Below are 136,757 nucleotides of genomic sequence, written 5' to 3' on the forward strand. Positions count from 1 at the left end.
ACAATGTCTTGAATTACTGTTTTTCATTGACTGAACTACAACACAGTTTTAAGGTAGGCAACCAAACATACACCAAACTTTAACTATAAATTTTATTTGATTATAATTGAATTATTTACTGTATAAAACTTTATATTCATAATTACAGTATAAATTATTGAAATCTCTAACATTTTAAACTGTTCTCTGATAAAAAAAAACAGTTTGCCTTGAATGTAAGCATGTAAAAACATTAAAACCAAATATTTATTTAGTTTAAATTATGTGTACCGGATTTGGTCCGTGATTTGCATGATTTTTAGGATCCATCAAAAAACACTTAAATGTGTAATTTTCCTAAGAATTAAAATAACGGCTCACAAAGCTAGCGGCTTTATAATTTGTTCATTTTAATTTTTCTCCTTGAGATATTTACAGACTCGCGTATTTTTCCTCTGAGTTTGTTCTTCCCTGATCACACTTTAATATCAAATGTAGTTTGTTTGTTGCGTGTCTATTTACATGGTTTCCTTGCTCTGTGTGTGTGTCGCCAGTAAGTTATACTCCAAGCGTAATTACACGTTGCTTCGTTCACTTTGATCTACTTTTTCTAACGGGAATCAATAACACACACTGGCCAAATGTAACGAATGTAACGAATGTAGATAGAAACGCATGATCAAGCTGCGCTATCGCAACAAATGTGTTGTGAAATTTGAGATGAACATAAACAACGTCATTTAAATGTTTTTTTTTTTAATAACAGACGTGCTTTTTTAATATCAACGGTAGTTTTTGTTTTATTTACAAACAAAAAATGTTTCCACACTCAAGTTTCGATTAAAAGTTAAATAAATGACTGAATTAATTAAAACGGTTGATACTGCAACGGTAGTTTGAAATTGCACGTTGAATTAGTCCTGATATGAAGTTTCAAAGTGAAAATACATGCTAGTTTGACATTTACCACATTAGAAATTTATTTGAGATTGAAACATGCTCTAATGTGTGTATATAAGTTGATTCTTTGTTGGGAAATAACCGACTGCGAGGATAAAAACGCAAATCGATCGCGATGCAAGTCGATTGTCGATGTCGCCTGTCGCTAACGCGAAAGCGAAAGGAATCTATGCTGTACTAGCTACTAGCACATCTGTGACTTTGCCACGTAATGATTGTATGAATAACGAATATTATTGAGTGAAATGCCTGGAATGTAAGGTGCAAGAGTTAGGTGCAACCAAACATTTCGTTTTGCACAATAAAAGATAGTTTTGTAAGATGAAAAGAGGGCATACTTCATTTCAAGATGGTAGATTTGTGCCTACTGAATTGAAATGCACTCAAATTATGTATTTATTGAATTAAATGCATTTATGAGATGCTAGACAAGGTAATTTCAATTGCATTTAGTTTAGAATATAATTTTGATAAATAAATCTTGACTTCATCAGATGTTTTGGCGCGAGTTTAAAAATTACAATCAAAAATGTACTTTTTTACTGTCTAAACCAAACATTTATGCAGAAACAACTTATTCATTCAATTAAATAATAAATATTTCTATGCATTATAATCTATCTTGTCAATTTGCCCCGTTTTTGACGTTTGTTTGACATGGAAATGTCAAAATACATAACCTACAAATATTTTATTGCAGACACAATTAAGTATCTACTATAGAATTTAATATAATAACATTTTATCGGATTAATTTGTCTAGCACGTGTAAAAAATTGTAATCCAGTAACAAATATATTATAGATTAATAAAAGTACGGAATATTTTGGCATTTATTGGATTAAACCTTCAAAAACCTACCTTCAAAAAAACAGTTTTATCAAAATTTTATTAATCCTGTGTCTTAACCTAAAAAAACAAAGAAAGCTTAGATAAATTTATAAGCTTAAATTGTCAGTTACTTAAATTGTCGCCTCTGAATATTATTTAATAAAGTCATACGACCTTATTAAATATTAAAAAGCAAATCATGAAATCTAGAGTCATAAACTATATCTAAAATTAGTTTAAACTAATTGGACAGGTGTAAATCAGCCAATAACATTAATTTATAAACACTGTTTTTATCCTCACAAAGTTAATACTAAAAACAGAAATTTCTAGAAACAAATATAATTATTTATGATACAAAAAACTTCCTCATAGATTAACAACAATAAATTATTTGCGATTTAATAACTAGATTTGAAATTCAATTGTAGGCTATTCAATTTATTATGTTAACAATTTAATCCATTGCGTTTTTTATAATCACACATAATTTGAAATAATTCAGGAATTCATGATTGAATGCCACAATAAAACCGTTGATAACCTCGCTGTACTGTTAATAACATGAAAGAATTGTATAAAATAAAAATTCAATTTACTAATGTTCCTGTTCGCTATGTAATAAACAAAAAACAAATTAACGATAGAGTACATGTACCAGCCGTGTACTATAACCGTACTGTTCGTAACCACATAATCAACATTTTTAATCCATAAATTTTTAATAGATACTTTAAAAACTATGCATGCTTTGACGCAAACAAAAACACTCTGTTGTACATGCCTACAACAAACCATTTTTTATTTTAAAAGAAACACTACTTAAATTTGTTTGCCAAAAAACATTTGTAACGGAAGTTAATAAAATAACTGTAAAGGAAGTAGTAGTTTTTCACAAATCCTTATTTCAGACATTTTACCAATAGAATATAACCACTTTACCTGCAAATTATCATCTAATATTGTTATCAATAGATTTAAAACCCTTCTAATCACCAATTTGAAGCGCGCATGACGGACAACGTGCATGTCAAGCGCGAGTTTGCTACCAGACACCATAATCCGCTTGCTGCCCACCACGGCTACCAGCGCTGTTCTCTACACTATTCGTATTCGCGCAGTAGTTCTCGTGATGTCGTTTAGTGTGTACGGCACAGCGGAGCACGACAACACTCGTTGACGGCACCTCTTCCACTCAACTCAATTCCCAACGAAGTGAAAGACACTCGCAGCTGCATTCGTCCGGACATTCGACCCACGGAGGCCTAGATTACAATTAGACACCGATGCGCAACCGGAGACATCGCCTTGCCGAGTTTCATCCCGTCTCGCGATGTGAAGTCATCACCAACGCAACTCGGCGTGTTTTTATTTCGAATGTTAAATCGAAAACCGTCCCGTTAATTTCTGCAATCATTATGCTATCAAGGTGAGTAGCTAAACTATACAGTGATTCACTGATGAATATTAAACCTTGTGTAAATAATCGCGCATCTGGTTGTAGATTATGAACATATTATAGCAAATATACCCGCTGATGGCATCATCAAGCACCACATCGCAATGATAAAGCGAGTCAACCTCATCGGCTTCGCCTGCATCACAGTCTTCTGCGTGCTGCTCATATTCTCCTATAATCAGAAAGCAATCATCCCGAATGTGCCTCTGTATGGTGAGCAGCATGTGGTGGAGGACTATCTCTATAACCTGTCCACCACCCCTTTCATAAGAGAAGTACTCTACAGGCAAAAGTTTGCGCTTGATCAGGAAGCCAGAGACTATGCCTTCCCGCATGGTGAAAGTCTCAAAGACTATGCGATGGTGTCAGGCGGCAAGCCGCTGCGGAGTATTATTCTCACTACCTGGCGATCTGGATCCACCTTTCTCGGTGATATTCTCAACGCTGTGCCGGCAACGTATTACCACTATGAACCACTGCTCGACTATGGCATCGTGCAGATTCGTGGCGCGCCACTGGCGGAAACTGCGCTGACCGCGCTCAAGAATCTCCTCAACTGTGATTATGATGAGATGCAAGCGTATCTGGAGTATGGCAAGACGCATACGTATCTGTTCACGCATAACACGCGTCTGTGGAATCGCTGCGAGCCTAGTCACCTCTGTTGGGACGCCAGCTTTCTGAACGAGTTTTGTAAACTTTTTCCGTTTCAAATGATGAAAATCGTTCGGCTGCGGCTGAAATTAGCCGAGGAATTATTAAGGGACGAATCGTAAGTAATGCATGTGTTGAATGCTTGTTTTTTCTACATTAACGGACACAATACAAATGAGAAATCAATTCTTAATGTGCTGCCATGTTGGGAGCATTATAACTTCATCGATTGTTACTGTGTCACACGCCAATATATCGTCACACAATGGAACTGTATAATATATCGCGTGTGTGTGCGTTTTGTTGTCCAGTCGTGACGCAGATAGTCTAATTTCAATTCTTGCATCCAACATTCCTAACGGGTTTTTTTTCATTATTAATTTTGTATAGCGTGCATCCATTTTAAACTTTTAAGTCACGTTACTTCCAAAATGCTTTAATATTTAGTTTATGCTACGGGTTTATTGATTATTTGTCTCCTTTTGTTGAAATACGCGTGTACGTGAAACAAGTTGAGTTGTTTTTCTAAGTGAAATGATGAAAAATATAACATAACATAAATAACTCTTATGTTAGTTGTAAATCAGTCTATTTTGTTTTGCAGGCTGAATGTGAAAGTCGTGCTCCTCGTGCGTGATCCTCGTGGCACGTTACAATCTCGCAAACACCGTGATTGGTGTCCCGGCAACGCCGACTGTGATAAACCTGATCTTTTGTGCGCCGACATGGTCTCTGATTACAATGCTGCCGTGCAACTTGCGGAAAAGTACCCAAATACATTTAAGTAAGTTTATAAGTCAAAACATTCTTCTAAAAATCTACTCGATATTCTTGAAGGCCTTGACTAGTAATTATTTCGCCGGTTAATTCAAGGTTTCACTTATGATGCTTACATTAATGTAAATTTAATCGCGATTGTCATGCTATTTAACTAATAATTTGATTTGTTTGTTTGTAATTTACAGAGCGGTGAGGTACGAAGACCTCTCCTTGAACCCGCGTACGATGACCAAAGATATTTTCGATTTCTACGGCCTCAAGTTCCATGCGAACGTCAATGACTTCCTGGAGTCGCACACCAAGTCCAATATCGGTGGTGTGAGCAGCACGTTTCGCGATTCGCGTTCAGCTCCGTTTCATTGGCGCTCTGATTTGAACGCCAGCGAGGTGCAGTACATCGAGGAGAGCTGCGAGAAGGCGATGCGTCTTTGGGGCTATGTCAAACACAAGCCATACGCGCGTGATACCGACACATTGACATCATTCTCGATCGTTTAACATCGAAGCAAATTTGATTGGATTATGAATAGATACTTGCACGATTGATTGCTGGCCATATTGTTTTGGCAAACGTAATGCGCACCCGTGGAATTGCCGTTTTGGATTATTTATTTATTTATCAGCCTATTATCATGCTCAATACAGATCGCATTTATTAAACGATAGGAGAACACACACGCACACCCGGTTTGGTTTAGATTTAAATATTAGCATATGGGCAGCTATGATGACGACTTCTCCCTATTATAGTCAATTTATTGTTATTTAAGCGTGTGATATCAACGAGCAAATCGAACTGGATGCATTTTTATACGCCGGATGTCATTACTGAATCATTCTGAAGCATATCGATACCAATGTTAATTTTAAGTTGTAAATGTGTAATCAAAGATATGAAATCAAACGCCGTGCTGCAGTTACAACAATTACGCTGAAGTGTTTCTACAATGTGTGCCTTTTTGAAGGAATTTAAACGAAATCACACGAATAATGCTCATCACAATTTTCTTTACCGATAAGTGTTTTTTAGTCGCGGTTTAATGTGTGTATTAGATGTCGGGATAGAAAAATGAACAAATGTCGAACAAGTGAATATGAACACAATATTTGTGCAAATAAAGCAGAATTAAGTACATTCTAGACATTTCTAGACGAATATTTCAACATTTTGAAAATGTATTTGAAGTTGTTATTTTTAGCTTCAACTGCTCAACTTTAAAACTCACGCAACATCTGATCAAAATAACATCGGTGTTAAAAATAGTACTACGCCATGTATAAAATCAAATTGCAGCGTGGAAACGCCTCATAAACCTGCCTCAACTACATCCTAAAGACAAAAAATGCCTATCGAAGTTAAAGCTAAAAGTTCCCCCGAAGAAAAACACGATTATGACGTGAATGCCGTCATATTCCATAAGGGATTCATTTACAGTGGTGCTGATGACGGAAAAATAATTGTAAGTCTTGATTATAACAAATTTTCCTCATTAAAACCTTATTTGATTAGAAATGGGATGAGAATATCAAGAAAATCGCCGATTGTCAAGCGCATCCATGCTCCATTTATTCTCTAGCTGCTATTGAAGAAACAATTTACTCTTGTTCCAATGACGGAACAGTAAAAGCCTGGACGTTGGATTTGAAAGAGAAATCAACTATAGTTGAAAACACTGCGGTAGAATTTTGGAAGTTGGCTGTTTCCGATGGTATCTTATTCGCGGGAGACGACAAAGGTGGTGTAAGTTTAACTAAATAAAACGTCAATAAAGTGCGTTTCAAAACAATGAATACCACTACAGATTATGTCTATCATAAATGACAAACCGCACGCAATGTACGAAATTCTTGAGGGCATCAAGGACATGCAAGCGGATGGTAAAACACTTTTCACTGGCAAAGACATCGATATTACAGTGACTACAATCGGAGATGGTATAATTCTCAAACTTAGCATTAATAAAAACTAATAAATCATGATTGTAAGGTCCTAAACCACAATTTTCTACAAGAAAAGTAATGCAGGGTCGTGCTCCAATCACCTTGGCAAAAGATAAATTAATATTTGTGGATATTCCAGCAACTGGCCTATTAATACATGAGAATAATAGCGATGGCCAGTTTAAACCAGTTACAATGAAGCCAGTAAAACTGAATTGAATTAAAAGCAGTAATCTACAGAAATAATAAAAAACATGTTTTCAGGCTGCGCATTCAATGATTATCAACGCTGTAGCAGGGCAAAGAGAGCAATCAACCGCCGAGACGGTTTTCTACAGCGGCAGTTGGGATAAATATGAACACAATATTTGTGCAAATAAAGCAGAATTAAGTACATTCTAGACATTTCTGGACGAATATTTCAACATTTTGAAAATGTATTTGAAGTTGTTATTTTTAGCTTCAACTGCTCAATTTTAAAACTCGCGCAACATCTGATCAAAATAACATCGCTGTTAAAAATAGTACTACGCCATGTATAAAATGAAATTGCAGCGCGGAAACGCCTCATAAACCTGCCTCAACTACATCCTAAAGACAAAAAATGCCTATTGAAGTTAAAGCTAAAAGTTCCCCCGAAGAAAAACACGATTTTGACGTGAATGCCGTCATATTCCATAAGGGATTCATTTACAGTGGTGCTGATGACGGAAAAATAATTGTAAGTCTTGATTATAACAAATTTTCCTCATTAAAATCTTATTTGATTAGAAATGGGATGAGAATATTAAGAAAATTACCGAATGTCAAGCGCATCCGTGCTCCATTTATTCTCTAGCTGCTATTGAAGAAACAATTTACTCTTGTTCCAATGACGGAACAGTAAAGGCCTGGACATTGGATTTGAAAGAGAAATCAACTATAGTTGAAAACACTGCGGTAGAATTTTGGAAGTTAGCTGTTTCCGATGGCATCTTATTCGCGGGAGACGACAAAGGTGGTGTAAGTTTAACCAAATAAAACGTCAACAAAGTGCGTTTCAAAACAATGAATACCACTACAGATTATGTCTATCATAAATGACAAACCGCACGCCATGTATGAAATTCTTGAAGGCATCAAGGACATGCAAGCGGATGGTAAAACACTTTTCACTGGCAAAGACATCGATATTACAGTGACTACAATTGGAGATGGTATAATTCTTAAATTGAGCAGTTCTGGTATTAATAAAAACTAATAAATAATGATTTTAAGGTCCTAAACCCCAATTTGCAACTAAAAAAGTAATGCAGGGTCGCGCTCCAATCACCTTGGCAAAAGATAAATTAATATTTGTGGATATTCCAGCAACTGGCCTATTGATACATGAGAATAATAGCGATGGCCAGTTTAAACCAGTTACAATGAAGCCAGTAAAACTGAATTGAATTGAATGCAGTAATCTACAGAAATAATAAAAAACATGTTTTCAGGCTGCGCATTCAATGATTATCAACGCTGTAGCCGGCCAAAGAGAGCAATCAACCGCCGAGACGGTTTTCTACAGCGGTAGTTGGGATAAAACCATTAAAAAGTGGAAAATCGCCGACGGAAAATGCGATATTCTAGAAACAATTGATGTCGGATTGGTTGTCAATGCATTGATGGTGGATCCAAATGGCCGATTATTTGGAGGTTTAGCTGATGGCTTTGTTATTAGAGTTCAATAAGAATAATAAATAAACTGTCAGTCCCTATCGTGGCAAAAACCACATGATAATCTTTGATCTGTAATTAATTTATAATATACGTATTTCCCCTACTATTACTATTTAATACCAGTTTTGGCGGATGTTATGAATGCGCGTCGTAGTGGCAATTCCCAAATAAGAATAATACCAGTCAGTCATCAGTCTCTCCTCATTCAGAGTATATGTTTCGGTAGTTAAACACCAATGTAAAATGGACATAAACCTATGGATTACGATCATTCTGTGTAATTGTAAGAATTAACCTTTAATTTAAGTTAGTGAAAACTTAAAACTCTTGTACTTATGCAAATTTCAAATGTTCATGTGTGCCAGTTTTAGCAATTATAGACTGTTATCGTTTAAAACATCCCAGAACCCAAATAACGCCAAAGATATCAATATCCTCTTGCAGGTAAGCAATTTCAAATTTATATTACTCATATTCAGTTAATTAATTAATCATAAACTGCAGGAATGACCAACATGAATGTGGGCCTTCCTCATGTATATCAGAAAATCAAATTTGTGATGGTAAACGTGATTGTGCAGATGGTTCAGATGAAGTTGGATGTGCGTATTTTCCGTAAGTTTACGTTAAGCAACTTATTTAAATTTAAATTCACCATTTTGTTTTGAATGCAGATGTCCAACATTTGCATTCGTATGTACATACGGTGCTTGTATAAGTCCAGATTTGGTCTGTGACGGATTTCAAGACTGTTCAGACAATTCAGATGAGATTGATCAGCGTTGTGGAGTATCTCCACCTACAAACTGCAGGTTAACTAATTTTTCTAAAGTTAAATATTGCTTGAAAACTATTTAATTGTTTTTTTAGTCGATTGCAGTTTAGTTGCAAGTCGGGCGAATGCATCGATGATGCGAATCTCTGCGATGGCAAGTTGGATTGCCCAGATGGTTCAGACGAAACCGTCCAGGTTTGTTCACTACTAAGATGTCCAGAATATGCATTCCGGTGCGATTATGGCGCATGCATAAACAAAGACTTGGTGTGCAACGGCAAAAGTGAATGTACGGACGGTTCGGATGAAATTTTCTGTGCTCCACGAATGAAACCGAAGGTATCAAAATGCAGGTACTTATATCAACAACATGGCGACAGGTTTTACAAACCAATTTGAACTTACATTGTAGTTTTAAGCAATTCCACTGCGAATCTGGTGAGTGCATCGATGATTTTGACTTGTGTGACGGTAAACCTGATTGCAAGGATGCTTCTGATGAAAACAGCAGGACTTGTTCCATTATAAACTGCCCGAAATATGCATTTCAGTGTGCATATGGTGGTTGCATAAACACAAATTTAGTATGTAATGGACATAGTGACTGTAACGACGGATCAGACGAAGCCAATTGTTCCAATGAACAGCCCGTCGTTCCGACGACAATTGCACCTTCAGCAAACTTGCCAATCAACCCAACTTCGCCAGAATTAAAGTATGAGATTTAAAAAATACTTCACAAAATATTTTAAACCGATCTAAAATTTAGAGACACATGTATAATTCCATTTGATTTCCCCAATGGACGAATAATTCACGACAGCATGGATGTGCTCAGCTATCCGTACGAACATTTTGCGAAAAAATACAGCAAAATTAAATTCCAGTGCAAATCTGGGTATTATTTGCACCCGCCTGACGCCACTTCAATTTGTATGAATGGCTGGTCTTCTTTTCCTGCTTGTTTAAGTAAGAAATACAAGAAATAATACTCTTTACCTACAAATCTACCAATTATTTCAGGTACGTGCATGTCAGTAATTCGAACACAATCAATGCTCGTGAGATGCACTCTGGATAATACGGTTGTGTCTTGCGCAAATCCAAGGCAGGGAACCATTGCAACAATGACCTGCGCTCCAGGCTACACGAAACACCCTTCCAGCGAAAGTCACACTCGTGTTTGTCATGATGGGTCTTGGGATAATCCACTCTTATATTGCGTTCCGGTTGTAGCCATCAATTAGTATCAATTGTTCTTTATAATCTAATCATCAGTAACACAGAGTATGTACACACACATTATAAATGCAGTCGGCCGGCACGTGGCAGATAGAAATCGTGGAAATCCGATGCAAAATTACATATACCTTTATTATCCTCGCCTTTGCCTGTATCATCATTTCGCAATCGGTGCGCTCCGTCCATAATAACAAAAAGAATAAGAGAATTACTGAAAATAAAATTACCTATGAACTACACCATGGTCAGTTTGCATTTTGAAATAGAGGGCGCGCCGCGTCGATTATCCCTCATTTGGTTCACGTGGATAAAAATTATTGCAATGCGCTGGTCGACGTCGACGGGAGTGTGCGTCCTCAAGATTGCGCTTGTTAACGTGTTAGTTTAGCGTTTTTCCGGATTATTGAATCACTATGATGTCATCATATCACTAACCGACGTGTTTACGTTGGGTCCTTTCAACGAATCGTTTATATCTCGACGGAACATTGATAGATTTTGTGTAAACCTGGAAAAATAAATCATGTAATCACGATAAAGTAAAAATAAAACCGCGGAATTTACATACCGATCTCGGTTCTTTGTTAATAAATTTCGCTCAATGCCTTCCATCAAATTCTCAAACCACTGAGCCATGGCCGCTTGTTTATCCGGTGGTTGACTGCGAATAATATTCTCGCGCATCTGATTAAAATACTCCTCATTTAGTAAGATGAGTCCGAGCAGCGGCCGTGACATTGACCACTGATTTCGGCAGTCCTCAAACATGATCACATTCAGTACGGTGCTGAGGATCTGCTGCAATATCTCAGGATGCACCTCCAATACTTGGAGAAACATATCGCTGGACGGCGCCATGCCGACACGGTTCTTTTTGCCAGGGAACGCTGTGATAAACTCACATTAAAAATTGATGTGTGAAGATTAATAACAAACAGACTTACGTTTTTGTGTTAATTGTTTAAATAAATACGTTACTATATGATCCAATGAGGTACAGCATCCAGTGCACACCGTCGTATCTGCAACGCCAAGTACCAAACCAAAATAAACATATTAATAAGTGTCGAGTGTAATGAAGCAGTAATGATGCGCATGCATTGCAGTAACTTTTCAGTCACGACTAGTATGTACAGTCAGAGACAGCAGCATGGAAACACAAAACCCCGGAATACGGATGTTGGGCCAGAACAAAAAAGAAAACAATAAGCAAAGCGTTGTGGTTGACGACGGAAATTTAGTCCCTTCGGTTGCTTTGTGTTTTGAACGCATTCCGATTATACACAGTTCTCTACATCTAAAACGTCGGCAACACTCTCTAAGTATGTCTGGGCAAAACTGAATGCAGAGATGACAATGCTGTGTGTCCCTGTACCGCACAAACCTGTGTAGTTGTTCAGTTGCGCACCTAAGGCAGTCAAACCCTCCGATATCGAGGAGAGAATGTAGAGGAAAACGTGCGGCTCCAACGTCGAGAGGAAACTCATGTGATCCTGCGTGAGGCACTCGAGCAGCAGATAATATGTTTGTGATAATTTGGGAAAATCCTACATAAAGAAACACACAGAATAATATTTCAAATTCAACAACGCAAAAACTAATAATTTAATACTTACCAATAAATCTGACTGTGGTATCGATAGAAGTAGCTTGACAAAAATATTTAACGCGTTGTCCAGTGCCTCGTCACCATACAGACGAAACACACCAAAATTGACGTAGCTGCCGCACAGCGCTGCTTTCAGCATTGAGAAACAGATCGAGATACCCTTCAACTTCAGCGGATACGTTTGTTCCTTGGGAACCTCCACATTTAATATTCTACTACCATAACTACAAATAATTTTACTAGCTTCTCGGAATAGAAGAATGCCATTCGGCGATGAGACGTCGAACTGCAATCGCTGACTACGATTCTGCAGCAGCTCAGCGAAGAGCTTTAACACAGGCGTCGTCACCTGCGGGTCGTGGTACCACATCTCAATGGAGCTCAGCAATATAGGTGTGTAGGATGGATATACCCAGTCAAAGAGCATCATGTACGACGTTTTCGTATTGAACGCATAGGCCAAACCGCGCAGGTCTCTCGCCAAGCCAATAAGGGCTTTCTTTGCTTCGTCTTCGACAAATATTGGCGAATCCACAGTGGCGAATAGATTACCAAGGCGTTCAAATGATGCTACAATAAAATATCCACGTTTTAAACCATAGTATGATGTTTATAATTATAAATATAAAAAAGTGAACATACTTGTGAGTGGAATCATAAAAGTGTGAAACCGATCTTCGTCTTCGCCCAAATCCACCATCAAAAGCCTCCCCAATGAAGTGTAGAACATGGAACGGCATCGCATCTCCGTGATGGCCACAGCATTACCCAGGAAGGGAAAGTGTTCACTCGTGTGATTGTTTAACATGAATTGTACTTCGTCTAATTTTACCAGTTTACGCACACAACTATATCCCACTGATAGGTCGTTCAATAACTGCAGCGTTCTACTAATTATCTGTTCACTTCGGCCCCAGTATTTCAAATTTGTGATTCTAAAAACCCAACCAAATCATGTATACTTTTGTAAAAAAAAGTGAATATTTTACACTTACATTTTTCTAATAAAAACACTCAGTACAGTCGCCTCGTCATTGAGCCCAAGAACCTCTGAAAGTCGGCGATATACCTTCGAGTTCTTCTGCACCTGATCGCCCACATAAATTTTTCGGAATTGTTCGAAGAAGCTGAGCATTGCAAGCTCGAGTTTCTCACAACCACCTTGCCCCAGCCGCGAATCGGTCAGATTCATTAGCTGCAATACACGGCAGACTAATTCACCATCCATCGCGTCATGTTCTTCGTTGCTATTGAAAGATACCCGCCCTCCAATCGCCGAGCCAATAATATAAACCAACCAAGTCAACCGGCCTTAAAACAAGATTAAATAAAACCACTTAATTAACAACTGAAACTTAAAACTTATAGAAGAAAAGAAGCAGGCGTACCTTCCTGAATGTTGATTTCAATTTGTTGTGTTTGACTCGCTAATAATTCCTGATAGGTGCGTGCAGATTGGTCAAAAAGTTGCACAAGCAGTGTGCATGTTTTCTCATACTCGCATCGGCCAATAACAGAAAGTTGTTCTAGTTGCTGTTGCACCATGCCGAGATCCTCGATGGGATCTTCCAAACCATCACGTACGACTACAGCGACAGACTCCAGTCGGGATGTGATGTAAGCATTTGTCACTTCGGGTGTGTACGTCTCAAGTAAATGCGGTTCGGTTGCCTTCACGTATGGTACAGAAGCAACCATTCTCTGCCATAAACTGAGCAGGTAATGCACACTATTTGGTGCAAACTGCCACATCTTTAAACAAAATTAAATAAATAATGAAATATAATAAACTATTGCTGTTTTTCCTACCTGTAAACTTTGTACGGTGAATTTGGCAATCAATTGTATTGCTTCCGGATAATTATCAACCATAACAAGCTCACCAAGTTGATAATTCGACTTCAGCCTCGCTAATAATCTGCAAAACTCATGATAGTTGGCCGAATCACTCAAACCTTGCGGATTCTGCAAAATATGCTTAACCCCATTGACGAGATGCGTAAGAAACTTGGCGCGTTCTGTGTTGCTAAAAAGTGACCGGCGCACAGACGCGATTTGAACAAGGCATGACAACGCCAATGAAGACAACGTATTAGGTAACGAGTGGTACATGTCAAAGAAAAGTTTCAAAGTCGTGAAATCCAGGAACGCGGGCCGCCAACTAGTCGGAATCTGTACGGTACATAAATCATCCGACGATTCATCAGACGACGTGCCAATAAAATCAAACGTGAGGCAATTCTGCGCTAGTTTCAACAACTGCGTCATCAGCCCATGTTGTGCTTCATCATTAAAGTTGAGATTCTTGCAATTCTCTCTCGCTGTCCCTAGCAGTGAGCATGAAAGCCGAAATATCTCAAACAATTGCGTGTCGCGAAACGACGACGCTATTTTGCGATGTTTCGTGAGTGAGCGGTTGGCTTCCACTTCGCTGATTTGATTCATCTCACATGTGAGTTGTGAGAGCAATTGCACTCCGATCATGCAATATTCCACTGACCCCTAAAATCACATTTTTAGTGATAATTTAATGGATATTTTATTAGTTTTACCTGTAAAAACTTGGATATATCTGCCACAACATTCCGAAAGACATAATCTTCCTTATGTGTGTCAAACCATCCAAGCTTTGTGATTCTAGCAAACAATGACACCAGAGCTTGGACCACAAACGGAGGAAGTTTTGGCCGCGTCGCCAGGTAGTTGAGGACATAGTTACGAATGTCAACACGCTGCTGCAGGCTCAGCCCCTGCGCGCTGCGAGACACCAGCTTGGTGAGTGTGGTTGCAGCCAACAACTGCGCATAGCAAGAATCACCTCTGTCCAAAAGCACCTGGCACTTGGTGAGCGCATCAGGACCCTCCTGAAAGACCACCAGGCCGTTCTCGGCCTTCGCGCGCACCGCCGAGTCCTGCGACTCGTACAGCTGCTTGCATAATAGCTCCAACTGCCTGATTTCCTGCGCAAACAAAAGCGAGAGTTAGTGATAGCGCCGATGGCGGTTCGTACGGCAAAGGTTAAAAGACAATGGCATTGTGTTTTTTCGAGTGGTTTACGCAAGATGTTCGTATGTAAGTTAATTGCAGCGAGCGGTACCTGTTCATCAGCCATTTTCGCAGGAGTTCATTTGTGTGCACTTCTTGCTGGTTGCGTTGCGGATGCCGGGCGACGAGGAAACGGCGCGCGTGCGGCGATTTGGACTCGGACACTATTCGCTCGTCGGTAGCGTCGGCTGCACACAGCAGAGACCGCGACGCGCGGACAATTTATTGATGGGACCCCGGTCGGCGCTTGCAACGGAATCGCGGAACTCGCCGCTCGCCGTATTTGTTGCCACTGCGAGGCGGCAAAGATGCAAAACACGAGTGCGCCGTGTGCGTGACGAGCGTGTTCGCACGGGATAAGCGATCGGTGTGTGAGTGCGGCGGCTGTCAATTGGAAGCTCCGCGGCTGCGCCATGTAAACCATTCTATGCAACTTCAAAATTAAAACACGATTTATTTGCTTTTGCTTACCTGCAGTCACATTCAGTGAAGCAAAACAATACATTACAAATAGTAAAACTGCGTTATATTATTTAATATCTGAGTTTCATATAAAATTGTTTGTGACACAAGAGAAACATTCTAATGGAGCAAAGTTCAGCCATTTTAAATTTCAAAGAAATGTGTTGCTTATCTATTCATATCAAAAAAAGTTGTATGAGTGTCCGATTTCATTCCACGTAAGTAATTTACACGAGATAAAATTGTGAAACAAGCTAAAATATATTTTGACAGATGTATGTGTCCATTTTTAAGTTTTATGAATGAAGGATTTTATTTGTTTCAACAAATATGAATATTTTATGGTACAGTTGTACTTCATTCAGTTTTATTTTCTCGTTTTTATCACAAAAAGCTCATGTTTCTCAATAAATTTTAGGCTATAATCCATACATATTACTTTGTCACTATTGTTGCAGATGAATCGTAATAGTTTCGTTTATTTCTCAGTTTTTCAATTAAAATGCAGTGTCTTCCATCCATGTTTTTTTTAGTACATACAAATCGATATCAATAGTTGAATGTTTTTAATATTCGTTTTTTTTTTTCAAGTTTTTTTTGTTATACTTTATAACACTATCAGTGCATCATTTGTTTATAAATATTTATACATACATAAATGCAACTGCTGCACAACAAATACGGCCGAAAACAAAGAGATTACATGTAGATTTTCGTAAATGTCGCAATAATCGCACCATATGCTCACAAATTCCTCAATAAAAATATAACGCAATCTCACACGGCGCTGAAACGGCACCGAACGCATCATATGATGTTCCGAGGGGGGGCGAGAAAATAAAAATACGACGCCTATTTAAAAATTCTAACGACGTAAAGCAATAACAATGCGATAAACTTTCTTAAAATGACTACATATCTCAAATTGCTAAACATATAAATGAAATTGTCTAAGAAAAAGGAGAAAAAAACCAGCAGCTAATCCAAGTTTCTACCGGCGCGGCGGCATCGTTGATTGAAATTAAAATATTCTATACATAATACAATTCCTTAACGTATAAAAACAAACGAATGTCAAATTGAAATATGAGTTTTACGTCGAGCGATACATATTTCCAAAAAATGATAATAATAATAACTATACATCTACCGTCCAGAGGCTTACAGCTAAACAAATTTACTCGTCTTACTGTCACTGCCCATTTGAATGTTTTTTTTTTTTCATCTTCGACTTGCTAATGTGATGTCAGCGCATTATAATAAACTAAATAAAAGGTCACAATTTTTTTGACGCCATCCACATCCACGGGATGCATTCCAAGCAACAAATGTCCAGCTTATGTCTTGTCCTGCACTCGCATGAATATACAATTTACCAGAAATCGACCAGCTGAGAGCGGAAATCAAACACTCGATTTAAATCACTGACTTTGAATATGAACGTTTGTATTTGTTGCGATCGACGTGACCACCTTGCGTTGGCTTCCATTGGGTTCGGCGTCCACTCGTACTATCACTCGAAAGCTGCAACAAGACAATCAACGCGACAATCCCACAGTGAAACGACGACGGCGTCGCTGGGCGCCAAGCCAAATGAAAGTGTAAATTAAATCAAAAGTCTTCGAATGTTGCTAAAAAAAGAATCAAAACAAAAACCAACAAAATTAAATAAAAAATGATAAAATTTTAAAAATTATAAAGTAAAAGTTATTGCATTGACTTACGTGAAGGACTACGCGTTGATGACATCTGCGTGGAGCTGCTCGTGTTGTTTTTCGGCGTGTTGTTCTCAGAAGAGTTGAGGAAGTCCCAGATGAGAATGGTGTCGTCGTGTGAACTACTAACGATTTGGAACTCGTCGAACTGCAGCCGAAACACGCGCCCGGTGTGTTCCTAAACAACAAAAACACAAATCATTATAGATCGCTTCGTGGACAGAACGTCAAAAATTGGATTGCTCACCACCAGTGTGCGCAGGCAGAGCGCGTTCGCCGGCTTGCGGGGGTCCAGCGCCGCAATGAGATCCCAGACCTTGATTTTGCCGTCGTAGGCGCCGCTCACGATGCGTTTCGAGTCGAAACGTATACACCGAACAAGCTCCTCGTGACCTTCCAATATTCGTATGCAGGTACCACATTCGATATCCCATAATCTACACAACCGAAACACAGTCAAGGTGAGTAAATAATTAGTGTGGTTTCACCAAATAACAAAAAATATAATTACCTAATCGTGTTATCCGAGCTGCCGCTGACGACCAGACGATCGCGATATTGCAGACATGCGATGCCGCGCTTGTGGCCGTTGAGCGTCCGCACAAACTCACAATTCGATGTGTTCCACACCTTGATGGTGCGATCCCCCGACGCCGAGACGATGTACTTCTCGTCAAAGTCCACCACATTCACAGCCGCTCGATGCCCGACGAGCACGCGACGCAGAGTTATCTCGGATTCGGACGTCATGTCCCACACGGCAATTGATCGATCCTATAATATATTTAATCAGTATTTAAAGTAATAATATTGTATTTTTTTTATTATTTTCTAAGTAATCCATGGTAGTAATTTATAAAATATATTTATTAAAATAATTTGTGATTCTTCTTGGATTTTACAATTTGTTTGAGAGTTTAACATGTTTCGACCTGTGGGCATCATCAGAAACTGTTACACAGGGCGAAACATGTTAAATTCTCAAACAAATTGTAAAATTCAAGAAAAATCACAAATTATTTTAATAAATATATTTTATAAATTAATATTGTATTGTATTACCTTTGAACACGTAACCATCATGCCATTATTAAATCTTAGATGCAGCACAGCCTCGCAGTGGTGAATCAGTGTATTGACCATCTCACCAGATTGGACGTTCCACACGCGTACAGTTGAATCGCTGGACCCGCTTATAATCACCTTATCATCATACTGTAAACACAGCACAGACCCAGTGTGTCCGGTGAGTATCTTCGTACACATCAGCGTGCTACGGTCCCAAATCTTGATCGTATTATCGCGCAGACCACTGACAATCTTCTGATCGTCATATTGTAGACAATAAACACCTTTGCTGTTCTCACTGCGACAATTTATACGTTGTAGAATATGTCGACCATTACGCCAATTGCTCTCGATGCTATCGATGTCTTGAATGATCTTCGGATATAACGAACGGTAGAACGTGTGTGGACGATGATTCTCGCCTGGACGCGGGATGAACAGATACTGAATCCATTGTCGGCGCTCTGCTAATCCACGCCAGAGGGAATCCGTGCGTACCTTACGCTCGATAAGTTTCTTCCAGAGCATACCCTCGGAAATAACACGCAGCCATTCTTTACAGACCAATTCCGCCGCGCATAGACTCTCGGCATCCAGATACGAAAGGACGTTTTCTGCCACGTGGTCCAGACCTTTTTCTATGCGTAAAAAATAAAATATTTAGTTAAATAAAATTAATTTGTGATTTGCTAAACTTACTGGGCAGTAATGAGATAAAGTCTCTTTGTAGCATGGGCTTGAGATAGGAGTTGATGTGTCCGTGCTGATAGTGGCACATCCGAGCGAGTAGATTCTCGACAAACTCCACCTGATCCGTCTCGCTCCATTTTTCGAAGCATTTGAGGCACGCCTCGCGCTCGGCGTTGAACGTTGCCGAGAGCTCTTTCTTGCGCGCGGGATCGTACAGCATCGTCATGCCGAACTGAAATCAAACAACAATCTTATACATTTGACACAATCTTCATCATCTGGCAAAGCACAGAAGTTAAATACCTAGACGCACGCAAACAAATTGACAGACATTCTTTGAAGCAATTAAAATTACATTAGAAGATAAATTGATGAATTGATGGTCTGAAGAAACAACAAATATGAGTTTTATTTCGATGAAATCTCAATTAAAATTTGTTTATTCATGTTCCGGTAATAAATTCGAATTCAAAAATCATATCCGGATTCGTTCTGATTTGCAGCCGTCAAAAACAAGATGATGATGAAAAAAACGGTTGGCGTGCTGTGTTCAATGCCCTCCTCGAGATATTTCGAAAGGCGACGCGCGATGTGTAATAAATGAACCATGGCTGATTTTGCAATGGCGCGCGCACGAGCGAAACCTTGAATGGTTTTTATTTCCTCGGTGAAACACCTGAAGCAAAACGCGGCGCCGACGTGTGTGTGCGCTTATGTGTTGCAAATTGCTATACAGCCAAACTGGTAAACACAACAATGAACGCGCAATCGCAAAAAATGCAATTACAGAAATGTACACATCTGAACTAAACGATGATTCACCAAGAGAAGAAACAAAAGTTGGTGATTTTGCGAGATTCATAAATCTTGTTGTTGGTTACAGTTGAATCTCATATCATTATACATTGTATTACATTGTGTTTCATTGTTCGATTTGTGAGTCTTTTACAACTTTTGCAAGTTCATATGTGTATACATAGGCAACCAACGTTACAATATGCAGTTTCTTCGTCTGCTCGCTCTCCTGATGTTCACTATTGTCATGCAGAATGTACAATAAAACGAGCAAATGCTCAAACATTAGAAAGTGTTTAGTGTATAATCCAAGAAGTTGCTTGCTGTCAGGTGCTACTGTCCGCAACACAACAGAAACACTGGATACAACAAGTGATATTCCGCCAAATTTTTACTTCCTTTCGTTTCTGCATACGAATTGGGCGTTAATTTCGTTTCGCGTGCGTGTCTAGTGTGTGAATCATTTCACAAGTTAATCCTACTCAAGTTACAATTCACTTTCATTCGTTGTTGTAATTCTATACGATTTAAATGTAATATTGTGTAATATACAAAATATTTACAAATTTCAAGTCGAATGTTATCTTGCACAATGCTTAAACAAAGATGGCGTGCTTCTGCCGGTAGCGCATAAAAGTTGTACCATAAAATAAGTAAGGTCAAGGAACCTGCCTCCATTTACGGCAACATCTCGCGTGCGAAACACGGCAAGTATTTATTATTTTACGACATATGCGAAGTCAAAGCCAAAAAATTAATAAACGCATCTCACGACGCTGATAAACCAACCAACTGGGTTTTATTGTTTGCTTTGTGCGATGATGTCGCATGACTGAGTACAAATTGTTTTATTTTGATATTTATAAAACACATTTCTATAAATAAAATATACATTTATACAGAGTATCAGTTAGAGTGAGCATTGTTCCGGTTTCGTGTGAATTTTGCGAGTTTTGAGAAGATTTGCGGTGATTTGATGTAGAAATCGACGATGTGCGCGCGCACCACTCGTGGACACGGTAGAGAATATTATCGTAAATCGTCGAGACGACGCCGAGTTTCTAATTTAGCATTATACGCGAAATGAGCGGCGTGGTTGGAAACAAACGAAGAGCCGGCAAGAAAGTGAACGATTTCGAAATCGCTTCAGTTACGTCGCTCTTGATTTCGTTTTTACTTCATAAATATGAATTCTATAATAATTCAAAGCAAGAATTTCATTAGGAAATCTAATTTATAGATATGTGTAATGCTAATTTTGCTTTTATTGTGTTTTTGTTGTGTTTTGGATCGCTGATTTTGGCAAATTTAATTTCGCTTTTATATCTTACACAACTAACAACAATTATGATCAAATTAATAAAAATTCTTATTAAAATTAGCATTGTTTTGAATTGCAATTGCAAATAAATTTAAATTAATTTTTTTTAATTTTTAAATAGGTTATAATTGAGTAACAAAAACATCATACCACAATTTGAAGCTTTTGTTACTAATTTAACCTCAAAAAAAATAACAAAAAACCATTCGAATTCAATATAATTCAACAATCCGTCAAAAATTGAAAAGAACATAATGAAATGGCACACTTTCTTCTCACCAACACAAATTATCATTCATCAAACATCTGAAAGCAACACATTTGCCGTTAACTTTAGATTTGTCAATCACGAATTGACTTAATTAACTAATCAAGCACGAAGTCCTGCCTATTTAACCCAAATCTCAATAATAGCTACAAATGACTTTCTTCTTATTGAACTTAACTTAAGTAACTTTAAAAGGCATCATATTAAATAAAATTATGATTATGATTATGCAGAGTGAAAAACAAAAGTTGTTTGTTTGGTTCGCGACTGGACTAAACTAAAACAAAACGACCGCCCATGAACACACGTAGTGCTCACAAGGCAGACAGCAATCGAACGTTTCCTCGCGTACACCATACGACCATGAGCGCAAGTGGATATCTCCTTCGGTCGGTTATTGACACAAGATAAAGCGACGCATTGATGACGCCGAAACAACTCAATGCAACTTTGTTGTTTTGATCAATTTCTAAATGTACCTACGTCAATGACTAAGCCAAAATCTACACGCAAGTGACTAATTATTTCTAGAATTGATAAAAAAGATCCCAAACAACTTTTGTTTTATTGCCATAGAGACGCAAAACTTGTTTGAATCTCTTTTCCAATCAAACGCACACAAAGTGAAATGAATTTAATCTGCGTACACCAAGTATACAAAAAGAGTGGTAAGTAATCACCTGTGAGTTACTGTTAGAATCCTCGATGATCTTGTCCGTCTCCATTTTCATCATTTTGCATGCAATTTCACTAAATTTAATCACAGACACAGTGTTTCCGATAGAAACTCTCACGTGAGCACGCAATTTCGTGCTGGTTTTCTTGTCTCTCGTCTCTTTGTTAGCGATGAAGCACCATCAGCCCGTGAGTTCACTACTCACAACGCGCCCGACCTGAATGTGGACATTTTTTCGACTTCGATGGTGGCCCGATTGCGAATTAGGTCGAGAGAGGGCTCACCGACGAGTTCGCATCGCACATCCACACCCTCGCTTCCAAGCACAACCCCCGCAAGACACGAGTTGCACGCGTAATCCGAGTGTAGTATCTCCTTGCGAATACCAATGATGACACGCTTAATTGTGGAATGGATGCACCCTGCACACACAGCTACAGCTGGATGTGATTTATTCCCCGACGGCGGCGTTGACTGCAAGTGCAGATGCGAGGTGCGCGATCAGGTTTCGGGTACTTGACGATCGCTGATCGGCGAAGTATGTTTGTCTATCTGACGGCACGCACGACGCACTCCGCCAGCCCGCCCGTCGCACTGCGATTTGCTGGATTTGCTACGAATGTCGACTGAACGTCGACGGCGACATCGCGGACGTTCGCATGTCTACCAACCGTCGAAAAATCCCCCAGTCCCGATACAACTCGTAGCAGTAGATAACAAACGCGCGTTGTATACGCGTTTTGATTTCGAGAACGTTCGACTGCGAGTACAACCAAGGCAGTTGTGTACGTTTTTACACTTGGCGGAATGAATATAATCACTAGGATGACGCGTTGCTATCGAAGTGAATATGACTGGCTGGATTGGCTCGCCTGACACTTTTGGTGTATTCTTCTAGCGCTTCTAGTTGTGAACGGTTTGACGTCACTACAACCACGCAGGAATCTCTGTACGTACGGCTAAATATTTTATCACGATAAACTTTTAAGTGTTAACTAACACCTGAAATGATAGAAAATAATCTAAATTGATTACTTTTGGGAAATTATTACTTTTACTACACTTGAACTTTAATCAATCACAATATAATTACATTTTATATAACAATTTGTTGCGATTGTTGTTAATTATTTAATATTGTCTTTGTTTGTTTAATATTATTCGCAGAAAACCAATTTTATTTTGTTTTATGCAATGAAATAACCACGGAGATCTTTAAAACAGCGCCACCTGTGCTATTTGCGGCAATCCAAGTAACTTCTTAGAATAGTATGCAATGTGTTGCCTAGATGGCGCTACATACATGAAATTAAATTAAATTTCAATATTTACTCTTGAATCTTTTCCTACAACCACAAAAATATACATTTTGCTATGAAATACTAAAATTACCCAATTGCACACGTTATTAATTGCTTATAACATGTCTAATACATTAACACACGCTTAAATTTGAGATGTGTCTGTGACCTGATTCTATTTGACTAAAAATAAAGGTTTGGATTGAATGATGATCTTTAATCTTTAACGCAGTGCAAAACCGACCACGCTCACAACTGCATAGAGGTATATTTGATAAACTAGTCGAGTATAATCACGCGCTCAGTTACATCACTCAAACGAGATAACTCGTGTTTTGATACGGAAAGTTTGAAAAGCGCCGAGTATCATGGCGCACATTTGCTCCTGCGTCGCCGGCCGCCATGCCTGATTCCGAGATGAGTTCGAATCTGGTGAATTTTGTAAAGGCCGGCAAGAAGATTGTCGCTGCCGCTGCCAATTACAAGTAAGTTATTATTTATATGTAAACAAAAAGGTAAAACGGTCCCTGATTGTTGTATTCTGTTTTAGTTCATTGTTGGCTCTTCAAAAAGTAGAAAAACCCAAAGATCCTGTGCTTTTTCTTAAACCAACAACAAGTTACATTGTGGAAGGACAAGATATCATCGTAAGATAATTCTAACACAAAAGTATAAACTTGTTTTATTATTTAGTGTTTTTTTTTTCTGTCAGATTCCAAAAGGTTGGAAAGTAAACGAAGAAGTAGAACTTGGAATCATAATCGGCAAACATTGCAAAAATGTAGATGAAACATCAGCGATGGATTACGTCGGCGGATATTGTGTCGCGTTGGATATGACATCAACTTCTGAATTGGTAATTATCTGCTCTGAAATAATCTCACGTTCATTAAGTGTTAAACAAACAAAATTTTGATTTCAAGTCACATATTTTGTTTTCAAGGGCGTTGCAAGGTCAAAAGGATGGCCCTGGACTATGGGGAAAGGCTTTGACACCGCCTGCCCAGTAAGCAGATTGATAAAAAAAGACGAAATTCCCAATCCGCATGATGTGAATCTTTGGTGCGATGTCAACGGTGTCCAGAAACAAGCTGGAAACACCAATGACCTCACCTTCACCGTACCTGAATTGATCAGCTACGCGTCAAAATTCATGACATTAGAACCCAACGACATGATTCTTACCGGAAGTCCACCTGGCATGGGTCCAGTTGTACACGGCGATGTCATCGAGGGCGGCATCAAGGATTTAGTTCATTTTAAGTTTAATGTTAAGGAAGAACAATGATTTGTTGATTTTACATCTAACTAATCAGACTCCAACAAATGTCTGACAATGTCCACTAAACGCCGATCGTAAAACTTGTAAAATTTCATAAACATCGCTAGGAAATCAGTGTGGATCAAAATCTGATAAATGTAGGCAACCCGTATGTCTTCGTTGATCAAAGAGTTGTATAACATGGCGAAGCGTTCGTGAAATGTCATCTCACCGAACGATCTGACTTTATGCAACCAGGGAATCATCACTGTGAAAATATTGATGAGCACGTCAAAACTGACTTGATATTCAATTGGTTCTCTTGCTATGTGTGCTTGTGATCCTGAAGTGTCCACACTGGTATCCCCGGCGTATTCGTAGTCACTCACCGACGAGGTAGGTTTCTCAAAACCATTTTCTTCATATTTTGTAGAAGATATTCGTGATTCATTTAAATATTGTACAATATCATGTGAGCATAATGGAGATGCATCGTCATTGTCCAACGCCTCCAATACAACACTATTTGTACAATGTATAGTATCATCAATCAATTTGTCAATCACTGCTTGTGAAATACTCTCAGCACGATTATTTTGTTTTGAGATAGTGTCTAACTCACGCGCCATGATTTGTTTCAAACTTTTTGCATACCGCAAAGAACCTTGTTCTTCATTATGCATTATTAACTTCCCTATTGATACTTCAATAGCTTTCACCAATCCTATAATAGGATCAGCATCTTTACAGAAAACTAACAGTAAAGCTGTGTAGTTGAGACGCGAACCAACACAAAACAACTTAAAAAGCAATTCACGTAAGTTTTTCAACCTAGGTTGCATAATATCTTCTTCAAACCAAAACTGTATCAATCCATATTGATGATCATGAATCAATTCAGTCATATCCGGATCCAAACTGCGAAATTGTTGGCGTATTTCAAGCACTTCCTTCTCAGTAGGAAATCGAATATTCAAACAGTAAATGATGAAATCTTTCCAGTCAAGATATTCTGTATCTCCGAATATTTCTGTAATTAAACGTTGGACTTTATACGGTGGTAGTTTCTTCCATATTTTGGGGACGTAGTCTTCCAGGCCATCTTCCCCGCGATAAACTAAAAATTCTTGTAGAAGAAAAGTAAAAGCTTTTGTAGGAATAATTCCCTTTGGAGCTAATCGGAAGAGGACATCAGCAATTCTCGTTAATTGCGAAATGTTAAACAACTCGTCATTATCAGGTTCCCGAATAGGCAGATCATCTTCATCAGGCAGAGGTGATTCATACATAAGAGAACCTAATTTTACAAAGAATTTGTCGTTTTCTAGTAGCATTTCCGGTTGAATAGCGATTTCTTCTTCAACAGCACGTTTTAATAACGTTGTGGCTTGTTCCACGGCACGGATTTCTCCTTTGTAACGTTCTTCAATGAATTTATACAGGGTGTTGAAACTGTTGTTACCTTTCTCTAACATATCTTGTATTTCTTCCTGGAATGCATGATGTAAGATTTCAAATCGTAATTTACATCTGTAGTATTCACCCATAAAAGCAACTTGGAATTCTCGGAGAATTTCTGAAGAATAATTTTTGACATCTTCATCTGGTTCAATAATTTGTGTATCACTTCCGGTATTCTTCTTATTAGTTGATTTATCAGTCTTTTTCTTTTTGTTTGTGCCATTTTTAGGATTAAACTTTGCTTCTAAATCGTTATAAATCTTCATACACTCATTGAAAATGTTTTCTAAGTTTTTAAATCCATTGTCTAAAGTAACCTTAAGTTTATTTACATATGGATTATTTTTGACGTTTGTAAAATCAGTTTTCTTCTGTGTTTGCAATGCTTTTTCAGTAAACTCCACAAACGGTGCAATATGATCCATATCTTCAATATTCTCAGGAAGAGGAATAATATTCAATTTGATTTTTTCTATTTGAACATTTAAGTTAGGCAACCCAGTAATCATCGCTGTATAATAATCCACCAACATCAAACACGTGTCAGTTGATCTATCCAATTCCAACTGAAGAAAAGATATGTAAATATTACACAATTCCATTAATTGAGTAGTCACCCAATTTTCTTTTACAATTCGTACTCGTTCAGCTTCATTTTCCATCATTCGCGCATCGCAAATCTTCCAAAGTTTCTCACGAAATTCTTCAATGCGCATGTGTAGTTCCGCTTTCACTTCATCATCTTCTCTCATATCATCTTCAAACTCATTATAAATCAATTGAAAATCAGTAAGGTAAGATTGTTTAGTATCCGGACGCGCAATAAACTCTAATAAGTTTTTCTTCACGTAAAAATTATACGGCATCAAGGCATCCATGATGATTCTCCGACGGAAAAACAACTGCATCATATCATTGATGTAGATAGCTTCAATGTTCTCCCAAAGAGTTGCTAATGCATTTTCATAATAAGCCACAATTGGTAAATCATGGTACTTCCAATGAGCCTCACCTGGAAGCGCAGGTGATTGATAAGGTTCTTCAACTTCTTCCGGTTCGGGAAGTGGAGTAGGTATTTGTGTTTCTTCATCTTCCATGTCCACAACAGTTTCCGGTGCTTCTTTGTTTGTCTTTTTTGATTTTTTGGCTTTTTCATCAACTTTTGCTTTTTTCTCTTTGGGTTTAGAACTTTTTTTCGTTTCTTTTGAGCCTCTGGTGGATTTTTCTTGTTTTGCTTCTGATTTTGTAGTTGTACTCTTTTTCTTTTTCTTCTCACCTTCTTTGATTACATTTGTAGTTGTAGTGGGAATTGTGACGATTTCGTCAAAGTTAGCTTCAACATAATGCACTGTATCAGTGAATAAAGTGACTGAATCTTTCGGTGGCATTGAATAATCACCCAGAATCAACTTTCCTAAATGTTTAATTGTAGAAAAATCAATGGTTTCATAAACCAGTGTATATTTACATCCTTGGTTTTGATAAAACTGACATAACGCAACTGTATTTTCCGGTGACTTGAAACATTCGTAAGCTTTCTCATCAGGATCATCTTTACCAGCAGTTCTCAATTCTATAAAAGCAGTGAGAAAAGTATCATAGTCTAAATCATCATCAAGAGACCCAGGGGAATTCGTAAACAACTTAGATTTTTTCCTGTCTTTTGTGGAATCAGGTAAACCTGGATGATTTTCAATATTAACCAAATCAGAGATTTTATCCGTGGGAAATTGTGATAATTCAACAGGTATTCTTTTACCAGATAAAGTTTCTTCTAAAATAATCGCCTGTTGAATTGTCTGTGGATAATTAATCAAAGCCCATCCTTCTATTTCGTTAAAATTTAAACTCTTCAAATATTCAACGAAAGCAGCTGCGTTGAGAGATTCACATGGAGCGCCACCTAGGTTCATAACCTCAAACAATGTTTTACCGACATTACCAGCATCACTCAACACAACTTCATCTTTAGGAAATAAATTTGGTGTTTGATTTATTTTATCTTCAAAAGCAGGCAATGCCGGTGGTTCATCATCAACAGATTTTACTTTCTTTTGTTTTTTCTCTTCTTTATCCAAACTTTTAACTAATTGTTTGGATCCCTTCTTTACCGACTTTTTATTCGCACCTTTCTTTTCTTTATCAATCACTTTTAATCCTTCTTCTGTAGCTTTATCAAACACACCATCAAAGTACTCCTCAGTTGACTCTTTCTTAAACACATTAAGACAATATTCAAATGCATCTGTCATTTGAATAATCTTCACTTTACGCGCTTGTAGAAGTTGTTCCAATGCTGGTATATACTCCAAGTTATGCAACCCGTCTAAACAAACAGCAATGTTTGTTTTTGGTATTGCTGGCATATTCAAAACTGAATTCCTGGAATTATTCGCTGATAGAATACGATTGACTACATGTCCGATCACATTCAATCCAAGAATCATTTCTGTGTTCTCTTTGTATTCCATCCATGAGTTGTAATCCCACGGCCATTTGTAATTCGTGTAATCTTCAAAAGTCAACTCATCCATTGCGTTTTGCCTGTCTAGTTCCAGAACAGTTATAGGTTCAACTTCATCTTCTTCATCTTCATTTGTCATACTAGAAGAATATGGTTCCGAAGAGATAATATCAGAGACATCTTGAAGTACATCAAAGATGGGTTGTTGTGCAATGAATAACCGTGCTAAATCATCACGTTTTCTTCTTGGTACAGGCTCACAATTATTCGCTTTGTAATCGATGTTATAAAACGCTATATCCAGAATATCTTTCATAATATTATCGACTTCCTGTTCAGCCTGGGCTTTCGCACGTTCCATTTTCTTTTTGTACATTTTTTCGTGTAATTCTTGTTTTTTTGTCTTTTCCTTGTAATATTTGAATCGTTCTTGGCTTTCTTTGCTCTCTTCACCTAATATCTCACTATACATTGCTTCCTCGTGTTGATCACGAATATATTCCATCATTTCTCTCTTCTGCTCGAGGATTTCATGTCGTTTTTCTCGCACATTCATCAAACACGTTGTGATTTTCTGCTCGTACATGCTTTGTTGCTGTAATTTATCCATGAAATCATGCTTGAAATAATCTTCTTGTTCCTCCATCAGTTTATCCCAAAGGTCTTTCAATATTTTCTTCCGTAATGTGTCACGTAACTCGCGATTTTGATTCATTTTGCGTGATTTATTCTGAATTGAGGTTATGATATTCTTGGAGATTTTTTCATCTGGTTTAATACAACCTAAGTTAACCGCACGTGTTTTTTCATGCATTAATTCACTCATAGACTGATTTAAACTTTCTGCATCTAAAGGTAACTCTGCAATATCAATATCTTTGTCAATATTTGTAGATAATTCATTTTTGGACCGTAAAAGGTCCATTTTTCGCACAGGGGAAGCAGAATCTTTGTTTTCAAAGTATCTGAGGTAATCCTCACGATTTTTCTTGCATTTTTCCATGAGTTCTAGATATTTATCAATATGATAGACAATAACAGCTTGATTATTGGTGAATGTTGCTGCCAGCGGGTTGTCAAATCGAGTTACTTCAATATCTTCGGAGATTTCATTGACTTCATCATGAGAAGAAACAGAAAATCTGGATAATTTGACAGGATCCTTAAGTTTTCTTGATAAGATAATATCTGTTGAATCTCTGCCTTGAAGGATCATATACAACTCGTAAAACAATTTGTTGACTGAGGTGCCTTTTGCATCCAACACATTTTGATATTCTTCTTTGTCTAAATTGATTCCTAGTCCGGTGATAACCAAACGCATCACTTCCAATGTAGGCCAGTAAAGCTCACCCTGTTTTGATAATATGATTTTCATCTGTTCGTCTGTTAGAAGAGTGTAGGAATTGAGAAGAGTAGCAAGAACGCCTCCACCACGGTCTTCGTGCCATAATTGATCTTCAAAAAGAAGCCCCAAAAGGTTTTGCAACCAAAGTCGAATAATTTCACTCATTTTATGTCATTATTAGAGCAAAAACAAAATCTTAAAATAAGCAAACGTGATTTTTATGCGTTTTTTATTGAATTTTTCTTTTGGAAATTTTTTGATTGTTATTTAAGTTGCCTATCATAGTTTTGATGAGAAAATATGTAATATACATGAACAAACATAAAACACACAGCGTAATTGCCATCAAATCAAGATAATAATACTGATAAAACGGAATAGAAGCAATCTTCAAATGTTTAACATTCCCGTGTCTTAATAAATACTCAGTATGCCAAATGGCATCTTGCAATGGCGTCATTGGTCTGTCCATAATAAATTCCGCGTGTTTCCGTGCCATATTTCGGTATTTGGCATTTAATATCACTTCCAAAATGGCCGCCTTCAGTTCCGCGACGGTAAGCGTTTCGTACATTAACTCCACACCAATCCCACTTGCAATCACCTGCTTTGCATTGCCTTCCTGATCAAAAAAGAAGGGAATTGTTACAACCGGAACTCCTGAAAGTAAAGATTCCTCCAGGGACTGCAACCCGCCTTGACTGATGAATGCTTTTATGTTTTTATGGCGTAAAACTGCTTGCTGGGGACACCACTTGATGATTTTTACGTTTTCCGGTTGATTTTCCAGTGAATCCAACTCAAATTTCCATAAAATTTTATAAGGTAATTGACGGAATGCATCAAGAAAGATATTTCTAAGTTTTTTAGAAAGTAATTTACTTTTAACATTAGTTCCCAAACTAAAATATATAACACCTTCGGAAGAGTCGTCTAAAAACGTGAGCAAATCCTGAAAAAATGAATTTAAAATATAAAAACTCAGTAAATGTATAAATTTTACTTTTGATATGTTTTGAGCTCGATTTGTATGAAATCCTCCAGCTAAAGACACCGTAGTTTGCGTAAATGGCCGCACGCATGAAAAAACAGGATTTGCATTAGTAAACAACATGTCCGCGCGTTGTTGCAGCTCCAAAACACTAGGATAATTCCCGGGTAATGTTTCACTTATCATATGATCCATCCTTGCAATCAGATAATATTCATAATATTTGCGAACAATAAAATCAAACAAAACAATCACGAATCTTTTTATCACACCGTCATGTAGATTATTAATGGGGATGATCGCCGTGGGATAAATCAAAGGATGCACTGGATTACCAATAAACTCATGCGTCCATGGTGGAACATCAAATGACGCCACAGCAATACAAGGCACGTCAAACCGATGCTTAAAAACGTACATTTCCGGAGCAATATCTTCAATAATCAACAGATCAAATTCATGCGACTTATTCATAAGCAAATCGTGTACGTCTGGTTGCATAAGTTCCCTACGTGTCGCATTCAGTACATACTCAAACAGAAAGTTAACTTCTGCGAATTTGTCACTGCGGAGATTCATGACGTGGTCAAAAGTTGCTTCGGCGTTATCATAGACCATACTAACGTCAATTTGTCGCAGGTTTGGATGGTGATCTTCCGATGACATTGGATCAGTGGTTATCAGTGTCAATTCGTGACCACGCGCGAGGTATTCACGCCATAATGGCCGGAAGAAAACTTGATGACTGTAGGATGGTACAGCGATGACGGCTAATATTCTTGCACCATAACACGGATATAAACACACGGAAAGAAGTAATAGTGGCACCGTAAACGCTTTCATTTTCTTCACTGTAATGTAAGTTCAATTAGCACGCAATGGAATGGAATAATTGGCTTTATATTTGCGGTGATATAGACCTGCATTCTTGCATTATCGCGCAAACAAATTGCTTAAATATTTCAAGGCGTTACAGGTGCACATTTTGTTGTGGTGTTCGTTATCTGATATTCCAAAATAATAATGACAATAATATTTATTACATCTATAAACGCGACACTTTTTTACGGTGAAATTTATAACCTAAAATGCAAATCAAACGTAGTTGTCGCCAATTGCAGTCCAAACGTGTTTATAATACATTTCCGTGCCTGAACCGTAATCGAACTTTATATCAGACTTCACGAGCTGGAAGAGTCCTGAAAGAGCATCAGATACATCCTTAAACAATGTATTATAAGTTGCATAATCGTTTTCATGAAGGTGGAAAATGACGCCATTGCCAGCAGATAGCGCAATGATCGCTTTCTCTAAATTCGCTTTAAATTCGCCGTTTTTGTTAATAAAAACAACTCCGACCGCTTCCTTGAATTGTTTCAATTCATGTAAACCATAAACTTGTACATTTGAAAATGCAGGCATCACCAAAAACTGTTCTAAAGCCTTCAGTTGTAAGTCATTCCTGAAAAAATATTTATAATGTAACAGTTAATTGATATTATTGATATATTCGATATTTACTTTTTATCCAATTTGCTTGTTAATTCAATCGCCATATTTTGCAGAGTATTAATGCGCTCCTGTTCACTTTTCTTTGCCCACGCTGGTTGCATAACCGATGACTTTTTATAAGACTCTTTCGAATCCTCATAACTTGACAGAAACTTTGTGTCTTCAAATTTATCAAAACAAAATGGTACCTTCGGATGGAAAACCCCATGTGTATTCACCCATACTGTGGTGACATTAAGACTGTGTACTAATTCATGTACTAGTCCAACATCGTTAGCCCAGACACTTGCTGCGAATGTTTGCTGTTGATTATTGCACAAAACAGCTGCTTCTTTCATGCTTCTGAATGCAAGCACATTCAAAAACGGAATTCGTGGCTCACTCGCTTGCAATACAGTATTATTGAACACTTTACCACCGACAAACAAGGCCGTGTTTTCGGTTTGGAACACTTCGATTCCTTTTGCAGCTGCTGCAGCAATGGTTTCCGCCAATTTCGCTTGATAATCTCCTAGGAGTACCGGCACACTGAAATCTACCTGTTGGTCATCACTCTTTCCTAGTTTTATCTGACTCATACGGTGTTTTAACTTGGCGACAACTTCGTCGAGGATGTTTTCTTGTACAAGCACAATATTCACTGACCACGGCATTATTCCTTGGTCAGAATAAGTTGCATTTACAATTGATTCACAGGCAGAATCCAAATCAGCCCCGTTAAATACCAGGACTGGAGTGCGTCCACTTAAAACCGGCAGTGAATTGTCTGTTTTATACGCAATGCCAAAATCTACTTGATATTGTGCACTGCAATGTGATAAATGTTTTTAACAAACATATGGCAATAAGTATCGTGTGGTTATTTACCATTGTTTAGATATAATGTCTTTCACTGCTACTAGAATAATAGCCAATTTTTGGTCAACAAATAAAGTGGTATTATTATTAAAGCAATCATTTTTGCCAATGTGATAACCAACATAAGATAAACTTATATTTTCAGGAATCGCATTCAACAGCTTCGATGATGATTTGTAGGATTTCTGTGTTGAATAAAAAGACAAGTAATCCAAGAATAAAGTAATTGATTTAATGGCATCTTTGTAGGTAAAGCCTCTGATTAGCACTTCCAATTGTGCTATGAGTTGAATATTTTTCTTTAATTCAGCAACAATCCTAAAAATATCATTGTATTATATGCTACAAACAATATAAAATGCACTTACTCTTTGAAAAATCTGAATTTAGTAACAAGATCACTGAATTCTTTCACAGGCGCAATTGAAGTTAAAAGTTTGCTTTCAAGTGGTGCTTCCAAATTGATTGTGTGTTTCTGCAGCCACTCCTAAAACAAAACACAAATTACAGCTTCATACATGTGTATGTACTGAGTAAGTTACTTTAGCTAAATCTGTGTTCTGGACAGCTTCTCCAAAGTCCATCTTGTTGAAAGCCGCAACTATTTTCTGCTTGTCGAGTCTAACTCCGTCTCCGTGCTGCATTTTACACACTGATTAATAAAAGCGAAGTGATACGTTAAGTGGGCGCAGTAAATGTTAAGTAACGCGGTGTACGGCTGTTTTGCGCGAGAACAAGTTTATCTGCTTATTAAAGCGATAACACGTTTTAAAGGTCATGATACGAGTGTTTACAAACGAAAAAAGATTAAAAAACAATTTAATAGAGGCCTAAACATACTCAAATTTAGATAGAAATGTTAATTATTCATTTATTTCTGTAGGCAAAAATTTGCCCAACACAGGGAAAAACTTTTCACTTAAAAAAAATACGCGTTTTATTTTTTACAAAAAAGTTTCTAATTTACAACTAGAACATTAGGAAGACTTTATCCGTGTGTTTTTTTGATTAAAGAAATATTTAATTACAAAATTCTCTCAATGTTGAAGCAATTGTTTGAGTTCTAAAGTTTGAATTCTGTAGAGTACAGAACTATTCATAGCTTTTATCCAATAGTACGGTCCTGGAAAGAAACGTCGAAAAACGATGTCGCTTGACAATTTGTAGGTTAAAGTTTGTTTAGTGTTCGGTGGTGTTTTCTTCATTCACCATGGCGGATGCTGCGGCGCGGCAACTTCAATATGAATATAAAGCGGTAAGTACTCAATAATTAATTAAAATATCATCAATTTAAACGTATTGTATCATTATAATATTATATCAACTCTAGAAAAGTTTTAGTAGTCTTTTGAAACATAACGTATTGCTTGCGTTATATTTCCAGGTTATGATTATACATTTTGCGTCTGTTTCCAGAATTCAAATTTGGTCCTACAAGCCGATGTCCGTCTTATCGAGCGTAGAAGTCGCGATGAAGCCACCGGCGAGGTCATGTCCCTTTCGGGCAAACTCCTGGGGACACGAATGGGTGATCGCGCTCAGCGTACACGACCCGGCAAGGCAGAAGAACGTAAAGTGAAGCGTCAGAAGCGCGATGAGGCACAATATGATTTCACACGCATGAAGGGCGCTACGCTTTTATCTGAAGGTGTCGATGAAATGGTTGGCATTCTTTATCGTCCTAAAACACAGGAAACTCGCCAGACTTATGAAGTTCTACTGAGTTTTCTACAGGAAGCACTTGGTGATCAACCAAGGGACATTCTCTGTGGTGCTGCTGATGAGGTACTCACAGTGTTAAAGAATGACCGGTTGAAGGAACGCGAGAAGAAAAAGGAAGCGGAATCTTTGATCGGTAATATTGCAGATGAACGTTTTGCATTATTAGTGAATCTGGGTAAGAAGATCACTGATTTTGGCAGTGATGACACAAAAACCGCTAACACAGGCGATGATAATATTGATGAGCAGTATGGGATCAATGTACAATTTGAAGAGTCTGAAGAGGAAGATGATGAAGATATGTTTGGTGAAGTCAGGGAAGAATTAGATGAGGAGGAAGGTGAGGAAGCAAGAGAAGATGGAGCTATCCATGCAGAAAATTTAGGTGGTGTTGAAGAGATGAAGAAGGAAAAACCGCTCCATCCGTTGGATATCGACGCATATTGGCTACAGCGAAGATTGTCTAAAATCTATGATGATGCCATGGTGTCACATGCAAAAGCAAATGAAGTTTTGACTGTTTTAAAAGATGCTAATGATGATAGAGAGTGTGAGAATCAACTTGTCTTACTCTTGGGTTACGATTGTTTTGATTTCATCAAACAATTGAAGAAACACAGACAAATGATTTTATACTGCACGATGTTAGCAAAGTCACAAAGTGAATCAGAAAGACAAAAAATACGCGAACAAATGGTAGAGGACAGTAGTCTATCCAAAATTCTAAAAGTTTTGGACACCGGTAAAGATGATGATGACGATGATGGCGATGCCGGAGCGCGGTCATCAAACCGTAAAAGCACAGCAAATGACAGCGATATGGGCGCCGGTGGGAATGTCCCTGGTTCCCGACAAGTAATAGATTTTGAAGATTTAGTCTTCGCGCAAGGCAGCCATTTCATGGCGAACAAACGATGTCAACTACCTGATGGTTCATTCCGAAAACAACGCAAAGGATACGAAGAAGTACACGTCCCAGCGTTGAAACCCAAACCATTTGCAGACACTGAAAAATTAAAACCAATCGATGAGCTGCCAAAATACGTCCAACCTGTTTTCGATGGTTTTAGAACATTGAATCGCATTCAGAGCAGGCTGTGTAAAACTGCACTGGACTCCGATGAGAATCTATTGCTTTGTGCGCCGACTGGTGCGGGTAAAACCAATGTAGCGCTGTTGACTATGATGCGTGAGATTGGCAAACACATTAATGATGATGGTACAATCAACGCGGATGAGTTTAAAATTATTTACGTCGCGCCCATGCGGTCATTAGTACAGGAAATGGTTGGAAACTTTGGCAAACGTCTTGCTAGTTATAATTTGACTGTTTCTGAATTGACTGGTGATCATCAGCTGACAAGAGAACAGATTGCAGATACGCAAGTAATTGTCTGCACTCCTGAAAAGTGGGATATTATTACTCGTAAAGGTGGAGAGAAAACTTTTACTTCACTTGTAAGATTGATCATCATCGATGAAATTCATTTGTTGCATGATGAACGAGGCCCGGTGCTGGAAGCTTTGGTCGCGCGTACGATTCGTATGATTGAAGCAACACAGGAAGATGTACGTTTAGTAGGTTTATCTGCTACACTTCCGAATTATCAAGATGTTGCTACTTTCCTTCGTATTAAACCGGAGACTGGCCTGTTTCACTTTGATAACAGTTACAGACCGGTTGCTTTGGAACAACAGTACATAGGCGTTACAGAAAAGAAAGCCTTGAAGAGATACCAGGTAATGAATGAGATTGTCTACGAGAAAACCATGGAGCATGCCGGTAAGAATCAAGTGTTGATTTTTGTGCATTCACGTAAAGAAACCGGAAAAACCGCGCGGGCAATAAGAGACATGTGTTTAGAAAAAGATACTTTAGGACAGTTTTTGCGAGAAGGATCAGCATCCATGGAGGTGTTAAGAACGGAAGCAGAACAGGTAAAAAATCAAGAGCTGAAAGATCTGTTACCATATGGGTTTGCTATTCATCACGCTGGTATGACTAGAGTGGATCGTACTCTTGTTGAAGATTTGTTTGCTGATAGACACATTCAAGTATTAGTTTCGACTGCAACTTTAGCTTGGGGTGTCAACTTACCAGCTCACACTGTAATCATCAAGGGTACGCAGATTTACAATCCGGAAAAAGGTCGCTGGGTGGAGTTGAGCGCTCTGGATGTATTGCAAATGTTGGGTCGTGCTGGTCGCCCGCAATACGACACCAAAGGTGAAGGTATCTTGATCACCAACCACAGTGAATTGCAATATTATCTGTCGTTGCTGAATCAACAGTTGCCTATAGAATCACAGCTTATTTCGAAGTTACCGGACATGTTGAATGCTGAAATTGTGCTCGGGACAGTACAAACTGTTAAAGATGCTGTGACTTGGTTGGGTTATTCATATCTCTATATTCGCATGCTTCGGCAACCTACTTTGTATGGTATATCACATGATCATACTAAAGATGATCCGTTATTAGAGTTTCATCGTGGTGATATTGTTCATACTGCTGCTTTGCACTTGGATCGCAGTGGGCTGATAAAATATGATCGTAAAACTGGTCAGTTTCAAGTTACTGAACTCGGTCGCATTGCTTCGCATTATTACTGCACACATGAAACAATGTCTACATATAACCAACTTCTGAAACCGATGCTTAGCGAAATTGAACTTTTCCGCGTGTTTAGTCTCTCTGGGGAGTTTCGTAATATTGCGGTGCGTGAAGAGGAAAAAATTGAATTACAGAAACTTATGGAGCGTGTACCTATTCCAATCAAGGAAAGTATTGAGGAACCCAGCGCGAAAGTAAATGTTTTATTGCAAGCTTACATTTCTCAATTAAAACTGGAAGGGTTTGCATTGATGTCCGATATGGTTTATGTTACTCAATCAGCCGCTCGTTTAATGCGTGCTATTTTTGAAATTGTTTTGCATCGTGGATGGGCACAACTCACGGATAAAACGTTGGCGTTGTGCAAAATGATTGATAAAAGAATGTGGCAGTCGATGTCTCCTCTGAGGCAGTTTAGAAAGATGCCTGAGGAGATCGTGAAAAAAATCGAGAAGAAAAACTTTCCTTGGGAGCGACTTTATGATCTTGGCCCGAATGAAATTGGTGAATTGATCAGAGTACCCAAATTAGGGAAGACCATTCATAAATATGTGCATCAATTTCCAAAGTTGGAACTATCAACACATATTCAACCGATTACGAGATCTACGCTTAGAGTTGAGTTGACAATTACACCGGATTTCCAGTGGGATGATAAACTACATGGCGCATCGGAAGGGTTTTGGATTTTGGTTGAGGATGTAGATTCAGAGGAGATTCTGCATAGTGAGTACTTTCTGTTGAAGGCAAAGTTTGCACAGGATGAACATTTGATTAAGTTTTTCGTGCCGGTGTTTGAACCTTTGCCACCGCAGTATTTCCTTAGAGTGGTGTCAGATAGATGGATTGGTGCTGAAACACAGCTGCCTGTATCATTTAGACATTTGATTTTACCGGAGAAGAACTTTCCACCTACAGAGTTGTTGGATTTACAGCCATTGCCTGTGACAGCTTTAAGAAATCCCAAGTATGAAGCAATGTACACTGAGAAGTTTCCACAATTCAATCCGATTCAGACACAAGTTTTTAACGCGGTATATAATTCAGATGATAATGTATACATTGGCGCACCTAGCGGCAGTGGAAAAACCGCTATTGCTGAATTTGCTATTCTACGACTATTCCAGAATAATCCAGAGGGACGCTGTGTGTATCTTGTACCTGAGGAAGCACTTGCCGATTTAGTATTCGCTGACTGGCATAATAAATTCGGTCAAGTACTCGGTAAGAAAGTAGTTCTTCTCACAGGAGAAACAGGCACAGATCTCAAGCTTTTAGCAAAGGGTCAGGTGGTGATTACCACCGCAGAAAAGTGGGATATTCTTTCGCGGCGTTGGAAACAACGTAAAAATGTACAAAACATCAACTTGTTTATCGTGGACGAGTTACATTTGATTGGTGGTGAGGACGGACCAGTTATTGAAGTTGTCTGCTCTAGAATGAGATACATTTCCTCACAAATTGAGAAACCTATTAGAATCGTCGCGTTGTCTTCGTCTCTGACTGACTATAAAGATGTCGCCCAATGGTTGGGATGCAACGCGAATTGCACCTTCAATTTCCATCCGAGTGTACGTCCAGTTCCCTTGGAATTGCACGTGCAAGGCTTGAATATCACTCATAACGCATCGAGAATGATTGCTATGTCAAAACCGGTGTATAACGCCATTGTAAGGTACAGCACTCATCGCCCGGTGATTATTTTTGTTCCTACCAGGAGACAAGCGAGGCTTACAGCTATTGATATGTTGACATATGCCGCTGCAGAGTCACAACCGAATCGATTCTTCCACGCAGAAGAGGAAGATATCAAGCCGTTCTTAGATAGAATGACTGATAAGACCCTGAAGGAGACTCTATCACAAGGTGTTGCATATATGCATGAAGGTCTCACTGCAAGTGATCATCGATTAGTTGAGCAATTATTTGACTCTGGTGCTGTGCAAGTAGCAGTGGTCACGCGGGATCTATGCTGGGGTGTAAATATCTTTGCACATTTGGTTATCATTATGGATACACAGTTCTATAATGGTAAGGTTCACGCGTATGAAGACTACCCTGTTACAGATGTACTTCAAATGGTTGGAAGGGCGAATAGACCTTTAGATGATGACGATGCAAAATGTGTGTTGATGTGTCAAAGCTCTAAAAAAGACTTTTTCAAGAAATTTTTGAATGATTCTCTACCGGTTGAAAGTCATTTGGATCATCGAATGCACGATCATTTTAACGCGGAAATCGTGACGAAAACTATTGAGAACAAGCAGGACGCTGTGGATTACTTGACGTGGACATTCCTCTATCGTAGACTCACACAAAACCCCAACTATTACAACCTGCAAGGTGTCACACATCGTCACCTTTCAGATCATCTCTCGGAGTTGGTTGAGAATACACTCTCGGACTTGGAACAGTCGAAATGTATCAGTATTGAGGAAGAAATGGACACGTTACCACTCAATCTCGGCATGATTGCAGCGTATTACTATATTAACTACACCACCATTGAACTCTTCAGTTTGTCTCTTAATAGCAAGACTAAAATCCGTGGATTGTTGGAGATTATCTCTTCGGCAGCCGAGTATGAAGATTTGCCGGTGCGTCATCATGAAGATAATCTTCTCCGTACCCTGTCGCAACGTTTACCGAATAAACTGACAAATTCATCGGGAGGTCAGCCGAAATACAATGATCCGCATATCAAGACCAATTTATTACTGCAAGCGCATCTGTGTAGACTGCAGTTGGGTGCCGAGTTGCAGGGTGATACGGAAATTGTTCTTTCGAAGGCAATTCGGTTGATTCAGGCGTGTGTGGATGTTCTCAGCTCAAACGGCTGGTTGTCACCGGCGGTGGCGGCGATGGAGTTGGCTCAGATGGTGACACAAGCAATGTGGAGCAAGGATTCGTACTTGAAACAATTACCACATTTCACAAATGATATTATTAAGCGTTGCACCGATAAGGTATGAGTAAAAACAAATAACTTTGAAGGAATCACTAATTTTTAAATACTTTTCTGAATTTTAGAATGTTGATACAGTGTTTGATATCATGGAACTCGAAGATGATGATAGATCTAAACTTCTGCAGTTGAGCGATGCACAAATGGCGGACGTAGCGAAATTCTGCAATCGCTATCCTAACATCGAGATGAGTTACGAGGTGCTTGAGAAAGACCACATTCGTTCCGGCAGTTCCGTACACGTGGCTGTGCAACTAGAACGCGAGGATGAAGTCACTGGTCCGGTTATTGCTCCATTTTATCCACAGGTATATATTTACCTTCCTTTGTTGATTAAACATAGTATGTTATTGAGAATTTGTTAAATTTGTTTAATCTAGAAACGTGAGGAAGGATGGTGGGTGGTGATTGGCGATGCGATAACCAATTCATTGCTTTCAATCAAACGGCTTACACTACAGCAAAAGGCGCGTGTCAAGTTGGACTTTGTGGCGCCAAGTCCGGGCCATCATGGTTATACCCTTTATTTCATGAGCGACGCTTATCTTGGCTGCGATCAAGAGTACAAGTTCACAATCGAAGTGGGCGAGTTTGAGTCGAGCGCATCTGACTCCGAGTAATTCACATACCAACGTATGGGTAGAAATAGTTTTATACAAATATACAGTAGAGTGCTTAGTTTTAAGTTTTAAAAAAAATTAAATAAGATTATATTAAGTTGCACTCGCAGAAATACGGATATTGTAATTAATATCAATATGTATGTCTTCGTTTGTTATTGAAGTTGCGCATGGATACTCTTCCGCCGAGTAATTTCCTATTAATTCGTGGATCACTGCACTCAGTGCGGAGATAAATAAATATTGCGGTGGCCTCGTGTGGCAATCACGCTGATCGCTGATGCAACTCAAGCGGGCACTCAACATTCCGTTTCGCGCGATAACAGCGTGAAATGTAATAAATAATGGAAAGTATCATCGAACTTACAAAAATACAGTGTGTCCCTTGTTTAATCTTATATATGACTACTGCTCAATTTTTAATACGTGTTGGATCTCTTCGAATGTACGTCCTTTGGTTTCGGGAAGGCAGAAATAGACAAATATTGCGCCTACGATGCAGAAAAACGCGAAAAACCAGAAAGATGTGTAAAGGCCAAACTCTGCAGACATAGGTGCAAAGGCTTTGGATACTGTGAAGTTGAGCAGGGTGCCGTATGATGCTAGGACACTGACTGCAGTGCTCTTGATGTTACTCGGGAATAACTCGCCGAAGAGAATGTATGGCAGTGGAAGCAGGCCGAAGTTGTAAGCGATAATGAAGACAACAATGCCAGTGGTAGGCAACCATCCGATTGCATCAACGTTTACTTTTTGATAATCCTGCATGAAGAAGAAGATTCCTTCAGCGATGAGCGCAACAGCACAACCCAATGCAGATATTATTGTAATATGGCGACGACCAAATTTATCTACGACGTATGATGATAAAAATACTGCAATAACAAAAAAGGATAAACAAGTGATTATAAAATTAGGTTAGATATGAAAAAAGGTTAAGTCACCTGCTGGAAATTGTATAACGCCAAAAATAATACTTGAGATTTCCGGCGAGACAACACTAAGAGATTTATCGATGATAGTTTGTTGATAGGCTTCAATAGCTACGCCACCGCTGAATAGTTGAAGAGTTTTGATGCCAACCATGATAAGAATCACTTTTCGGAACTTTTTCTCCATGAAAAAGGTTTTGAATGTTTCCTTGTTCTCCAGTTGCACTTTGACGGACTGCTCAATCTCCATTAGTTTGTGTTTGATGAAAGTATCATCGTCAGATCCGCTTAAAAACTGCAACACTTTTCGCGCTCCATCATAATCGCCATTTTTAACAAGATCATGCGGTGATTCAGGCATGAAGAAGAACACAGCCAAGAATGTCACTGGTACCATCGCACAAATAATAGCTAGCACTGTGTATGAAACAAAAGGTCCTGCGACTAGGATGATAAACGATCCTACTAGTTTCATAAACGCGTAGGATGTGCCTAACTTGCCACGGATGTCATCATCAGCAACTTCTCCATTATATAATGACACGCACTAAATTATAGAGAAATCAAACAGTTGTTTTTAAAAGTTATCAGTTTTAATAGAATTTTACTTACCGTAGAGACAAACCCAATACATAAACCACCGATAGATCTTGCAATGTATAACATAACAATATCATTCACGAATATGATGATTAACCACGGAACAAAAAGGCATACACCTGATGCTAAGAGAATTTTCCTTCGGCCGAGTTTGTTGATTAAATATGGCTGGACCACAGTTAATGGAAGCCCGGCCAGAATAAAAATGGCCACCATCCATGAGGCTTCTTCCTGAATTTAACAAAAAGTGCGGATTTGTAACATATTTTATATTAATTTAATGTCTACCTACCTCAGACATGGGTCTTTCTAAAGGGGTTTCATCTCCAGTTAAAATTGGAATCGTCGGTGAGGGCCACGATGAATACATGGTGTAAGAAGTCACAGCCGCTGATGCTGCACACATAAAATTAAATTTAAAAAATCAAAAAAGTAAGTTTTAAAGTTATTCTTAATAATTACCTGCCAAGCATGCGAAGTATTGAAAGAAACGCGAATTTGGCGTTTTCGACATCATTTTTGTACAAGTTTAAAGTTCACGCACTTTATTTTAATTATTTTTTCCATAAAAGTGGTCCGCGCATCAACTGGTTCAAGTGATGATGTGCGGAATGTCTATCAACTTTTGGTAGTCGATTAATCGCCGATTGTTTGTGAATTTCGCGACGTTGTTTTGCCTTTTACAAAGCCCTGTGATCTGGGAGCACATTCTCAATTGAATGAACAATCATATTATGGATCTGCAATCTTTAAATACAAGTATCATGTCATTCACGGTGATAAAAGTGTTTAATATGTTTCAGTGTTAATCAAACAAATCACTGATCTATCGTTTCGCATAATCGTATTGTTATCGGGGGCGATGCGGTGTGCAAAATGTAATTACCAGCGCAGATAATAATATTTTTATTGTTGTCATGAGTGTATCTATTATATATACTCTATTTAATGAATAGGAATGTTGAAATTTATTTTATCTTAAATTATCATAACAAAAGTGCGTATTTTTTAAACAAACGCGGAATGTTTTTTTAGAATAGGTTAAAATCTCATTATTTAATCTTTAAAAAACAATTTATTACAATTAACAAGATAATATTAATTGAAATAATGTTTTATTGCATCTAAAATAGACTTTTATCAATATAAGAATATGATAAAAATTTCATGTTAACTCAGTCACTGCGCGAAATATTTTCTAATTTAAAAAATAAAAATAAAAGTTTAACATCTGTCAAATAGAAAACAATATAAAACAGTTTCTATTTAATTTTTTTTGCGGTCTACTTGAAAGAAATAGAACAATGCCGCATAAATTGATCCTAAACGTTGTAATCCAGATAAACCTGGCGCAAACAAAAAATATAAAAACATTTGTAGTCGTTTAGCTACCGTGCACAGTCCAGTTTGTCACCGAAACCGATTTGGCAAGAAAACTGGTTGCAAACGACCACAGCGTCTCTTTAATTCTTTTTTATTCTATTTTTTGTTCGGTTGACAGTGCGTGCAAGCATGTGGCCGGAATTTCCTCCGTCTATTTTTAACTACATGTAGATATTTCTATATTTGATGTTTATTTAAATACGGTATGATAATTACTCACGTTTACAGCACAAATCCTGGAATTCCCGTTTGTTTACACAATCTCTCACATAATTCGGTGATGAAAACACTTATGAACCGCTTTCTTGAATTTGCATGGTTTAATAATAAATACTTAATACCATCACCGGAAATCAAATATTGATGTAGATAAACTCAATTGATAATATTATTTGAAAAGTGCTTGTTAACTGGATCAGATATATCAATTCGCTTAAAATTCAAGTTTTCTTTGATAACTCTTCAATTAACCGCTGCGAACAGTGACACTAAACGAAATGTAGCAAAAATGTGGCTGCACACCACGTTATAGTAAAGTTTTATAGTGGTGATGGCGATGGCGGCGTGATGCACTTTGAAAAAAATCAAATCACTGCGCTATTTATCGGCATTGACTTAGATTTTGATTCGTCGCGGCGCGCGGCGTTTTTGTTCGATTATTAATTCAAACCACGATTGTCTGCTGCGCTCTATTGCTATCGCTATCAATGGCATTGTTTTGGAATGGCTGGCATCCAATCAAAGACAAAAAGTGTTATCCTTGATCAAGTTAAAACATTTTCATCCGAAGCGCGAATTTGCTATAATCTACATAAAAAAACACTCTGTGAAAGTAATAAAATTATCATTGAATAACACACTCATTAAGAAGGTATTTATTCAACTGATAACATGAATTGTTTGAGAACGAGAGCAGTTATCACCTATTTTCACTTTCGCAGCTTTCGTTTTTTTATGTAGGCAACACATGAAACATGCATTGTGTAATTGTGTGCATGGCGATAAACCCAACATGTGATTATGCAAAATAAATTTATAGATACACTCCTGTGGAGAAATAAATAACCTAAGGTATAATTTTTCAAGAAAAAATTTAAATTCTAGACCACCGTTCAAGCGTTAAATTGTGACATTGAACTAATTCCTGCATGAATATGGATTATCCGCGTTATATCTTCATTATTATATCATTTATAAAATGAATAATAAACCAGTGACCCCGGAATGTATTCGTCCTTCGTGTGGATTAAGGTTTTTTATATATTCGCAACGCATTCCGCAAAAATTAATTTAAATATTTACTTTGTTTTATAAATGCTTTTTAACCTGTATACATAACCTAATTTCACAGATTTTATGCAAAAATTTTATTTGAAACTAATTTTCTCTTTAAAATCAAATTATTTTTGACACTCTGTAGAAAAACTTGAAATAACAACGTAATTTGCCCATCTAAGAATAGAAATAAGATGATTATTATTTACTATAATTTTTAAAGGAAATGGCGATTGTCCGTTAATCCAGGCCAGCCTCCAAACATGACGTTTGCACAAGTGTATCTATCAAGTGCGTCAAACATTAAATATTTGTACAACTTGCACAAGCACATTCGCCGAAACTCGCCTAGGCGCCAGCGGATGTAAAAATTGCGCACACTGGGTGATATTTTAATAAAATATATTTGCATGGGTATACAATGGATTAATTTATTATGCATTATTGGCTTATTAAATTAATTTACTGTATAATGTGCGGCTGATCAGTTGTTTGTGTAGTAACTTCCGCGTCAACAACTCGCTTTGGCACGCAGTGAGCATTCTGAGTACAGTTACATCTTAGACGATACGTAAAAATTAAGAATACTTGTTTGTCGACTAGTCACTTTAGGAATATAACTCGTACTTGTAATTAAGCTATTATCAGGCAGGGAGAGGTTACCGAACTAAACTAGACTAAACCAAGTATTACATATGATAAAATATAAGTTAGGTTATAAGTTAGAAATAAGGCACAATGAATCTTCTAATCACAAAATCGAAATGTCATTGATTGTTTTGCAAGTGAAAAATCAAAAATCAAGTATAAATTCGTCTTTGTCGATCACATAAATACATAATCACAGCGTATATAATCATCAGGATCTACCCTTTCCGGTCAAGATGGCCGCCTGACACCGCCATATGTGTTTTATAAAATGTTTGCAATGTTCGCAGCGAGCCAAGCATACTGGCCTGGGTTCCTTTACACATATTCAGTTGTAAAGTGTCCAAATTGGGATCGCACACAACCGGATGCCACACATGCACTAATCCACGATCAACACTCCGAATAATCTTCAGCGTGGATTTGACCGTCTTGTCGTATAAATTCACATCCTCGAAACCCCAGCCGGATATACTCGTGTTGAATCCACCCAGGAGGATATAGTCCGACTTATACAACCCACACAACCCGAAACCGAACTGTCGCCATGATCCCAAATCTTGATTAGGCTCAAACTGGTCTAAATTCACGTCGAGGTCAAGCGCATGAATCAATCGTGGATTGTACATGCTGAACACAATTGGGAAGTAAACAGACTTTCCTTTAACAACGTTCCTTCGTAATCTAAGAAGAAAATCTCTGGAAAATATGATATCTACATCAATGAAGAACATTAATTCTTCATTGGTGATCAAATCAACGCCGTGTTGCAGGGCTTTGCCTCTGGCGAAGGTCTCATTGATGATTTTCACAACCAAATTGTCATAGGAGTATTTTGATGAATAATCGTTGAGAAGGTTCAATGTGCGCTCCATGTCAGTAGTTTGCTCTTCATAATGCCCGTATCGATTGTTGGAAAGAACACGTTCGTCTGCTTGATTGTTTTGATTGTAGAGTATCACGATGAGTCGAACGTTCTCCTTGCTGTCTAAGCATTCGCGTGCGTAATGTGCCATGAAGCGTTTGAAGGTGTCATGCCGCCCGCTCAGCGGCAGCACAAAGTTTATTTGTTGCTCTTGCCCGCTGGCGCTCGTAAACAGCGTCGGCATGTTTTCGCTAAATTTAGAAATCACTTGTTTTATTAGCTTCTTGTGCAGCGCATCCTCATCGGACAGAGTGGTGTCAATTGGCAAATTGGTCTCGGGATTTATTTCGCGAATTTCCATACCTAAACATTAAAAAAATTAGTTTTTTTGAGAAAATTTTAGAATGAAATTTTACCATTGAATGTTTGTTGGATGTACGCGTGGCGACGCACACCGACTGTCATTTTATGCCCGCGATATTTTTTATAAACGAGCAGCATGTCGAGGATTACATCGACGCCATGCACAGGGTCCAAACGGAAGTAGCCGTAGAGGATCTCTTTGAAGTCGATGACGCGGCCGCGCTGTTTCGAGAATTGGTTGATGATCTCCATCACCTAAATTTCCGACATAAAAATAAATTAAAACATGCACGCAATGCTTTTTTACAAGCAATAAAAAGCGTATTCCAAGAAATGGTTTATTGCGTACCTCTCGTACAACATCGCCCAAGCCTTCTTTGACTGAGGAACCATACCGTCGTTTTGGATTCAGATCCTTGTAGGAAAATAATGACTTTGAGATAAACTCCCAGTCGAGGACCTCGTCCAAAGAGTTTGGTGTAAATCTATTTAAACTAGTTCGTTTCCCTGAAAATGGATACTTAAATCAAATTTTCTTCTTAGTTGTTAAATAAGTGTTTAGGTTGATAAAGAGTGTAATTGAAATTTAATTACTGCCCACAGTTCGACCTAATCTGCGTCGTAAATGAGTGTCATGACCTGCAATAACACTTTCTGCGAACGCAGCACATGATTACACGATTTATCGAACGTTTGCGTGAATGCCGCGCGATTGCCTATTTCAGCAGATAATTAATTAAATAAAACAGTTACGCTAATGAGCACAAGAGTGTAAACATCAGTTAAACTAGTTTACAGTAAGGATATAAGTTTCTGGGAAGCAATAACAACCTAAAATATTTCCCTCGCCGAAATATCTGTCGTCCACATGCGGTGAGAGTTCGTATTGAAAATCCTCCTCCAAGTGACGGAGATTCTCGCTCATTTCGGCGTAGGAGAATGCCATGTCGCGATGTAATTCGATACATTCTTGTTTCCTGGCACGAATATTCAATCCCTGAAATATATAAAATTTTAAAATAAAAATTTAAGCATTAAAAAGTTTTTTTTTAAGTTTGGTTATGGTTACTTTGTAATGTGAGGTTAGGAACTGCAGATGGCGCTAATCGAATATGTATTTGACATGATCTTGTTTATTTATACACTACGTTAAAAATTCACTTGAAATTATAGTATTATTTATTATTGGTAGTAAATGGCACGCATTTCCTGCGATTTACGACTCTATTGATCACGCAGAATAAAGCAATTCATTGTTCATAATTATATCGGCACTAATTAAATTGAGTAATTGCGGAGCCAGCACGCGGCAGTTTCTGATACAGTGGGCAGAAACGATGGAGGGCAATCATCGCTCAATCGAATGACGATCATTGCAAGTTGTTTTTTTTGCTAGATGCAGCACGTTTTGAATTATGCATCCTGCAATCGTTCAACCATGCTGCGTCTATCCAACATGCGGGCCGTACGCACGTAAACGCACTTAAACGAGGTGCATGTATGATAAACGATTGCAAAAAGCAAAACGAGTTTTCAAGATCTACAAAAACAACCAAACGCATGTGCAATTACAACACACGTGTAATTTTTCACTGTGTGAATCACAGAAAATAAAATTTTGTATGTTTGGTTGCATAACTTGCAACCTAACCTGGTTTAAACAATATTGTAATGTATACAACCATATCAGTGTGCATGTACATTTACTGTCTCAAATATTCAATTCAAGAGAAGAGTGTAGCCTTCTCGTAAGCCGCAATATCCGTAACATGATGAATGTCAGTTAAATAATTTAATGAATGCATTTGGCGTAGCGCAATGTGCATCGGGTTTGCGTCGCGAGATAACAATCAGAAACATAAGACATGGCTAAACAACCACAATGTTTACTATTATTATACTTACAGTCGATTTGACAAGTACTTACAAATATACCACACATCAATTAAATTTAATATTGCCGATAATTTCGCACATTTTAAGTGAACTCACCTTGACATACTTGTGGAGGCGATACATGAGCGCCGGCTTCTTCACCGGATGCAGAGTGATGGCACGATGCACCTCTTTCTGCTTCAGATCGCCACTGAATGCCGCCTCGCTGCTTTGATTATGATATAAAATCACCTGCATCTGTAAGAATACAGAAATTGTTACAAACTTTAATATTTAGACATATTTTACGGTGTTTTGTTGATTTGCAATGAAGTTGACCTAAAATAAAATCAACAATGATCTAATTTCATAGTCATAAATAAAATAAATAAATTTCTCGAATACATTTATAATTTTGCAATAAAAATTGAATTAATTTGTAAAAATTTACTCAAATATTCAAAATTTTAACTTTTACTAATTTTCTGTTTAATAAAACAGAATAAAATGAGATTTTAAGATAGGAGCATTCCAATGATGTGACAATGTTGATGTAATAGTAAATATTTAATGTGCAAATGATTGTATGATGATGCATTCATTGTCATTTTGTTATATTGTCGAATCGAACGAACTGCGTGCAACGTCCAAGTTCAACAACAATCGGCAAGTGCGAAAAATATATGTTTGCAAATGACTACAACACAAAATCGATAATTCGTAATTAACAGAGAGGTGTTATTTACAAAAGAGATGGAAATGGTTGTTGATCACAATTGTATATGCATTCATAGTCATAGTCAGCCATTTTGTTTCGCTAAAACCTTCATCTCCTCGACAAGAAACTGCACTTTGAATCAAACACGCTATTATTTTAATTTCGATGTTATTATAGGCGCGTTTTTTCTGTATTATTTTCGGTGATGTGTTTCCGAAGGTTGTAATTTGCGTCGCTTACTTTTTTCGCGTGCGACGTATAATCTTGCGTCGTTAAGAATAAGTAATGCTTGATTTGTGTTACCCAAATAGGAAAAAAACAAAAAACACGGTGGTAATTATTATTCCAGTGATGGACAAGCAGTCAGTCGGAACAAAAAATAAATCTACAGAGTGTTTGAATAATCTATATAAAAATATCTGTCGAATTATAAAAAAAACGTATAAAAATTGTGTAATTTTAAGAATTTATACCTGTGGTTGAAAATGCTACCCTTGAACTTAATTTTTTATTCCCCAGGTTTAAGACCGACATCTTGCCGTCCTTGACGGGGTAGGTAACGCCCACCGAGAGACGTAATTTAAGAAGTCATAAATCAATCAATTTTACATAAAAAAAAAAGTTTTTGACTCATATCTACAGCTTATGACTTGTGAGAACTAAAATTTTATTATCACGATAATGGTTTAGATGTAGTATCAACCCCTGGGTGTTAAAAGTGACTTAATTGGCTTTTTTCGAAATTTTGATGAATGACAACACCACAACCAGCTTTTATGCCATAATAACACCTCTCTTGCCTGACTGAATGTGAAGTCACTCGCCTCGTAGGACCACGTGCATGAAATACCGGCGCTCTTCTTCACGCACCGACCCAGCTCGACATCCTCATGAGTAGTGTACAAATTCTCCAGGCATTCCTGGATGTGCGGACCCAATTTCCGCAGCGTCTCCCGGCTTAGAATAATACCAGGTCCACCCATGCAGAAATTTTCATCGTTTTCTAACGACAACAAACCAAATTCTTCCGAATTACCTCTGCCTGTCTGCCCGATAAACCATGGTTTTGATGAATCTACAGATCGTAGTAATTTTTCTAGTTTATCCATACGGACGTAGACATCGTCATCAGCACGCATGAACCATTCAAAACGATCCAAATAATGGTCATGCATGTATTTCAACATCGTGAAAGACTTCTTCTGTGGTGGATAGACATCATCCACACCAATCAGTGGAATCAACGGCACGTGCGTGGAATAAGACTGCTCCGAACTGAAGAAAGCGATTTTTCCGGGTATGTGCTGCCCCCATGTGTCATAAACTGCCTTAGCGCGTGTGTCCAGATATCGCGCAGCTGTCATAACCCCAACAAAGAGTAAATCACGACTGGGGCTCTCGTTTGAGGTTATGTCATCGGCGACAAGATGTTTGGGCGCGTACGCGCCGCACGGATCGCCTTCGTGCTTCAGGAACACCGAGAGTAGCACGCCGAGCACGATGCCCACGATAAGGCTGAGTGTCTTTCGTTTTCTCGCCATTGCCGCTTGGTTTTGCAAGCAATCGCATTCTAGTGATGTGTGAGAGCGTAAAAGTCAGGTTAGAAACACCAACAAAACATTCTATTTCAATTTTGCGCCTGATGCAGGTCAAGGTTATCTTCAACTTAAAAGTGTCGCATTGTTGGGCGCAGAATAAATTTAGTTCTGCGTTGCGCTAGCGTGCGGACTTCGAAATTATTCAATTTACGAATAATAATTTGCGTGTTATCGCACACGTTTATTTGTAATCAACACGGTTACACATTTTGGTAGTCATTCACGAGTGAGTTACACAAATATTTTACACTTTTTTTTGAGTGTAGAATGAGGAAATCTTGAGTGTTTATTGAAATAATTGTCACACTGTTGATTTTGTATTTATCGCGACGCGGTTCGCAAGAAACTGTGCGCACATGTATGAACGAAGCCACAAATATTTCCCGGTGAGGTAATTCGATGCGTTACACCTATAATCGACCCAAAACTCCACCGTATTCACCGTTCAGTAACTATCTTATCACAGTTTTTATCGTCACCACTATCATTGCGAAGGCATACGCATTCATTATCAGTGAAATATATTAATGGTGGAACGTGTGGCACTAATCAACACATTTTTTATTGATTGACGTTTAGTTTATGAAATTATTTAGAGCTGAATTTTATTTTTTAAAAGCGTGTGCACGTTTTTAGGTTTAAGTTCAACCGAAGCGGCTTGAATCGACTTCTACGCCATGCCGACCTGAAGCAGACTAAAGTTAAGTCGAATTGTCGTATACGCGCTGAGCCAGCCGGCGAGTTGGCGCATCGTATCGTCGTCGGCCGAGTCGTCGAGCCAAGGCGTCGTATTCGTGAATCCGCAGACTACTACCAGTGCCGGTGGTGCCGGTGCACCAGTGTCAAATCGCGGGCAGATCTACAGACACTCGGAAGACGAGGTATCTCGCCAACGGGGGTTTCGCCTTTTCTTCTCCGCTATTTAAGAATCTTGCCCATCCACTTATACATTCATAGCATTCAACATTCACGCAGTTTACATTTACAACGTCCAACCTTTTCATTCTTAAATTCTTTGAAGAGACGGTAAAATAATTGCAAGAGTTTTTAACCCCTTATAATTTTTATATTTAGTTAATTAAATTATTTATCGCATTATTATTATATTTATTATTAAATGATAAAACGCACTGCGATTGAATTTAATATTTAATCAAGTGCGCACAAAGCGTGTGCGGCTTGCGATGTATACTTAAATGGTAAATAACAGTATAGTAGTAGATAACAGTTTAATTGAAGTAACGCACTATTTTAGTTCCCGCATATTATTGAGCATAATATTTATTAATCTTAATCTCAAAGGTTTAAGTTTAAGTGCTTTGCAATTTTTTTTTTTTTGAGTTTTGAAATCAAAATGTATATTATGATAGTGCTGTGTAATTATTTAATTGAATTTCTCATTTAATCAATAATCCCACGAATTTTACTTTGTCACACGCCACTTATATCATCGATAATCAACGATTAAATCACAAATCTGATCAGTTTATGGAATTTTACATTTTTTGTGGAGTTATTATCTTTAGAAGAACATATGTTCATCAAAATTATGCATGTGGTAATACTCGACTACTTTAAAATTAATTAAAATGTGTTACCGGTGTAAAGGTGTTACAGATATTCAAGATTTGTGGTATTATCACTGAGATAATGGCACTCCGGCGATACAAAAATGTATAAATCTGTAACGCAATACGTTTTAATTCGATAATGAAAATAATTGATATTACGGTGATACGTAAACGTAATAAAAACTAAAAATAAAATTAATTGTGTAAATGTATTAAAGCGTTCAGTGTTCACGCTTTGTGGCGTAAATTTTCTTTCTGATATATTATATTCGACAAACTACTACAGTACAAACTGTAAATTTAATTAACAATTCGTGAGTTTCTAGATTGTTAATTTTTACACATGTTTTATTAAATCTAATTTGGTTTATACCTCAATCATTCAAAATTTTATTAAAAAAAATCAAGTTTTCATTCTTCTTATAAATTTCATGTTTCGTTGTACATTCATAAATATAATGAAAATTGTTGTTGAATTTAACTTAGAGCGCTTCTCCATCTAGTTACGCCACAGAGAAATGACCGATTAGGGAAGAATGCTGTACGCAATTACAGTTTGCTATAAAATTATGTAGTTTTAACCTCCGCCACTAGATGGCGCTAGTATATTTTATAGGTGGGTGTTCAAGTTTCATCTTTATTATTATTTCGTATGCCGGTAGATGGCGCGGCATGCTGTTTAAAAAGTTTGTTTTTATCTACAATTTGTTTTCAGTCTTATTTTGTGCGTTGGCGTAGTATGACGTGCGTTTTTCGTTGAGTGATCGCAGTCGCAGCTCACCAAGTTTCTTTTTAAATTCGGTAATGCTATTATTGCAATCTAGCGAATCACTTGCTATCGTTGGTTTATGTGCACTTTTCGTCACACGAAATATTATGGAGATTTTCATTGGGTAAATACGATAGATCGACGATTGCGTTTTGTGATTACAAACCGGTGCATTATAGCGTTCGGTTTGTTTGTAAACACGTCTAGAGTCAACCTCATGTTTTGCGGTTATTAATATTTCCAATTGGAATTCTCTGTGTTCGTTAGTTGACATTCTGCAGCCCAAAAAAAATTAGTAAAAACAATCGTTGGAGAACTATTCTCGCAACAGATTGTAAGTATTAAATTTCTTTATCATTTTCATAAATAAGTTTGGTGATTAGCATATTAATTGGCAACAAAAATTGCATTTTTGTGTTTGGAGGGACTAATTTTTGCTTGTTTTAGGTGTTTTGAACCTGAATCCGACATCGTAGGAGAACAATTCTTGTATCAGATTGTAAGTATTAAATTTCTTTATCATTTTCATAAATACCTTTGGTGATTAGCATATTAATTGGCACCAAAAATTGCATTTTTGTGTTTGGAGGGACTAATTTTTGCTTGTTTTAGGTGTTTTGAACCTGAATCCGACATCGTAGGAGAACAATTCTTGTATCAGATTGTAAGTATTAAATTTCTTTATCATTTTCATAAATACCTTTGGTGAATAGCATATTAATTGGCAACAAAAATTGCATTTTTGTGTTTCGAAGGACTAATTTTTGCTTGTTTTAGGTGTTTTGAACCTGAACCCGACATCGTAGGAGAACAATTCTTGTATCAGATTGTAAGTATTAAATTTCTTTATCATTTTCATAAATACCTTTGGTGAATAGCATATTAATTGGCAACAAAAATTGCATTTTTGTGTTTCGAGGGACTAATTTTTGCTTGTTTTAGGTGTTTTGAACCTGAACCCGACATCGTAGGAGAACAATTCTTGTATCAGATTGTAAGTATTAAATTTCTTTATCATTTTCATAAATACCTTTGGTGATTAGCATATTAATTGGCAACAAAAATTGCATTTTTGTGTTTCGAAGGACTAATTTTTGCAGGTTTTAGGTGTTTTGAACCTGAACCCGACATCGTAGGAGAATAATTCTTGTATCAGATTGTAAGTATTACATTTCTTTATCATTTTCATAAATACCTTTGGTGATTAGCATATTAATTGGCAACAAAAATTGCATTTTTGTGTTTCGAAGGACTAATTTTTGCATGTTTTAGGTGTTTTGAACCTGAACCCGACATCGTAGGAGAATAATTCTTGTATCAGATTGTAAGTATTACATTTCTTTATCATTTTCATAAATATGTTCAGTGATTAGCATATAAATTGGCAACAAAAATTGCAATTTTGTGTTTCGAAGGACTAATTTTTGTTTGTTTTAGGCGTTTTGAACCTGAACCCGACGTTGTAGAAAAACGATTCTTATATCAGATTGTAAGTATTAAATTTCTTTATCATTTTCATAAATATGTTCAGTGATTAGCATATAAATTGGCAACAAAAATTGCAATTTTGTGTTTCGAAGGACTAATTTTTGTTTGTTTTAGGCGTTTTGAACCTGAACCCGACGTTGTAGAAAAACGATTCTTATATCAGATTGTAAGTATTAAATTTCTTTATCATTTTCATAAATATCTTCAGTGATTAGCATATTAATTTGCAACAAAAATTGCATTTTTGTGTTTCGATGGATTAATTTTTGCTTTGAACCTGAACCCGACGTGATAAAAAACGATTCTTATATCATATTGTAAGTATTGAATTTCTGTATCAGTTTCATAATTAACTTTGGTAATTAGCGTAATAATTAGCAACATAAATTGCATTTTTGTGTTTTGAAGGACTAATTTTTGCTTGTTTTTGATGTTTTGCACTTGAACCCGACATTGTAGGTGAACCATTCTTTTATCAGATTGTGAATATTAAATTTCTTTATAATTTTCATAAATAATTTTAGTGATTAACTTATTAATTTGCAACAAATATTGCATTTTTGTGTTTCGAAGGAATAATTTGCGCAGCATCCTCTGAGCTGCCATTTGTACAGTACCGTGCTGGTTGCCGGGTTCAAGTGCGTCCGCCGTCCGCACGTTAAGTCAGTCGGTGCTACGCAGTTGTGGGGAGTGCACGTGTTATTTTTCTCCGTCGATCTTCATCGCGACTGTTAGCAATTCTGTTGTTTTAATGGTACAAGCATTAGAATCGTTTGCCATCGACTAATGACTAAGTGATTTATCGCGAATTGACTCCAGAATTAAGAGACCTCCCCATGTGTATGCCATTGGCAACCGGTCGTCGGATCTCTCTCGTTCCAATTGGACTTTCTGGTCAACATTATTCAATTGCTAATTCGTGAACATAAATTACGCGTTATCTCCGTGTGGTATTGTTGCCATTGCAAAAGTAATACAGTAAGTAGAATCATAAATTCTACTTTGTGCGCTTTGGAACTTCATAAATGGAACAACAAAGGAGTATATATTATAACAGCAGGTACAAAATTTCTTCTGTTAAATTTTACTGATACATTTGCATTAATTTTATAGTACATGTAATAATACTGTTCTGTAAATAAAGGATAATTTAATCTTAATTTTTTTGTCCACATTTAATCCTTGGTGTATGCTTAGTCGTTTTCAGTATGAGTTATAAGAAGTGTTTAACACTAAGTATAACAGTATATATAAATTGTTTTATAAAGTTGTAAAATTGTAAATATATATAGCAGAAACAAGTAACGTTTGATAAGAGAGCCGCGTGGCTCAGTGGAACGTAGGATATGCTACGTTACCTGGGGTCGTAGGTTCGATCCCCAGTTCAGGTGTGCGCGTTTTTCTCAAATATAATAATAACAGGTGTAATTTGGGTTGCATATGTAAACTCAAATGAAATATAAGAGAAATTGCAATACAAGTGAAGAGACAATACGAGAAGTAAGAAAGTAAGTGTAGAAACAGAGAACAGAGAAATGGGAGAAGTAGAAGAAGGAATGGCAGAGAAGAGTAGAAGACAGAAGGAAGAGAACAGAGTAGAGAAGAGGAGAGGAGAGAGAGTAGAAGGAAGAGAACAGAGGAGTGGATGAGATTTTTAATTTTTTTGGCACGTGACTTTTCTGCTATGGTGTATTAAATTGTACGGGATGATTTCCAAGCGAAACTCTTGGTGGAAATTTTAGTTTGGACCTGTTTGGCATCAGTAGCATCCAATAACATTACGCTTCGTTTGGATAATGTTCTGCAGGAGATAAACCAAGATGAATTACTGCCGTAATTAGGAAAGTTTTAAGAACTGGAATCTATGCCTTGTTACTTACAAGTGTTTTGAAAAATTCATCATTTTTAAAATTAAAATTTTAATTTATTATTTTTAAAATCTTACTCACAAGACAACTTCCGATATTATGGTCCGATTTTTTTCTAATTTTTGATGGATTTGAAGATGGTTTAAAAGTTGATTCACCCTGTATAAGTAAAATTTACTTCAAGAGATTTATAAAAGTTGGCGATGTCAGTATCGACATTTACTTGCGTTAAAATTAGGTGTGGATTGCCGACAAAGCGCCGCCATACACAACGTACCCAGCCTGCAAAACAGCAACTCGGGCCACAATCTAATACACCGCGCCCCAAGAACTTCGATATTGCTACCAGCTCGAAAGAGAGTGACGGATTGCCGTCGACCTTCGGCAATTCGTCACTTTATCCCACCTGAACTTCGGACGAGGACCGCCTCGCAATTAGGGGACGTTATTAAGTTGTCCGTTTTTGGTGAATTAAACATATCCAGAAGCGGATTGGCGCTTCTTCTTTGTCTTTACCATCGACTACACTCGAGTTTGCTGCTCATTGAGTTGTCAGGTCATTCAATTATAATACCTTTAACGGCTGCCCAAATTTAAACGGTTTTTGAAATCCATTTTAATAGCATTATTGTTATTTTGAATTACTTACATTTTGGATATTATTGTAAATGATTCGTTTTATATCGATATTTATTTTTAGCCTTAAATTTATATTTCCATTTGTTCGTCATACCATTAATGATTTGCCGAATTTCCACATCGTTTCAAAGCTTCATTTTAAATGATTGATCATTATTAACGAATCGTAGATATTCGTTGCTCTTTGTATACCTCCTTTATGCTTTGTTGTGCCGAAAATAAAATGCCGGCGTCATTTACCTAATGGCAAAATAACAAAATGTAGAAACGCAACGCGAACGCGAACGAAAGACGATGAAGGGTCCCTAAACGTCGGTATTACAGCGCATTTTGTACATCCTTCGCGCACGTTCGCGAGAAGATAATGGATCGCGAATGGATTATTATCATTGTGGTATTGCAGTTGTTGTTGCCTTGGCGCTGTGTTTTAAAATGCAGTCGATTACATAAACGTGCCGTTTGTTCGATTCCTGTGGTTTGCGGCGGTGGGGAAATCTCTTTCTCTTCGTCTTGGGGAGGGACGCAGCCCGAGGGACTCCTTTTTATTGCTCGCGCGCCACGCGCCTGATAAATCATTCTAGTTTTGTGTGTTTCGTGTTTGTGCGGTGCGTTTCTTTATGTATGCGCGGCAGTCCGTCAGTCAGTTATACGCCGTAACGCACTGACGCGCACAATGAAGACCATCCTACGTCTGAGTCACGATCCTCAATGATGATTTGATGGTAATTGAGGGGTAAATCCAGATGGGATTCATTTGAATTTCAGTTACCTACGAATTAGACGAAAAGCTTTTCAATTCCAAGCACAAAATGCAATAATATGAATACTTTGAAATATCAAACTTTTCAATAATACCAATTTTTGTGCGATTTATATTTCTGCAGAGTTTGTAACAGTTGTAGTCAGTTCGGTTGAATTTATTTAGCGATGCTTATCTTACGAAATTGCCCATTCGGTTAAATAAAATGCTGAAGCGCGAGATTCGGGCCGGCTAGCGCAGTCTTTAACACCGACTGCCATCTAATCTGATCGGAAATCGCTGCGCCATTTGTTCTCGAAACACCGCTTCACGCCCTTTCTGTAGCACCGGATTGGCGCCGAAAACAGGCCGATTTGTAACTTTCGCTCGCCGAAGTGGGTAATTTCATTGAAATTACTTTGCAAAGTTTTAATTTATTTTAAGACTGTTACCACCGTTGTTTGTTTTCCCCTGTGCACTTTGCACGCTTAGGCCCAACAAAACGAAAATGAAAGTTTTTGACTCTTAACCGGCTGTTGACTTATCAAAAATTTCATTAAATCGAAAAAATAAACAAAAAAATTGCCAATCTTATTTTTATACCTCGCGACATTTTTTCAATGCAAACTCAAAGATTTCTACGAGTTCGTCAACTTATTTTCACGCCTGAATCAAGCTTTTGTTCCCCGTCAAGCTACATTGCACACAAAATATATCGATATTGTTATGGATATTACTTTTCTTCAGTTACACACTGTAAATTTTCAATAAAATTTTATGCGTTTTGCCTGATGTGTGCGCAATAAAAGTCGGCCGCCAGTGTGGAAAACTCGACTGCATGTTTCCTTTGTGTCCACACATGACAACCAAAGTGAGAAACGACTTATCAAAACCGGAAGCACATGCTTCAACGCATATATTCTTTGTTAATAAGTTTGTATAACTAAAAAATATTTTTAACAAAAATATACAAAACTTTAGTTTTTATCAGTATAAATATTGATTGGTGTTATGACGTGAGTGCAACATAATGTTTGGACGATTAAACTTTCAAACTTTAACGATATTACCGAATTGTAAAACTTGTATCATCAAAAGCGTCACAATAACACTTCCAAGACGCGTGTTGGGAAGATTTTTTGATTTTTATCTGACTTTTTGATGTAAACAAATACGCATCCAAAGTACCATCAAAAGAAAGTTGCCAAAAAAAAAAGTTTGCAATACACTCGTCGACGAAATTGCAGGCGAAATTGATGCGTTCAGTCAACGTGATCTATGCGCTGCTGTATCGGGCGGCCGAACGTATAATATTTTCGACCCTTTTTATTCCTCCGCGATGCGTCCTATACTTTCTCACTTTTTTCCGGTTTCTACGCGGGCTGCGTCTACGTTTTTGTCGTCATTATTGCGTGCCCTACTTTGGTATCAACTTTTCCGCATCTAACCTTCTCTGCTCTCGCACTTGCCTAGTGTGTTTCCTCACCGAAGTTACTTTTTCATGTTTTACATCCTAGCGCGTCGACGGCGCAACGAACGAGGTGTCGGGTTTGATTTACTTTGTGCCGAAATAGTGACAAGCGCATTTTTCCTTCCGAAATATAAATCCATACATGCTCATATTTTCGTAAACGAATTTTTAATTTTAAAATTAACCAGATTCGCTGTAATAGAAATTATTCCGATATAGATACGATTGCAATCAGTGCATAAATGCGTATTAAAATTCGTCATAAATTAATTGCGATTGCGGTGCTTATTAGTCGTGCTAATGGGCTATGAATAATTATTAACATGTTGGTTTTGTCGTTTTGTTCGTTTCAATTATAATAATTTCGCCCGCAGCCGAATAAACGAATTCGAGGCTGTACTCGTTTGTTAATGACAAATTAATTAATTTCAATGATGTTATAAAACATTTACAAAGCGTGCAAGCATTAATTACCATTTAATTTAATGCACGTCGTTTCGGATATTTTTAATAAGTTTGCATTTTAATACCCGGTTGATGCAAACCAAATATTTCAGGACTCATTAAAAAGTATATTTCAATTAATTGCCCTTTTTAATCATTTCGGTTATAAAATAAATATTTAAATTTAGCAATTATTGAAATACGATACATAAAATTCAATATACAAACTTTATTTTCATGTAGATTTTATTTCTAGTTATGTTAGTGCCTTCAAAACGAAATATAATGAACATAATGACTACTTTTGAAATTAAAACTGTCATATAATACTCGAAAATTAATAAGATTATAATGAATAACATCCCTTTGTAGCAAGAATTGAATTAGCATTTATAAACATTTATATTTTAATTTGTAATTTTTCTATTTTACCTTTAAAGTGGCGTTTCGACGGTTTTCAGACTTAAAAAGTGGTACTTTAAACACGGACGGCCTAGGTCGTGAATAATGTACTTTAGTCACGGGTTTTAGGCACGGGGTGGAGTGTGGTGATCATTTCTGCACAATTATACAATGAATTAGGTATTTTTGTTGAAATTTTTCGCAAAATCTTACATTTTACTTTGAAATTGCTTGTGTTGTCAACAAAACAGTAATCTAGAGGCTCATTGATCGTAATCGGTGAAAACAAAATTCAATTTAAACCAAATGCATTCCAGTTGCTTGTGACTGGCATCACTTCTCATACATGATTGCCCACGATCTCGCTGACTCCATCCATATTAGGTGAAGTTGGCTTGCCTCTTCGTATTGTTAACAAATCTTTGAATACGGACCTAAAAATAACTCTTTATCTGATGCGTTTATTTAATTAATTAGAAAATAATTAAAATTTTCCAGGAAAAACATTCCCAAATTATAAATTTTGTTTTCTAGAATTAAAAAATTGATAATACACGTTAACAGTTTGCTGCGTGAACTTTTACTATGTTAAACAAATATATCTAATTACGTTCACAAACTAGCAGCGCACAAGGGAAACTTTAAAATTTACATAAAGCTAGTAAAACTAAACTTTAACTACATCTCATTAAATAAACTTCATAAAATATTATAACTAAAAAAAACAACTACCCATCTAAATTATAATTATGATTAAATATACATCACTACCTGGTATAATAGTTTCAAACTATTTTTTGATTATTTGCGAGACATTTTTTGTAATTTTCTGTAATTCACTCAACAATTTGTAGCTATGCAAAACAAGCACGCCCAGTGTAGCACTTGTGTGCCGATGTTATTAAATTTGCATAGCTGCAAGGGTCAAGTAGTTTCGCCCTCGTTTAGCCCACCCAGCGGTCTAGTTTCTTCGCGCACTTTACACTGACGTCGAGACTAGTTTGTAGACATTCGGACCAGACCTTTGCCTTCTTCTTCGCGGCTGGCAGAAGAAGTGGCCCGAGTGCCGTCATCAGACATTGTTGTATGTGTAGAGTTTGGCGTTGCATACACCCGAAAGCGACCCGCAACCGAAAAGGACCAATTTGCATAGCCAACGACATCGCGGTTCTTAGGGTTTGCGATTCATTAAAATTAGCCATTGTAATTACTATGTTAGCCTTTTTGTGTGAATATACAGTGTGTTTAGAAATGAATACAAAGTTTTATTTCATGATTTATTTTATTTAGTTTTTGCTGAACACTCTGTATGAGATTTTATTAATACAGTATAATAGTATTAGTATTTGGTGTTTTAGGGATAGATTTTTATTGTAACTGGAATAGTAGAATTCTGTTGCTAATTGTGGTAATGATGATTAACGATTATCCTGTAGGATTAGTTTGGGTTGGTGTACGATGGTGGCTAAAGCAGAAAGGCCTATTCGAAGACAACAAAATCGTCAATGTAGGTAAATGACCAATTAATATTCCGTGCGGTGCTTTTGGACTTTTGGACTTTCGACTTTCGGAGTTCTAAATTCGTTTTGTGGATTTCCATACTCGGGTTTACCGAATTTTCAAACCTTGTCCGGATTAACATCATTTATTACGCAAAGCGGCAAATTTATTTTTAGTTTCACCTTCATAAATATCACGTTATCAAACAAAATCAACATTTACATTCATTTAGCTTGTAGTTTGGTCTGTAGGTTTTTATGTTGATGGCAATATTCGAAGCCATACAATATTCCAAAAGTAGCTAGCAGCGCTAGGGAATGCCGAGGCGGATAAGCCCAGTAATGGAACAAGACATGATACAAGACATTTCAGTTTCTTCGTAGGGGGATTACGATAGACAAGTACGTGCCGGGAATCATTGGGGCAGCAAAACGCGATTCCCGAGAGAATCTCAAGTCGCGCCTGCTTCTTCTTCTCTTCGCACATGCACGCCGGGAGTCGTGAGGTCTCGCCAGGCCCCGGAGGGCCACTCACAATCGTACAACAACTCTACCAATCCGAATTCCAAAAAGTCACTCGGAAAGATAACTATTACTGAAATAAACGCTTGAAACAAAAAAATAAAACATTTTAAGCTTGTAATTACCTCATAGTCATAGACACAGAATCTTGATCATGTTTCGTCATTGGATGCGCTTGTAATACACCATCATTAGCAGCAAATTGACATAAACTGGAACATAGAACATCAAGGCACAGATATCACATTGATTACAGGATAATTTGAATGTAAGCAAGATCATTTAAGTCTCCAGTAATGACTGACTAGGATATTCAGGAAATCCTCATTATAACTTTTTTTCTCAGTTTTAAAATTTAATATTCCGAACGTGAAACGCAGAGAAATTCTATTTATAAACTCAGCAATCTTATATTGCACAAAGTTGTACCCCATTGATAAACACGCGTACATGCACACTCAAACGCGATGCTTTTGACAATTCATCTCTCATTAATTAGTCACGCTCGGCATACACTTGTCGAATGAATGGAAACCGAGCCGAACAATGCGAACCTCGTATTTACATTGCACCTGCATTTTCCAACGCCGAGTCTAACTCAACAACATTTTTGTTCTACTTGACAAGCAAACATGGTAAATGGGGAAATTTGCTTCAATGCGATTTCGGCTTTTGAACATGATAACGCTGAAAATAATACTTCAATCAATATTTCACATTCAAAAGAAGCAACTGAAAATGAAAAGACAATGAAGCTTTTATTGAACATTAAGTGGGTGGTTGGAATAATCAGCAATGAATTGCAAATCAGTTCTTGAGTGATTGATCGTTTCAGCATTTTTTACTGTCTGACTTGTTTTGTTAGAGTATTAAATGCGCAGATAATACATGTTTAAGATTTACGTGAAATATCCGTAATGTAGCAGCAGGTAAGCGTAGAATAGTTGTGGTAGTGGCAGCGCTGCCGGAAGCGCATTGTTTCCCGACGCAAGTAAATACCTGCTGTGAATTTACGTTATTTGTTTGTTTGCCGCGTGCTGCATGCGCAAAACGCTGAACTTTTGCGATGCGAGCAGAAAATCAAAGCACAACAATTTCCCCCCGATGTTGAATCTAAACAATGAACAAATGTCGGAAATATACTTAACGACTAAGATAAATAAAACTCTTATAGTTCCATTTTTGTTTCAAGTTATTTAATATGGAACTTCATGTTCATGTTGTGCAACTGAGAATGCTTGTCAAATGCTAGATCGAGAAAGGCATTAGGAACGCATAAATTTTTATAGCACCATTTTCGCACTTTGGCGCACATCCTGAATATCAACAACCGACGATTACGATTTTTCTCGCGCGGCAAATAAACGCAGCGCACGCGTGCTGATTGAGTGATGTTAGTTTTTGCGATGTGTCGCATTTATCGCTGTTAGAAAGCGTGCATCTCGACGTTTCCAAGCACTTGTTTATACCGTTGTGATCGAGATGTGATCGTGCGCCAGCAGGACGTCGCAGGACATCAAAACAAGCGACACGAGGCCGAAATAGGATATGGGCACATTTGGGAATCTAGGTTGTGTAGGCCGAACTATTTCTGATTCCAATACGAATGAAAATACTCGACGATAAAACCCTAACACAATAGTTCTTTCGATTTACGTTTAGGTTGAACTATTTTTCAAAATCCATGTTTTTTGATTGCATTTGTTCGCTTTGAAACAGTCAGTGTTGATAATAACTTTATAATGCAAGGGGTCTATTACCATAGGACCCGAACGCGTAATTATTGCGAATGAGCTCAAAATTTCACATAACGACGCATGCACCCGTTTGTTGATGATGGTGGTGGTAGTGGTGGTGGTGATGTTGCTTGCCGAATAACGCAATTCGGCGATGTTCATCTCGCGCATTTGATAAAGCAATAAACGCTCGACGGACGAGGTACGCCTCGCATGCAAGTGAACCATGCACACGAGCATCCCAGTTAGTTATATGCTGATGTTTATGGGGCAGATTGGTTTAATGTCGCGTGTGTGCTAGGACATTCTAGCTATGCTTTCGTATTCATCTGCTAGTTTATTGATGTTGAGTAATAGGTATGTAACATAAAAAAATATTTATTTGCGGTTTGAGGTACTTGAAAAATTGTGTAAAATATATTTTTTGATTTAAAGTTTTAAATTGATTATTGGCTCATCCTTTAACAATTGAAACAATACCCTGTCAATAAACATCATATGCACTCGAGAGGAGCAGCTCTATGACGTTATAGTCGTGATGAAATCATGCAGGCACAAAGTTGGTTGCAATTTCGATAATTTCACACCCAGCGTATCGGATATTTCGCAATTTTGAACAGTTTGTGTCGGCGCCCGATAAACGCGTCGCAGCGGATGCGAACAATGCGCGAACGCGTTTTAATCCTGTTCACCCGCCATCGCTATTTTCGCATGCAACAACACTGCACACACGCCCTTTAACCGTGCGACCCTATAAAACGCAGCCAAACTAAATTATACACGAGCTGAGAGTGTAGAAGAAACAATACATTGTCGAAATTTGCCCGGCTTTATTCTCGGCGCGTTCAATTTGCGCCTGGATTCACATAATGAGCCCAACTGCTCCCATCGGTTATACCTACTAATACATGGCGTTTATATTAAAATCAACATCTATTTAAAATCGGGTATCAATCAATTATAAGGTACTAGCTTTAACCCTTGGCTTCGCTCGCGAATATCTAAAATAATGAAGTTGCTTCCGTACGCGTCTGTAGTCACAGAAGAAGTAACAATGAAGTAGAATGGCGGGAAGTTTAAAATGGCTGAAAGTATAGTCTATGGAAGTATAGTGTACAGTCTCCATAGTGTAGTCAATTGGATTGGATGTTGACGTAGCTGTCGGTAATACAGTGTGATAATACAGTGTGATGGTACTATAGTACTTAGGTTTGAGCTTCATTGCTGGAATGTTAGATGGCGTTAAAGTAGTCAAATAGCCAGATGCAGAGGTATTATTGGCAAAACAATTTCTTAATTCTATTACAAAAATAATTTTTTTTATAAAATAAAAAGTAGCCTATAACCATTCGGGGACCACTAAGAATATGTGTACAAATTTTCATGATGATCGGTTAAGTAGTTTTTGCGTGAAAGTGTAACAAACATCAGGACTTTTGCATTTATAATATTAGTAGGGATTAACACGGATTGAACTCTTTTATAATACCGCGTTGTAAATGTTTGCGAGTGAGAAAAGTTGATCTTGAAGTATGTTGAGGTCTTAATGCAAATTGCTTGCTGCGGCGGCGTTGCACGTGTGTAAGTGAAATCGGTAAATTGATAAATGCACTTCGTCGTGCCACCGCATTTCGGCATTAGTTTTCGGAGCAGTTGCTGCATGCGAACGTGTGTAAGAGGTTCTGCGTGTGCATGCACGATGGTAAATTTCGGAACTTCAACGGTTGTGAATGTGATCGTAGGTTTGGTGGGCATGTGTGTGCGAGTTGAACGCGTGGGTTTGCATTCGGTGGGACCGCGGGCGAGCGAAGATGGCGGCGAGGCTGGGAATGTTTAATGCCGTGGCACGGAAAACGTTAAGGAACATTAATCGCTCCATGATACGGACGGATTTTTATGTTGGGCGATAACTTATGGGAGCTGCTCTTCTCTGCTAGCACCCGGAAAGCCTTCACGTGGATGTATGCAGAATATACACAATGTGTTCATCTATAACCTCACTTTTATCGATATTATTCACCACAACTAAATTATAACTACTAAAAATCAAATTTAATCATTTTAATAAACTTATGACAAACTTTTTAGTTATTTTTGTAATATTTTGATTAAATTTGTTTGATTTAATTGTAATTGAACACATGGTATATAAAAATGTAAGCTTTCCAGTCATAAACTTACGGAAAATGACAAAATATAGCATAATGGAATGACATCGTCTACCTAAATGACCGCATCAGGTCGACGTATTTTTCAAAAACTATTTCGTTACTCACACTCGCCTTTGAGGAATATGGCTGGTTGCAGAACCCTAGGTGGCACACTCCTCATACATAAGCGTTTCACTTTATTCTGCATGAGTTATATTTTACTTTAGCTCTCTAAATTGCCCAGGTACATCAAAACGCAAAAAATGTGAACTGACTTTAAATGAATTCGCTTTAATTTATATTTTTCAGTGCAACATTGCGCTGAAAATAAAATCAAGGATACAAAAAATTAAATCTATTAATTATTTGCGAGAAATAAAAATTTATCACAATATAATTACATTTTAATAGCAAATATTATGCCGTGCAAACACTCTTGCTAATTAGGAGCGAGTTACAATAAATTACCGTCACGAGAGCTAAGTTAATAACTACACTTTCGTTCCTCGCTGACACACCAATATATAAATGATGAAAATATATTGATTAGTTTAGTTTGTGCCAAGTTTTCAATTAGGACTGCAAAAAAACAGGTTTAAAATGAAACTAGCTGTCGTGTTGTATCTTTTTGTCGTGAGTTACTTTATAATTTAATCAAAATTACTTAAATATTATTATTTTGTAAAAATTTAAAAGGTGTGTGGATATGTGGCAGCATCAAAAGACGAATGCTTGTTCAACAACTTCAAGGTGCTATTCTCCCGACCTAAACAGCAATTCGTCTATGATATAATGGACATGACAAAAGGCAAAGACGGTTCCAATGCTCGCAGCAAGGCGTTGCAGATTGACGGTCATGGAGATAATGTGTTAGATGACTGGAACAATTGCAAAAAATGTCCGGTGGCACCATGCCGTGCTCCATTCCTGACCAAAATCACAGCTGGTAGCAATGACATGACCAGAATGCTCAATGAATTTGTCACGATTGTTAAAAAAGAACAGGATGAGAAAATGTTTAAGAGAGCTAAGAAGGTAGTGGATCAGGCTCTGGAAGACAACAAGAAGGCATTAAATTGTTGATGATTTGTATAATAATGTTTCTTTTTAAATACATGCACTAAATATAGCCAATCTTGATTGCACAAGCAGGTGCTTCAAAGATGTTTATTTAAAATATTATTCTCCTTCATTGAGTGATAATTCGACCGTGTGAGATCAATCATTCTAAGATAGTTTGTGAAGCGTGTGCATTTTGTGTTGAGCCGAATCTGTTGAATTAAATTCCTCGTCTTGGAAATCGATTAACGAAATTTCAGAATTACGCAGTTTGATTGGAGTGCGAAAGCGCATTTCGGCAATTATACTCATACTGTCTATGTCTATGAGGGTTCCTGGTTCTCTACGCGTGCGTCTGCTTGTTAGACGTTGCGTAAAGCGAAACCAACGAAGGACTAACAGCCGAAGGCGGGACGGGGCCCAGTTGGCGTTTACATTGAGATTTTGTCCAAAGCATACTGAAGCATATAGTGAAAGCGAACTGTAAACTGAGGAAACCTACAGAAGAGAATGGTCGCAGCGTGCTTGCGGCTGTTTGCAATTACCAAAGCGTTAATGGCGCCGTATGTCTCCATTCCCATACGGTTTTCATTCGATGCGGACCAGGCGTGAGGGCAAACAGTTTAACTAAGCATCTACTCGTAGTCAACCCTGGATCTATCTATTTCCTTAGTCTTTGCCTCTTCAGCTACATTCTCCACTTTATATTTAAAAATATTTAATAAGCACGCTTGAGTGACATTGTAATGCGGTTCGTAAATATAAAAGAAAGAAATCTCAACCGGAAATTAAATAATTTCCGTGATCAAAACCTGCGAGCGTGTTATCAGTTTTACGATTGGGCATCAAATCGTTCTTGCGTTCTTGGCGGCCATATTTTACTACGTCTCTGTTGTCATTGGATACACTCTGGATTTTGCCTGACAAACAGGAAGTCATAAAAACGCAAGAAAGTAAGCAGGTCAACAAAGTGGCATTATGTAGACTGGTACATTTAATACAATTATTGAAATTTTTGAAATTTTTTTAAATTTTTGGTTAGAAAATTTTATTAGAGTTTGTAGATGGATTAGAAGTTATGCGCTACATTTTCAATAACTTTCAATAAGTGAAGAACTAGAAGTTGTTCCTACTTTTGTTGCGAGCTTTTAAGCTTTTCAATATTCTCTACAAGTCAAAGCAAGACTTTACAATAATGGCGTTCGATGAAACTTTTTCTGAATAAATTCTGGAACTTACTTCCAACTTTTTCTTTAGGTAGGTATACGTAGGTATACCTTTTCTGAGTTAATTAACATATTAAATATAAGATATAAGATGATATTTATTACTCATAATTATTTACTATTCCAAAGGGTTAAGCGGTACGTCAGTCTCTTCTATTTTAACAGGAGTTGTGTCTGCAATAGAAGGTTTTTCAGTAGGAGGTGGTGATATTGTGGTTGACTCTGTAGAAGAAGAAGAAGATGGGTCTTCAGTAGTAGAAGGAATAGTAGTAGGAGTAGTAGGTGTTTCTGTTGAAGGTGTACTTTCTGTAGTAGGTGTTGGCGTTGATTCAGTCGTAGGTGGTGTTATGGTAGAAGTTGTAGTTGTAGATATTGTAGTCTCGGTTGTAGGACTTTTAGTTGTAGATTCCGTAGATGTTGGTACCGTAGTTGTTGACACCGTAGTTGTAGTTGTAGGAAGCGAAGGTGTCGTTGGCGTCTCAGTTGTAGTAGGCGCGATTTCTATAAATAAATTACTTAATATTATAAGAGTAATAACAACATTCCTGGATAGGTGATAGCAGATTAGATAATAATTTTTAATATTACTGGCAGCATTGCTGTGAAATTATTAGAATTACCTGGGTGACTTTGGTTCATTATAATAATGAACAAAATCCCAACCAACAGAGACAAGGTACCAATGGCCCAACCCATGGCTTTCTCTCGGCCTGACCATGTTGAACAACATCTTCTATAACTAAAATTGAATTAATTTCTACTTAAAAATTTATTAATTTAAATTGATAAGACTTACCGTGATAAATTGTCCTGGTCATCAATAGGCACATAGGTAACATCCGGCATTGTGGCAACTTAGAGTTTTTTCTCACAGCGAAAATATTAACGTAAAAAACCTGTTTGCCGATCCAAGGTTAAAGCGCAACTGCTAATAATGTGTGATTATATTGATAAGCACTAAATCAATATATTTATCTACGATGCTTATTGACTAGTCTATAGATAACAAAATTCTGTTTAATTTTAAACTTTGTTTCATTATTTGACAGTAATACAAATACGATTTTTAGGATGTAACAGTCGTAACCCCAAGGCAAATGTTGTACAAACGCCTACAGCGTAAGCGACGTACGTCTTTTAATTATTTACGAAGTCGGATTTATCGCCGCGCATTAATCCACTTACGCCCGTACAGGCGGCAAAACGTGCACTCGTTCTCCTCGAATTGGCAGCTTTATCAGGAAAAATTTATGTCGGCCAGTTTGTTCTGCCCTAGCGCCCAGTCGCCAGATTCACTTCCAAGTGCACCAGCACCATAGTTAATGTGTGTTTTTCTCTCTTTTTCCCCTCGATGGTTCATTGTTGTTAGTTTTGTTATATGTCAGTAAATCACGTTGTATTGTGCTTGTAGTGCTTTATTCGACAGGGCAGTTATTTCATTGATACTGTTTTCTTCGTGATCTATTAGTGACTAGTATTTTCTCACTTATTATTTTAATTTTATAAATCTCATAAAATAAGACTTCCCTGTGGGGAGCGGAAAGGTTGTGGATATTCTTGAGTTGCATATGTGTGTGCCTCTGAATTACGCTAGAGTGTGAGAGCGTGTGAGTTCGCTTTATGTTGTTCTAGATTCAAAGTTTCTATGGGTTTTGCGGACGGAATACAAATGCGTCGACTGGCGTCGACTGGCGCCGCCGTCGAGCCACCGGGTCCTCCTTAATGACGTCATCTGGAGCATGGAACAGCGGGCGGGACGAGACGACTTCCGAAAAACGTCCTACATCCTTATACCTACTCTATCTTGCTGTCATGCCACCCCCACGCTCAACATACCTAGCTATTCTCTGATATGTTGAGGAGAACATCATGTTCTGAACAAATTTAAAAAAATATAAATAAATATCAAACTAACCACAAAATATGAATGAACATTATTCATTTCACATAAGTTGAAACAGAATCCGAGTTCTTTTTGCTTGGCCTTTTTTATTGTAAAAATTCCCATCCGAGTCAAAGTTAAAAGTGGAATTGTTATACGTTATCGCAGCAATCGTGCAATGAAGAAGGCGGCAGTGGTTTAAGGCAAACTTCTTAGCCGCCCTCACGAAGTGGCAAGCACGCAAAGACGTCGAATTGCGCTTCCGGGTCGGAAAACTCGTCGCGTCTCCGTCTGAAATTGAAATGTAAATATGGGTTATACTTTGCGCGCCACCGCCGCCGAGCATTGTTATCCTTGAATAATAAAAAGTAAGCCTCGTCGTCGTCGATGACAATGAGCATGACGATGACGATGACACCAATAAAATATTTTTTTCTTCACCAAAACAAATTTCGAATGCAAAACACGAACGAGGAATAAAAATCAAAGTGAACAAGTCAAGATTTCTTCAAAATATTACCTAGGTGAAATCAAGTATAGTCTGATTCTGTTTTGGTCAGAAATTGGCAATGTGTTGACATTATCACCATCTGCATCAACATTAATTCACTTACCATACCACTTCTCATATATTTATATAAACTAGTGCACATTATTCTTGTATGTGTACTGAAACTTTCTTTTTTCGAATCGTCCGCTTTACTTTCGGCAAGTTTTATTTTCTCATTTGTGTTTGTATGCGTGCGGGGGCGCTGTGTGCTTCCTTACCGTTTGTCTGAATGGACGACTTCCCGTCTCTGGAGTCGGTCTGTCGCGAAACTTTATTTACCGCATCCTCGCGATGTCGTTTCATTTTTCAAGTAAACTTTTTTCCTGCCCGCACTTCACCCGCAGAGGCAACTATAAAATGTTCACAACAAAACTTGCTTAGTTTCAAGGCGTAGTCTCGTATTTCTCGAATTACGCAAATTTGAATAAATTGTCAATGAGTAAAAAATTTAGTTATTTTCTTTTAATTTTATTGCATATTAAAATCAATGAACTTTTAATATGAAATAAAGTCAAATGTCAAATTTTACTTTTTCAAAACCACGATTTTTATCTTCAAAGCTGAATTATAACCAGGATTATTTTATTCTTAAATTATTTCAATTTTAATAAATTCCCAATGCGTAAAAATTTAATTTCTCTTCTGGCGTCCCAGAAATAATATCCGTGTATTATTGTATAATTTGTATATTTTTGTTTACAATCGGTCTTGTTTTTGGCGTGTCTTGTTGTTGTGCTGGCAGCAAGATCGGCGGTAATAAAGCGCGACGGTTTTTTACCCCTTAGGAGAAGAATACCGACGCCAACGAACCAAAAGACTAAGGTTGATATGCATAATACCGTGATACAATGCAATTTATATTCAGCATCCTTTCCCGAAACCTTTCCACCAGGCTCGCTGCTATGTACCCGCCACGCTAAGGATGTGCGAGACCCCGAAAAAGAAAGCACTGCCTCCGGCGACGTTAGCGTCGCCTCACTCGTATTGTCGAATGAAGTACGAGGAGCACAACAAGAGGGAAACACCAAGCAAGCAACTACACAAGCCGGATGATCTTGTTAACGATTTCTTTTTGTCTGCTTTAATTAGTCCGTTGCAAAGCGTGTTTTTACTCTCAAAAATTGCTTATGCGAAAAGCGCGCTTGATATACTGGTGCATGTTAACATATCACCACATGAGGAATTGATTGCGATTAGTCTTCTCCTCACGCACGCATCTTTTCATGAAAATGATAATTCTTGCTTGGCAAACATCAACTCTGTTTGCATATCCATCGCGTGCGCCTTTCGAGTTCCTATTTCGGGGCGAGGATCGTGGAATCGCACCGCGAGCAGAGTGAATTTTATTAGATTCGGCTAGCGTTTAATTCGCATCACGTCCCATCGCAGACATCTATATGGCGTGTGGGCTCTGCGCGCAATTCTCCACTTCGCCGTTTTTGACGAGATGCAGGATGTGCCCAACGAGGTACCAAGAAACGAATGGCGCCATGTGTTTGCATCGTGCAAATCTTGCACTCTAAGCGGCGCCCCGAAAATCTCGCCGAGTTTAGAAGAGTCCTAAAAGATCCTTCAGATCGAGCATCTCAATGTGTTCACGAACGTGGTGGGATTATTCTCGAATGCAGTTTGTTGCGGTTCCTATCTAATACGGCGAACGTGCCATCGAATGCCGAATTTTGAATTCGGAAATTCAGCTTCGGTATAAATGTCAAGTGTGGTTGGTTTTCAATTAAATGCAAATCGTATTTTTATTTTGGCAATTTAATATATTTCAATCCTTGCCGCTTAAAGCTGTCACCTCTCAATAGAGACACGTTTTTAACGAACGTTTCGTGTTGCTCCTTCATCACCTCGTTCAATGAAGCCTTTCACACTTTCAGTTTACATACAATCTTCTGCGTTAGCATCGAACCTTTGTGTGCTTGCTCGGGAGGCGAAAGTGTCGACGTGACGACGTAAAAAATGCGGTGAAATTTTAATAACGAATGATTTATGCGCCTAATGTGCTGGCACACGGCGCACACAGGTGTCGACGACACTTTCTTACCGCCGCCGATTTTCCGTTAAGCGTTTGCGGTGCGTTTTCCTAACCCTAAATTGTTGTTCCGCTTTTCATCAACTTCTAGTTGCAAAATCGCAATTTTTGACATAACTTTACTAATTTTGATTAAATTTTGACAAATATAAACAAAAAATATACTCATATTAATTTTGGTAATAGTAATTCTGGTTCACGTTTGTGCCGTAGTGGATTTACTCCTAATAGAACCCGAAAGCGAATAACGGAGGCCTACCCACTTTCTGTCGCCGCTCGCGGATTCCTTTATTAATTCCCCGGCTGTACGCAGTCCTTCTCGCAAGAAGCACAATAAGCGGCACGGCCCAGGGCCCTAAAATGTATCGACGGATGATTAATCGGCACAAAGCGGCGAAAATGGTGCGGCAATAACGCGCCGAAGACACTGGGAGATTCTATTAATGTAAATGTGCCCCATGTTCCACACGCAATCGTGCCTCTATCTCCAAAGGAACAGTCCTAAGAAGACCCGTTCTAACAACGTTTGATAATAATTCCCACTTGCCTTTTCTCTATGTAGGTGGAACGAGGTAAATTGGCGAACACGTAAAAATTTTCAGGCAAACTATGCCTAATTTGTATTGATCTGCTTAGTAAGCAAGTAAGTTACTTGACTAAGCTGGCAGACTGGTAATTCGTAGAAGTTGGATAAAACTCTTTGAAAAGTGCGCGACTTTCACTTAGTTTGTAAAGCGAGGCGATATAAAAATAAAACCGTAGAGGCCGAAAATAAAAGGGAATGTGTTGCTGAACTTAACAGCGAGGGGAAGCGAACGTTGTCGGAAGCAAATGTATAGTATATAAAGTTACAATTCAATCAATCAGTGAGGGATTTGCACGAAAAGCTGGTCGGGGCTTACCGGTGCGTCAAGAAGAGGATACTTTTTTCAGCAGTGCTGAATTTCGCCCTGGCTCTGGCTTATACTGTTTGTTTAGAGTAAACCGAAATTGCCATCAAAATTCTGAAATGGAATTCAATAGAAGCCATATGAATTTAATTTATTAACCAAAAGCTTCCTACACTGAAAAACATGTTTTCTCTTTGGAATCAGGCCCTGAAAACCCTGATAAAAACCATAAATATTGATTTTTATCATATCAAGCTCAAGGTTAACAACCTAGGTTAGTTTCACATTTACAAAATATCAACTTATACAACAACTAAATACAGTTTAATAACATCACTCTTGGTTTTGATCACATTGTTATTACACCCACACATTTTTCTGATACCTTTGATAACGCATTTTATCATCAAAAGGATGAATCCCAGCAAAACTACGATTACCAAAGCAAGAGCCGCCAACACATCCAAGTAATAATACTGATAGAAAGGAATAGTTGGTCCCTTCAGATGCTGAGCGCCTTTGTGCCTAAGGACATACTCAATCCACCAAACAGCTCGTTCCAAGGGCTTCATCGGCTCATCCTGCACTATGCCAGCATAATGCTTTAGTGCGTTGCGGTAAGACGGATTAGTGATAACTTCGTTGATGGCGGTCTTGAAGTTCGCCACATTGAGGTTATAACGGTCCAGGACTAGGCCTAGTCCCTTCTGTTTTAATTTTTCAGCGTTTGGTAATTGATCGCCGAAGAATGGTATTACAATCATTGGGACGTGGGAGTAGAAGGCTTCCTCCAATGATTGAATTCCGCCTTGGGTTATAAAACATTTTATGTTTTTGTGTCCTTGAAAAAACAATTAGATACAATTTGAAATACAATTTAGAGGCAATAATACTTAATATGTCTTGTTGAGGTGCCCATTTGATCAACTTGACGTTATCAGGCTTTCCTGGTAGAGTATCACCTTCATATTTATATAATACTTTGAAGGGTACTTGAGACAGTGTTTCGATAAAGACCTTTCGCAGTTCCTCAGATAATTCATTACTTTTTACATTGGTGCCTAGACTGAAGTAAATGACACCTTCTTTGGCACTATCCAAATAATCTTTCAAATCCTGAAAGAAAAATAATTGTAAGTTTTTAAAGATTAAGTGTTTTTTTTTAATACTTTTGGCAAAGGCATTGGCGGTTTCATATGTAACCCAGCTACGGAAATAGTACTCGGTGTATGCGGTCTAACCGGAATGAAAACCGGATTGGTATTAACAAACAGCATATCAGTACTTTCAAAACTCTCCATCACATCTTCAGCAGTTTGATTAAACGAATCCCTAGCCACTGTATCCATGGCCTTGATCAAAGGCTTGTAATAGACGATGAGTTCAAATACGTTTCCTAATCCAATTGCCATGATTCTCTCAAGAAATGACAAGTTATCGGGTTTTGGTAGAAGCTGTGTTGGATACAACACAGAATGCACAGCATTACCCATAATTCTATGCGAGTTAGCCATGGCATCAAATGAAACAACACCAATCACAGGACAATTATACTTTTTCTTAAATGCGAAGAATGGCGAGAGCATATGTTCGACTATCAACAGGTCAAAGTGCTGCGACTTGTCATGGATCAGCTCTTGAACTTGCGGTAGACCCACGGTTTGATTCATCATCTCCAAAACCCTTTCCGCCCAATCAGTTTTGAACATCAAATCCACAAAGGTGCCGTTTATCAGCATATCCATGGCTTTTTTGAATGAGGCGTAGGTTTCATGGGTGTTGATTTCCTTGAAATTGGGAAGCTTTTCGTTGGTTGGGTCAGAGGTGATGACCACGACGTCGTGACCGCGGATAGCCAACTCGCGCCATAACGGTTGGAAGAACACTTGATGGCTGTAGGAAGGATTTCCTATAATGCAGAGTATTCGCGCGGAGTGGACATTTTGTACAATTGTGAACACTGTCAATATTAACACTAATATTTTATTCATTTTGATATATTTATTGATAGAACGATTAGATTGGTACTAAGGTGCGTTCCGTGGGTGTGGGACTAGGGAACTTATCGATTTTTGAACATTTCAAGATTAGATACGCGTTAGTTAAATATAAATATTAAACTTCACCTATGTTTATTATAACACATTTTTAACATCTACATTCTATAACCTAGATGCGAACGCGCCGACTGCGTAATATTGACTGGTGGCAGCAAGCGAGCTGTTGCTACAAAGACCTTGGGCACAGGTTATATTTACGTAGTACATCCTGTTGTGGTGCCCATTTTGTAATCTTGACGTTATCAGGTTTGTTTGATAACACATCATTTTCAAATTTCCATAGAATTTTATATGGAAGTTGAGAAAATGTAACCCAATTATTATTTCTTGAAGAGTTTTGGACAATTCGTTTATAAACGTTAGGCTAAAATAAATAACATAGCTTCTTTGGCAGCATCAAAATTGTTTCAACTCAAAAATGGTTGTTGTTGTTTTGTAAGAGTAGTTTACGATCGAGATGTTTGGTAGGTAACGTCTTGTGGTGATATAAGTTTTGTTTTGTTGCAATTGTTTGTAACACTTCCGCATAAACGTTTTCATTGCTCGCACACTACAAACTTTTTATCGGCCGATAAAACATTCAACAACTTAACCCTTTGAAAATCTCCATTCGTTTGTATGCCGCTAGAGTATGAGAGACGGAAGATCCGGTCAACTCACTCGAACGCTTTATGACTGGCACGGAATGAATGGCAGCGCTCGAGATGAGACGGGAGATCGGTCCGTCTCTCGTTATAACGAGGAAGGGGGTATACCTGCGATCGACCTCGCTCGTGACAGTTTCTGGGCTTGGCAAACGATTTTAAAGACGTTATCACGTCAAAAAAAATTTCGTTAAATTTAAATTAAATTAAATTTAAAATGACTAAAATTACTTCTGGTAATGGCTTTGGTACACTAATGTGCATTCCTCCGGCGATTGAAATAGTACTAGGTGTATGTGGTCTTACTGCATTGAAAACAGGATTAGCATTCACAAACAACATGTCAGTGTCTTCAAAAATATCTTGAAGTGAAGGCATATCTTGACCAAAGTTGTCCCTTCCTATTTGATTCAAATCACCTAGAATATTATTAATCAGATAGTTGAATATGTTTCCAAAAACCACAACTGCCAGTCGTTCCAAAAACGATAAATTTTCCTGATATGGAAACATAGATGCCGGATACAACACACTATGAGTTGGGTTTCCCATAACACTATGTGATAATGGAAGTGAATCCATTGATGATACACCAATCATGGAACAATTAAACCGATGTTTGAATCCAAACATTGGAGACATGTAATGTTCAATTATCAATAAATCAAAATGCTCTGTTTTGTTATTGATGAGTTCTTGTATAGCTGGTATATTGAAGAAAGTATAATATAGATCCAGGGAGAGGTCACGCCATTTATTCTTTAGGAGAATATCAAATACAGATGAATTCACCATCATGTTGATAATTTGTTTCATTGGAATGTAGGTCTCTTTAGTGCTAATTTCTTTTATGTTTGGATAGTTGTCATTGGTAGGGTCCGTTGTAATTACCACCAAGTCATGACCTCTATCGGCGAGTTCCCTCCATAGAGGTCTAAAGAATATTTGATGACTATATGAAGGTGATGGTATAACAGTGAGAATTCTTGCTGAATAAGCCCATTGGACAAAAGTGGCAAATAAAATCACTAATATTATACGTGTCATAATATCGTGTTGAAAGTTTACGTTATATTGATAATAAACCGACACATTACACTCGAGAACTGCGATACGACTGATGCAAGCTGAACTGAACAATTTAGACGTGTAGCCATGAACACATTTCTAAAAATATTCACATGTACACAACTGCTGCAAGTTTATTAAATGTTTATTGTAGGCGGTTTCATCAATACATTAACATTCTTTAGTTTTAGTTTTTCTTAACTTTTTCTTTTTTAGTTGTTTTAGTTTTGTTGCATTTCATCAAACAACAAACACCTCTGCAAATATATTTAACACTAAGAATTAGTAATCCAATCAGAGTAGAAACGGTAGCACCCAGGACAAAAATAACATCTAAATAATAATATTGATAGAATGGAATTCTGGGACCCTTTAAGTGCTGTGCTCCTTTGTGTCTAAGAACGTATTCAATCCACCAAACTGCATTTTCCAGCGGCGTTCGTGGTGTGTCCTGAATTCGTATAGCCATTTGTTTGACTGTATTTCTGTAGCTTGGGTTTTCCATTACTTCAAAGATGGCTTTCTTGAAGTCCTCCACATTGAGGTTGTGTCTATCAAGCGCAACACCCATGCCTTTGCGATTTACTTTATCTGCGTTGGCTTCCTGATCACCAAAGAAGGGTAACACGACAACAGGCACATGAGAATATAATGACTCTTCGAGTGATTGAAGACCTCCTTGAGTAATAAACAATTTAACGTTTTTGTGTCCTAATAAAAAAGTTAGTAACAATTAATGTCTAGGAATCTAAAAAAATGTGTGACGGTTTTTACTTAAAACATCTTGTTGTGGAGCCCATTTTGTAATCATGACATTATCAGGTTTACCAGGCAGGTCATCGTTTTCAAATTTCCATAGAACAGGATATGGTACTTGAGCTAAAGTCTCCATAATAATTTTACGTAAATTCATGGACAGCTCATTGCTTCTCACATTACTACCAAGACTGAAGTATATGGCGCCATCTTTCGCATTATCCAAAAAGTCTTTTAAGTTCTAAATAGAAAATATGTTATTATATTATATCCATACATAAAATTTATAATTTTTTACCTTAGGAAGTGGCTTTTCAGCTTTCATGTGCATTCCTCCAGCGATTGAAATTGTACTAGGCGTATATGGCCTTACCTGACTGAACACAGGGTTTGCATTTACAAACAACATATCTGTCTTCTCAATAATATCTCCAATTGGAGGCATATCCTTTCCGAAATATTGCCTAGCCAAATCTGTATACATTCCAAAACTTGCATACTGCATGTAATTCACTACGACACCAAACATCAAAGCACCAATTCTTTGAACGAACGTAAAATCTTCTTGATATGGCAATATAGCCGACGGATATAAAATAAAATGATCCGCATTTCCCATTATCTCATGTGATACAGACATGGCATCCAATGACACTACACCAATCATAGAGCAATTAAAACGATATTGTAATCCGAAAGCTGGCGATGGAAAATGCTCAATAATTAGCAGATCAAAATGCTCCGATTTGTTATGGATTAGTTCTTGTATTTGCGGTAGATTAAATTGAAATTCAGTCAATGATATACTAACTTCTGCCCATTTATTCTCCCATATATTTTGTAGCATTGTGGTGTTGATCATTTCATCCAAAAACTTTTTCATAGTTGGATAGGATTCTTTGATGCCAATTTCTTTAAAGTTTGGGAGCACTTCATTAGTTGGGTCAGTTGTAATCACGACAACGTCATGACCTTTGATGGCTAGTTCTCTCCATAATGGTTGATAAAACATTTGATGACTGTAGGATGGAATCATGACCATGGCGAGAATTCGCTCGGAATTGACATTTTTGGTGACGAGAATCAAAGAAACCACTAGTAATATTAATTTGTGTAAAAACATTGTGTAATGAAATTGAGTAATTTAGGTTTAATTATATAAGTGAAACTGATTTCATTCATTTGGAAATGTTTGGTTTTATACTTATAATCATGATAAGATATCTCTAATCGATAAAAATGAACACGTGAAATTGTAACAATTACAGTGCATAGTAAAAGGGGAATATGATTGTCATGCTCAGCAAGTTTTGATTAAAATTCATTTATTTCGCAATATTTCATCCAATTCATGCAATTTCATTATTCGTAAGTACCTACTTAAAACTTGAAAGTAATTCACTTAGTTTTTAATTTTTCTTTTCTTGAACATTTCATCATACTGCAGAGTCCTTTGAGAGTCAATTTAACTATTACAAACAATAAAATAAGAATAACTACAAAGACACCCGCAATAAAAGCTAAAACATCCAAATAATAATACTGATACGCCGGAATTCTAGGTCCTTTCAAATGTTGTGCACCTTTGTGTCGCAATACATACTCGGTCCACCAAATAGCGTTCTCCAAAGGAGTCATTGGAGTGTCTTGAATTTCTTTTGCCAATCGCGTGACAGTGTTTTTATAAGCAGGATTCTCCAAAACATCCAAAATGGCTTTTTTGAAATCTTCCACGTTAAGGTTATGTCTGTCCACAATGCGTGCCATACCTTTAGACTTGGCTTTCAATGCGTTTGCTTGTTGATCTCCGAAAAACGGCATTATCACTAGTGGTACATGAGAGTATAGTGCTTCTTCTAAAGACTGAAGACCTCCTTGAGTGATGAAGAGTTTGATGTTCTTGTGTCCTTTAAAATAAAAATATTATTAGTTTAATTCAAAAATTAAAGAATATTAATATCTTACTTAAAATATCTTGTTGTGGAGCCCATTTTGTAATCATGACATTTGCTGGTTTACCTGGAAGGGTATCATTTTCAAATTTCCAAAGAATTTTGTAGGGAATTTGTTCTAAAGTCTTCATTATAGTTTGGCGCAAATCTGAAGACAATTCATTGCTTTTTACATTACTACCCAAACTGAAATAAATAGCTCCTTGGGTTGCACTGTCCAAAAACTTCTTCAAATCTTCAGGTAAAGCCTTAGGTGGTTTCATATGCATACCTCCAGCGATGGAAATAGTACTAGGCGTGTGTGGTCTTACAGGACTAAAGACTGGATTAGCATTTACAAACAACATATCTGTTCTCTCAAGAATCTCCGAAATAGATGGTGTGTCTTCTCCAAAAATACCTCTGTTCAATTTATCCAAATGCTCCACAGCTCCCAATTGCAAGTAATTAAATGCATTTCCAAATACAACAGACACCAATCTTTCAAAAAATGACAAATCTTCTTGATATGGAAAGAATGACATCGGATACAAAATAGAATGAACCGGGTTTCCCATTACTTCATGCGAATAAGTCAAAGCATCCAAAGAAACCACACCGATCATCGGACAGTTGAAACGATGTTGGAATGCTAATGCAGGTGTGATGAAATGTTCTATCATCAATAGATCAAAATGTTCCGACTTGTTATGGACAAGCTCTTGAACCTGTGGTAAATTCATTTGGAATTCACTCATCATCGTTGTCATTTCCGTCCATTTATCTTGAATCACAACTTGGAAAATACTAGTGTTTAACATTACTTTCATAAATTCTTTTGCGGGCCCATAGGATTCTTTCATGCTGATTTCTTTGAAGTTGGGAAGTACTTCATTGGTAGGATCTGTAGTGACCACGACTATGTCATGTCCACGGATAGCGAGTTCTCTCCATAATTGTTGATAAAACATTTGATGGCTGTATGATGGAGCCATGACCATTGCAAGAATTCGTTCGGAGTGCACATTTTCAGACACAAGTATTAATGATAACAACAGTATTATTAACTTCGACATTTTTAATTAAAGCACTTGATTAATTATCGTCAAATAATAACGTAACTGATATAGAATGATTAAAACCTTCTCGTTTTATACCTAAAGTATTTTAGTGATATGATAAGGTTTAAAATTTGAATGAATCGAGCACATTTTGTAATAAAACCACAAGTCTTGATGATTCTCACTTTTTCGTCAGTAATTTTTGTCTGGCGTGCACATTATTTGAGCGTGTAACAACAACTACTTACTTTTGAACATCAAAGCCTCGAGTTCCGCGCAGATCAGCATATGACCTCCGGAGGCGGGCCAGAACAAAAATATAATAGAAAAACCATTTTTGATCAATTAGGCAACAACCTACACGTGAGCTATAAATGGCATTGAAAATATTCGCATCGTCATTGATTTTAATGATAATAATTATACACTTGATGAATTACATTATAATGTTGTTGTTTTTATTAACGATATACATGACTATACAATTATTAATGATACTTTAATATCGTTTTATAAATTACTTCTTTTTGAGTTTCTCTTTCTTTGGAACTGTTACTTTACGGCAGAATATCAAAGAACAGACTTTGATTAACATTTTGACAATGACATACAGCAAGCCGAGAATAAGTAGAACAACAGTTCCAATAAAAGCCAACACATCCACATAGTAATACTGATACAATGGAATCTTGGGGCCTTTCAAATGTTGAGCACCTTTGTGTCTCAAAACATATTCAGTCCACCAGATTGCGTTTTCAAGCGGAGGCATTGGTGTGTCTTGAATTTCTGTCGCCAAACGCTTGATGGTAGCTCTATATATTGGATTCCTTATAACCTCTAATATGGATTCTTTGAAACTTTCAATTTTAAGGTTATGTCTGTCTACAACTAGTCCCAATCCTTTATTTCTGGCTTTCTCCGCGTTTGATGACTGATCACCGAAGAATGGCATTAGTACTAGTGGAACATGAGAAAACAATGATTCTTCTAAAGACTGAAGACCTCCTTGGGTGATGAACAAAATAACATTTTTGTGTCCTAGACAGAATTGAATAAAATATTAACATGCAATTATATTAAAAAATTGTTAATATTACTTAAAACATCTTGTTGAGGAGCCCATTTAGTAATCATGACATTATCAGGTTTACCAGGTAAATCATCAGCTTCAAACTTCCATAAAACTTTGTAGGGTAACTGAGCCAATGTGTCTATAATAGTTTGACGCAATTCTAAAGTCAATTCGTTGCTTTTTACATTACTCCCCAAACTGAAGTAAATAGCACCTTCTTTAGCACTATCCAAGAAATCTTTCAAATTTTTTGGTAAAGGTTTCACCGGAGTCATATGCATTCCACCAGCCAGAGAAATAGTACTAGGTGTATGAGGCCTCACAGGAGAAAAAATAGGGTTTGCATTAACAAACAGCATATCAGTCCTCTCAAATAACTCATCCATAGATGGGATATCCATTCCAAACAATTCTTTATTCAGCTCGTCTAATATCGGAATTGCTTTCATTTGCACATGATGAAATATATTGGCAAACACAACCGATATTACTCTTTGGAAGAAAGACATATTCTCATTATATGGAAACATTGCCGGCGGGTACAAAATAGAATGCACAGGATTTCCCATCATTTCATGTGATACCGGCAGTGCGTCCATCGAAATCACACCAATCATTGGACATTGGAAACGATGTTGGAATGCAACTACAGATGTAAAGAAATGCTCCACCATTAAAAGATCAAAGTGTTCAGTTTTATTATGAATAAGTTCTTGAATCTGCGGCAGTCTCAATTGGAATTCACTCAGAGCCGTTGACATTTCAGTGAACTTATCTTGTAGGATGATTTGAAATATACTGGTGTTGATCATCACATTCATGAACTCTTTCATTGGTGCGTAGGTTTCTTTAATGCTGATTTCTTTAAAGTTGGGAAGTACTTCATTAGTAGGATCTGTGGTGACCACCACGACGTCATGACCACGAATGGCTAGTTCTCTCCAGAATTGTTGAAAAAACACTTGATGGCTGTATGATGGAGCCATAACCATTCCCAAAATACGCGCGGAACTTGCATTATGTGACATAAATATCAAAGCAAACCCGAGTAATATTAATTTGGACATTATGAATAAAATTCAATTATGTGCAGTGACTCCAGTTGCTTTGAGAGTTTGGATTTTATACTTGAAAGAGCACTGTGATAAGATAATAGGAACTTGTGTAAAAGTAAACAGCATACTTGTAATATAGCCATGTCATTGAATAAAATTTACCAATATCATGATGATAAGATATTTATTATGCAATTATATGCGTTTCACATAAAATATTTGCCTGTAATTTAATGTTTCTTAAGTTTATCATTTTTGGTAACTTTTCTGTTACTGCAGTTAAAAAGCCCACACAACTTTTTGATAGAATATTTAACTATGACAAATAATAAACCGCAAATAATTAGAAAAATGCTTCCAATAGCAGTTAAAACATCTAAATAGTAATATTGGTAAAAGGGAATTCTAGGTCCTTTCAAATGCTGTGCTCCTTTATGCCTTAAAACATACTCGGTCCACCAAACAGCTCTTTCCAAGGGTGTTGTTGGAGTGTCTTGGATTTGCTTTGCATATTTTGTGACCACATTCCTATACGATGGATTCTCCATGACATCCATGATAGCGGTTTTAAAATCATCAACTTTAAGGTTATGTCTATCCACTACTAAACCCAATCCTTTGTTTTTTACTTTCTGGGCGTTGGATAACTGATCAGCAAAGAATGGCATGACTACTAGTGGAACATGTGAATATAAAGATTCTTCTAATGATTGAAGTCCTCCTTGGGTAATAAACATTTTAACATTTTTATGTCCTGAAAATAGAATATTGTAAAATTGGTATTATTTTACTAAAAAAGTTATTATTATTATTATTACTTAGAATATCTTGTTGAGGTGCCCATTTTGTAATCATGACATGTGCTGGTTTGCCAGGAAGAGAATCATCTTCGAATTTCCAAAGAATTTTGTACGGAATTTGAGCTAAAGTACTCATAATGGTTTCTCGTAATTCTGGAGTCAATTCATTGCTTTTTACATTACTACCCAAACTGAAATAAATTGCACCTTCTTTAGCACTATCCAAAAAATCTTTCAAATTTTTTGGTAAAGGTTTCTCTGGTTTTAAATGCATTCCACCGGCGAGAGAAATAGTGCTTGGTGAAAATGGTCTTATTGCACTAAAAACTGGATTAGTATTCACAAATAACATATCAGTTCTTTCAAGAATATCCAATAGGGATGGAGTGTCCTGTCCAAAACTTTCCCTGGTTAATTCGTCTATTTTAGGCACAGCTCTTGCTTGTAACGTATTGAATAAATTCCCTATGACCACCGACATCATTCTATTAAGAAAAGACGTATTTTCATCACTTGCAAATAACGATGATGGGTACAAAACAGAATGCGTCGGGTTCCCCATCAATTCATGTGATACCTCCATGCCATCAAACGAACTCAAGCTAATCATCGGGCAGTTGAAACGATGTTGGAAGGCTAAAGCTGGCGTCATGGAATATTCAATCATCAACAAATCAAAATGTTCCGATTTATTTTGAATGAGTTCTTGAACTTTTGGTAGTTCTATTTGAAATCTGTTTACAGACAGTTGTAGATCACTCCATTTATCTTTCAAGAGAATTTCGATTAGGCTGGTGTTGATCATCAAATTTCTTACGTCTTTCATTAGGCCATAGGATTCATGAATACTGATTTCTTTAAAGTTTGGTAGAACTTCATTAGTTGGATCGGTGGTCATAACAACAACATCATGTCCACGAATGGCAAGCTCCCTCCATAACGGTTGGAAAAACATCTGATGACTGTAAGATGCAGTCATGACCACGGCAAGAATTCGTTCAGAATTAACATTTTGTAGAAAAATTGACAGCAATAACACTGATGCAAATAACTTCAACATTTTTATGTTTTTGATGTTTTACCGTATTAATTTTATGATTATCACGGTGAATGACTGGTGAGAATTGGATGAACTAGGCATATTTATGCCTCAGCAAAAATCATTACTGATAAGATAATCCTCACACTCGAAAAACGAAAAAACACTTCTAACGATATAAATTCAGTTCAATTTCAGTGTGTACCACAATTGTTTTCTACTTGAATTTGGCCAAACGTACGTCGGCAGCGGCTGGAAACCAATGACATGTAAATGTATACTGTTTTTGCCAAGCTCACGTTACATGGATATCTTTACATCGTTGCATTGCAATGCAACGCAGAACGGCGGCGGCGAGAGGTTTTGCGGGCTCGTCGAAGAGAATACTTTCAGCGGACGCACACTACGATTACCCGTTGCGGCTGCCTGTGACCGTAAAGCTTTCATTAGAATATTATCAGCGGACGAGCAAACGAACAAACTTTGCGTACTAAATCACGCTTTAAAAACGATGCAACTCTGCCAACTAAACAAATAAAAGTCGCCAGTAAATGCCACCAAAAAACTTCAATGTGCTGAAAATTTCCAACTCAACAAAATAACGTATTTGATAATTATGAAGTATTGTTCTAGTGTAATACGTAAAATCATTATGTGGTTGTCTAATTCATTGACGCGTCAAATCCACGCAAACCGTCGTCACACCCACGTATTAGCGACTGGACTGATTTTTTGTCCACTCTGGAGCTTAATTCAGTTTCATCGGTGCGCGGCGCAGCGTCTAGACGATTAATTTTAATTCATCGGAACGTTTTAATCCAAAGTATATACAAACATTGCCATTGCAAATATGCGACAAACGGGAATGGGTCTGGATTTTTTGCTCGCCATGTCCACACTTCAGAGATTCCTGCTGCGATTGCTTGAGACATATTTAATACACGCAATTATACAAGACGTTGTAATTCCAAGACTTCAATTACTTGTGTACATATTGATCCAGCTAAGGAAAACTCCTCATACGTATTGACATGCCAAATTGCTATTAATTATTTTATCAAAATGAATAATTAATTTTTGTAATCTGAACATGCGTGGCGATTTTAGGTGTGAACAATAATTTTAAGCAAACACTTGCGCGGCTGGGCGCTTTGCATTAAATATTTTATAATGAAAAAATTGTGCGTGTTGGTTATGTTGTGTGTGCTTATGCTATTCTGTATTTTGTACGAAATAAAAACGCACGCGGTGCGCCACAATAATTAAAAAAGCTTTTGTGGGCGAGCCGCGCGTTTTGTTTACTTTTGGCGAGGCATATTCACCAGGGAAAGAGCAAGGGTAGATCTAATTATGGAGAATGATGTACGCAATTTGCTGGAAAAATATTGCATAAACGCTGTGGCCATACTTATATTCCTCGCATGTCCACCAAAAAATATATCAAAGAATTTGTTGACAAAACGTGAAAAAATAGAGTTGCATTACATTTACATGCTCGGACGAATAAAGATTTTGTTAGGAATATCTTTGCATAATCAAATTTAACGTAAAATTGCATCTTGATAAAAGCAAAAATCTAGGATACACTCAATGTCGGTGAGTTGGTCAGTCAAGTCACTAAACTGGTGTTCAGTGTCTCGCGTCCAGTGTCTAGGCAGTAAAAAATTCAATTGTATTGATGGAAAAAGCAATCAATTGCTCTAGTGCACTCGCGCTCGGCGCCGATAAATCTTTAAAGTCATTTTTTATTTCGTTTCGTGCGCCGCGACCGGTAGTCGTCCTGTTCACGAGTACATTTCGCTCTCTAAAGCATCGGATAGTTGACACAGGTACAAGTGCACAACACAAGCCTCTACACATTTTACTTCTTTGTATGTTTAGATACCTGCATGTGAATATATCGGTATTTTACGATACAAATGTTGCAATTTTCAATGTGCTTTCAATTTAAATAAAAAACATTTTAACATAATAAAATATTTTAGTTTTAATTTTGTGCCTTAGGTGCCTCAATAAAAAATAAATTTACATTTGAGTGAGTTCCAAATAAAAAAGAAAGTGAAACGTAAAATATGTTTTTGTGCTTCGCGCTGATCGTTTCCCGAAGATTCGGATGATTTGTGCCGCGCTTATTCATTTCTCACGCGGCAGTCAGTCAGTCACTCTTTAGGGAATTTGCGCTCTTTTTACGACGCGCCTCTTTAATATTCGCAGCAATTTGGCAGCAATTCAGAAAAATTTACGTATAAACCACAACAGAACGACGTGCGCGCTGCGCTGCAAAAGAAGCCGAGGAAAAAAAGACGTGCAAAAGAAAAAGCTCTGAGTAAAAAGTAGACGCGCGCACTGCAAAGCATATTTTGTTGCGCTCCTCGTCGCTCTATTCCCACATCTTTAGCATTTAAATGACGCACATAATAAAAGTATAAAAATATATAAAAATGAAAATAAAAGTGCACAAATGCTGATGCCAGGCTCTCGCGAAAGGAAAATGCAAAACGGTGTTATCACACGGCTTGAATCCCACGCGAAAAGCGAAAAACGAAAGCAAACGATAATTTAAATCTTCAACTGAAAACAAGATCGAACAAAATGTGTTAAAGTTAAAAGAAGAACGAAAAACTTTGAGTGTTTTATGGAGGAATTGATTGATTTTCAACCTGAAATGATTTCGTACGCTTGACGATTTCAGGAAAATTTTTGTTTTGTATTTTTTAAGTTACTAAAATATTTCTACATTTCGAAAAAATACTACTTGGGTATGAATGCCTCTTCTGCGTTTGTCGCGTGCAAGCATTCTTTGGTTTATTCTTCTTTCGCCTTTAGTTTTTGCACTTGCAATAGAGTAATATTTACAACATTATAAAACTAACGCCACAGGCAGATTCCGAGGTCGTGGTTTCTTGCTGTGTGCTTGCTGCAACCCAGCAAATGCAAACAAGAGAATAAACTACACCAGAAACCCACACAACTTGTTCTTAGTCTCTTTTTAGATTAGAAAAAGTTTCGTCATAAATATCTACAAATAAAACTACAATAGTGAAAAATTAAGTTTTGCTGTATTTAATTTGAAATAATAAAAATTTATAACAAGTGGGAATAAACGCACTGTATGTGCATTTGTTTAGTTTTATGGAAAAATATAAGATGACAATAAATACGAGGTGAATGCGAGCGAATGCTTGGAACTGCCAGGCGAATAGCTCGGATGAGTTGTGCGAGGTTCTTCCGATACCAATAGCGAACTTATCGTAAAAAATTTTAATCTCGCTTCGTCGTCCTCAATAATTTTCCGTCTCCAGCCACAAAGTTAAGTCTAAAGAGATATGAAACTATAAAAATAAAATTGTGATTGCTTTCAAAATTTCCGTTTTATTGATTTTCAATTATTATTATACTCATACAAACTGAAACTGTGAAACATAATTTGACTTAGGTGCTGCAAACATTTCCGCATCTATAAAATATATAACCAAATACATAATACATGTATTGTATTGTGTTAATGTAAACCATCATTAACAATTAGTCCTTTCTTGTGATGATAGAGTTGTGCAACAACAGCGCGCTGTGAATGACGTTTTGTGTCAGGAATGACGAGTGACGAGGACATCAGTTGCAAGACAAACAAGCATATTATTATTATTATGTACTAAAGAGAGAATAGATTTAACAACGTTTAGTCACGTGATGTTTATGGTATTTTTTTATATCTACAAATGCGCATGCGCAAGCTCCACCCCGTGACTAAAGCTCGTGACTAAAATACTTTAGTCACGGCTTTGCCCGTCCGTGTTTAAAATACCAATTTTTGTGTCTCAAAACCGTGCAATACTGGCGTTTTAAAGGTGGAGGTAGAAAAAATACATAAACAGATAAAAATCAGAACCATAGATGAAGTTTATAAAAATTGTTAATATTTAATACTTAATAATATGTTCACTATTAGTTATTCCTGATAAAAAAACTCAAATTAAATCGCAAATTGCAAACATCAACTTCGACATTTGTTGCGAAACAATGACGAAGGGAGGTTAATTAGATTGGAAAGTAATTAGTAACGAAATAAGCATTGCCACTGGCAACCAAGGCGACTGCAGACCCAGCGAACACAAACAAAATTATTACGTTTCAATTGATTTCCCAAACAAATAACGCTAGTTTATCAAAACGTTATATATTTCCGCACCAATATCAAATCACACTATTCGATGCCAAACGAGCACAAAATTATATTATTTATTAAATTGCAATCAAACAATTCACTAATAATATGCAAATAAACAAATACTGTAATAGAATTTATCAGACGCAATTGAATGAAGTTGTAATGTGCACAAACAGAGTTATGAATATTTAAGTGATGTGTTTGATAGCAGTTGGTATATTTATGGTAACAATTCGTTTCGCTTGGTAGGCGACGGCAATTGCGAATGTGGTCGCTGGCGTTTGTTTGTTGTTTCTGTCGCGCGATTCGCGGCGCGCACCAAAACCACCCTCTCGCTCCATTTGTGCAAAACTTTACTTAGTAGCTAATTGAAAACTAAATTCCGAACGAGGCAGCGTGCGCGCGCGCCCGCGTTATTCATTCATTAATTCTGCGTTTGTGACTTCACACGCGCACAGCTTTATATCTTTCAGAAAAGTTCACACCCTGTGCGAACTGCGCAAAGTTTGGAAATTTCCTAATTTGTTAGCACCTCAACTGAGTGTAGTTTAATTCATTTCGATTTATGACGCTTGTCATAAATTCATAACACTTGATTTAACATCTTGTTAAGAGTTTTAACATTTTTTAAAATGTTTTTCTGTTGATTCAGTTCTTCCTGTCACATTTGATGTTGTGAAAGTGTTAACGTATGTCACAGTGTATTGCCTGTCACGTCGCACATCTAACCCTTACCCGTTTCTGTTGTTTCTTTTTTCGGGCAGCTTTGCGCGAATAAAATAACGCTTTAGTATTCGCACATTCGCTGGCGTGCTGTTCTGTTGTGTCGATGCGATGCGGGCGACTTTTATGACGATTATTAAAATACGAGGGACGCTCCAGCGCGTTTATAATGGAAGCGTTCGCGCACGTCCGCACAATGCATATTCTTTTTCCACAGGCGGGTATTACATTAGCCTTTAGTTCGGATGCGCACTGCGCACGCTGACAAAAGGTGAACGCCATGCGTCGATTTGGTCCAGAGAGAAAATAAAACGTAATAAAAATCCACAACGTGCCGGGTAATTTTTATGCATCGCGTTTAAAAGCAAAAAATATAAACTGTTTATGAAGATTAGAAATATAAAAATATCCAATGCAAAAATTTGATTTATATTTTATCACACACAATATAAAACAAAATTTTTACCATGCGAATTTTGTGCCAATTTAAATAAACGTAAGCGCTTTGAACTGCCATTTATTTAACTCTCAAAATAAGGTTACTAATGCATCGCATTCGATCCGATTCCTCTTCACCTTCGCCCGGCTTTGCGCGCATTTCGAATATTTAAAGCTGGACGTCACATAAATTTAAAGAGCTTAAGGTCTTCACGTTCCTGAATCATATAGTTTTTCGGCGACACGAGTCGTCGCCTTCTGCGTGCCGATCGAACTCCCACCTTCTCTTCCACTAAGAGTCTCCAAGAGTGATGTTGGAAGGTATGCAACGGCATCAGTTTTCCAGCCGGTCGCGAATGAAATCGTTGCGATTGGAAGCGCCTCAGGAATGGAGACATGAAGAAGAAACTAAGGGATGAGGTGGGAAAGTGCACGCGCAAAATGAATGCGGAATTGAATAAAACCGTAATTTAGGTAAACGTTAGCGATCGGTCGGTGTGGCGTGCCGCTGCTGATAAAACTTTTCAATTATTTCAGCGGTTTTTAAGTCTCCTGCAGGAGGTTTTCCTCGAACGCTTCCGCCAAAGTGTCAATAACTATAAAAGGCTTCTTCAAACTCTGAAAAACCAATTGAATTACTTAATATTGATACCAGAAAAATGTAAAAATTCGTTCAACGCTTTGTATATTTTATTTTAAGTTTAGTAATTTACATTTGCCGAAAGTTTTTCTCTTCGACAGCGCGGCATAATATATGTCGTTGAGGTGAGCAATATCAATTTCGATATTTTCCGCCCCATGCCACTTTGAATTTTTGAACGTGCTTACCTCTGGTTCATTTTTCTTCGCTACATTTTGCACTTTTTTAAGAGAAAAGTTCAAAGTTATTAGCCGTAAATGGAGTTACACATGTCGACGGCATCGTCGTCCGCCGCACATGTTGCCCCCGCGTGCCAAGCCACTTTTCACAAAGTTTTCCCTCTTGCGTGCTCACCCTCGACAGTTGAAGAGCATCTCTTTTTCACCACCGTCGTTTCTTTGGGAGCATTGCATCACGTCTGATGAAGCGTTGTGTCTCAAAGGTCTTTGTGCGCACGTGTGTGTCGAAGCCGTGGGTTTTTGGTAACTTACCCTTAATGACTTTTTTTTGCCTATGGCTTTTTTGCGGCATGTGTTGCCTCCATCGAGGATTGAATCTACGTGCCAGTTAAATGCATAAGAAGGCCCAGCGTGCAACACAGTAACTAGCAGAGTGCCAAAGAGAGTGGGCTCCAATAGTTTCGCTAAAGTATTTAGGGCGTAATCTAATAAATACGGAGATACCTACCTACAGGAATGTTACGAATTTCTCACAACACAGAACACCAAAATTAACTAAAGCAGATAGACAATATCAAATATACAAAATGTTCAAATATATAAATAAATAAATATAATTTAAAATATTTTGCTTCAAAATTGATATTTATGATGTTTTCTTTAAATTTAATATTTGAACACTGTGTATACAATTAATAAGAGTTCTACCTCGATTACCTGCAAACATCCTCTTACATTTACGCATTTGCCATTCCTTTTTGCGCCCGATGTTCTTCGGCGAGAGGCAAAATCCTTGGCGCAAATTTACCATCGTATCAGGCTGATGCATGAGAGCGTGTTTCGGCGGATCGTTTTGCCCCTCGCTGGATAGCATAAAACTGTGCAGTGGTATGTTGGAACACCGGAGAAAATGAAGATGGTGATGGAAATGAAACGAGCCCTAGAACTAATATAGCCGTATAACTCGTCTGGTGGGAAAGCGCGAAAAGTACAAGAAAGCATCAGCTCGCATATTAGGACACATCAGAAAACATCAGGCCAAATGAAAACGCTGCTAAGTCCAAAAAGTAACCATTTTTTGCAAAACGACCAGATGATGATGATTTATGATGACTATTAGTACACACCTGAAAGATTTTAGAAACTTAAAACATAACTTAAGTAATTTGATAATTAATGCTTGCCAATGACAAAGTCCATTAAATAGCTTTCATTATACGATAACATGTAGTTTGTGATGGTATTCGGATTGCTAAATTTAATCAGAAATTTCCAACTTCCACTCTTCAGATGTTCAGCGTTACCAATTTGGCCTTTCAGGAAATTTCCCACATTCCGCACCGGCAGAAATTGACCTAGGCGAGGCGGCAGGATGAACCATAAAGATAATAAAACGCGAATTGTTAATGCGTTTGCAAAACGAGCCAATTAACTTTACGTTTATGACGCGCGCCGTAACGTAAATACACCGCGCCAGTGTCTGGCAAGTCTGGTCGCGAGGGGCGCGCGCGTCGCGGGAACCGGATATAGATGGGATATGAGAATCAGGAGCGGATGCCTTCGTGGCAGGAAGGAAACGAAGTTAAGAAAGGTTACCACAGCGTCGGCGATGAAGTTGCGCGCACACGGTGGCAAAGTTCTTCTTTAGACCCTTTAGTCTTTCATTGCTCCAAAGAGTGGATGCATGACTGAAAGACTACGCTCTGCCCGAAGGTCTCGAGCGCAGGTACAAGATGATGAAATGGGAAAAGGAACTCGGATAATGTGCGTCTGTTCGTTGCGAATTTACAATTTACAATAAAGTCGCCGGATGTGAAGTGTAAAGGGAACAAGAAAGTGGCTTTGGTGTCTTAATCCCGAAACGAGCTTGAAATTAACTATTAAGTCATTAATAATTTCGAAAATCGTTGCAGAGTGCTTTTACACGCAACAATACCCAGACATCTCAAAGTAAAAGTGAGGTAAATTTGGATCAAGACACAATTAAAAGTGTTATTTGACACTTTGAGCACTCAACCTTTAACCCAATCTCATCTTATAAAAGCACCGGTAAATTTTTGATGAATCATTAAGAAACAAACTTTTCTTAAATTACGAATTACCGCAATACTAATTGTTAAAGACTTGTATCTTGTTAAAGTTTAGATACGGGTAGAAAGTTAGCAGTTAATTTGATTTAACTGTCCCGACCATGTAATCACAAACACACGTGATGGGAATAATGTCCAGTGGATTATTTGTAGTCTGTTCAATTAAAAATATTTATCAGAGCAGTTTATTAGTTCAATATTGTGAGATCCAACGGTTTTCACATCGAAGGTAAGCAATAGAAATATTTACCCCGGTGATGTGGGTACATCGATGCGAGCAGGAGCTTTCGGTTAGTGTGCAAAAGGCTAAAAGGCTGGGAAACTGCTGAGGAAGCAATCGTCGAAAATCTCCGATGGGAACGAGGGATGGAGACTCGTCGCCTTTGCCTTCTCCAAACTGGAACTGTGCTCAGCGCTAAGGAAGTCTAGTCTTCCTCCTCGGCTTTAGCTGGAACAGGAGGAATGCAAGTGATCGAAAGGGTGAAATGATGCTCTTTGCTTCAGATATACCTAATGTTCCTCGTAAAGATAAAACAGATAGCGACACATGATTGAAATTCTCTTCACCAATCAAACTCAGATTTTAACTTTCTGAGCTCTTTCTAATCTACAGCGGATATAAAATTAATTTTGTAATTAAATTGTTATGGTTTATGAATCTCTTAGTATGAAACTTACATCAAGCAGTAGGTACCTCCAGCTCTATCCCTAGTGGGTTCACGTTGGGGTTGATCTCTCCTGCATATTTCTATAAGCCATGGAGGAAAAGTCGACGCTCCAGCATTACTGCTTCGATTTTACGAGCTCGGCGCAACCGAAACGTACGATCATTTACTAACCTATACGAAAATAACTTCGTATTTCAAATATCATACAGCCGGCGATGCGGTTATGATGGCGGAGAGAACGCCGCGAATTCAATTTGTTAGAGAGACAAACTGTTTATATTGTTTCCGGGCCGGTATTTTATGCCGCTCACTTTGAACCAAACCACCGATCATCTAATCGGATCTCTTTTTTTATTCCCGGCAATAAGAAGCACAGCAATATTGATTATATTCAATGTGGGAATTTTATTTTATTACCAACCACAATTTTTAATCATCAAAGTTGGGTGTATAGAAAGTTTGTTCCGGTTTGTGCAAAAGAAGCGCGGCGTTTTTTTTTTGCTGCAGCAGTTGAAAGAAAACAGAAAACTTGGAAAACGGAAAAGTGGTGATAGCGTTTTCCTGTTAACTTAATGTCCCGGCGAACCTTTTTGCGGACGCGCCCGGATTGTTTACATACAGCGAGAACTCGGCAGCGGAACAAACGTTTTCGCTACGGGCCAGCCAGCAAGCCAACCAACCAGTCGTCTTCTTCCATCTCTTCCCATCGCCACGCGTGTTCGAATCGAATGAGAATTTCATGATGGTTCTGATTTTCAAAGGCAAGGTGCGATGAAGTGAAAACTTCCTTTCGCTTTTTTTTTCTTAAATACGCAAATTCTCAACAACACAAACCACCAGGTTGACCAGAACAGAATTTGCATAGTCTTTTGACAACTTCTTAAATTTATTTCCTTTACTCACCTATTTCTAGGCACTTTTGCGGCTTGCTTAAGACTTTATTTAATTTTAATTCCAAGTAAAGTAACAGAATCCAATGATGAAAGATATTTTCCTGTGTTTGCTCTGTTTGCATAGGTGTGAACTGTGAAGAGACCGTAGTGAGTAACGCGTCCCTCAACGGCGCTTGTTGAGAACGATGTGGCTGCACTCGGGGGGCACTCAGCAGCCACTTGCAAGTCGACCCCGGTGCGCTCACAGGCGCTAACTTTTCCAGGCGGCAGTTTCAACTACACGTTTTTCATCCGCTCGGCGCGGTGTGAAAGCCTGCAAAGGTGGTGCGCGCGTTCCAAAAAGAAACTCTTGCTTACTTTTATTTCGTTTTACGTCACGCTGGGGTGTAACTCCCGACCACGCAATTGAATTATTACGCGACGTTATTTTAATGGTGTCAACGCACTCACATTCACATCATCAACGTATTATAGCTCAAGAGTAACTTATTTTCTGCACTGTATGAGACTTGTTTAACATGCTTAACAAACTATTCTTTTTTTTTTTTAATAAAAACAAAGGGCAATGACTGGTCACTGGTCAGTCGCGTTTTTTTCTTCTGCAATTTATTTCTGAAGGTAGAATATAGTGAGTATCCAAAGTTGGGAACTACTTGTTCTTGTGCATCGCAGCATCAGTTTTGCAGTTTTGGGCAGCACGAAGAGACATTAGTCCACGTCGGGCCGTCCCGGCACGTCCTTAATCAAAACCATCGCTATTAATCAATGCGGCAAAGTTTCGTCTTCAATTTCGGCACGCCCAGCCCCATGTCCACGTTCACTTTCGACGCGAACTACAACCGAGAGCTGACAACGGAGTTTTCTCTATTTCACGTTTTTCTGATGGAAGAACCTTTTTCTTCGAGACTAGTATTTCATCTCAGAGGTGACGCAACGTCATCACGACAGCAAAAAATCTAAACATTGATGTACTAAGGTGCACGCCAAGGAGACAACTTCATCTCGTCGGTGCTACCGTTGTCGTTCCATTAGTTCTTTCATCGTCAAGAAAATTGAATTTTTGACATAAACGAGAAAAAAAAACTAGAAAAGGTAATTTATTTTAAAGGAACAATTTTTGTTTTAACAAAATTTTTTTATTCCAAAGTTGTTTCAATCGCTTTTCGCTTGAAAGCTTATCGTAATTAAAGCCAATAAATTCATAAGCACTATGCGTTCGGCGACAGCAATTTCGCACCCGCTTCCACACAATTCGCACACAAAGTCACCGAGCTACCCTCACCTGACAGAACGCCACTAAATATCGCCACGCCATCGGTGATTAATCCCCTAAATCAAATTACACATTAAATCGAATTAATTTGTCGATGCAAGCAGCTTCGTAAAGAACATACGATCTATTTAACTAAACAGGTGTTATTTTATTAGAAAAAAATCGCGGATTAAAATATGAAAAATAATGAGCAGGATGTTAAGCACTTTCCATCTGTCACGGCTCGCATGTCACATGCGCCATTTTCCAAGAAAAATGCATTGGAATTACTGAGAAAAGTAGCCTAATACTTTGCCCAAAGTAAGGACCATGCATTAATTTATTTCCAGCGCTTTTCCAATCCTTAGTTGAAGGGTTGGAATAGAGGGTTAGAACAAAAGACCTCAAGCGGCAACCGTGGCATTATACTCGCAAGCTCAAAGCTTTTCCAACCTCACAATCTCTGTCTTTGTCATGCTTATATCCTCTTACAGCAGGACAACATAAAAATATGCCTCGCGCCAGAGCTAACAAATTGCAAAACGAATTGGCGCAACTTTATTACGCGTTATTGGCGTTCCCAAATTGTTCACTTCCGGGTGCACTTAATCAGATCACAATTTGTAAAGCACCGTTAAAAATATTTAATATCTCTGATTAATTCAGTCAATAGATTTCGGATGGATGGATTTAAAAAATTAATATGATTCTGGTCGTATGAGCATGTAACTCATTTCATCTGGGCTGGCATTTTTCCCTTTGTGCGTTCGGGAACTAAATCGGATCACGTACCTACTCGGCAACCCGGCTTTGAGCGCGATTTTTTTCTTTCGCTTTCTTTTTTAATTGCGTTATCGCTCGCGTCTGGTCGCAATTAGACACTGTATTAATTACGCCGGATTACGCAAAGTCAATTAGAAAAGTTATTACAAACTCATCCACGCCGAAAACGCTGACGTGAATTCTCAAACAGATTCGCGTTTCTTAATGATTATCAGAATCGACGTCAAAATAAATTCAATCAATCAATTTGTCATCCACACTCATAAAAAACTGAATAATATAATATATTCATGTTTTCCCGTCAAGAAAATAAGAAAAAATCTTAAACACTTTGAGACAATGAAAATTCGAAAAAAATAAATTATTGACAGCACAATAAAAAAACGACATTTGAACGCAATGGCCCTTTTCAATGGGCCTGGCCATGTTTTGAAAAGGTCTGTTATCGCATGCAATATGTGCAATTGATTGGTGTTTTTGGGTCGCGTCGAGCACATTTTTTAGTAAAGCTGTTGCTGCAGCTAGAGCACTCTCTCTGCACTAAATGTAATAACGAATTGAAATACAAAATTGCCGACAATAGCAATGCACCCCCAAATGCGCACGAATGCATTAATAACGTGTTCGGACGCATCGACAGTTTTTTCGTTGTGTCATTTTTGCGTATTTTTTATGTGCGTCGCTTGCAACATTTTGGAATTTCGAGCTGCGAAATTGAGTTAAATACAAACGTGAAAATATTTCATAAATCTCACCAGGATGTGCTAAAAATGGACACTCACACACACATCAAGCATCACGCATTTTTCAATGGGTTGAATTACAAATAATTCCGATATTGAATTTAATTTATCTTGTTATTTAATATTGTTTTGAGGTTAAAATATGTTTCCAGGGTTTTATATTGAATAAAATTCAATTATTTACCATGTAGATATTAAAAAACATTTTTAACCACTGTTAAATATAATGTAATGGATTTTGTAGTCAGTTTATTAAACTTGAAACCAATGACGTTACAGTATATTTTTTATAAATAATTGTATAAAATACATGCAAATATTATATTGTGAAATAAAACGATACGAAGCGAAGCTGTAATTAAGCAGTCGCAGAAACGTCAAGACATTGCTGAACTCGAGTGCTCAACGCTTTCTTCATTGTTCATTTATGCCCGCCGACGAATCCCTTGCCAAACGCTGCTCAAACAAAAGAGCGCGCGTTTAATTTATCTCGAGTCACGGAACGCGGCGCGCAAGATTCAACTGTTTCCACAATCAACGACCGCCCGACAAACAACAACAACAAACACCAAGAACAGTTACCATACCGTCGTCGTGGAGTAACCCCAGGGCGGCTATCAAGCGTGTACGGTCTCGTCTCGAGGTTGTCGTTTTGAGGAAATGCGTCGAATATGAATGCCATTGTCGACTTTGGTTATGTTTTAATGTCGCGCGTGCATAATGAACAAAACACACGCGCCTAAAGGTGACAAAGAATACACGCGCAGATTCTATTTGTGTGTTTGTGAATTAAACGTCCACTTCCTTTATCTGCTTAATGTGCGACCAAGTCAAACGTTTGAGGACTCTCAAAGTCATCTCGCAAGTTGTTAATATTTTCCGCGCATCTTCCACAAAATAACAAACCGGGGTGAAAATCAGTTTTTAATAAACAACAGTTATATTTATTTTCCAGCGTTGTGCTTCATTAAATTCTAAATAAATAAATATTTTCATGCCGCAAACACTAACCCGGAATAAAACCAATAAATGTTGAATGTGATCTGCCGCAGCTAGTTTTTTTGTAAACTTTGTGCAACATTTGCTAAATTATTCAAATACCATATACACATGTTAAATATTTACAGCCATATACGTAAATAAAACCAATATTTTAATGGAGGTATAAAGTTTCACTTTAAATATCAAATTTAATGCTTGATAAAAATACAGTCACGTTGTGAGTGTAGATGGAGAGCGAAATGTGATTACGATTTAAATTCGACGCTTTAACGGCGCATTCTTGACGGATAATCGCATTAATGCTTATCTAAAGATGTCAAAACCAATGACTGAAGTTAAAGTGAGTTGAGACGCAAGGCGTAACAAGTTGATGTGCAATTAAAATGGTCTTTTGTTCGTACAGGCGTTCAAAATAAAATGAAAAAAGAAAACACTTAATTCTGAACTTGTCAATGCCATATTTGCACTTTATCTGAAATATTTCTTGAAGAAAAATATTATTTCTACTTTCACTTTTAAATCGCAACAGTTTTTCGGCGGTTTTAAGAGATACGTACTTTAGTCACGGGTTTTAGTCACGGGGTGGAGCTTCCGTCGGTACAGTAGCCCACAGTGCTGCAAAAACCATATGAAATTAATGAAATTATTATTGGTTTTCAACCAAATGAATCAAAACCACAAATTTTAATGATAAAATTACATAGAAAGCCAAATAATCCCTCAGCTATTTTTCTCTATTTGGCTAATAGAATTTAAAATGAGTTATGATGAATTGTGCAAAGATTAAAGATCAAAATTTAACCCCTTGGATGCAGAAGTGTCATACCGGTATGGAATGCCAATGGAATCAGAGGCTTACTCGTATATCCATTCGCCAGCTATCCGTTTCGTCGAAGCGTCACACAATCTCGATAATAATCATCATTAGCGTTCCGTTATTTCGGCGCATAGCAGAGCGGATTGTTGAAACAGCCACGGACCGCGGACGCCGCTGGTTCATTAAATCGTCCATCGGCTTGTCGAACGAACCAACGAACTGAGCGCTACGTGCGACTATTTATCCCCCGAAATCTAATCTACTTTAGTGGACGACGCTCTCCGGGGACCTTCTAATATTTGAAGAGTGACCGCTTCGTGTTTCAATTAACGTGAATTATCTTCGACGCCCGTTATTTGGACCTTCAACGGTTCACTATCAGACTAGGAAAGACTTGGCGCTCTTTTACAAATCGTTACTAAATATCCAATTCATATTTGCTGGCTAAGATAATAATAAAACTGAATTAAATTTAATTGATTTTAACTTTAATTGGTATTTGTTATTTGATATGAGTTGATGATGCGAAAATTCGGTTGCGTTCAATTTAATTTGCATTACAACTGAAGTCACTTTGCTTAATTAGAGTTAGGTGGAGTGGAATATTCTCGTAATTGATTGTTATACAAATGAAAATTTGACATTCTGCCATTTTTTTTATAAAAATATATTTTACAAATAAAATTATAAGGAAAACAACATTTATTTCATTTTTTTTCTTGTTTTTACGTTAAATTTTGCATTTTGCGCAGGCGCGACCTCCAGCCCGTGACTAAAGACTTTAGCCACGTACTTTAGTCACGGTATGTATAAAGTACCACTTTTTGTGTCTCAAAACCAAAGAAAAACTGACATTTTAAAAGTGGAAGTAGAAAAAATTGATAATAATTTATTATTTATAATTTAGAGCTAAATTTATTACTTTATGCTTTCGTGATTTTATGGTTGTGTACTTTTGCGGTGCTCACGAACATCTAACTCATCTGATTAGGCCGCCATTAATCAAATAATAAGCTACACAATAACTAATCAGCGTAATCATCGCACGTAAAAAGGGCGCCGCCTAACTAGGTGTACGCTTACCAAAAGCTCAAATCTACACGTGATCGTAAAGGTTTCCACACGCCGCCGACGCTTGGCGGTTTTGGGTGTTCACGCCGCGATATTCTAACAAGCGCACCCCGTACTACTCCGTTTGCTTCCGTTAATTAAATCAACACATTAACGATTGCGTTTACGAATCGCGCTGAAAACGGACAATTCTATCGTGTGCGCTAATGCCGTGCTGCGTATCGCGGCGAGCGATCGGAGGAGGCGGCGAGTCGACATTAGGCATTCGGTTGGCGTTCGCATTAGTATCGCGCGCTTTGATTAATCTGATTAATTCGAATATTAGTTACATCTGCGGTCGCAATCTATTCACGGATTGTTATTACAAATTACTCCAGAGAGAATATTTTTGTTTGCAAACGAATCAATTATTGTAAATCATTATTATGAAACAAATCATGCGTTAAAACATATATTGTTTGATATAATTGAATTTAATGTTTCATTTGACACTAAGTCTTGCTTCAGCGCCATCTATACGTTTACCTAGATGCACCAAAGAGGTAAATTCGTTAGTATGCAGCAAACCACTAAGGTTTTATAATAAACACGCTCGGACTGTAATTCAATGTTTATGTTCTCGGGCGCTGGACGAATTTTTCTCGAAATATCCCGTCGCTGAACCCCGTCCATCCTGGTTGTTATACCTCCGCCACATTGTGGTAGCACCGCTCGAGTAGCGGATGGGTTGAACGACGGCAGCACGTAGTTTGCACCGACATTGCCACCCCCTCGTCCCACACGTCCCATTCTTCGACATGGCTGCCGCACCACACGTGACGGCAATGTGCATGCGGGGGCTGGGCCAATGCCGAAATTAAAACCGCAAATTTATTATCTACGTTGTTGTAATTTTTCAACGTGTGGCCGCCGCGCTGCAACTATGTTGGTTTTATTGAGGGCGAAATTTCGGCGTGGCATGTGCATTAGCACATTAGAGTACTGGCGTGGATGCTTAGAGAAGAATATTGCTGTTGGTCACTGGTGTTCACTTAGTTTGACTGCACTGAAATAAGTTTTAACTAAGCAACTACTTACGGGTCGTTTTTTATTCGAATAGGTTTGAAGTGGAATATCAGTCAAATTATCTATTTATTTAATAAGTATCATAAAATACAAATCACACATTTATTTTAAGGGCGAGGCTGACTGTTTTGATGAAAATTTTGATGAAAAAAACTGCATTTATTCCTTTGTGGGACAGAAATAAGAGCAAAATACGCAAAAGTGACGTTTTTAAATAAGCCGGCAACCAAATATACTCAAATAAGCATACAATTTCACATACATTTCCAAAGTGGTGTTTTTCATGAATTTTTTGCAAATAAGCGCCTCTTAGCGCCATCTCGGGGTCTATCAAATAACTACCATAACTATTTCAATTTTTTCTCAAGTTTATTTGTTTTTATTTACATTTTTGTAGATATTCGACAAATTTTGAAAACAATATCGTTCTTATTAGATATAATAGTTCTACAAACTCAAATCAGTCTTTTAACACTATAATTTTTCAATTTATTACGTTTTACCGGTGAAATTGCTATGGAAGTTGATTTTTTGTTGAAATTAATTGAGGTGATTATCACGCGTGCATGCCCGCTATAAATAAAACCAACTAAGGTCCCTGGAAGCTGAGGACTTAGTATTTGCGGGATTTGGGCCTGAAAGGAGATTTCCGTCAGCATGGAGCCCGCTCGAGGGTCCATCCCTTGCTTCAGACCGCGACCATAATCGAATAATCGCCCCGCCACGGCGACAAATTATTGCATCGTGCCCGTGTTGGGCTCGGGACCACAAAATGCGTGTTCCAAGCATGCCTTGTTTCCGAATGTTGTTAGCCCTTCAAGCCAATGGAAACAACTTATAACACGCATAGAAAAGAACCAGATAAGAAAACACCTTATTTCCAAACGTAGCGATTTCAAAACTACGAAAATTCAAGATGGCGTCAAAATAACCCGTCTGAAAACGAACGTTAACATTCACCATGCGTATCTTTAGCGCCACAAATCAACCAAAGTCATAAATTCACCGGACGATGCGTAAACAAACGCGGAATGCAAAACTTTGCCTAGCTCGCGGAAAAAATCTAAATTATGTTATGTAGCCGCGTTTTTTTTCATCTGAATAACTACGGCGCATGAAACGCCAGAGTGGTTGGGAGTTTCAGCGCAATTTCATATAAATTCATGGCACTTTTTCCATTTTATTTTTATTCTTGCTTCAGCAATGTGCACACAGCGCACAGCTCTACCGGTTGTCATAACTTCTCTGTTTCGGCATTTGTGTTTCGGCTTGCACTCCGCAACGCAAGACGAAAACAAATTAATTCCGCAAGCGGGCAATAACGAAATTAATTTATTTCCGTCGGAGGAGCGCACATTGCGCGAAGAACTGAATCTTACCACGAAATTATCTCAGTTGTTAGTAGCAAAACGCAAAACTAAACAAAAATTTAAAAATTATCTCAAAAAATGTATTTACTGTGCTATAAGTCATTTTAACGAGTTTGTGTTTTTAATAGACTTACCTTTCTGTTCGTAAATTCAAGGTATAAGAATAAAGTAACAATTGGCTCATCAACGCGACTAAAATTTTTTATATTTAGCACTTTTTTCGTCACAAATATATATTATATCATATAATACATCTTAAAAGATAAATTAAAACAGTCTTTAATCATGTTCACATTTCATAATTATTTCCTTACTGCTGTAGGTACGATTAATAATTATTCGAAACAAAGTACTTTACAACTTATTATTAACTTACGTCGTCAAATATTTTACGTTTATTTTCGCTTCACAATATTTGTCTCACAAACTGTTTCGTTTCGCATTATGACTTAGGTTTTAAACAATTTACATATTAGTTTAGTTTCTGTTACATTTGTATTTGATTGACCCTTTGATTCGTCGTCCTCTATCACCATTTAGTTGGTAATGTTACACTTCTAATTATTTTGCTGAGGATAACATAGTATGACGTCAACTTAGCAATTACAAACATTTCTTTTATGAGTTTCATTTACGTGTATTTTTAGGTTAGGTTTAAGGTTCACACAGTTCGGTGGTATTGGCAACTCGCGACACACAACATTTTACCTTTTACCTGAAAATTAACACCAGATATATGAATATCCCCAATCGAATGGCGTCCTTGCCGAGGATTGACACATGTGGCGAAGGGGAACCTCCGTTCGGGAACGTCACTGCAACAAATCGGGCCACATGTTCTAAACATTTGCTGTGGAGATATATATTGAGGGAAGTGTTTGAAAAGGTTAGGTGAGGAAATATGTAAATGATTATGGCTAGGAATGAAGGGGTAGTTTGTAGCCGACAGCGTTGAATTGAGCAATTGAAACACGAAGCAGGCGACAACTCTGTCAGAATGCTCACTGCTCTCGCAACAATGCGAAAGATGCGAGGCGTTGATGTCTCGTCCCTTAAATCCCCAAACGCTCCCGAATGCTTCCCGGCATCCCCAAACACCACGGTTTATTGCATAATGTCGTGGTTTACGAAAGGTGCCTCCCAAAGGAGCGATGCACAAGGTTGTACACTGTCGAGACAAAGGGTTCGACGTCGGTGGCATGTGAGTTCAAAGGTGAAGAGGGGACTTAGTGGTGGATACAAAATTTTGCGGTGTTTTTTGTATGTATATACCTCGTTCGGGGACGGGATCCTTGGCGCTGTCCAGCCGCAGCTCCGCCGACTGATTGTACATGCCCAATATCTGCGCCTCGCAGCGCAACACCAGCCGACCGCCGTTGTCAAAATGCGACGGGAAGATGGGTAGGTCCAGTGACAGCTCGCTCCACAGCAGTTCGCCATCCGCGTGCTTTTTCGTTTCGCATGTTTGGCATACCTGGCACGATGACAAACAAGAAAAGGACGTCTTGTGAGAATGCAAAGCAAGGACCAAAGCATCCAGATTGAAAATGTTTGACATACTTCAACTACAAAAATACAAATCTGGTTGCATTCTTGTAGGAAATTATATTTTAAACATGCTTTGCCAATGTAAAAAGCTAATAGAATCATGGAGAAACAATAAAATGGAACCATGTTTTCAATATAAGTTGAAATTGCTTCAAACAACAAAACTGTCAAAGTCTAAAATGGAAACGCTAAGCGGCGTTCACTCACTGCGTTATTATTTATGAAATAACTAATAGTTGCAGCTGGTCGTGACGGGAGCGTAGTGCAATTGGCTCGCAGCTCGTCGCCGGCCATGTAGAACGCCTTCTCGGTGATTAGGGTCGGCGGCGCATTGGGAAGCACTGCAAGAACCAACAAATCTTTAGTCCATAACACGCACTATTATCAGAACAAACAAACGTCTTAATCCAAACATCATTGACTCGCTGACGAAAATTCTGATGTAACAAATTATCTAAGGACTAGCTTTAACCCGCGGCTTCGCTCGCGAATATCTAAAATAATGAAGTTGCTTCCGTACGCGTCTGTAGTCATAGAAGAAGATTTGATGTTGACGTAGCTGTCGGTAATACAGTGTGATAATACAGTGTGATGGTAATATAGTACTTAGGTTTGAGCTTCATTGCTGGAATGCTAGATGGCGTTAATGTAGTCAAATAGCCAGATGCACAGGTATTATTGGCTAAACAATTTTTTTATTTTATTTAAAAAATATTTGTTTTTTATTAAATAAAAAGTAGCCTATAACCATTCGGGGACCACTAAGAATATGTGTACAAATTTTCATGATGATCGGTTAAGTAGTTTTTGCGTGAAAGTGTAACAAACATCAGGACTTTCGCATTTATAATATTAGTAGGGATTTACAGTTATACAGAGGAATGGAATTTGATAGAGGTATTCGGATGAACTTCTAAGTGCCCACTCGAAATAGTTGTTCACTTGGAACTTAAGGGTTTCTAAATGCTAATAATGCTAGAAGATAAGTTTCGTGGTCATTACCGACTACAAGCATGTCCTTCGAGACGACAGCTGTGGAGAAAGGTGCCTCGGTGGTCACCTCACAACTGAAGTTCCCCGAAAGATTGAAACCGACTTTCCGAAGAACCACCTGGTGTTCATCTGAGGTTTCCAACTGCAAAACAACATACATTCAAATTATTTCACAAGAAACTCGGATATTTTTCACTCTGTGTGTTTCATAAATAATTCCTTCAGTCGCGCAGATTAAGTTAAAGCATACCGTCGGTATTTTTACTCTGACTGTACAATTAGCAAACGAATACCAAGTGAAACAAGCGAAACAAGATAAACACTATTTGTGTAACAACGTACGCAAACAAACGCTCGCAAATTGTAACGCACACCCGGCCACAGACCTGACCCTCAAGTTCATGTTGCATAAAACAGAAATTCAGCCCTAAAACAACTAGCAAAATGTATATAAAGTGGTCTAAAAATAAATTCCAAAAATTAGACCCAGTTAACCCTAACCAAATTAACATGGTACATAACATAAAGAGACGAAATTAAAAATGCGTAATGTTTTTACAATCCAATTCAAAGTTTTGTGCTTTGGGGATGCATTGCAGAAAGGGTTCATGGGATTATAAAAGCACTTTGAAATGTCTTTCTGTGTGCAATTGTATAAAACATTATGTATAAGAGGAAATGATAAATTATTAACATTCGGAACTTTTGTGCTTTTAGCAGACACTTTGTATAAAAGCATGAAAGTGAAAACGGTGAGAGGGAGACCTGTAAAGAAAGCTTTTGTAGAAGGGCGCTCTGGCGTTATATCGTGATCAAGTAATTAAGAAATTCCTTAATTACACCTAATTCGATGATTAAATGTAGCAACTGCGGAGCCGACGCTTGTGATGCGCAGCGAAGCGCGACGATGCCAGACAGGGTGGTGAAGTGTTCAAACCCCCGCGCCAAGGCATCACAAGATGGAGTTGCGAATTATAGGTCTATCGTACACCACCATTCTTTAATGCTTTGATAATGATCTTAGTAGATCTAGTCCCTGCAGGATTTTTACATAATCGGTGTCTATAAGTGCCAAAATTTGAACTTAAATTAGAAATAAAATTATGCGAGTGTTTTATTACGGTGATAAATGACATGATAGAGAAAATTATGTGTTTTAGGACTTTAGGTAGTAGCTGGTTTGTGAACTCGTAAGTAATTCGATTTAAATTTCTAATTTCTAATTTATGCCTCTTTTAGCGAGCGTGGCGGGCCAGGCGTCGCAAAGTTGTTTGTAACTTGCATTAGATAATTACTTTATTATTAGGGGTGGTTCGTAGCGGCGGCGGTGAACCGTGCCGCTTTTGTAGGACATTCAAAACACATCAAACTTTACTTACTTTATCGGATAATTTATTTTAAAACGTGTTTTTTGCCCCAAGTTTAAAACAATCTTTTACGCGGTAAACACGGTTAACCTTTTATCAAATTACAACTAATTATAGTATTATTTAATCTTCATCGTTAATAAACACGTATATCAATTTCATTCTGCACAATAGATATCTACGAATATTAATTAATTTCTCTATATGCGGCAATCGAGGCAAACCGCTCGTGGTGCGTATGGTTTGGTGCGTACTTAATTGATTATTATTATCTGTAATAATGTTATTGCGGCTGCTGGCAATGCCAGAAGTAGTAATTCGGCATAGCGTGTACTCACGTCGACGTGCGCGCCGGCAAAGAGGAAGACTTTCGTCGCCGGATGCTCGCTCGGCGTGTACCTGTAGAACTCGTGCCGCCCCCGGTACCATTTCACCGTGTACAACTGCGCGCCCTCCAGGTCGTACACGCAGGAGAGCGTGGACGATTCGCCTTTGTTCACAACTCGAGGGTGGATTAGTAATTCGACATGTTTTAGGCCGGATACGCCTGGAAATAAATGAGAAAATATTTTAATTACGCCATTAATATGCTAATTACGCGTGTATGTACGCGTATTATTTTTGAGTTGTTGTGTGAAAAAATACCACAACTCAAAAACAATATTGATAGAAATTTAATCAAAGACCATCTAAGTGTAAAAATATATTCCGGTGACGTTTTCGATTACACTCTTCACAAACCGCGGCAAATAAGCACCCCTAGTGATATCCCAATACGCATTCAATTTGTTCGAAACGTGCACGCGCACACATTGCGCCCAAGTGTTACTCGCGCTCTCGCATATAGTTTTAGCACAAACAGGCGGCGTCGACGTCGATCCGAGCGCTTCAACACACACATACAAACACCAACGCAAGCTTTTGTTCCATCCGCGCGCGCGGTTGCTATTTGTCCACCAAGTGAACCGAAGGCGCTTTATTTTCGTCATCGGCGAAAGAAGTGTGCGCGCGGTGTGTTATTCCAGCTGTTTTGCGCTTTCTACGCGCCGCCGAAAAAATCCGAGCATCTCGATCCGTGTGTTACATGCAGGCGGCCGCAAAAAACCGCAAAAACAGTGGCGAAAAAAGTTCACATTTGTGTGTTCAACCAGCGCGAAAAACGGAACGAAAACAAACAAACCGAAAGAAAACAATAGATACACACAGGAAAACAGCGGCATTGAAAGTAATTCGCTCAGAATACATCGATTTCATGCCGCAAACATAGCAAAATGTAGGATTGCGTAAGTTTAAACTAAGATTTTTCTTCAAAATAAATAAAAAGATTTAAAAATATAAAATAACAAACAAATCACACAGAATTATTCCTATTATCTCTTGATGATCCCTACTAATATTATAAATGCGAAAGTCCTGATGTTTGTTACACTTTCACGCAAAAACTACTTAACCGATCATCATGAAAATTTGTACACATATTCTTAGTGGTCCCCGAATGGTTATAGGCTACTTTTTATTTAATAAAAAAAATATTTTTTAATTAAAATAAAGAAATTGTTTAGCCAATAATACCTCTGCATCTGGCTATTTGACTTCTTTAACGCCATCTAGCATTCCAGCAATGAAGCTCAAACCTAAGTACTATAGTACCATCACACTGTATTATCACACTGTATTACCGACACCTACGTCAACATCAAATCCAATTGACTACACTATGGAGACTGTACACTATACTTCCATAGACTATACTTTCAGCCATTTTAAACTTCCCGCCATTCTACTTCATTGTTACTTCTTCTGTGACTACAGACGCGTACGGAAGCAACTTCATTATTTTAGATATTCGCGAGCGAAGCCGCGGGTTAAAGCTAGTATAGAATATAGTTTTATGAAATTAAGTTAGATATTATTAACAAATTGTGCACTCGACGCACTAATGACCCTGGATGTATCCTACAACTGTGTTCAGTGTTAAAGTGCTTCAATTATTTCTGATATTGAAGATGCACTTTGTCAACCGACCACAGGCGCCGGACGTGCCCAGCTCGTCCATTTGACGTTGTTTGGTCATTTCGTAATTGGATGCATCGACCCAACGCCTAACGCCCGGATGAGGTATTGCCCCGAGCGAGAATAATTATAATTGGTAATAAGAGCGCCAAGCGACGCGTGCCATCAACAAACTTTCGTAATCTTATTAGTGCTGCACATCACTGCGTTTAACAAGTTGCGTATTAACTCGACAGTGGCGCCATCGCATCAAATGTCAAACAATAAACAAGTATTTTTTCGTATTTTGAGAAAAATGTTATTCTGTTTTGGTTTATAATGCTTTTGTGGTTTCAGGTAAAAACTTTTTTAAATCTTGCACTTGATTATAAATTTTAATAGAAGTGAGCGCTTTTTTCGCAACGCGGTGTTTTTATTTTGGTCGCTGACACAGTTTTACGCCCTTACATAGCTCGTTGTCTATTACCGAGCGGTGCAGGGACACTAAAAACGCCCCGGATACTAAACGAAAGTTTTAGAGCTTTTGCTTCAGGCGGTTTTAATTAAAAAATTAAGGGCATCAAAAAAACCCAGCGCAAAAAAATATGGCGACACACATTGCGTTCAGACAAGATGTATATCTCAATTAATTATTAAAAATTCTTTCAAATTTGTCTTAATTTCATAATTTAGCCATATCTACTTTAATTTCGGAGAGATAGTTGAGCTTTTTATAATTCCATTAGCGAGATTGTAAATGTGGTTGGAAAAACAAGAATAAATGAAGTGGTTAATGAATCATAAAAGCTAGGAAAACCTCGGTCGTGTGCCGAAAAGTTAAATTGGACAAAAAGCTTTTTAAATAATTAATGCGGCGGACAATAGGCTCTCATCCAATGATTATCCGAGCGCACACGCAGGCCCAAAAGCCCCCGTCAACAAATTATGATATACATCGAGCGGTTTTTTATCAATTTTTCCGTCTATTTAATGTAGCTTATGGTATTAAGGCGGGACGCGTGTAGTTTCGCTTGTTTTTCGACCCTCGTCCTCGTTGGCGGCGGCGGCGGCGGCGGCAAGCACATTAGGTAAAGCACTTCGCACCCTCTTTTCACTCCGTTTGCTTCCTCAAACTCGACGCGCGGCCTAATGTTGTAAAAAGAAACCGCGCACATGTTATGATGCAAAACGTTGAATAAAGCGTGCGTGTCGAAGTCGTAAACGTAAAAACTGTACTCAAACGAGACCAGAAAAAAGGGTGCGGAGACGCAGAATAAAAAATAACACCAACTTAAATATATATCTCATTCCCACTCATACAGTCCCTTGAAAGTTTATATTTCGCGTGGAATTATTACTCACTTTGTAGATGAATTTTGCGCAATGCAGAGCGCAGAGAGATTTTCGACCGCGATGGTTTATTGTGGAAGCAGACTATTAAATTCAACCCACGAGTTGAGGTATGCACACGTCACACTACACCTACCCGTAAACCTCATGAGTTTAGAGTTGAGGCGGCGAACTTCAACTTGGAAAATTCGCGCGCTGCGTAAAGATTAAAGTGCGCAGCCGAACGCTTGTGAAAACTTTACCGGTTGCGCTCTTTTCGACGCCTTTCAGCAAACCCGCCATCCGCCATCACCGCGCGGGTGGATTGCTTGAGTAAATAAAAAGCGTTTAAGTGAAATGGATACTTTTAAAAGGGTTTTAGATAGGTTTTAGTTGCATAAAGTAAAACTTCTTTTTATATAATTTTTTTTTTGTGTTTTGGTGTAAAACAAGTTTTACAATGCGCAATTGCCTTAGAAACTAATATGATGAGCTATTTGATGTTTTTCCGCTACATATAATCGAAATCTAATCATTTTCCATGATATTGCATTTTGAATACCAAACCCTTAACACTCCGCACACGCATAATCACGTCGGGCATTGTGCGGCCGACAATAAATCGAAGCGCGTCGCCATCACAAAGCCCTCATGCAACATTCACCGTGTCAGGACTATTGGCAAATAAATTCAAACTCCTAAATCCATCATTTATCACACTAGTGTACTGGTTCCAGTGCGAAACGCAAACTTAGGTTAAAATACTTTGTAAAAATCGCACCCAGGAGAGGATACGCGCTACATGCTTCTTTCTCGCACCACCATCAGGGCCGGTTTTCCGGGTTTGAATATCCAGCGACACAGCGCGCATTGTGCGTCGATTGAATTCGTGATGAATTTTATTGTGGTGCGATGGGAAATATCTGTTAGCGAAACCCATTTCGATTTAATTCCGCTTGAATATAGTCGCTTTTGGTCTTGTTTAATTTAATTTATTCCGAATGCTCGCGTTTGCAACACGCGCCCGAGTTCGCACGCGTTAGACGCCCCCCACGCGTGATAGAGGGGTTGATGCATGCACGCAATTTGAGATTACATTTCACAATCGACTTTGGTAAACCAACAATTTCATCTCAAATTACTTTCAACTCTTTTCGAATCGAATAATGTGTATTGTTGTCGATGTTACTGCAACATCCTCTATGATATAAATCAAACATATTTGTGCGCGTAGGGGGAAGTCCCCTAGTGGCGGACACCTAAGGTTATTTATAAATAAATCAAAAAATATTTGAAGAAATGTTAATTAAATTATGACATATAGTAGATAACAAAGTTAGAAATCAAATTAAAATAACAAAAATGCAACCTCTGTTAAAAAATAATTAATACTATCAATTAAACTTTGGTAAGAAAAAGTATAGTTTTAAAAAGTGGCACCTAGTACCGGACACATATTTGTGCCATACCCCTCTCACCGGACATTTCAAATATGTGATATGGTTAGGTAAGCTACCTTGTTTGGTATTATTTATGGGGCGGTGGGGGGTGGGGTGATAGAATTTAACGATTTAATCAACGGATTTAACACACTGACTAGAAGCAGCCCGTGAATGCATACATCCACTAGCTAATGTGTTCATTTCAGTTACAATAAATACATTAACTACGAATTTTAGCGAATGTATGCATTAACTAGTAAATGTATACATTTACTAAATGTATGCATTGACTGCAACATAGCCATCTCATCACTCTCTCTCTCTCACAAGAAATATCAATATGTTTACTGTCCGGCGCTAAGGGACAACTTAGTGTCCGGTGCTAAGGGACAGACATTTTCGTTCATTTGGTGGTACCTACTAAAATTGTTTAAAAAATCTAATAATATTCTACCATTTTACGGATAACAATCAAGTACTACTTGTATCTTTGAATTCCACTCAAATGTAAATGCATAAATATACTAGAATTAATTACATTGATCTTTAGGTGACGTCGTGATTTTGCGCCTGAAACAGCAAACGGCTGCTTCCGCCGTGGCCGTGTGCGTTACTGGCGAGCCACGACGAGTGATCCTGTACCTGTGAGCCCCCCGCGCCCCTTTCACTTGTTTTTTGAAATGAAAAGATTTAAACTAGCTTAAATAGTACGAGTGTCCGGTGCTAGGTGCCGTCCGGCGTTACGGGACTTCCCCCTATACACTTTCGTACTGTTTGCGTTACGTACAAGGCGGAAATGTGGACGTAGCGGTTGTTTACTTTATGGTCTGTGACGACGTGGTTTTGGGAGTTCAATCTTTGGAAATTTTATACAAGGTGCTCTCAAAATTTTACAATAAAAAATATTAATTAAATTATTTATCGTTTCTTTTCTTGTTTTTAAGAAAATGTGGTTTTTTTAATGCAAAAAATATATTGATGGGAATATATAGAGTTTTAAAGCTCTAGGTATATGTAAACAGCAAATATTGTATCGCCACTAACAAGATTGCTGGTGCTGGTGCCGGGATGGACTGTGATCGAATCCGTTGGGCGATTGTCATCGTGTTCCTTTTCTACTTCAAAATACGTTTATTCTAGGCGAAGCGGTTTAAATATGGATCTTTGGAAAAATTTACATTCGGAAAATTGCAGCGAATTGTGTGGTTGCTGCATTTTTACATCTAAAACAAAAAAAAACTCATCGCTAGCCAGGACTAGGAACATCTGCAATTCAAATGCGGGAAAATCGAAAAGCACTAATATTCTTAACATCACCTAGCAGCTTTTCCGAGCTTTCATGATTATAGCGCCATCGCCATCGCGCACTATGGTGGAGGAGCCGTGGTGGAGGCGCCGGCGACGTTCTTCCCACGATCGCTGGGAGCGAAATTGTTGCCGAGCGTTGCGCGCGCGTCTTCTACGAGGCAATAAACCGAACAAAAACCTAGTCTAATCTTGTGCCCGAGTTGCCGACGGTGCACACCGAGTGGAAGTCTCTTTATAGGTGCATCCAATAAGGGAATAACGGCGTGGAGATCGAACCAGTAATAGCAATACATACAATCTAAGAACGCATAAAATAAATTATTCAAGAATTAAATTTTTTTATCCTATTTTGCTGAAAATTAACAATTTATTAAATAAAAACTTTTATATAGGCTTAAATTACATAGTTGAACAGAAAAAAAGACAAACCGTATGTTAAAATTGCGATATAAATCTCAGCAAGAAAAGGTGAATGGTTTGAGAGTTGTGGAGCAGGGGTAAGCGTATCGTACAACCTGTTCATAATATATTCATTGCATACCTTCCTCCAGCATCAGCATCGCCATCTCGTCGACGTCGATGACTATGACTACGACGATGACTATACTCAGTTGTATCGCGCCTGCTGCCGAAGCCCTGAAATATTAGCTGCGTTCCCTATATTCTCTATATTCACGAACGCATTATTCACAAAAATGTGCGCATTTTTCCCGTGCCCTCTTTGCCACTTTTTTCCACGCCATGCTTGAAAAGTTCACGCATTTTTTTATACGCGTTTTTCATTCCGGCGCCCTTTTTCGCTAGTTATCGGCTGTTATTCAGCGCGCTCGCCGGCGAAATGAATATTTTAATAATTTGCGTCTTCCGAGAGCGCGCGCAAGGTCCCAGGCGTAAACGATTTAATAATGAAAAGCACGCAGCAACAGGGAATTCAATTAAAACACTTTTGTGTCTTTTGTGTTTACAGAATATCTGATTTTTAACCACCACACAGTCAGTTAATGCCGAAAAAATTGGTTAGGTTTTCTGCTGCGTAGATAATTTTTTTGCTGCATCACCGCCATCTATCTCCGGGCAGATTAATTGCATTTCTAAAAATCACGGGCTAGCCATTAGGCCAGCGCACTAAAAAAATGGTTACCAATTACTTTTCCGGATAATTAAAGATACAGAGATAGAAAGATAGAAAAAAAACGTATCGCTGCGCCATCGACTCGAATTGGAAGCGGCGGCGCGCATAGTTTTGTTTTGCCACCGCGGCAAGCGAGAGAAAACAAAGAGCACAATAATAAATCCGGCGTCAGACGAGCGGCGGCTACATCGTTAGGCGTCGGCTGGCGCAACAGCGGCGGTGGCGGCCCAGAGGGCGGCAACCGGCCCGCGCCCGTGCTCCGTCGCAATTAAACTTGAGTACATGATCCTTTATTAATGATTTATGACGACGTATAAATCATTGTCGATGCGCCGCGTTTTGCGTTGATTTTCCGCGCTCTTTCTCGCGACCGCATTTCCCACCGGCAATCAGACAGCGAAAAGCTAACGGGTTTCGAGAAAACAGCGAACAATTCTGCGCCGACTTCATAACGTTTTGTTAATGACAAAAGCTCTGATTATAAATCTAATCTGTTATTATCTTCATTTATTTCCGGATTTTTTTTTCTGTTTCACAACTTTTCTTTACAAGTCAAAAGTTGAAAATTCCTGATTGTCTCTTAAAACAAGGAGGAGTTGAGGTATGTAGTAGGTGAAACATTTTCTAACAAAAGCAGCTACTTCAGAAGCGAGAGAGACCACCATTATGTTTGCAGTTCGTTAGTTGGTAAAGCCCGGCGCGAAGAGCCGCGCAGAGCCCGTATAACCATAGTTAAAATGGAATTATTGCGGTAACTTTGTTAGGTCCCGAAGCAAAACTACGCGCTACGAGTTACAAAATGTCATAATAGAACGCCCGCCAAACAAAGTGGTCGCTTACGGCATCGATGTGAGGGTGTAGCACCCACATGCGACGCGCCACCGCCGACCGCGCGGCACCGCACTGAATGTTTGTTAAACGCGGTCAAAATTAATTCACTTTCAAAGGCAGCGAAAAGCCCCAATTGAGTACTGCTTCCCGGTGTGTTGTTCGCATAGACGAAAATTCAATTGAATACTAATTAAATGATATTACGATACGCGCAATATCAACCGGTAACAAGATGCCTATGTGTGCAAGAGTGCCCCTAGTTGCTCAACACAAGATTGCAACTACCTACATATTGCGTTATGAATCGAAGTAAATGCTACATTTAGTAATTTTAATATAGTCGTCAAGTTGCATGCTTAGTTTGTGCGCAGAGCGCGCATGCATAATAAGTTTCAAACTGTTATCAATAAATTATGTTGAAACTCACGACTAACAAGCCGAAAACCTAAGTTTTAATACTACATATTAACCATATTAATACGAATTATAGTTTGGGAACATTTTAAATTCTCTAATTACTGTTTGGTCATTTTTAACGACTTCATCGTTACAGGTCACTGCTTTAAAACTGTTTTCATTATGATTTATGTCAATTTTTAATTATTATTTTTAATTTTTTATTTCCACTTTAAAAATAACTGTTTTTCGACGGTTTTGAGTCACAAAAAGTGTTACTTTAGCCACGGACGGCCAAAACCGTGAATAAAGTACTTTAGTCATAGGTTTTAGTCACGGGATGGAGATTGGAGCATATAAAAATTTACAAAACCGTAATTATTTCAAGAGTAACAAAAAACTTTTCATAATTTCTAACAAAATGTATTTCTATGGTATTGATACCCTTTAACTGTCAAATATTTAACCGAAAGCTACTCATATTTGTCCTTTATTTGTGATCCGCTCCGACCTCACTCAATGTAAACAAAAGCCACATCTTCGAGACAAGACGCATCTCGTTTTACAATAATATTATCCCAGTCATGAGATTCGTCCCACCAGCCGTGCGCTCGCCAAGAAAAGCAAAAGTTAATTGAAAATAATAGACATCTCGGACCTTTTTCCTCTTCATTCACTCTCGGGGTCTCGGCCTGCGCCCGATGGCACCGTCTCTTTAATACTCCGCCGCCAAGGCGTAACGCTTGAGGAAATATTTCTATATTCCGAAGATGTTCAATGCGCCCGGGATTGAACGCGCAATTCAACGCACCCACCACCCGAAATGTATTAGGCACTCCAGAGATAAGATACGAGTATGCGAGGCGGGTGTACTTTGAACGACGACTACAAATCCGTTCGCTACGGCGCAGAGGATAATAAAAAAATCGAAGCGATATCGAACATCTGTGTTTATTAAGATAACAATCGCAATGTCTTTTACGGAATATTTTCGGAGAGATCTCACCCTCTTAAATTTAAATGTGCGACGCTACGATGGCGAATAATATCGTAAAAATTTGTGCAAACATTCAGCCAGTTACCAGTTACAAGCAATTTTCGTTTGAAAATACAACTTTTATTTCCATATATAAATTGTCGGATGATTTGGAATGTCAGACCTGCTGGAACTCGATTATCATAATCGTAAATATAAAAATAAAAATAAACATGGCACATCAAAATAAAAACGTGTTTTTTTTTGCGCTGACGCCGATTTAATAAATTTAACATTTCCTTTTTGTTCAGATTTTGTGTTGTCTAGACGCATGCTTTGCCAACGTAATATATTTAGCATGTATAAAATTCTGTGGGGATGCTACAATGTTACAAGTTCAATGTGAATGCCAATGAAGACATGAACTTTTATATTTTCTTTTAAAAAAATAAACAAAATACAAAAAAGCAAAAATTTAAAATTTACTAAATTGAACATTAGCCTTAAATTAAGCCATAAATAGCAATTTATGATTAAAACATGTTTTATATTAAAATTAATTCGAAACACTTTGTATGTAAGTCACTGAAGTATAAATTTAAGCAGGAAATTACATTGAAATGCCCTCACAGTGTCGGCTGCGTTCGTTAAAACGTTAAACGTAACCCGTTAAAGGTTAGCCAAATTGAAAAGGGTTTGCAGAAGAAAATTATTGAAATTTTGGGGCGGCGCGGTAAAGCGTCGAGCGTCGGTTTTGCGGGGGCCAAAAAGGTGCACGCGCTCTTTGCAGCGCGGCGAGTAATGAGAGGCGGCTGCGGCTGTGGCCAGACGAAGATATATCTGGACGTAACAGGTAAACAGGAAAATTGCTGACGAGGGTGCGGATGAATACCCGATGGGAGTGCGAGGCGTTTAAATCATATATTCGTTTCGTTACCGCCAGTTGCCATGTACCCTTTGGCGCGCTTCAGAGGTCGTGCTTGCACAACTCGCAAATTATGTTGAATTGACAGATATAGCACACACGCTTTCGAAACCGCAAGGGCAATACAACCGTCAACAAAAACCTAATGAAAGCAATTCAACACTCTGTATGATTTTGTGCTTTGCATTTTCGGGCGAAATAAGTTCGAAAAACTTGAAGCGAATTCGAAACATCGACGTGCATCGACAAATACGCTTTGTGTTGGCATAGTTTTAAGACTTTGGACGGATGACAGAGCAAAAGCAGCGAAATGAATCGAAGGAGGCTATAAATATAAAACGCGAGAGCGAAACTTTTACAAAAGTCGAATTTATGCCCGGCGCATTCGCCAATTTTGCAATTCTACGCTCCCGCAACGTTTTTAAAAGTCGCAAACTTGGGCACGCTCTAAACTATCGGAAGTATTGTTTAATTCCGGATGTTAGAGTGCGGATTCGAATATTTTGCGTTGAAAATTGGCAAAAAGTTTTTTTTTGATTTTTTAATAAAAAAAGAAATAATTCTAAAAATTCCATAACACTCATTGCGTTAATTATACGTAGCTATGCAAATTTGTGCACACGAACAAATAAATTGATTAATGCCAATTAAAAACAGCGCATAAATTTAATTTCATCGCGTGTTGTTATTGTTCCATTTTGATGCGCGATTCGTACAGCTGCAAATGTAATAAATAATTTTCCGACTCATATACGAGTAGAACGCTTATAAATTAGGCACACGGCGAACGGAATCTGCATCTGCATCGATGTTGACGTTTTCGGTTAAATATTGCCAAATATTAATTAATGTATTGCGCTGCAGCATTTTAGCATTGGCGAAATTTTCTCCCGCGGAGTTTTGGCGCCGTTTCGGTTATCAGCGTTCAGCCATCGGGCAAACTTTGCACAATTGCCAGCGTCGCCCGATTTCAGCGTTGAACGCCTCGCACGCCCCAAACGCAAACAAACGCGCGCTGCGAAAAAGCCGGCGATTAATTAAACCAAAATCGTAATTGCCAACATGCGTATTTAGCTTGAATTATGCACCAGATTGCACGTGAATTATATGCGCGAATTCAATGTGCGAAACTAATAAAACATTAAATAAAACTACAATACTTTTAAATGCGTGCATAAATAATTAATTCCATAAATATTTAATTTTATCCAGGTTTTTATTAAAATGTCAAAAAATTAGATAACTTTTCAAACACTTAGAATAATTAATGAAACCTTCATTATTACCACTTTCATGCAACTTGTTTGTTTGTTTGTGGGTTAGAGAAGCACAACTAGTACAAGCAGATAACTGATGCCTGATGCGCATCAGCGCAGGACGTTCAAATGGTTCGAAATTACAAAACGGGAAATTATGAAGTCGACGTCGAAACGAATGCACACTAATTTGGCGCTTCGGTGTGGTTCATCGGAGCGAACATGTGCTGCTCCCCGAACGCAATGCATTGTTTGTGTTTGCCGGTGCGTGCCGAAAGCCCCAAACGGGGGCCAAATCGCGAGAGCGCTTTTATTGATTGTCATTGGCATGTGAAATGAATTCGTCGCACGCGTGTGTGACAAATATTTTCGCGTTGTTTTACAGCGCGGGCTGTATATGCCCCATTCGGATTGACTTTCGAACATTACGTGTTTTTGTTTGTTTAGGGGTTGTTCATAAACACATTCCATTCTATTTTAACAGGTTTCAATTTTTAACAAGCAACAACATTACTTGCATTATACTCTTGAGCCTTGAGCCTTGACATGTTATGTTATTACTTCGTTTCTTATCGTTTAATTCCGCGAATTTTTACTTAAATTTAAAAAAATATATTTTGACTAGCTTTAACCCGCGGCTTCGCTCGCGAATATCTAAAATAATGAAGTTGCTTCCGTACGCGTCTGTAGTCACAGAAGAAGTAACAATGAAGTAGAATGGCTGAAAGTATAGTCTATGGAAGTATAGTGTACAGTCTCCATAGTGTAGTCAATTGGATTTGATGTTGACGTAGCTGTCGGTAATACAGTGTGATAATACAGTGTGATGGTACTATAGTACTTAGGTTTGAGTTTCATTGCTGGAATGCTAGATGGCGTTAAAGTAGTCAAATAGCCAGATGCTTAGGTATTATTGGCTAAACAATTTCTTTATTTTATTTAAAAAATATTTTTTTTATTAAATAAAAAGAAGCCTATAACCATTCGGGGACCACTAAGAATATGTGTACAAATTTTCATGATGATCGGTTAAGTAGTTTTTGCGTGAAAGTGTAACAAACATCAGGACTTTCGCATTTATAATATTAGTAGGGATATTGATAAAACGAATTAATCGTGAATTAAACAGTGGTAATGCATGTTGAATGTTTATATAAGCTAAGTATGTTTATAAGAATTAAGCACCGATCTATCATTTCCAACGGCTTTCCAATTTCGCTTACGCGAGTGGTACTCTCTTCGCCATAAAACAAACATTTCGCTACGCATTCTTATTTCCCGCTGGCAGCGCGTGTACACAACCGCAGATTCAAGTAATTTCAAATAAACACGCTCAAAGAACTATCGCGTGCGCGTGCTGCCGTCGTGCCATCGCGATTGAAGATGATGATAAAAGGAGAATCGCGCAGATCGAGGCCATGGCAGCCGCAAGAAAAGCGAAAGAAGAAAAAAATATAGAAGGAAATTCCGCAGACGATTGTGCGGCGTCTTCGCGTCGAACATTAAATATTTATCTTTGAAATGCTATAAATACAGATGACACGATTAGATTGGGTTTTTAGCGTGGAACTAGTCTCGTCTGACAGTGACGATAATAAATACTCCTTCATCAAGCATAAGAAACAAAAAAACATAACATAATTTTAATTTAATTTCTAATTTTTATTTGAAAAATATTAAGATTATTCTCGCCACGTCACTGCCGCTTACATTCGCAGATGATAAAAAGCTAAGGCGGGGGTGGATTGGCGCACACCATAAATAATCACGACGCTGCACTCGGCGAATCGGTCTTGAGGGTGCACTAAACTCGTCCGGCTGCTTTTGACTCAGCCATTCCAACATTTTATCAATTTCTTTCGCTTTGTTCTCCCCTGTGCTGTAAACGTGTAAATCATCGCATTGCAAAGAGTCGCGAATAATTGCAAACAAAAGAATTGAGCGGCAAGAAAAAGGTCGACAATGTACACAATACACATGCTTCCGTATTCGTTCAAACATGAGATGATAATCGTATCATGTTTAACGCACTTCACACTTTCGCAGCGCAGAGCCCCCTCTGGCGGCTGATAGCTACCATAATGTTACAATTATGCTGATGTGTGAAACGCGAGACGGCTGTGGCCCCATGTTTATATATCGTATTACACGTGAGCGTGTTCTTCGAACGAAAGTGCACAATTACTCCCAATGCATGATATACCTACGTGTGATAATGGTTTAGGCGTTGCTTCACACACCGCGACAGGTTACATCTGATAGCAGTATTGAAAATTAATATCTACTTCCACTTAAAATAAAATAAGCAATTGTTGAGTAAGTTTTGTTCTGAGATTGGTTCCCACGCCGTAAAATAGTTTTCAAATGGATTTCGAAATAGGTGTTAGTCGACCATAAAAACTTCACACAGGGCCAACGTGATGGCACGACCGCATTCATTTGCAATATTCACAGAGTGCGACCCAACCGCCCCCAAAGCGGCACACCAGGCTTTAAAACGCGCAAACGTTTGTGCTTTCGCCTAGCGAGTACCAAAAAATACGCAAAAAAGGTAATTTATTTTTCGACGGATTTTATTGCACGTCTGAATGTAATAATCAATGAGAAATGGGCGATGGGCGCTCCAGGACTAAAAAGAGTTCTCTCCGCGAGAGGAAAAAATCTCTCCCACCCTGCGTTAAAAGAATTGGACTGAGTATGCATACGAAACGTGTGCCTCAGAGAATAAAAAAAAGTGGGTAGTCGGAAATTGATCCGTCCAGATGGAAGAATAACGGATTAAATTTGTTGAATTTATGAATTTGTTCCTCCATTTTTCACCCGGTGGCTTCCACCGACCGACCGCATGCGAAGAGCGAAAAGATTGTCCGGAAGATGGAAATTTTGCGTGCGTAGCAACAGTTTATGCATTATCGTCCTGCGTGTTTGTTTACGGTGCGCTCTGCGGGCCAAAGTTTGTTTCAACATTTTAAGCGCGCAATAAACCTGTACCTCACGCACGAACGCACGAAACCGACCGGAACGAATGCGGGCGACTATAGTAAAAAGAAAAGAATGCAACAAATAAAATTATTCCGCGCTTATAAAAAATTCCAGGAAATAAAATACGAAACAAATGCAAAAAAAAATCTCTCCGGTTTATATACGTATATTATACCAAGAAATGTAATCAAAAGTTCGTGCAACAAATGAAATTTTATGATAAACGATAGTATTTTAAGATTTCTTTTACTTAGGAGGCGACACGCTGGGGCAGCAATCGGAAAAATTGTGTCTGGCGCCTTCAATTTGCAGCTAAATGCCCATAATCCTTCTTCTTGTCTCTTGTCCCAAGAAATGCTCCTTCATTGCCTTCGATTTTGCCCGTCGACTAGCCGGGAAAAAATAAAAATAAAAGAAATCGAAGCGCGTTGCAAGAAAGAACCGAAAAACGAGCTGGTATTCATACGTCCATCTATAGGCGATATTGTGTATACGTATACATATAAAAGGAGCATTATCAAGATTGATGCGTAATAAAAACGATGGCTGAAGGCCCTCCAGCCCGATGGATATGAGATGAAGTCAAGACCTTACACGCATTCGAGAAGTCAGCACAAAAGTGGAATCCGCCTTGTTCGCGACTTTCCTCTCATATCTCCTTTAAAGACGCCGAGATGGGCGGACATAAAACATAAACTATGAAAACTAGGAGTTGTACTCGACGGCGACGGATGGGATGCGCAGCAAACGGAAATGAAAACAAAAATTTCCCCAACGGCAACGACGACGACGACGAGGAGGAGTTATGCAATGTAACAATGAGTGAGATATCAAATTCGTTCGCATGCACTTTCAGCTTTTCTTCAGTTTGTCCTGAAACGGCAACGTCATCTGCTGGTCGTTCCATTCGTGACTTGGTACGACTTTTCCTGCATTTTTAAACGCTATGAAATTGCTGTGCGCAAAACTACACACTACGGATATTTTCTTATACAAAGTGTTGCATGAAATTCATAATAAAATTAAATAATATTCAAAACTTTTAATGAATTCATATTAATTTTGATAACATTAATAAATTCACTGTTTTAAAACGTAGTTATCCTTAAAATGCCGTAAAAGTTGAACAAAATGCAAGTGCGCAAGATAAATATTTAAATGGCCAGAAACGTGGACGGTTATGAAGGCCAGGCGAGGACCGAAAATGGAACACATCGAAACGAGCACATATTCCGGCTAAAACTACCTGCCCTCGTTATTTCGCCTCCTAGCCGCAACCCACTATACCCGAAAGATGTTCACGTTGCTAACTAGGTTGCACAACTCTCATCTTGCAGTCAAATTGGGAAACTTGCAATTTCTTTCTATTTAATATTCGAGTAAATTGCGCGCACCAGATAAAACTAACCTCAAATTTAATATTTGCTCACTTTTGTAGTTGTAGTGTGTGTGTGTGAGGAGGTAAAATTGACAAATTGCGGAAACAAGTTGGAAACAAGGTGGAAACTTAATCAACGCCTCTCGTTCAGAATCCCCACATGAACGTATCAACAAGCCTGGGCAAATCTCTCAACGGATGCGTTGGGGATCGGGCGTGAGCACACACGCCTCAAGATAATAAAAACTTATTGCCATCGCCGGGGTTCGTTTCCTCTGCGTGCACACCGGCCCACTTTTATTTATCCACGCCATGCGGAAAACGATTTGTCATTTTCTTTTCCTTGTACCCACACATTTGTTTTGATAGCAAACAATTAATTATCAATTAGTTTTATTTATTTATTGATTCACCTTGTTATCTTCTTCCGCCAAAGATTTATGGTCTGCTTTAATTGCTTCATGAATAATAAACTAATAAATGAATAAAAATTAAGCGTGTTTAACGTACCGTAAAATGTGCCTAGTAGATTTACGACGAGCAGCCGCAGGAAAAAATCCTTTGCTGCGCTAACCTCCATGGTACAAGTTGGGAAAGTTTGTGGCTTGTTTGGTTCACTGTAACATAGTTTCGTGGTAGCACTCAATTAATTCTTGCGTTTCACACTTAACTAAACACTGAGCGTCGAATTACGAAGGTTCATCGTCGCCGCCGACCTCCCCCAGTGCGAGGGATTAGAAAAAATACTACAACTTGTTGTTTGTCACATTCACACCGCCCCGACGCGCCGTGCGGGCGTTTTCTTGGCGCTGTGTTCTCTGTTCTATCGAGTGCGTCGAGGCGACGAGCTTTTTACTTGTGATAGCAGCGTAGTGCGATGGACCGTGCGTTCCGGTCTCGCGCTCACCGCGCGCGGATATGCTCGCCGTCTTTACGAGAGATCCGAAGCGTCGCGACGCCGACGCTGCTGCGTGTTCGCGAGTTGAATGCGGCGCGCGAACGCCGCGGGTGCGTATATGTAGCGGGCGGCGGCGAGCGAACCGGCCCGAGCCCGTCGCTGTGGAGGCGTCCTGCGGATCCAGCTGGGGGATGTGCGCGAACAGGCGCCAGCGACGCGCACAACTTTACTATTTGCACCGTAAGGAAACGAAAAATGTGCACTGTGAATATACCGCAATACATAACCTCACAACATAACATAACCACAAAACTCTAATTTTTGAGTGTAAAACTTTACTATTAGTGGTTCAGTGCAAAGGGGGTTTGTCTAGTTGTGTTAATCTATCCGGAAAGTGCACCGCTCGTTCGACATGACGTTTACGGCGCTCGTAAACCAGCCCCGCAAGACTTACGAATGCATTTTGCGGATGGATTTCACATGTTGGTAGTAGAACCCCAGCCGGCAGGTGAACTCCATCGTCTGCATTGAACATGATGATAATTGATGTCATACGCAATAATTACTTCTGTCATTCTAAGTTCTACATACATTACTCCACTGTCTCTTGAAGCAAATCAATAATTGGGATGAATAACCTTTTTCCATACACAATTAACGCGTAAAACCGCTATTTTATTTCATAACTCATAAAATATAATTTATATCGTAGTGAACGTGGCAACATGTCTTCGCATCATCCTTACACACCCATCGTATTCAATGGCAAAGCATTCCGCATCCGCTTTGTCTCGAGCGGTTAAAAAACACGAGCCGAAAGTCGTAAAGCTCGTAATTTTATTGTGCGCGCCCTTAATCTTTTGTCCTCATAATTTCGCCGTCGTTAAAATCCGCGCGGTTGAACCTCCTTTCCCCAGGCCGGAAATGCACTAATAAAGACAATGGACAAACGCAAAAAATATTTCACGCCGAGCCGAGGTATGTAGGATATAGGTGTTGTTTAGAACACGCTTTCTACCAAACAAGACGATGAGCAGAGGATGTGAAAAGCAAACGCGCTCCGATTATCTTAATCCCGATGTTTGCGTGCGAAATTAGGTTCAACGGCGTGCGCGGTGGAAAGACTCTAGCACGGTTATTGTTATGGTGGGTGTAAAGCCCTCGTCGCCACCGTGGGGTAAACTCATCGTTGTGTGGTTGGATTGCTTGTTTTGCAGGGTCAAAAAAATCACTCCTACACACATGACATTTTAATGCTTTTGACCAAATAACATACCTACTCTTGTTTTAGTGTATGTGGCGTCATCTTGCGGAAAAAATAGATTATTACTTTATGCACATTGCGGGATATTATGTAAATCTGTACGGACAACGCAACAAGACAATCCGTGAGCATCGAATATGGCTCCGACAGCTAGGAATCTCTATGCTGGCCGAAGAAATGCGGTGGTTTTGTCGGAGCGGCGCCTACTTTGCATGTTTTCTAGCTTTATATGCTAAGCGAATTAGCAGCGGCTCGCCACCCCACCGAGTCGAAGTAATTCGTCGCGCACGTCCCTCGCGTCGATAACGGGGTTTAAAAAATTTAATAGCGCTTTACGAACGCGTAAAAATGTGAGTGCGCGCAGCTCTTTGTCGCGGCGTGGATCTAGGTTAGGTTTTATAGTCGTTTAAGTTGAGGTTATGGCTGCGCTCGTATGCGGTGCAACACATCCGCAGACCCACGATAGACTTTGAATTTCCATTCGATTCGCTTTACATCGATTTTAACTCTCAATTTACATCTCGATATCCATAGTGTCAAGTTGAATGAGGTTAGGATAGCCTTGGTTGAGTGCATATTTTTATGCAACGCAGGTAACATTGGAAAACAACTGAAACTAATTTAATCGCCAAACACACGACGCAGGACTACCACTCCCGCATAAATTCATTTAACGAACTTCCAGCGATTCACGCTGGAAATTCATAAGCGCCTAACTTCCGGTCCGGGAGACGCGGCCCTCTGGTTACTCGAGGCGTGTTCGTTTTGATATTCGCGCGTGCTCGCGTTGAACGAACATCAAGTAAAACTATTATCCACTTTAAAATCGTAAACTTGTTTGCGTAACTTAATTAGCCGTTAACTATTCCGGGCGGCGCCGCCGGCGATGGGGCACTGTGGGCCCGGTTACAGTGTATGGTGTACGCAAAAAACGCCGGATGCGCACACACGGCGCGCGTTTGCGCTTGTTAACAATGCAGAGGCGTGCATAAATAAATGATTAAGTGGTGGCTGAACCTGTAATGTCCTAGATTTTCACCTATATCCAATAAAAAAAGCCAAAAACAGCTTAGAATAAAATTACAGTGGATTTATTAATTATTAATTATTAATTGGACATGATACCCATCAATATCTTCAATTAATTTTGTTATTTAATTTTGTGCGTTTGAACAATGTGTATAATGGTATATAACGCCGTCGTGGATGAAACAAATACAACACATAAACCAAGCGCGGAAGTTTACGCATAACAACATTCGTGTTCATAATGTATATTACCTTGCAGCAAACCTGCATAAAGTACGTTCAGAAACTAATTATACGATATAACCTGTATCAAACTCACACAAAAAAATAACACAGCCGGCGTGTGTCTCGCATAATATTCTCCTGTGAAGTTTTGCATAGTTTTATGTATTTTTACATGAAATATAATTAATTTCATAATAAATTACTTTATTACATTTATGAGTCATTGTATTGCCAACAGTTTTGGTTTAAAATGAAACAAAACATAAATAAGGTTATAATTTTAAGGTTATGTATGCGCATATGAATTGACTTGTGGCATAGTGGCGCCATCTTGCTGGTGTGAAATTGAGTGTGATTTATCGCATCCAAATAAATACGTTTTAATTAATATATCGGTTAAGTGCGCGACGTCTTGGGCGAGGACGATAAATTTCAATTGCTCGCCAGTTTTCACTCCACATCCACACACACAGAAGTTTATATAGAAGTGAGTTTGCTTGGCGGCATTGCCGCCTCCGGTCTAGCGGACAGCCACACCCATTTGTTCCAGCCGCTTCCTGGTGGGTGCTCCTCCTTGCACATACCTATACACATGCGCTTGCACGCTTCATAATTTGCTAAATTACTGTTTACACTGCATTTTCGCATGTCGCGTCATTAATCAGCGCCCGCGCGCGCAACTTCATACTCGCATTAATTTCGCCGACGACATTCGTTTATCACCGCGTGAACAAAATGGAATTTGATATTTTTTGGCTGACTGGAGGGGGGGAGGCTGTGTGTGGGGCACGTGTAATTTCCAATTTTCGTATCGCTTTCGAAACGCTGAATTATAATGTGGGAATATCGAATCGAATACGGCGCCGGCACACGGCAACACGAACCGACGTTTGCGACGGGAATGCGATATATAGAGGAATTGAAAAAGTGTTCGCGTGCGCCACCATAATCACATTTTCATGCACTTATAGAAAATACTCGGCGGCGGCCCGCAGATTACCGCGCGCTGCTCTCGCCGAAGCAATTACACACCTTTTTCGATTAAAGTTTTGTTAGAAACTTTTTATTTTTGTTATTTGATGCAGCAGTACCTATTGAAAGTGTGATAGTGCTTGAACTCGCAGTTATACACTTCTTCAAATAACTGAAATAAAAAATAAAAAGATTTTTATACGTAGTCAAATAAAAGTCAAAAGACTAAAACCGATCAGGATCTAACGATTGCGTTATACCTATATTAAGTTTGTCCCGCGGGAAACTTTTAATTTAACTTCTTTGCTTAAGTGCTTTCCTCCGCCGATGACGTCTATTGAGTTAGGGAGCAACCAAACCAAACTGATCCTCGGATTTAAGCGCATTGTAAAATTTTACAAGCTGTTCTTGAAAGTCCAAAATGAACAAAAAATATTTTTATTCATAAGAAAGTTTTTCGTATTTTCGGCAACAGTTTGTAAATGAGAAAATTTGCACCCCCCACCTGAAAAAATAAGAACTCTCGGGCATATATTGATGAGGTGAATTCGAATAAAGGTTCTCGCGACGATGGAAGCAAGGAAGAGCGCAGGATTTTAGCATGCACACGTTCGCTCCTCCAGAGGCGGCCGCAAATAACAATTATCGAATTCAATTGCCGTTCGTTCCGAAACGGCCCACGGGCGAACCTTTAATGCTTTCCAGGCTCTTTCTTGCGTTTGCGCTAAGGGTTGAAACTTTTTAATTTGCTCGAGATTTTCGTCCCATCGAACCAACAATCAAATTTTCTTCTTCAACCGCAGCCACAACAAAAAATCTTCATTACAGTTCGCAAATTAATACCGCATATCTACGTGTAAGTAAAATAAAAGTCGGATGGAATCAAATGACGAATTATATGAAAACGTCGCTCGTAAAAATACGACGATAAACTTTTAATAGCATCCCCGGAACCGACATTATTAAGTTTTACATTGACGTGTTTTAATCTCTCTCGGCGTATTCCAGATGAAAATTAAAAAGTGCGAGTTGCAAAAGGACTTTATTAGACTGTAAACTAAAACTACTCAACGATCGTGTTTCATTTCGAGCGTTGACCAGCTCGTAAATACGATGTCTCCCCGAGTGTGTCGATGGTAGAACGCCGTAAACTGAAATGGGGCGCCACTAGAGTTGCTACTTTGCTCGCAAAATGGATTGGGCCATCCTAGATGTAGACGCTTGCACACCTAGATCCCAACCACTTCTTCTGCGCGGTCTTTGTACGTGGCAAAGCAAAGTTACATCCCGGCATGGGTGTAGTTGTAGTTGCGTCGGTTCACGGCATCCCAGGGATTTGGATAGGTGAGCGGCTGTAAGTGGGCGACCCACGAGGGGCACAAAACAGCGCGCCACGAGCGAACGGAAGCGAGGAGCGCGTTATAGACAAGCATCTATCATGCTTTATTTAGCGTGCTTCCTTTTGGCTAAAAACAAACACTTAGAATAACAACGCACTTAAATTGCGGACGCATCAAGGTCTTACTAGCAGTAAAAAACGCCATTATAGTTTTCCACAATAAATTTTGAGTTTTTGTTGTAAATCTGAAATTAAATTACATTTTCATAACGAGCTAGTTACATCATGTAACAAGTAAACAAGTAAATATAAATACAATAAAATGAGGTTAATTAATTAGCGATTGTTAATAGTATAACAATAAGTGAGGCAAAAACGTGTTTGAAGTTGCCTAGCACATCCAACACACATAACCTCAACCTACAACTGATTGACACCGAATAACAATTTTTAATCGTTTGATAAACAAACATTTAGAGTAATTAAAAACAAGCACTTGAAAACAAAACTAAATCCGGTGGCCCTATGAATTTAATTTACAATCGTCATTATATCTTAATTAAGGCGTCGCTATATAATTAATCTCGCGCGCGTCGTTCGCGCAAAGGTAGGACATTTCCGCGCTCCGCGCTTCACGAGACAAGGACATAAAAGTCGAAAATACGTTTAATTAACGACGCTCGAATTAGACTCCCGCCGACTGCGCACACCTAGAAGCATTTCGTTAATTTAACATAAAATAAAATCGCGGCGCGGAAGACTTTTCACTAGCTTTGAGCGGCGCGTGCGTTTATTGGGCTCGGGGTCGCACAAAGGTCGGAATTAAATCAGGAATAATAAAGTTCGTTTTTATGGCCTGCTCGCTGGATGAAATAAAAATTTCCGCTTGCATAATCTATGCGTACATGTGCGAAACGCGATGCAACGTTCGGACGATGTTAACACGGCGACATAAAATCTCTTTTTCGAAATCGCTGCGCTTGCCGAACGTCCGATTTGGGACAAATGCGAATTTACGATTAAATAAATTGCTTTCAAACGCTCAACATTTACATTTACTGGATGATAAAATTTCATTTTTCTGATGTGACCGTAAACGTCCACTTTCACGGTGTTAAAACTTGATTCACATATTATTTTAATAAAAATTTACAGGATGGAAAAACGCAATAACCAGCAAATCTTAATGGCGATTAAAGACGCCTTGTAAATATCGCCCGAGCAGAACGTGCTTACTCACCACAAGGGTTCATTATCGTACTAAACTCTGCTTTTGATATAACCGATCAGGGTGTTGATCCGTTGAGTAAATCTAAGCAGAATATCGACAGGTTATATACAGAGCGCACCGGAAACTTTTAAACAAATACGAATTAAATAATTCAATTCCAAAATCCAAAATCACTTTATAGGTCGTTAAATGATAATTTGATATGTTTACCCCTTGCATAATTTTATTGTCCCCTGGTATAATTCACTGAAACACCGCGTTTGCAACGGTTGCTCACCCACTCAAACGTTCTCCGTAGGTAGGAATGGAGTTGTTGTAACCGAAGGGTTTTACGTCTTTGCGTGCCTCCGCGCCAGAGGGTGTTTGTGAGCGCGTACCTCCCGTTTTGATTTAGTGTCCGTGTATTGAAGTGACAGTGGAATTGTAGTGGATATACACATAAACCTTGCTTGCTGCATTTAAAGTCCTGGCCGCCGGCTATAATTTCCTTAACACACCCAAGCCCAACAGCCAAGAAGAGGGTCTTGGGCCTTTCTGGCAATCCTCAAACCCTTCGGCCGCCGATTGTTCCTCTACCTAAGCCTTCAATCCCGACAACCATATGAGAATGTGCGTCCGGGCGGCGATTTTTACTTTGGCGCGAGAGAAAAGGTCTCGGAATTGTTGGCGCGCACGACTGCGAATGGCGGGGCCGCACGGTGGAAATGCGCATTTTAAGAGCAATTACTTGCAGACATCGTCGCGTGTAAACAAAATGTAAATCGAAAAGCGCGCCGAGCGCGCGCGGAGATTGGATTGTCGGCGCAGAAACCCTTTGAGAGTAAATTATGGAAACGTCGAGAGAACACTCCAGGAAGTCTTACTCCCACCTAGAGACCAGATGGTTTGATATGATTTTTTAAACCTGCATACAATGAAAAATTAAGATGAAGAATTTTTTTTTAATTTTTAATTTTTAAAGAATTATTAAGAGTGGTTTATGCTGTAGCCGCCTTAGTTGTTAGTTTTTATTTGTTTTCATATTGACGCTGGCCACAAACAGACGGAGTCTTTTCGTCGCCCTTCGCGCGCTCGAAGGACGAAAACAAAATTACGAACCGTGCGCGAACTTTTGATTGCAAAAACTAGTTTTTAATGAATTTTCTCTCGCAAAGTAACGACGCTCACTCGAACGTGACGTTGTGTAACTTATTAATTAATTTAACTTTTGCACGAACGCAGTTACTTGCTGTCTCGCTCCGCGCGTCCCCGATTCACATCCTATGACTTGGCAATCCATCACTTTTTCTTCGGACCGAGCGAGCTTTTAGTTTTAAAGGTTCGCGCGCGAAACAGAAAAGTTCCGCCTTCCTGCGCGAGCATAAAGACGCACGCAAGAAATCGCGCGACGAAACAAAACTTTCCCTTCCCTTCTCTTCTGGCGAAGAAGAAAGAGAACGGCACACGTAAATTGAGTAACTAAAAGTAACGAAACGCGTCCATCGCGAATGCCTTCATTGTTTGATTTAAGTGCGTTACAACGTCGCGCCCACGACACAAAACAACCCACAAACGAAACAAAAGAATCCGACGCAAAGTTTTTCCACGTGAAAAATTCCGGCGCCTTACGGAAATTAGATTACCGCCTACGTTGCTAGCAACTCAAATTAAGATATCATTACGAAGACACCATAACTTTTATATAATCGGAACTTATAATTATGGATACATATGTATAATTTATTTTTTGTATAAATCCTTGGTGTTTAGTGCAAAATATTGATTATCACTGATAATTATAATAATCAGTCAGTTAATGCGTGTTTAGGTTAACCTGGTGTTGCGTAAGAAACCGATTAAAAATAACCAGTAAAACCTGCAAAAACGCAAAAAAATCGGAAAAACTTATATAGAAATGTTTATGGATATAAAAGCTATTCCTATGACCTTGACATAACCTTGACATGACTTTGTAATGAACAAAATTGTCAATTTTCATTATTATACCGTGTAAAGTTTGAATTCTATGCCAAAATTTGTTAAATTTATAAAATTTCTACATGCAGGCGCTGGATGCACAAAAATATTATGTTGAACGCAACCAACCCAGTTTTTTTGGTGGGGGTTCTTTATTTTTCATGGAATTTCACTCTGAATTGAAACTCATTATTTCGAAAATGTCCGAGGTATTTGTATGTGCAATGAGCAGTCGAGATAAGAGCAGCCCGGCGTTGAATTCGCTCTCTCTGGAAATAAAACCAAGTCCACGTGCCCACCTCGACGCGAGGCCACACAAAAACCCACAATACTAATAACATAACAACAAGAACTCTAATCTAACAACGAGCGAGTGCGCCTCCTTATGAAGATGATGAGATGGGGTGCGCGTCGAGCGAAACGAAAAGAATGAAGCACCACACGCCGAATGAATTGGAATGAATGTAAAAAGCTTCTCGTCGGCGGTGTGGTGTGGTTTGAGGGAGGTTTGAGTTTGTGCGCGCAACGTCGTCGTCGGTGGTGGAAGTGAAGTTTTTCGTTCGTTTGCGCCACGCCGGCGCTCGCGGACGCTGCGGCTCCATGAGTCCATAGTTGGTGCGTTATTTTTGTATTTTCGCTCGTCGATGATGGCACTCGGCGTCTCTCTTTCTCCATCCGGGCGATGCGCACGTACGCGGGCAATAATACAATTTTCCTGTTTATACAAAACGCCAGTCGTAAATCACTTTAATTAATTTGTTCTTCTTTTTCCGCAGCCGGCAGACGCCTTTTCGGGGAGCACACAACCACAGAATGCTGCCGCTTGATTTTGTTCCTTCGTTCGTCTTCGCGTGTTTTCCGAGGGAATCGCGTGTGAGCAGGTTAGTGATTTTATTTTCGTTTGGGATTTATTAGCGAAACTTTTATCCTATATAAGATCCAAAAAACTTACTATTTATTCCAGATCTTACGCCAAAACTAAATCAATTGCTATTCAATTCAATTTTTTGTGCTTTTTTTCTATCACTATTTTTAGATAAACTAAATTTTCTTGTAAATTTAATTTTCATTAAAATGCGTGCTTCTCCTGTGAGCGCTTTGTGACTCGACTCACTTTCTAGTTATTTTCGTCGTGTCTTGAATGCTTTCCGCGCGTGCCTCGAAAAAGAAACACTTCTTTGATGTAAACAATGAACGTGTTTGCAACTCGAGCAAGCCGCCCCCTGCCAGAGAGCGCTTTTTGTGCGCGAAGCGTGAGCAATAGCGTCAAGTCGAGTGGCTGCATCGCAAACGAGACAAAACGCCGAATGCGACGTCGAAATTTGGCTTCACGGCGCTCCGAAAATAAACATGTATTAGCAATACCTTTGTATTATCCCAAAAATTACATTCGATGTTGTAGCACTTTGACGAATTGAAAACGAGACCATTAATTAAGACAGCATTAAAGCGGAATTAAGAGAAACGTGCTTTCTCGATTTTTCAGCCGGTTGCTATCGACTGTCGGAATTAACTTTCTTGGAATTGAAAACCCGAGTTTATTTCATCAACTCATTGATTGAATTGTGCGAAAAAGCCGATTTTTCAATTTTATTAATTGCTTCGGCGTTTGTGAACGTCCCGAGAACGTTTTGTCTTGTTCGCTGAGTGTAAAGACGAAGCGAATTCGTTGAGAAGTTGAAAAATTCCATGCTTGACCCCGAGGGCGCTTATGTTTTTATTCATTTGAGTCACGAGCGCGGTGTCCAGTTGAGAGCGAAATGCGAGACGCACCTGAGGGCATTCGCGTTGCTTTTTTTGTTCGTCACATTTTCGGCCGAATCAAACAACAGTACCAGCTCAACTTTCAGCTGAAACATTTTTTAAACAAAACGGAAAATTATTTGTTACGGTTCTGACCGCACACCCTTATATTGCTGACGCGCTCGCCGCCTTCGTCGCCACCTCCTCGCCGATATTTTTATCATTTATCTCGAACGCCTCTCTCGCAGCGTGCGTGTAAATGTCTCGAACGCTTAAACGCCGGAAAATTTTATTAACGGCCCTCTTACGCTCCCCATTTATCCACTTTCGCTCCTTTTCCTGCTCTCTCATATATAACTTTTTTCAACCGCCGCCACCAGCGTGTTCTTTACGTATCCGTTAGCGATTTGCGCTAAAAACTCGCGCAAAAAAATAACGCCGAAAGATTGTGGAATGACGACTGTTAACGCGGAACATTCTGTACGGTAAACGACTAGGCAAATCCAGCGATTGAAAAACGCGTGGATCCACCAGTGGGTTTGAGGGGAGATTGTGTTGACATGTTTTTTCCTTGCAGCGATAAAAACCGAGAGCGAAAGTGGCGTGCGGGTCCGTGGCGAAATTTATACCGACGTGTGAAATAAAAGATTCAAAAAGGTGAAATTTGCGCGCCGCTGTGATTTTATGTCGCGTGCTCGTAAAGCAGCAGCATTCGTGGAGGCCGTCATTAAAAATACTTTTGACAGGTGTCCGTATTTGTCGACGCGTTTTTACCGCTCGTAAAAATCGTGCGCAATGTTTATGCCCCTTAATTTATCGTAACGCCCAACTCGGCGCAGTTTTATTTGATGTTCGGCTCGTCGATCGCGAGAACTCAAATTTCCACTCGAATGTCGCAATCAAAATTGAATAACAAATAACGTATAACGGCGCAAAGCCGTGGGGAGGTTTGAAAATTGCTCAATTTTCTTCATTTTCTTCACTTTTTGATGGTTTTTTGACGCGTCATTGAGCCGCGTAAAATGCGACTAACAATCAACTGTCACGCTTCGGCCAAAGTAAGAAATAAAAATGTTTCTCCGGCAATTTTACAATAGTTCGCAGGCGGCCGAAGTTACCAGCAAATTTAAATGATGGCATGCCCGATTGCGCATCGCTTTGATGTGAAGCAATAAACATTTGGTGGAAAGGCCAGCCGAACAGTCAAGGGTAGAATGCAAACGAGAAAGAACAAGATTCTCTCCCCATCTGGAATCGAAGACGAAATAAACGGGCATCAGCGAACGTCGGAAACTTTGAATGCCAGCTGTGCGATGTGCGATTTTATGAGCAATTCGACATCAAACAGCACTGGCTCAAGCACGCGCATCTAACAGCGATGTAAATTTAAAGAATTAAACGGGGAAATATTTTTTCAACGCTTAATACAGCACTGAAATGTCAAGTAAGCGTCACGACAAAATCGGAATACATTTCAATTACTCGCTGTATTCGGAAAATGCAATAAGAGACACTTCTGCAGACGTTTAGTTTTTTCTGACGGCGTCGTTGATTTGGATTTTATTACAGTTTCAAGTGCTTTTCAAACGCGTCCGGATGCAAATGAAACTAGATGAAAATTCTTGAATGATATAGACTCATTCAATGTTACATCAATTATCTGTCAAAGTCATTAAAAAAATATTTTTATTTAGATTCAGAATTAAAATTTAATTTTTTTACTAAATCAATACATTTATTAGGACAATTAAGATAATAATGATAAAGAGAACACTTTAATTATAAACGCAAAGACACATTAAGTTTTCATTCATCCTGAGAGTTTCCAAAATGTTTTGTGGAGCGAGTATATTTATTTCTTCGTACAATCATAACAGCACAACATTCCCCGGCAACAACTCGCCCGACCGAAGCAAAATCGTATAATATATAGTAGCTAGACTCTTACCCTCTTCATCCCGGATTAAACTAAAACACGACTAGTTAACTTTCTCGTTCATAAAGCTCTAGAGCTCGTCTTGCAGCGCAGCAGCGCGTCTCTGCATCTCTCGCCGCCTCGTTGATATTTATTGTTTGTTGGTGCTTTCCCGCCGGGTTTCTACTCGGGTACATTTAAATTTTGCCTAATTAGTGAATAATTCGATTATGACATTACGCAGGGTACAAGTCACAACTCAGAAAGTTATGCTACACAATCAGTAACACACCGACATGAGTTAAAGTTACACAACACAATATTTGTCACGTTTAATTCGACAACGAAATAAAAAATAATCATCGGAGGAACAAAGCACAATCGTAAGCCTATTAGCGCAAAGTGGAGCGCGTTTCGATTGTGTTTTATTTTTACATTTACAGTTAATTGTCGGTGAGTGTGCGCGAATATTTTTTAATTAAAAAACGCGCTGAAAATTCACGCGCGCGCGTCCATCGCGCCGGGCAGGGAAAAATGAAAAATACCACAAAAACAGCGCGCAACAAAGAAAACACTAATTAATCCTAAACAGTCAAACACGAAATATTTTACACGAATGCAGCGCGCTTATTGTTTCCATTTTTTTGCATTATT

The 136,757-nt window shown here is 38.3% G+C and overlaps 21 protein-coding genes and 2 long non-coding RNA genes across 32 annotated transcripts; 9 read left to right on the forward strand and 14 right to left on the reverse strand.

Moving 5' to 3' along the window:
- The first annotated feature begins 2,833 nt into the window (after positions 1-2,833).
- LOC135800412 (carbohydrate sulfotransferase 5-like) lies at positions 2,834-5,798 on the forward strand. Its single transcript, XM_065313644.1, has 4 exons — positions 2,834-3,199; positions 3,275-4,001; positions 4,488-4,667; positions 4,849-5,798. The coding sequence occupies exons 2-4, from the start codon at positions 3,334-3,336 to the stop codon at positions 5,159-5,161; spliced, it is 1,161 nt and encodes a 386-aa protein (XP_065169716.1). The 5' UTR covers positions 2,834-3,199; positions 3,275-3,333; the 3' UTR covers positions 5,162-5,798.
- A 93-nt stretch (positions 5,799-5,891) lies between these two features.
- On the forward strand, positions 5,892-7,006 carry LOC135800779 (uncharacterized). Its single transcript, XM_065314099.1, has 5 exons — positions 5,892-6,123; positions 6,174-6,404; positions 6,466-6,598; positions 6,651-6,808; positions 6,869-7,006. Exons 1-5 carry the CDS (start codon positions 6,007-6,009, stop codon positions 7,004-7,006), a joined length of 777 nt encoding a protein of 258 aa, XP_065170171.1. The 5' UTR covers positions 5,892-6,006.
- Positions 7,007-7,118: 112 nt separating this feature from the next.
- LOC135800413 (uncharacterized) lies at positions 7,119-8,408 on the forward strand. The gene is made up of 5 exons (XM_065313645.1): positions 7,119-7,325; positions 7,376-7,606; positions 7,668-7,800; positions 7,862-8,019; positions 8,080-8,408. The coding sequence occupies exons 1-5, from the start codon at positions 7,209-7,211 to the stop codon at positions 8,314-8,316; spliced, it is 876 nt and encodes a 291-aa protein (XP_065169717.1). The 5' UTR covers positions 7,119-7,208; the 3' UTR covers positions 8,317-8,408.
- A 21-nt stretch (positions 8,409-8,429) lies between these two features.
- LOC135800411 (modular serine protease-like) lies at positions 8,430-10,893 on the forward strand. 2 transcript variants are annotated; one of them, XM_065313642.1, is made up of 8 exons: positions 8,430-8,588; positions 8,671-8,749; positions 8,810-8,920; positions 8,980-9,117; positions 9,176-9,433; positions 9,493-9,795; positions 9,850-10,049; positions 10,104-10,893. In XM_065313642.1, the coding sequence occupies exons 1-8, from the start codon at positions 8,549-8,551 to the stop codon at positions 10,325-10,327; spliced, it is 1,353 nt and encodes a 450-aa protein (XP_065169714.1). In that variant the 5' UTR covers positions 8,430-8,548; the 3' UTR covers positions 10,328-10,893. The 2 variants fall into 2 exon arrangements, with proteins under 2 accessions (XP_065169714.1, XP_065169715.1); XM_065313643.1 differs by having other exon boundaries at positions 8,677-8,749.
- Positions 10,429-15,334, reverse strand: Ranbp16 (Ran-binding protein 16). Of its 2 annotated transcripts, none has more exons than XM_065313633.1 (11): positions 15,029-15,334; positions 14,484-14,891; positions 13,741-14,433; positions 13,320-13,683; positions 12,927-13,242; positions 12,574-12,866; positions 11,939-12,501; positions 11,707-11,869; positions 11,267-11,344; positions 10,891-11,209; positions 10,429-10,830 (listed from the first exon to the last, which is right to left on the reverse strand). In XM_065313633.1, exons 1-11 carry the CDS (start codon positions 15,041-15,043, stop codon positions 10,734-10,736), a joined length of 3,309 nt encoding a protein of 1,102 aa, XP_065169705.1. In that variant the 5' UTR covers positions 15,044-15,334; the 3' UTR covers positions 10,429-10,733. The 2 variants fall into 2 exon arrangements, with proteins under 2 accessions (XP_065169705.1, XP_065169706.1); XM_065313634.1 differs by having other exon boundaries at positions 11,731-11,869; positions 15,029-15,333.
- A 454-nt stretch (positions 15,335-15,788) lies between these two features.
- On the reverse strand, positions 15,789-22,605 carry slmb (beta-transducin repeat containing E3 ubiquitin protein ligase slmb). 3 transcript variants are annotated; one of them, XM_065313639.1, is made up of 7 exons: positions 21,976-22,605; positions 18,921-19,143; positions 18,216-18,859; positions 17,665-17,927; positions 17,404-17,590; positions 17,163-17,331; positions 15,789-17,069 (listed from the first exon to the last, which is right to left on the reverse strand). In XM_065313639.1, exons 1-7 carry the CDS (start codon positions 22,027-22,029, stop codon positions 17,050-17,052), a joined length of 1,560 nt encoding a protein of 519 aa, XP_065169711.1. In that variant the 5' UTR covers positions 22,030-22,605; the 3' UTR covers positions 15,789-17,049. The 3 variants fall into 3 exon arrangements, with proteins under 3 accessions (XP_065169711.1, XP_065169713.1, XP_065169710.1); XM_065313641.1 differs by having other exon boundaries at positions 15,789-16,962; positions 17,401-17,590; XM_065313638.1 differs by having other exon boundaries at positions 17,401-17,590.
- A 177-nt stretch (positions 22,606-22,782) lies between these two features.
- Positions 22,783-24,668, forward strand: LOC135800414 (acylpyruvase FAHD1, mitochondrial). The gene is made up of 5 exons (XM_065313646.1): positions 22,783-22,920; positions 23,505-23,757; positions 23,823-23,919; positions 23,985-24,128; positions 24,216-24,668. Exons 2-5 carry the CDS (start codon positions 23,675-23,677, stop codon positions 24,558-24,560), a joined length of 669 nt encoding a protein of 222 aa, XP_065169718.1. The 5' UTR covers positions 22,783-22,920; positions 23,505-23,674; the 3' UTR covers positions 24,561-24,668.
- LOC135800405 (sperm flagellar protein 2-like) lies at positions 24,521-30,029 on the reverse strand. Its single transcript, XM_065313632.1, has one exon. It carries the CDS (start codon positions 29,969-29,971, stop codon positions 24,581-24,583), a length of 5,391 nt encoding a protein of 1,796 aa, XP_065169704.1. The 5' UTR covers positions 29,972-30,029; the 3' UTR covers positions 24,521-24,580.
- On the reverse strand, positions 30,019-31,734 carry LOC135800409 (UDP-glycosyltransferase UGT5-like). The gene is made up of 2 exons (XM_065313637.1): positions 30,810-31,734; positions 30,019-30,758 (listed from the first exon to the last, which is right to left on the reverse strand). Exons 1-2 carry the CDS (start codon positions 31,638-31,640, stop codon positions 30,036-30,038), a joined length of 1,554 nt encoding a protein of 517 aa, XP_065169709.1. The 5' UTR covers positions 31,641-31,734; the 3' UTR covers positions 30,019-30,035.
- An 81-nt stretch (positions 31,735-31,815) lies between these two features.
- LOC135800407 (uncharacterized) lies at positions 31,816-34,032 on the reverse strand. Its single transcript, XM_065313636.1, has 5 exons — positions 33,710-34,032; positions 33,536-33,654; positions 33,177-33,485; positions 32,319-33,116; positions 31,816-32,259 (listed from the first exon to the last, which is right to left on the reverse strand). The coding sequence occupies exons 1-5, from the start codon at positions 33,809-33,811 to the stop codon at positions 31,893-31,895; spliced, it is 1,695 nt and encodes a 564-aa protein (XP_065169708.1). The 5' UTR covers positions 33,812-34,032; the 3' UTR covers positions 31,816-31,892.
- A 241-nt stretch (positions 34,033-34,273) lies between these two features.
- Positions 34,274-41,185, forward strand: Brr2 (U5 small nuclear ribonucleoprotein l(3)72Ab). The gene is made up of 4 exons (XM_065313367.1): positions 34,274-34,422; positions 34,584-40,469; positions 40,534-40,776; positions 40,849-41,185. Exons 1-4 carry the CDS (start codon positions 34,378-34,380, stop codon positions 41,086-41,088), a joined length of 6,414 nt encoding a protein of 2,137 aa, XP_065169439.1. The 5' UTR covers positions 34,274-34,377; the 3' UTR covers positions 41,089-41,185.
- LOC135800206 (facilitated trehalose transporter Tret1-like) lies at positions 40,943-43,753 on the reverse strand. Its single transcript, XM_065313368.1, has 5 exons — positions 43,083-43,753; positions 42,913-43,016; positions 42,633-42,851; positions 42,033-42,567; positions 40,943-41,963 (listed from the first exon to the last, which is right to left on the reverse strand). Exons 1-5 carry the CDS (start codon positions 43,135-43,137, stop codon positions 41,494-41,496), a joined length of 1,383 nt encoding a protein of 460 aa, XP_065169440.1. The 5' UTR covers positions 43,138-43,753; the 3' UTR covers positions 40,943-41,493.
- A 1,942-nt stretch (positions 43,754-45,695) lies between these two features.
- On the reverse strand, positions 45,696-52,160 carry Chsy (Chondroitin sulfate synthase). 2 transcript variants are annotated; one of them, XM_065313890.1, is made up of 6 exons: positions 50,548-52,160; positions 49,147-49,287; positions 47,986-48,151; positions 47,504-47,661; positions 47,208-47,409; positions 45,696-47,154 (listed from the first exon to the last, which is right to left on the reverse strand). In XM_065313890.1, exons 1-6 carry the CDS (start codon positions 51,286-51,288, stop codon positions 46,145-46,147), a joined length of 2,418 nt encoding a protein of 805 aa, XP_065169962.1. In that variant the 5' UTR covers positions 51,289-52,160; the 3' UTR covers positions 45,696-46,144. The 2 variants fall into 2 exon arrangements, with proteins under 2 accessions (XP_065169962.1, XP_065169963.1); XM_065313891.1 differs by having other exon boundaries at positions 50,572-52,159.
- Positions 52,161-53,657: 1,497 nt separating this feature from the next.
- On the forward strand, positions 53,658-55,176 carry LOC135800461 (uncharacterized). 4 transcript variants are annotated; one of them, XR_010550158.1, is made up of 6 exons: positions 53,658-54,019; positions 54,133-54,184; positions 54,298-54,349; positions 54,463-54,514; positions 54,628-54,679; positions 55,123-55,176. It is a non-coding gene; the product is annotated as an uncharacterized lncRNA (long non-coding RNA). The 4 variants fall into 4 exon arrangements; XR_010550159.1 differs by lacking the exon at positions 55,123-55,176 and adding an exon at positions 54,793-54,846; XR_010550157.1 differs by lacking the exon at positions 54,628-54,679.
- A 111-nt stretch (positions 55,177-55,287) lies between these two features.
- LOC135800462 (uncharacterized) lies at positions 55,288-56,333 on the forward strand. The gene is made up of 2 exons (XR_010550161.1): positions 55,288-55,339; positions 55,747-56,333. It is a non-coding gene; the product is annotated as an uncharacterized lncRNA (long non-coding RNA).
- Positions 56,334-67,121: 10,788 nt separating this feature from the next.
- On the forward strand, positions 67,122-67,791 carry LOC135800972 (uncharacterized). The gene is made up of 2 exons (XM_065314325.1): positions 67,122-67,276; positions 67,340-67,791. The coding sequence occupies exons 1-2, from the start codon at positions 67,244-67,246 to the stop codon at positions 67,724-67,726; spliced, it is 420 nt and encodes a 139-aa protein (XP_065170397.1). The 5' UTR covers positions 67,122-67,243; the 3' UTR covers positions 67,727-67,791.
- A 932-nt stretch (positions 67,792-68,723) lies between these two features.
- LOC135800971 (integumentary mucin A.1-like) lies at positions 68,724-69,883 on the reverse strand. Of its 2 annotated transcripts, none has more exons than XM_065314323.1 (3): positions 69,725-69,883; positions 69,549-69,661; positions 68,724-69,429 (listed from the first exon to the last, which is right to left on the reverse strand). In XM_065314323.1, exons 1-3 carry the CDS (start codon positions 69,772-69,774, stop codon positions 69,047-69,049), a joined length of 546 nt encoding a protein of 181 aa, XP_065170395.1. In that variant the 5' UTR covers positions 69,775-69,883; the 3' UTR covers positions 68,724-69,046. The 2 variants fall into 2 exon arrangements, with proteins under 2 accessions (XP_065170395.1, XP_065170394.1); XM_065314322.1 differs by having other exon boundaries at positions 69,549-69,667.
- Positions 69,884-74,423: 4,540 nt separating this feature from the next.
- LOC135800783 (uncharacterized) lies at positions 74,424-83,989 on the reverse strand. Its single transcript, XM_065314103.1, has 6 exons — positions 82,906-83,989; positions 82,330-82,846; positions 82,282-82,285; positions 75,458-76,315; positions 75,182-75,404; positions 74,424-75,129 (listed from the first exon to the last, which is right to left on the reverse strand). Exons 1-6 carry the CDS (start codon positions 83,945-83,947, stop codon positions 74,591-74,593), a joined length of 3,183 nt encoding a protein of 1,060 aa, XP_065170175.1. The 5' UTR covers positions 83,948-83,989; the 3' UTR covers positions 74,424-74,590.
- LOC135800284 (UDP-glycosyltransferase UGT4-like) lies at positions 77,179-78,184 on the reverse strand. The gene has a single exon (XM_065313466.1). The coding sequence runs from the start codon at positions 78,037-78,039 to the stop codon at positions 77,194-77,196; it is 846 nt and encodes a 281-aa protein (XP_065169538.1). The 5' UTR covers positions 78,040-78,184; the 3' UTR covers positions 77,179-77,193.
- Positions 78,188-79,979, reverse strand: LOC135800282 (UDP-glycosyltransferase UGT5-like). The gene is made up of 3 exons (XM_065313464.1): positions 79,115-79,979; positions 78,835-79,057; positions 78,188-78,771 (listed from the first exon to the last, which is right to left on the reverse strand). The coding sequence occupies exons 1-3, from the start codon at positions 79,937-79,939 to the stop codon at positions 78,248-78,250; spliced, it is 1,572 nt and encodes a 523-aa protein (XP_065169536.1). The 5' UTR covers positions 79,940-79,979; the 3' UTR covers positions 78,188-78,247.
- On the reverse strand, positions 80,125-82,079 carry LOC135800283 (UDP-glycosyltransferase UGT5-like). Its single transcript, XM_065313465.1, has 2 exons — positions 80,782-82,079; positions 80,125-80,723 (listed from the first exon to the last, which is right to left on the reverse strand). Exons 1-2 carry the CDS (start codon positions 81,821-81,823, stop codon positions 80,215-80,217), a joined length of 1,551 nt encoding a protein of 516 aa, XP_065169537.1. The 5' UTR covers positions 81,824-82,079; the 3' UTR covers positions 80,125-80,214.
- A 113-nt stretch (positions 83,990-84,102) lies between the features above and the next one.
- Positions 84,103-85,848, reverse strand: LOC135801105 (UDP-glycosyltransferase UGT5-like). The gene is made up of 2 exons (XM_065314471.1): positions 84,754-85,848; positions 84,103-84,689 (listed from the first exon to the last, which is right to left on the reverse strand). Exons 1-2 carry the CDS (start codon positions 85,793-85,795, stop codon positions 84,166-84,168), a joined length of 1,566 nt encoding a protein of 521 aa, XP_065170543.1. The 5' UTR covers positions 85,796-85,848; the 3' UTR covers positions 84,103-84,165.
- Positions 85,849-103,861: 18,013 nt separating this feature from the next.
- On the reverse strand, positions 103,862-124,503 carry LOC135801114 (cell adhesion molecule 1-like). The gene is made up of 6 exons (XM_065314480.1): positions 124,042-124,503; positions 107,923-108,131; positions 106,227-106,359; positions 105,432-105,565; positions 104,949-105,150; positions 103,862-104,491 (listed from the first exon to the last, which is right to left on the reverse strand). The coding sequence occupies exons 1-6, from the start codon at positions 124,109-124,111 to the stop codon at positions 104,388-104,390; spliced, it is 852 nt and encodes a 283-aa protein (XP_065170552.1). The 5' UTR covers positions 124,112-124,503; the 3' UTR covers positions 103,862-104,387.
- Between the last annotated feature and the right edge of the window lie 12,254 nt (positions 124,504-136,757).

Source organism: Atheta coriaria, unplaced genomic scaffold, assembly GCF_025399875.1.
Source record: "Atheta coriaria isolate IRGN ID8LTWV9N9 unplaced genomic scaffold, Caltech_Dcor_3.1 hic_scaffold_10_pilon, whole genome shotgun sequence".
NCBI lineage: Eukaryota > Metazoa > Arthropoda > Insecta > Coleoptera > Staphylinidae > Dalotia > Dalotia coriaria.

What these genes read in the sequence shown, in the direction of transcription:
- LOC135800412 (XM_065313644.1), top strand. Translation starts at nt 3,334, where the DNA reads ATGATAAAGCGAGTCAACCTCATCGGCTTCGCCTGCATCACAGTCTTC. An exon ending in GAATTATTAAGGGACGAATC is followed by an intron (nt 4,002 to 4,487) that starts GTAAGTAATGCA and finishes TTTGTTTTGCAG; the next exon opens with GCTGAATGTGAAAGTCGTGC. An exon ending in AAGTACCCAAATACATTTAA is followed by an intron (nt 4,668 to 4,848) that starts GTAAGTTTATAA and finishes TGTAATTTACAG; the next exon opens with AGCGGTGAGGTACGAAGACC.
- LOC135800779 (XM_065314099.1), top strand. Translation starts at nt 6,007, where the DNA reads ATGCCTATCGAAGTTAAAGCTAAAAGTTCCCCCGAAGAAAAACACGAT. An exon ending in AGTGACTACAATCGGAGATG is followed by an intron (nt 6,599 to 6,650) that starts GTATAATTCTCA and finishes CATGATTGTAAG; the next exon opens with GTCCTAAACCACAATTTTCT. An exon ending in AACCAGTTACAATGAAGCCA is followed by an intron (nt 6,809 to 6,868) that starts GTAAAACTGAAT and finishes ACATGTTTTCAG; the next exon opens with GCTGCGCATTCAATGATTAT.
- LOC135800413 (XM_065313645.1), top strand. Translation starts at nt 7,209, where the DNA reads ATGCCTATTGAAGTTAAAGCTAAAAGTTCCCCCGAAGAAAAACACGAT. An exon ending in CTGATGACGGAAAAATAATT is followed by an intron (nt 7,326 to 7,375) that starts GTAAGTCTTGAT and finishes TTATTTGATTAG; the next exon opens with AAATGGGATGAGAATATTAA. An exon ending in CGGGAGACGACAAAGGTGGT is followed by an intron (nt 7,607 to 7,667) that starts GTAAGTTTAACC and finishes ATACCACTACAG; the next exon opens with ATTATGTCTATCATAAATGA.
- LOC135800411 (XM_065313642.1), top strand. Translation starts at nt 8,549, where the DNA reads ATGGACATAAACCTATGGATTACGATCATTCTGTGTAATT. An exon ending in CCGAAGGTATCAAAATGCAG is followed by an intron (nt 9,434 to 9,492) that starts GTACTTATATCA and finishes CTTACATTGTAG; the next exon opens with TTTTAAGCAATTCCACTGCG. An exon ending in CCAACTTCGCCAGAATTAAA is followed by an intron (nt 9,796 to 9,849) that starts GTATGAGATTTA and finishes TCTAAAATTTAG; the next exon opens with AGACACATGTATAATTCCAT.
- Ranbp16 (XM_065313633.1), bottom strand. An exon ending in TACCACAGTCAGATTTATTG is followed by an intron (nt 11,870 to 11,938) that starts GTAAGTATTAAA and finishes TTCTTTATGTAG; the next exon opens with GATTTTCCCAAATTATCACA. An exon ending in GCAACTGAACAACTACACAG is followed by an intron (nt 11,345 to 11,706) that starts GTTTGTGCGGTA and finishes TTGGCGTTGCAG; the next exon opens with ATACGACGGTGTGCACTGGA.
- slmb (XM_065313638.1), bottom strand. Translation starts at nt 22,029, where the DNA reads ATGATGAAAATGGAGACGGACAAGATCATCGAGGATTCTAACAGTAAC. An exon ending in ATTCTAACAGTAACTCACAG is followed by an intron (nt 19,144 to 21,975) that starts GTGATTACTTAC and finishes GTTTGATTTCAG; the next exon opens with TTCGGCATGACGATGCTGTA. An exon ending in TGATGGTTACGTGTTCAAAG is followed by an intron (nt 17,928 to 18,215) that starts GTAATACAATAC and finishes AATATATTATAG; the next exon opens with GATCGATCAATTGCCGTGTG.
- LOC135800414 (XM_065313646.1), top strand. Translation starts at nt 23,675, where the DNA reads ATGCCTGATTCCGAGATGAGTTCGAATCTGGTGAATTTTGTAAAGGCC. An exon ending in GCTGCCGCTGCCAATTACAA is followed by an intron (nt 23,758 to 23,822) that starts GTAAGTTATTAT and finishes ATTCTGTTTTAG; the next exon opens with TTCATTGTTGGCTCTTCAAA. An exon ending in TGGAAGGACAAGATATCATC is followed by an intron (nt 23,920 to 23,984) that starts GTAAGATAATTC and finishes TTTTTCTGTCAG; the next exon opens with ATTCCAAAAGGTTGGAAAGT.
- LOC135800405 (XM_065313632.1), bottom strand. Translation starts at nt 29,971, where the DNA reads ATGAGTGAAATTATTCGACTTTGGTTGCAAAACCTTTTGGGGCTTCTT.
- LOC135800409 (XM_065313637.1), bottom strand. Translation starts at nt 31,640, where the DNA reads ATGAAAGCGTTTACGGTGCCACTATTACTTCTTTCCGTGTGTTTATAT. An exon ending in GAGCTCAAAACATATCAAAA is followed by an intron (nt 30,759 to 30,809) that starts GTAAAATTTATA and finishes TCATTTTTTCAG; the next exon opens with GATTTGCTCACGTTTTTAGA.
- LOC135800407 (XM_065313636.1), bottom strand. Translation starts at nt 33,811, where the DNA reads ATGCAGCACGGAGACGGAGTTAGACTCGACAAGCAGAAAATAGTTGCG. An exon ending in GACATTATATCTAAACAATG is followed by an intron (nt 33,117 to 33,176) that starts GTAAATAACCAC and finishes ATCACATTGCAG; the next exon opens with TGCACAATATCAAGTAGATT. An exon ending in ACAAGCAAATTGGATAAAAA is followed by an intron (nt 32,260 to 32,318) that starts GTAAATATCGAA and finishes ATATTTTTTCAG; the next exon opens with GAATGACTTACAACTGAAGG.
- Brr2 (XM_065313367.1), top strand. Translation starts at nt 34,378, where the DNA reads ATGGCGGATGCTGCGGCGCGGCAACTTCAATATGAATATAAAGCG. An exon ending in TTCAATATGAATATAAAGCG is followed by an intron (nt 34,423 to 34,583) that starts GTAAGTACTCAA and finishes GTCTGTTTCCAG; the next exon opens with AATTCAAATTTGGTCCTACA. An exon ending in TTAAGCGTTGCACCGATAAG is followed by an intron (nt 40,470 to 40,533) that starts GTATGAGTAAAA and finishes TCTGAATTTTAG; the next exon opens with AATGTTGATACAGTGTTTGA.
- LOC135800206 (XM_065313368.1), bottom strand. Translation starts at nt 43,137, where the DNA reads ATGATGTCGAAAACGCCAAATTCGCGTTTCTTTCAATACTTCGCATGC. An exon ending in TAGAAAGACCCATGTCTGAG is followed by an intron (nt 42,852 to 42,912) that starts GTAGGTAGACAT and finishes TGTTAAATTCAG; the next exon opens with GAAGAAGCCTCATGGATGGT. An exon ending in CGTTATACAATTTCCAGCAG is followed by an intron (nt 41,964 to 42,032) that starts GTGACTTAACCT and finishes TTGTTATTGCAG; the next exon opens with TATTTTTATCATCATACGTC.
- Chsy (XM_065313890.1), bottom strand. Translation starts at nt 51,288, where the DNA reads ATGGCGAGAAAACGAAAGACACTCAGCCTTATCGTGGGCATCGTGCTC. An exon ending in GCCTCCACAAGTATGTCAAG is followed by an intron (nt 48,152 to 49,146) that starts GTGAGTTCACTT and finishes TATATATTTCAG; the next exon opens with GGATTGAATATTCGTGCCAG. An exon ending in TGGGCGATGTTGTACGAGAG is followed by an intron (nt 47,410 to 47,503) that starts GTACGCAATAAA and finishes TCGGAAATTTAG; the next exon opens with GTGATGGAGATCATCAACCA.
- LOC135800972 (XM_065314325.1), top strand. Translation starts at nt 67,244, where the DNA reads ATGAAACTAGCTGTCGTGTTGTATCTTTTTGTC. An exon ending in TCGTGTTGTATCTTTTTGTC is followed by an intron (nt 67,277 to 67,339) that starts GTGAGTTACTTT and finishes AAAATTTAAAAG; the next exon opens with GTGTGTGGATATGTGGCAGC.
- LOC135800971 (XM_065314322.1), bottom strand. Translation starts at nt 69,774, where the DNA reads ATGCCGGATGTTACCTATGTGCCTATTGATGACCAGGACAATTTATCA. An exon ending in GACCAGGACAATTTATCACG is followed by an intron (nt 69,668 to 69,724) that starts GTAAGTCTTATC and finishes ATTCAATTTTAG; the next exon opens with TTATAGAAGATGTTGTTCAA. An exon ending in AATGAACCAAAGTCACCCAG is followed by an intron (nt 69,430 to 69,548) that starts GTAATTCTAATA and finishes ATTTATTTATAG; the next exon opens with AAATCGCGCCTACTACAACT.
- LOC135800284 (XM_065313466.1), bottom strand. Translation starts at nt 78,039, where the DNA reads ATGACACGTATAATATTAGTGATTTTATTTGCCACTTTTGTCCAATGG.
- LOC135800282 (XM_065313464.1), bottom strand. Translation starts at nt 79,939, where the DNA reads ATGTTTTTACACAAATTAATATTACTAGTGGTTTCTTTGATTCTCGTC. An exon ending in CTGAAAAGCCACTTCCTAAG is followed by an intron (nt 79,058 to 79,114) that starts GTAAAAAATTAT and finishes TTTTCTATTTAG; the next exon opens with AACTTAAAAGACTTTTTGGA. An exon ending in TCCACAACAAGATGTTTTAA is followed by an intron (nt 78,772 to 78,834) that starts GTAAAAACCGTC and finishes CTTTTTTATTAG; the next exon opens with GACACAAAAACGTTAAATTG.
- LOC135800283 (XM_065313465.1), bottom strand. Translation starts at nt 81,823, where the DNA reads ATGTCGAAGTTAATAATACTGTTGTTATCATTAATACTTGTGTCTGAA. An exon ending in TCCACAACAAGATATTTTAA is followed by an intron (nt 80,724 to 80,781) that starts GTAAGATATTAA and finishes TTTATTTTAAAG; the next exon opens with GACACAAGAACATCAAACTC.
- LOC135800783 (XM_065314103.1), bottom strand. Translation starts at nt 83,947, where the DNA reads ATGTCCAAATTAATATTACTCGGGTTTGCTTTGATATTTATGTCACAT. An exon ending in TCCTCAACAAGATGTTTTAA is followed by an intron (nt 82,847 to 82,905) that starts GTAATATTAACA and finishes AATTCTGTCTAG; the next exon opens with GACACAAAAATGTTATTTTG. An exon ending in CGCCAATGCCTTTGCCAAAA is followed by an intron (nt 75,405 to 75,457) that starts GTATTAAAAAAA and finishes TTTTTCTTTCAG; the next exon opens with GATTTGAAAGATTATTTGGA.
- LOC135801105 (XM_065314471.1), bottom strand. Translation starts at nt 85,795, where the DNA reads ATGTTGAAGTTATTTGCATCAGTGTTATTGCTGTCAATTTTTCTACAA. An exon ending in ACCTCAACAAGATATTCTAA is followed by an intron (nt 84,690 to 84,753) that starts GTAATAATAATA and finishes TTCTATTTTCAG; the next exon opens with GACATAAAAATGTTAAAATG.
- LOC135801114 (XM_065314480.1), bottom strand. Translation starts at nt 124,111, where the DNA reads ATGGAGGTTAGCGCAGCAAAGGATTTTTTCCTGCGGCTGCTCGTCGTA. An exon ending in GAAGGACATGCTTGTAGTCG is followed by an intron (nt 105,566 to 106,226) that starts GTAATGACCACG and finishes TGGTTCTTGCAG; the next exon opens with TGCTTCCCAATGCGCCGCCG. An exon ending in ATTTCATAAATAATAACGCA is followed by an intron (nt 105,151 to 105,431) that starts GTGAGTGAACGC and finishes TCATCGTGCCAG; the next exon opens with GTATGCCAAACATGCGAAAC.